Source organism: Vigna umbellata, chromosome 5 (assembly GCF_029865625.1).
Source record: "Vigna umbellata cultivar VRB3 chromosome 5, Vumbellata_1.0, whole genome shotgun sequence".
NCBI lineage: Eukaryota > Viridiplantae > Streptophyta > Magnoliopsida > Fabales > Fabaceae > Vigna > Vigna umbellata.
This window is the reverse complement of record NC_142169.1, coordinates 60362446-60469916: the sequence shown is the minus strand read 5'-3', so window position 1 is coordinate 60469916 and position 107471 is coordinate 60362446. Positions and strand designations below refer to the sequence as shown.

Sequence of the window (107471 nt, the reverse complement as noted above, 5' to 3'; positions counted from 1 at the left end):
TTACAGTTTGGACTAATAATACCATGAATAATTAATTTTAAATTCTTTTATAATAAGTTTGTAAGTCAAATAAATTGATGCAGAAAACACCTAACTTTTAATAAAAGATCTATAGACAATTAATATGCTCTTTTCTACAACACGTGTGTGATCCAACTCCCGGTAAAGACACGCTATTCAGTTACTGAATAAAAATCAAAGTCAATTGTTGGAATGTATCTGCATAATTATATTAATCAAAACCTAATCTAGCCATAAACAATATTAAGCATTTAGAATTATTTACAAAAAAATAGGAAACATTAGAACAATCAATAATTTGTATTTTAGTATAGCTGTAGATATTTATTGAAAACATATGTATTTACATTTAAACCTTTACAAAAAATAACAATAAACAAAAATATTATAATATATACTATGATACGAAATAAAAACATTACGATGCAATTTAAGCAAACCCTAATTTTAAAATCTAGTATTGACATGTTATAAACTAATTCTCATTCTTAATCTTTTGTAGCAATATACCTTTTAATTAATGAAATAAATTATAACATAATTGATATAAGGGTTAAATATATTTTTGATTTTTTAACTTTTAAGTTAAAATTAGAATTAGTCCTTTTTTGAAATTTTTATTTAATTTAGCCATCAATTTTAAAAATATGTAGATTTAATCATTTTAATTAAATTTTGTAAAGTTTATTTGATGTTTTAAACACATTTCATGATAATATTTGAATTGTTTTTTCTGTTTTTTTTTTCAATATTAGTTAAAAAATGCGTTTGAAACTTCAAATAAACTTAATAAATTTTGATTAAAATAATTAAATTCACCTAAGTTTAAAGACGTGTTTTTTTAGAGCTAAACATGTTTTTAATTTTTAAACTTAACTGTAAAATTATATTTTGTTTTTGTTTTAATTGTTTCTCAAATTTAAAAAATAAGTAAATATAGTACTTTTAATCTAATCATGTAAACTTATTTTAACGTGATATTTTATATTAGTATTTGATTATTTATATTATTTGATATATTTAAAGTTAAAGTTAGTATCAAATATCATAAAAAAAATTGATGTCGTTAAGTTAAAATAATTATTTCTATTGATATTTAAAATTTAATATCCAAAATATATTAAAATTTGAAACAATAACATATTTCAATTTGAAGTCTTGAGACTGAAAATATACTTAACGTTTTTTCTACGCATATCCATCCATTTAGTTGTTATATTGTTGTCCCTGGAATAGGGGATAGATTTTTTGTAGGACTTATATTTTCCTCTTTCCTAACTTTTCGGTCAACTTCTTTGTTAATTTCCAAATGCGACAACTCATATTTTGCCACTTTAATTTCATTATACTTTTTTTTTCACTATATTACCTCATTTGTTTTAAAGTCTGAAAACTATTTTTCAGATTTTAACAAAAATATATATCTTAATCTATGTATATAAATCAAGTTAATTTAACTATACAATTTAGCCATATTTAGTATTAATTGGTGGTTACAATAATTTCCTTTATACGGTCAGTTTTTACGGAAAAAATACTCTTGTCTAACATGCTTTAAAAAAATTACAAAAATAGTATATTTCATTTAAAATTTAATATAATCTTTTGCTGTAATTATATTTTACAAAACACAACATTATAATTGCATGTGCCGTACGTTCTATAGTTCAGCGCTTACGCATGGCAGGTATAATTAAAATAATTAATTTTTCAAACCTAAGTACATTCCTGACCTTGTTTCGTACGAAAACTGAGCACCTAATTTCACTAATTCGCCAAATTGAATAGTCAAGACAAAATACCTGGACTCTAGTTCGTCAAAACGACCACGTTTATTCAGTTTAGTTATTAAATTTATATATACACACAATTATATTCTATTTCGTTTTCACACTATTTTTATATTTCTATTATGTGTTATATGTATATATTATTTCCTTTTTTTTTTGTGTTTTACTCACACAACTAAAAAATAAGGTATGAAGGTACCATATATATATATATATATATATATATATATATGGCACGAGTGCTCCTTCGTCTCTGCATAAAATGAGTTTGTATTGTGGTGAAAGTTAGTTAGAAAATACCGTATTTGTGTATCATTACAGAGAGTGAGCATGAAGGAGGCCTTGAGGGAAGAACAGATTGGTGAGTTTTTGGAAGCCTTTTGTCTCTTTGACAAAGATGGAGATGGTATGTATATGTGTTTCTTAAGCTCTGTTTTCGCGTTCTTGAGATCTCACTTCCGTTTTCTTTTGATGGTTGAATTTGTACATTGATTTTCTTAATCATACACTCGATTGCATTTCTGTTGTGTGAATATGATATAAATGTTCATAAAATTGGAGAAAAGGCTGCATAAACATCGAAGAATTAGGCACTGCGATTCGCTCACTAGATGAAAATCCAACGCTGGAGGAGTTGCAAATCATGATGAGTGAAGTGGATACAGACGGCAACGGAACCATAGAATTCGGGGAATTCTTGAATCTCATGGCCAGAAAAATGAAGGTGCATATCAAATCGAATCACATGCTCATTAATTTTTATTCTATTTTATTTTTTCATATACTGTAGTAGTAGAGCACGAAGTCTTGACCACGACGCTTGTTGATTGTATTGTATTGGAAAAGGAAAGTGAAGCAGAAGAGGAACTGAAGGAAGCATTCAGAGTGTTTGACAAAGATCAAGACGGTTATATATCGGCGAGTGAGGTTAGATTTGTTGATTGGTGAGAGAATTGTGAGTGTTAATTGAATTTGTTGAATAAAATGGGTTAATGTGTGGGTGCAGTTGAGGTCTGTAATGAGGACCATTGGAGAGAAGGTGACAGACGAAGAAGTGGCACAGATGGTGAAAGAGGCTGATTTAGATGGTGACGGTCTCGTTGATTATGAGGAGTTTGTGAGAATGATGTTGGCTGCATAATCACATCAACCAAAAATACAGAAAAATATATATAATTTTATGTTTAGTTAGTATTAATTCCTGGACAGTAAATGCACTTCTTTCATTTTCTATTGCATGCCTGATAAGTTATCGTGTTGACAAAGAGGACAGTAGTTGAGAATGGAATTGACAAGATGATAATTTCTGACCCTGCAACTCTAAAGTCATCCTAAACGTGTCACGCAAAATTAAGGTGAAAATTTCTCATTTTTATTCATCAATAAGATCCTGAATTTCAACTAATGAAACTTGCTTTGACCTCTTTCTTTTTTTTTTCTTTTTTTTAATTTATGATTATATATTGTACTTTCATTTATTCGTTAAAGAAAATGTTTGGATGAAAAAAAAAATATTTTGTAAAAACAAAAAAGTTGACCATCATAAGAAAAACTCATTAATATAAATGTGACTTAGTCTTATTAATATTTCGTCTTTCGAAATGAATTGACACACGAAAGGGTGAAATACAAAATATTATGTGTATTATTACTTTTTATTAATTATTCATTTATTAACTTATATTTTATTTCATTATAGTTTAAGTTTAAGAATGCATTTAAAGATATTTTCATCTATTAATTAAGTTTAAGGAAAAAGATCTTTCAATATATGACAATATTTCTTTTAGTTATTACAAAAATATTAGTGGATAAGTGTGTGAACATATTTTCAAAATTAAATGATTCAACATTAAACTAATATTAATGAAATATTATAATAGTGTAATATAATATTAAAATATGATATTGTATTTTAATATTAGTATTACAAAAATAATAAATAAAACATATTTTTTAGGTTATTAACATTTAAAATACATATAAAAAGTCAAATTAAATATATTATGATACTTGAATCGAATTTTCAATAATATAAATCAATCTTCATCTATCTTTCATGAATTTTAACTAAAATGAATATGATTAATGAAGATTTAAAAAAATAAATGATATTCGATTCCGACATAATACATTTATTTTCCATTAACAACACGTAATTATAAATTCATTAGTTTTCTTAATCCACTAATTTCAAATTAGTTGCTTTTAACTCATAAACCTACTGGACGCGAACATGACACTACATAAAAACAACTCTAACTGCTAATCACGGATGAATAATTAAAAGAAATACATAAAGGAATAATATATTACGTACCAGTTACGTATAGTTCAAAATTATATAGAAAAAGATTAATTACATTATTTAAAAAGAAGTATACATCTAAATCATTAAACTCTTTTTGAGAAATACAAATTTAAAGTTAGACACATTAATTTGACACCCTTTATATGTACTCAATAATCTTGTATTATTTATTCTCTATTAAAATCTTAATACAGAAAATATAGATACAAGAAAACATGATTAGTAACCTCTGTGTCGATTTGAAGCATCTCACTTAAGAGATTAATTCAAAAGTTATATACAAAATCTGAAATAACAAATGTAAAGAAATAATTTGTGTGAATAAGGGTGATGATAAGCAAACATCTCATTTTTCACTAAATGCTTATCAAACACCAATAAAAAGTCTTTTTATTTTAACGTATATAATATAATTTATAATGAATTATATATAAAATTTAAAATATTATTTTTAATTAGATGTTATAAATGTGTATAAAAATTGAAAGTTATAGTGTATAATTTTTCAATAGAAAAAAACAAGAAGGAAATGGTGAATAAACTTTGATTTAGGATTACCAATATAAACACAAAGAATTCATGAAGAGATACAACATTAATGAAATCTAAGATCAATTCTATAAAGGAATTGATAACACTCTTTATCCAAAACCTTAAAATAATGGATTAATGGATCTTCATCTTTATATATTGTTTCACTTTTTCATTTTTACTCAATATGGAACTTGGACACTTATTCTCAACATCGATGTTAAAAAAAACATGTGTTCAATTTGTCTACATTAGTTCAAAAATGAGATAAAAATAAGGATCTTATTATAATATCATTATCGTTCATTCTAACCCCTTAATGTCATTACTTTTGTTGTTAAGATTTTTAGGCAAACTTATTGAAAAAGAGATAGCTATGTCTTGGAATGATAAAAAACAAGTTATTATGAAAAATAAACTATCTCTTGATAACTCTAGTAGAGAAGATAATTTACAAAAATTCGTTGGATTTCAATTTTTTACATATCTATTATATGATAGATACAGAATGTTAGATCTATCTGGGTGGAAAATGACTATATGATACAATTGTTTAAATATATTATTTGTAATATTTAGATATGTAAAGATCTCTTTTATGTTTTGTCCTGGGAATTTTTGGTGTTGTTTGTGAGTTATGTATGTTAAGAAAGAGATTCAGTTTCAATTTTTGATCTCCTTTATTTTTATTGATATTGTATATAGATTGAGGAATAGAGTTTTTGGTAGGCTTAAGATTTATAATCCAATATAAGTGAGTCTTTGCTCATTGATGTTTTAGGTATGCAATGTGCACTCAAGTTTTTCATTTCTTGTAGACGTTAATTACTGGATAGATTTGCAGTTTTTGAATACTGAAAAACTATAACTATTGGCTCCATAGCCCTAAAATACATGAAACAGATCCACCTGTTACATAGCCTACAACATGGGCGGCTAATTAATAAAAAGGAACCAACTCCTTTTGCATATACTTACTGGGAATTACTTGGAATTGGGCTTCTTTTTAAGAGGAATGAGGTACATTTGTTCATTATTTATAAAAGTGAGGTAGTTAACTTCAAATTTACCGTTTAAGAATAAATCATATAGAGTCCAAACCATTTTTAAATTAAGTCGTCATAAGTAAGTACAAGACTTTTCATTAAATTTGAGTGCACATTTGGATACCTAAAACATTAATGAGCAAAGACTCACCTACCTCAGAGTGTACATTGCATTATTCATTGTTTTTTTGTTACATCACAAACTTGTACAGCAAACTACAAACTTGAACCAACCAAATATTTCAATCATGGAGAGGCCATAATCGAATTGGATTTATTAAATTCAACACGCATATTCGAACACTGATACTAAGGATTTTACATACGATGACAGACATCAGCTAACTCGTGCTCATCTCACGAATAGTAGTGCATATTGTTCCATTGAAAAAGAATTTTGAGTGATTGAAGTTTAGACCCTGGGATCTTTTGGAGGTGTATTAGCAACAGTCCACGCAAAACTAGCTAATCCATAGAAGTGTCGATTCCCTGCTACGCCATCAATGGGAACTGCCTCAGAAATTTCTCTCAACTCACTTTCTGCTAATTTCAATGATACCCCACCAATGTTTTGATCCAGGTTCTTAATCTTAGTAGTGCCTGTACGCTCCAAACAAATTCAGAAAAATAATTAAGTGTACACTTATGGATAACCACATTTAAGAAGCATACCCGCATGAATAATAACTTGAGTTTTGAAAATGGTCGATTGATGACAATTCATATGTAATAAGAAATACCATATAAAAACTTTTCCAATGTGTTTAAACATACCCAATAATTGCACCTGATAATTTTACTCAAAAGAAAAACACACTAAATGCATGAGTTTATTGCAGACGTTCCCCACGAGAAAAGTACATATGTGTTTAATTTGTTGTGTTAACATTGCACGGGTGAATTAACAAAAGTAAGCATAGTAGGTTGCTAGATTGAGGGTGCAAGAATCATAATCCATGCTAAGGTTTCTAGTTAATAGAAGTAGTAAGTGTGTTAATTTTAATACTTTATCAGTTTATATATTTAAAACAGAAAAATATATTTAGTCACTCACCAGGAATAGGCGCAACATCATTGCCTTGGTGGAGCATCCATGCCAATGCCAACTGTGAAGGAGTGCAGTGGTGTTTCGCAGCAAGTCTTTCTAATTTCTCATACAGTCTTTTGTTCTTGTCCAGGTTCTCAGTTTGGAAGCGTGGATGTCTCATCTGATAAGTGAAACAAATATTTATCACACACCCAGATTCATCTTAAAATTTTCTTTTTAAGTGAAGTCTTTTTGATGTGGAAAATCAATGCTTTTGTTCAAGTATTTGCGTTTTGATGAACACATGATCAAAGATGAAGAACATTGATAACTATTATACCAGGAAGCTAACAGTTGACACGGTTTCCAGAACTCCTTTGCCACCAAAGAAACCTCGACCAAGAGGGCTGTATGGTACAATTCCAATGCCAAGCTCCCTGTATCAAATACATTTTTTTATCACTTTTCATGCAGCTAGCTGATGTGTATGTTACAGCTGGAGAAGAAGTTGAACTTACCTGCAGAGAGGAACTATCTCCTCCTCAATGTCACGAGTCCAAAGGGACCACTCCATTTGAACAGCAGTGATGGGATGAACAGCATGTGCTCTCCTTATAGTATCTGGACTTGCTTCAGATAATCCAATATACCTCACTTTCCCCTCTTCCACCAGTTTCTTGAGTTCACCTACCTATAATACTATTACCATTACAAAACCATTGATATAATATGTACTAAAAACTATTGATAGATTTAGAGGAACAAATCCTTAACTGTATCTTCTATTGGTACTGATAAGTCCACTCTGTGCTGATAATAGAGATCAATGTACTCAACACCAAGACGTTTCAAGCTGCCTTCACAGCATGACCGCACGTACTCTGGCGTGCCCTTAACAGACATTCCAGAAAAATCAATCTTTGTTATGCCAAATTTGGTAGCTATTTGGATCTTTTCTCTTGGTAGCTGCTTCAGAGCCTGGTCAAGCAGAATAAAACAAAGTAATCAACCATCATGACAAAGTGATTCCACTGACCCTTTATAAAAAGAAAACGCAATTTTGCAGTAGAAAATGATGGGATTTATGTCAAACAGGTACTGAACATATATAACATTCAAACTCGTCACTGTGGAAAGAATTCATTTTGATACCTTTCCGACCAAAATTTCGTTAGCATGGTCGACCCCATAAATATCAGAAGTGTCAAAGAAAGTGATTCCTTGATCGAATGCATGTTTAATAACAGATATGCCTTCCTCGTCCGGAAGTGGATCATTGTAAATTCCAGTGAGACCCATACAACCGTATCCCAACTTCGAAACCTGTTCAAAAAATCAGAATACCATGCTTGCCAAAGCAATGAAATTGAATCATAAAAAAGAGAAAAACTAAGAATATTTAATACCTCGAGGCCTTGAGTTCCGAGTTTCACACGAGGAATTTTCACAATCTGCGCCATTTGATGAGTTCGCTGCAATGCCTTTGGTGTTGATGAGTTTGTTGCTATAAACTACATTTGAACTTTGATATATATATATATATATAGAGAGAGAGAGATAGAGAGAGATACAGAGAGTGCAAGTGGTCTACTGTTGGGAGGGAATAGAATTCTGTTAATTAAAGTCAACTTTTTTATTTCTTTGTTGCAGTAAATTCAACTACTTTTAATTTGACATTTAGTTTATCGATGTCAGTCAATTTAGCTACTTTTATAATTACATCAACTGTTATGAACGTATTGACATCGTCATTGAATATGTCAGTAACGTTGATTTGATCATATCTCACCAATTATTATTCATGTTAAAATACAAGACCGGCAATTAGAAGGGGAATTTTATTTTGATTTTGCTTTTGCACTTTTATAATATTATATATTCTCTCTAAGACGGTGTTCTTTTAACTGGATTTGAACGGGAGGATTTGAGAGGATTTGAAGATAAATTTTTTTGTCGTTTATTTGAGTGAATTTGAAGGTAAATAAGAGTGAATTTGGAAATAATTTTTTTTAATTTGTCACGTCAATACAATTCTATAGTAATTCTCACAAATTTTATTTCCAAATTCACTCTTGTTTAACTCCAAATTTACTCAAATAAACTGACAAAAAACTTTATCTTCAAATCCTCTCAAATTCCCTCAAATCCACTTCCTCAAATGCAATAAAAAAAACAGAACCTTAAAGAGAATATATAATATTATAAAATACAATTATAGTTATTTAAATATAACTATAACATAATATATATATATATATAAAAGATACTATGTTACTAAGAGTTATATCACATCAAAACTAAAAGTGCAATCCTAAAATTTTATAAAAATATATACATAGTCATCCTCCTACTTTATGTTGTTTGTTGGATCACCACCTTGTACCTGACCTACAAAACACCATCAACTACTTACACTATTAAGATGTTCATAACAAACAAATATATACACAGATAAAAGGGTAACTTAATTTACCAAAAAAAATACATACAACTAAATTATGAATATTAACACATAAACACAAATATACCAAGCAATGTCAATGGATTCAATCATTAATTCTAAATTTGACCATATGAATTTATACATTGATGTTAAATTTTTGTCAGTTATGCACTTATTGCTGTTTCTAGTGTTTTCATAACCATTGTCAATAGTTGCCAAGAGAAAATTCCTAGATTAGGAACTCTTGTTCCTCTTATCACATACCTCAGTGTTCTCTACTTGATCATTCTCGTACAACCAAAAATAAGAACTCATTCAACAAGCAATCAGAACATGCTTTCACCTTATCTTTGTAAATAATAGGCTAATGGACCCATTCCTGTTAAAATTAAAGTGTTCATATGTCATTTCCTAAGATTTATATATATAGAATTCTCTAGCAGCCATATAACAATAATATAAATTTGTGATAGATTAATTACTTATAAAAATCCTTCTCTGCTACGTGGTTGAGAAGTCAAAATAAGCGTCGCAGTAAAGTTAGATCTACCAACACATATTTATAGAGGAACAGAAGAAAGACATGGTACAAAAATTTAGAGAAATTCGCATAGGAGCAAAAACATGGCAGATATTCCTCGAGTGAAGCTTGGAAGTCAAGGTCTTGAGGTTAGTTCCTACGTTGTTACATTGATCTGATGTCTTTCATTAATTTGTGTTGTGTGAATCATTTTTGGTTACTGCTTTTGGTGTGTTCAAGGTTTCTAAGTTGGGATATGGGTGTATGGGTCTGACCGGAGTGTACAACGATCCTGTCCCCGAAGAGGTTGGCATATCTTTGATCAAATATGCATTCAGTAAAGGGATCACTTTCTTTGACACATCAGATTTTTATGGACCCCATGCCAATGAAGTTTTGATCGGAAAGGTCAACTACCTTATATTATAACACTTTCAACATGTCTGTTTCAGTTTAACAGATAACAATCGACGATGTAATGTAACATGAGATTTTGATTAACTCTCAGGCGCTCAGCGACTTGCCTCGAGATCAGATTCAGATTGCCACAAAGTTTGGGATCGTCGAAATGGTTTCAGATAATGTGATAGTGAACGGTTCTCCTGAATATGTTCGATCATGTTGCGAGGGTAGCCTTCAACGCCTTGGTGTCAGCTACATTGATCTGTATTATCAGCACCGTGTTGACACCTCAGTACCAATCGAGGATACTGTTAGTGTGCCATCAAACACTTTTTGAAATTCTTGATGTGAGGTTGATTTGGTGGCTCTGTGTTTTATATGTTGTTGTGTTTCTTTTGAATGACAGATGGGTGAGCTGAAAAAGCTGGTCCAAGAGGGAAAGATAAGATACATAGGATTGTCGGAAGCAAGCCCTGACACAATTAGGAGGGCACATGCTGTTCATCCCATCACTGCTCTGCAAATGGAGTGGTCCATCTGGAGTCGTGAAATTGAGCAAGAAATTGTTCCACTTTGCAGGTACTTCTCGTAGCTGTGTCTGATGTAAATGTTTTTTGAGACAATTTGATCATTTGTTTCCACAAACCGTGGAAGGTGTTGTATCATGGGCGGTCTTGTCATTTAAGATCAACGTTTAGATCTGTAACACTGTTAAATATTGACCAAAAAATAGGAAAATTATTTTTTAACCTTTACAATTCATTTTAAAGATATCTTGATCATTAAAAAAATTGTAATCATAAAGAAAAATAAATTTTAATAAAAGATAAATAATGACTATAAAATATGTGTAAAAATTTATTGAGCTTGAAAATAATAGTATTCACCTTAATATAACATACATATTTTAAAGAATTGAAGTAAAAGAATTAAATTTAAGAGATTAGTTTCAAGCAAAAAGAAAATGATATATTTTAGTTTTTACATTCATTTTTTAGACCTACTTTTGTGATTAAATAGTTTTACTTGCTTGAATTGGAACCGTTTAAATTTGTGCATTATTTAGGAAGTTAAATATGACTTGGAAGTCTAATTGAAATAAAAAATTTGAATGCTATATAACAAAAACAAGATTCCCAAACATAGAGTCTTAGTTTTATATTACATGTAGCAAGTTTTTTATACAAGACAACTCATACTTGGTAAATCTCACATCTATTCCAATAAAAAAGTTCTAGCAAGGTTTGTATTAGAGTTGGATTCACCTCAATTAGGACCATTGAAGTGTGTTTAAAAAATCGGCAGAAAAATAAGACCCACAAACATAAAACTTTAAGGTTTGACTATGAAAAGTGATGACATGTTTCTTACATATGAAAACAAGTTATTTCTTTCATTTCTTGACTAAGAGCACTTACAGGGAGCTTGGAATTGGATTAGTACCATACAGTCCCATTGGCCGTGGTTTTTTTGGTGGCAAGGCTATTGTGGAAAGTGTGCCTGCAGACAGTTTTCTGGTATGAAGTAAATCCTTTGTTCTGAATTCTTTTGATTTTGAAAGTTTTCCATGTTTGTTGTTCATAACATCTCTTTCAACCTACCAGGCAATTCAACCAAGGCTACAAGGGGAGAACTTTGACAAGAACAAGATCTTATATTCCAGGATAGAAAAGTTGGCTGAGAAGTATGGATGTACACCTTCACAGCTTGCTCTTGCATGGATTCTTCATCAAGGAAATGACTTGGCACCAATCCCAGGTGAGTGAATCAAACTTGCTGTATGAATTAACGATTAGTCCGAAAATGACAATTACTGGTCGTGTTCTTTTCGCTGACAACTATCAGTCATTTTTAACAAAGACCTGTTTTGTTTCATGTATTGTAGGAACGACTAAGATAAAAAATCTTGATAGTAATATCAGTTCATGTGAAGTGAAGCTGAGTGAAAATGAATTGAGGGAGATTACAGATGCTGTACCAATATCTGAGGTGGCTGGAGATTGGACTACTGATACATTTGTTAGATGTTCATGGAAGTTTGCTAATACTCCACCAAAAGCATAGCTAGATTTATGCTAATTAAGCACCTCATAGAGCTCAAACTTTTATTTAATCAAGTTTCAAGTAGCCTTGCATCCTCTCAATAAAAAGTAATTGTTGTTGTTCATTTGGCTCTTCTGTTATGTTGTATCAATGCTTAATTATGATCATGCTATTTATTGAAAAAAGTAGAGTATTAAGGAAGAACATTCATAAATTATTGTCTTTTGTTTTGAATGTTGTAAATTTTTTTCATGTAATTGGACTTAAATCTTATTAATATTATGTCTTCAGTGAATCTCCTTCTTCAATAAACTCAATTCAACGTTGTTCAAACTCGTCAGAACTTTCTGAGAATGAAGATTTGGTCCATTGTTGTGCTGTACGTTGCCAATGAAAGCTTTGGTTATCAGTTCAAAATTTAACTTGTTATTAAAACTTGTATTGTTGTTCAGTTCTTAAATGAATATCATTGTTTTCACATTTTCTTTACAAATGTAAAATTTAATTTTTTAATAACCAAAATAGTATTAAAAATGGTTTGTCAATTAATGTAAATAGTGTAAAAAACATTTTCCTTCTTAAATATAATAATTAAATGTGCAAACACCATTTTTATTATAAATATTACGTTATAATTAAAATTTATTATAGATAAATATTTTCAAATATATAAATTATAATTTAGATTTATAATAATCAGTTTAAATTGTGATTTAAATTAAAATATAGATAGGGTTTGAAAAAAATTCAAGTATGCGACTAACATAAAGAAAGATAATTTGAGATTATTGAAATAAGTATTTTTGACTAACTGTAAAGTAGCATGTGTAATAACTATTCTTTTAATTATATGACAATACAACGTTTGACTGTGTGTTTGTCCAATTGTATAAAGAAATTTTAGGGTTAATATGTATTTGAATCAATGATAAATGAATATCAATTTTGATATCAGTATAAATTAAGGAAATATTTCATGGACAATTATGTTAATCTCTTAACAAAAAAGTTAACTTATAATGAACGTGTTTATTTGAAAAATAATATATGTATAAAGCAATAAAATTTTACTAGTTATATATATATATATATAGGGGTTTGCTAACGCGCGTACGCCTGTTTTTCAGTTGGTACATTTTAACAATGTGTACCGGGTTTTAGTAGACAAAAATATCCTTATATATCATGGATTCTAAGTTTTAAGGTTAAGGGTATTTTAATAATTTTCATTCTCAAAACTTAAAAAAAAAAAAAAAAGAAACCCTCCAAACCCTTGCTCACCTCTCTCATTCCTCTCAATCTTTTCTCTTTCATCTCTCTCACTCTAACATTTTCTCTGTCATCCCTACTGTAGTTCCAATTGAAAAAATCAGAAACACCCTACTGTCTCTGTCATCCCTACTGGAGTCTCAATTGAAAAAATCAGAAACACCCTACTGTAGCCCCAATTGAAAAAATCAGAAACACTTGCCGTTAAACAATCTTACAAAAAAATGATTTTATAATGAGTTTTGATCTTATAATTTTTGTCTCATCTAATTTTATCCAACTTTCACAAGCATAAAGGAATTGGTAATTGACCTGGAAAAAATCAGAAATACTTGTTAAACAATTTCTTACAAAAAATGATTTTATAATGAGTTTTTATTTTATAATTTTTGCCTTATCTAATTTTATCTAATTTTCACAAGCATACATCAGAGGAATTGGTAATTGGCCTAGAAAAAATCAGAAACGCTCGTTGTTAAACAATTTCTTACAAAAAATGACTTTATAATGAGTTTTCATTTTATAATTTTTGTCGTATATAATTTTATCTAATTTTCACAAGCATAATTGACATCCGAAAGAATTGGTAATTGGCCTGGAGGGTTTTTTTAGAGATGATGATTCAACATATGCAGATGATGAAATTAGAGAAATTAGTGAAGATGGTGAAATTGAAGAGATCTTGAATGAACCTTTGCCTGAAGGTGAATATGTCAATGACTCAACTTTTTACAAAGGCAAATTGTTTAAAGGCAAGTGTTTCTGATATTTTCAATTGGGACTACAGTAGGGATGACAGAGAAAATGTTAGAGTGAGAGAGATGAAAGAGAAAGGATTGAGAGGAATGAGAGAGGTGAGCAAGGGTTTGGGGGTTTCTTTTTTTTTTTTTTTAAGTTTTGAGAATGAAAATTATTAAAATACCCTTAACCTTAAAACTTAGAATCCATGATATATAAGGGTATTTTTGTCTACTAAAATTCGGTACACATTGCTAAGATGTACCAACTGAAAAACAGGCGTACGCGCGTTAGCAAACCCCATATATATATATATATATATATCGTTAAACCTTGTTCAAATTTGTGAGAAGAAATCATTATCAAACAGACATAAAGGTAAACAATAGGCTCAACAGATTTAGGCTGTGTTCGCATGAACGGAATTTACTGTTCATGCGAATTTGCGAGCGAAGAATTCAGCTCGTTATGCGTTCGTTTGGAGTGAAATGCGCGGACGGATTTGCGATGAAATGCGGGATGGTTGCACTGTTCAGTCACTCGCGGTTGTGAAGAGATTTGCGCGGATTGTGAGCGAAATGTCGCGTGTGCCCTCGGTTAAGAAACGCTAGAAACGCGTAACCGGTTACGCGTTCGAGTAACCGGTTACGCGTTCGCGTAACCGGTTACGCGATTTCCTATTTATTTTTTTTTTCAAGTTTTTTTATAATTATTTTAATATTAATAAAATTAGATATATTATATTTTTTAATTTATTTTTAATAAATTGATTATTATATTTTCTAATTTTTTTTAATAAATTGATTACTATATTTTCTAATTTATTTTTAATAAATTGATTATTATATTTTCTAATTTATTTTTAATAAATTGATTATTTAGTATTCTAATTTATTAAAAAAAATTGATTACTTAGTTTTTTAAATTTTTAAACATTAATTTTATAAATTATTCATAATTTTTTTTTCTTTATAAACATTTTTACAATTAAATATAACATTTATAAATAACATTTTATAACTAGGGACATTTTGGTAATCTTCAATTTATATCAATTAAACTAATTTTTAAAATCTATCACATCAATCAAATCCTACACTAATTTTCACAAACTTTACTTCCAAATCCACTCTCAATTACCCACAAATCCACTCAAAAAAACAACAAAAAAATTACCCTCAAATCCACTCAAATCCATTCAAATCATCTCCCCCAAATCATCTCCTCCAAATCACTCCAAACGAACACACCCTTAGAGACTTTTTATTTTGTTGAATTATAAAGTTGAAGTTATAATGTTGTGAAATTGGCCAATGTTTAAAATGAAAATTTAATATTTATTTTTAATTTGATTAATTTGAAGAGTTAACGTGACAACATTACAAATTGAAAAGTAAAATTATATTTACAATTTTTTAATATCTAACAACATTAAACTCTTCAAGATAGTTCTAACGGCTGGTTGAAGAGTTGAAGTAAATAAGAAGAGTTAGGTTCACCAACCACATAGCACTAACAGGTGAAGACTAATAGAAGAAAGAAAGAGAGTGAGTTGGATTATTGGTAGAGGAACAAAAAACATGGCAAATATTCAAAGAGTGAAGCTTGGAAGCCAAGGCCTGGAGGTTAGTTTTTGTGTTCTTGAATTTTGATTTGATATGTTTCGTTGAAATAATCGTTTGATTTGGTGTCTTCTTTATCTTGTGTGAATCATTTTTGGTTTTAAGGTTTCCAAGTTAGGATTTGGGTGTATGGGCCTAACTGGAGTGTACAATGATCCTGTTCCTGAAGAGGTTGGCATATCTATAATCAAATACGCTTTCAGCAAAGGGATCACTTTCTTTGATACTTCAGATGTTTATGGACCACGAATCAATGAAGTTTTGGTCGGAAAGGTTAACTACCTTAACTCTTTTAACATGTCTGTTTCAGTTTAACAGATAACAATCGACAATGTAATGTAACATGAGATTTTGATTAACTCTCAGGCGCTCAGGGACTTGCCTCGAGATCAGATTCAGATTGCCACAAAGTTTGGGATCGTAAAAATGGTTTCTAATAATGTGATAGTGAACGGTTCTCCTGAATACGTTCGATCCTGTTGCGAGGGTAGCCTCCAACGCCTTGGTGTCAGCTACATTGATCTGTATTATCAGCACCGTGTTGACACCTCAGTACCAATTGAGGACACTGTTAGTGTGCCATCAAACACTTTTTGAAATTCTTGATGTGAGGTTGGTTTGGTGGCTCTGTGTTTTATATGTTGTTGGGTTTTTTTTGAATGACAGATGGGTGAGCTGAAAAAGCTGGTCCAAGAGGGAAAGATAAGGTACATAGGATTGTCGGAAGCAAGCCCTGACACAATTAGGAGGGCACATGCTGTTCATCCCATCACTGCTGTGCAAATGGAGTGGTCCCTTTGGACTCGTGAAATTGAGCAAGATATTGTTCCACTTTGCAGGTACTTCTCCATTGTGTCTCCGATGTAAACTGTTATCTGCTTGATGAATTGACTGATTGCTTTCCTACTTCCTGGTCACTATAGAGTTTGAAAGTTTAGATTGCTTAAAGCTCTACCTTACTGGCTGGTTTGCTCTTAAGAAATCACATATTCAAGTTATATGTAAGATTTATTTATGTGAAACTTATGAAAATTAGTCACAGAGGTAACTTTTGTAATTGGAGAGTTCAAAGTCATAGAAACCTCACACTATAACTTCCGTACTTTGTAGTTGGATCCTAATTTTATACTCAATGTTGAAAATCCTAATCAATTAGAAATAAGGTCACTTTAGAATATCTTAGTGGATGCAAATCTCACGTCACAAGTCAGTTTTGTGAAATTGAGTTAGGTTTAAAGTCTAATTCTTAATCTTAGCCTTATACTCACGTATGTATTAGTCAGGTGACGCAATTCAGAAGGTGTTTAGTGTAGTTTAATTCATTGTATCTACAAGTTATTGGAAACTAGATCAGAATTAACAGAAAAATGCACAAATGACTCCTAGGACTTTGGAGAGACTTGGACTCTCCCGTGACAAACTGAATTCCCTCTCAAATCACAGGATAAAATCTTTCCCTTAACCCTTTTTCTAATTTATAAGCAGAGCATGCTTTTCTAATTATCTCAGCCTCCTTCTAACTAATTCTGACTGAGGATACCTATCTGGTTTCTATAGTTTAACTGTGATGTGTATTTCGAAAGAAGTTTAAGCCTAACTCATTTTTACAAAACTGGTTTGTATGGTGAAGATTGTCCTCATTTATATAGCGTAAATTAATCTTTATTTCTAGTTGATGTGGTCAGAAATATAAAAGCTTGTTTATTTTGTAGAGATAAACTGATCAAATAGCTTTGGTTGCTTTTGATTGCAACCTTTAACTTAGTGTACTCACGACCAAGTTATTTCTTTCATTTCCTTCATGAATCTTCATTATATGACATTGGTGGCAACACTTACAGGGAGCTTGGAATTGGAATAGTGCCATATAGTCCCCTTGGCCGTGGGTTCTTTGGTGGCAAGGCTGTCACGGAAAGTATACCTGCAAACAGTTTTCTGGTATGGGCTTAATTTTTGTACTTCTGGTGAAAGTTGGACGTTTTCATTGTTCACCAACATTTCTTTCCGCAGGCATTCCAACCAAGGTTACAAGGGGAGAACTTTGACAAGAACAAAATCATATATTCTAGGGTAGAAAAGTTGGCAGAGAAGCACGGATGTACATCTTCACAACTTGCTCTCGCATGGATTCTTGGTCAAGGAGATGATGTAGTACCCATTCCCGGTGAGTCATGGATCAAATTTGTCAATAGTTGTCGTCAGCATTATATTATATGAAATTGTTTTGAAAATGCATTATGTTAGGAAATTTCTTCACATTCATATTACTTGGATTGGTCTTATAGGAAAATAACTACCCATATTAGAAGAACATCCAATTTCTAAAAGTGAGTTCTAAATAAGCAATGGCTCTGTGGATCTTCTTCAACAATAATGAGATGGGTCTTATAAGAAAATAACTACCTGTATTAGAAGAACAACAAATTTCTAAAAGTGAGTTGTAAACAGGCAATGGGTTTATGAGCCTTCGTCAACAATAATTAGATCTGAGTCCACACGTAAGATATTGATATCACCTGCAACCCAAAACTGAGGCAATAGATATAGGTTTTCTTACTTATGTGTTGCTTAGCATTCTCATGTGCACTTAATGTGAAACTTAGATTCACATTAAGATTTCTAACACTTAAAGACGTGTAGTTTGTGGGGATAACTATCTACATTAAAGACATTAAGTTAAACGCTAAAGAAGAGTTTATTTTATTAATATAAAATGAGTAATAATAATGGTAAAAATTAACACGAATGGGGTTGTAAAAGTATGATGTGATCACTCCCTTTTCAGATTCTGTTCTAGGAATGTTATCTGATTCTGTTTTTGGTCATAGATATCAATAAAAAAAAAATGACTCAGTTTCCTTTACGATATTAGTATCATTATACTACCTCCCGTTTTTTGTTGATTTAATCATCAGAATGGTCCTAAAATTACAATCTCCTGTAAGTTTAGTCCTTAAATAATTGGATAGAATCCATCAATTTCATCTTTGACTATGTCAATTATCGGTCATTTTGGTTTTCTGTCATTGATCCAACAGTGTCATCTTTGACCGTTTTTTCTCTGAACGAAGTTGTCCTTCTTGTCTTTGACATTTCAAATGACATAAAACTACCCAATTTCTTAAGCCAGAAATCAACTGTTCTCATCTTCTATTTTGCCTCTCGTAATTGTTGTCTTTCATTCTTCCCACATAAGATTTGTTTTTACATTGGTCAATAAATCATGAATCATAGGTTTTTCTTTGATCACGTCTGAACTGTTACAATGTTGTTACATTTAAAATATGAATTATCTTTTCCTGTGAATTAACGTTTCTAGAACTTGTCATGTGTTGTATAGGAACAACCAAGATAAAAAATCTTGATAGTAATATCGGTTCATTTGAAGTGAAGCTGAGCAAAGATGATATAGACGAGATAACAGATGCTGTACCAATATCTGAGGTAGCAGGGAATCGCACTACTGATGCATTTTTTAGATGTTCATGGAAGTTTGCCGATACCCCACCAAAACCTTAACTACTTCCTGCTATCCTTGTATGCCTCCCAATGGCAAAACCATGTTGTCTTCTTAATCATGATCATGTTATTAAATCATCAGACTATGTCACATGTATTACGGTTAATCGTTACATCTGAGGTAACCTCTGTTTTTGAGTTTAAATTTTTTATTATGATTTTATCTTAAAAACACCTAAACGGATTGGAGGAAAAAAATAAAATATATTTAAATTGTTATTCGTTTCAACTTTTAAATAATTATTAAAATACTGGATCAGTAGCTATTATCATTAACATCGGCCACAATGAAGGAAAAGGAGTAGCAGTGTCACCGTTTTTATCTATTTTTTGGCATCTGGTTACTCATTTCTCTTTCACAGGTAAACTACCTTAAAATAAAAAGCAAATGCTAGCAAGTCATTTTGAGGTAATATTTAAATAAATTACAATACTTTTTTATCAAAAAGAAAAAAAATATATTATATCTAAAGTGAGTTATTGTTATAACTTATCATATATTTGTGCTCTTGATTTTAATAGATAGCTCTTAAATTAAGACTTTTAATTAATATCCTCGTTTATATATTTTTAAAAGTTCTTATTATGATTTCACTTTATATATGATAATAATGATAAGATATTTTGGTAATGGTAAAATAAAAAAAAATGTAATATTTCATAAAAATAATTAATGATATGCAAGCTAAAATCTTTGAAAGATATAAAATAATGTTTTTTCCTTTAGTAAGTTAGAGTAATAATATTGGATAAAAAATTTTGGTTGGTAATTAGATATTTGTATTGTATTTTGTCCATCAAATTTAAATGCCAAATAGGTATCTAGGGTTGAACTTTTTGTATGCAATTTAAGCAACCTTGGACCATATATATTTTATTCTGACTTTTACTTGCTTCAGTTTCACAAATTTTTCGGTAGTTCCAAAATCTTCCAAATGATATTTTAATTTTCAAGAAAGTGATTTCTTTAAAAAATTTAGTGTTGAACTTAAAAATTTGAAATATTTAAATTATAATTTTTTTATATGATATTTAATTTTATCATTTTTATTTAACATAAAACTTAAACTCACAAGTAAATTAATTTAAAAAATATTCTAGATAGAAACACATCTTAATGTAAGAAACATGTTTGAGAAAAAGGTTTTCATTCAGTATTATTTCTTCTTTCATACAAAGTTCTTCCTCTCTTATTCTTTCTCTTGAGCAACAACAATGATGAAAAGCTACATGACAGCATTGCTGCAGTACAATAATAAAGGGTGGTTTAATATTTTTCCACGAGTGTGGGGTGCACTACCCTCTCATTCTTCATTAAAATTCCTGTCTTTTCCTTATTCTGACAACCTTTTTTTCATTTCAGAAAGCAAACGTTCGAAACAAACACCGTAGTAATTGAAACGGAGAAGCCTATCTATTAAAAAAGAATAAATAAACAAAAGTGATGTAACGAATTTACTGAAGCAGGGTACACTGCGAGCCTGACTCATCAGAAGTTGAAGGTACACAAATACTATTATCTCACTTTCCGCAACAGATTTGAGCTGGTTCTATACTATACCAGGTTCGTGAAAAGCTTTTTGGTTCTTCCAAATTAAGCACGTTGATGTGAGCATCGTGCAAGAACCTTTATACTTGTCTGCTCCCACAAGCAAAGGTGCCAGCTTTACATTCACAAAAGGAAAGAGAAAAGAAGACAGAGACAAGAAACCAGAAAAAAGTTAACTTTCAAGTCAAAGTGTAAAATCAATCATCCATTCCACAACCAGCAAGAACCATCACAGCCTCCAACTCCATTATAGCTTCGTCTTTCTTCAGTTCAGCCACCTCTTCCTCCGCCAGCATCACCGTCACCGATCTTGAAAGCCCTCCCTCCGCGCTAGGCATCACCATGATCAAACCTTCGCTCTCCACATTCCCTACCCGACACGAAACATGAACTGGTTTCTCGTTATTTACAAACCCTGCACCGTATAACAATGACTCCTGATCTTCCTCCTCCATCAAGTGCTCCATGCAGACACAAGTTAACTCACTCCCATACACGCGTTTCCCTTCATTGCTAGCCCCTATTTCTGAAAGCTTTTCCATCTGCCAATGCACTGCACTAACTATGCCTCCTAGTTCCACGTCTTTCACTTTCTGCGAGAGCGTTGAAAAGTGCAAGGCGTTTCCCAAGTACCCGATTGGGAGGGGAGGTTTCAGGAGACTCCTGAAGTCGCTGCAGATGCGCAGAGAGTGAGTTTGGTCCTGAGTTTTTGGAGGTCTGACACTGGCGATACGAGTCCAAAACAGAGCCGCCAGAAAGTCGAATGGGGTGGCGTTGGGGCACGAGTCATGGACTTTGGAGAGGCACTGTTTGATGGTTGAACTCGAAAACTTGAAGGTGGCTGTGGCAAAGTTTGTTGCAGAGGCTGTTTTTGTGGATGACGATGATGACGATGATGCATGGCCGCGAGTAGAAAGTGGAGCGATCAAAGGAGGGTGAGTGATGGGAAAATGGCTGTGAAATTCCGTCCATGATTTGAAGAATGATGCAATGAAAGTTAGATCTGCCATCATGTGACTGCAACTTACTCCTATTGCAACACCTCCTTCTTGAAAGCTGTTTATCTGCAACACCACCCAATAATCTGTTGTTATATCTCATCCATATCAACACAATAATGATCTAAATCTTCGATGGTTGCAAGTAAACATCGTAAATCATTGTTCATTTTTTTATATAAACATAATCAACCAATCAAAAATCAAGTTCAGTATAAACTTTTAAGCAGTAGTTATCATAAAATTCACAAATACATTGCATGTCATAATTTGTGCCTTAATAACACGGCACCGAAATCATTTAGTTAGTTTATGTTACATCATCCATCCAAAAACATCTTAACCAAACAAAATTTGTCCTTTCTTGTCTTGTCTCTCTATTCAAAAATGGGTGATGACCCATTTTCTAATTGTTGTTCTTCGGCTAATTTCTCAGATACACCATATGAATGCAGAGTCCATGATTGATGGGCTAGACCCTTTAATGTCAGAACAACAGAATGTGTAAACAGCAAATAAAATCTAAAAACTTTAACAGAATTATTATCTGTACAACACACACAACCTGAACAAAAGCTTCACCAATTGTGAATAACACTACCTGAATTCGAAAGGGTGACCAAGTGGAGGGATCCTCGGGCATATCATCCCAAGCAACCAGAAGCTTTTCCTCAGAGTAAGAAGCAGATTTGAGCCATTCATGAAGGGTGGCATCCACAGTGGCCTTTATGGTCCTAACGCCCGCATCATTGCACTTCACTTCCCACTCACCATTCGCCCCTCGAACCAACCGGCCCGTCAAAACAGGGTACTGAGTCAGAACCTCCGACAAGGATTCCCTCAAAGGGTCCAAATCAAAGGACTTAAACCAGTTATCCTCGTTCTTGTAGTAGAATATAACGTGCAGACTGTGGCAGCCCATGCCACGGTCCAACGCTGATAGTGTGTGAACCTTACCAGAGCTAACTGGTCTGCTCGACACAACCGTTAGTTTTGAGTTCAGGGTTACCCTCAACTTCGACATGCTTATGTTTCTGCTTGGATTTGCCTTTCCCCACACCACAATGTGCGGTTATATATCAGATGAAAGAGACAGAAAAACAACAACAACACCCAATATTGGTTAAGTACTTCTTCTGTGAAAATTGTTTATATTAGCATGTTGTTATATACATGTATGTATGTGTGTATAAATACAAAAACAATTGGTAATAATGAAGAGTGATAAGCTTCGTGGACAGTTGAGAATTAAATATAGGAAGGTGACGGTTGGTAGTTTTATTTATGTGAAGGACCTCATAGCTGTTTCTCAAACCTTAGCCAATGCTCTCTTTTTTTGTTCACAAACTAAGAGGGGTATTAACTTATTTTCCTGAATTGTTACGTTGTTTTGAAAATACAAATTGTAACAAAATACACATGTAGTGCTATCGTAATTAAGTTTTGGTAATATTGCTTTTCAAAACACTTTTATCTTTTGATTCTTAATGAGAGTTTATTTATTAGTTGTTCGCTGAATATCCTTAAAGCTCTTGCTTAATTGGACCAAAGAAGAGTAATTGAGGAGATCTGTTTAATATGGACTGTTGTATTTCAAATATAGAAGAGTTTTGAAAATACGTTAGTTGACTTATAAGGCATGTCTTTCTACAGTCAGTGTGTATATCACTTCACTACATTATTTTGCATTAAATAGAGATATTTATTTGAGTTTTCACTTTCATATATGGCAAGTGCACTGCTGTTTGAACTTAATTGTCATTTAAGACAAATTTTCAGTTTAAATTAGATCACAGAGATAGGAGTTTTCAAAATAACTAATTATACTGTTTTTAATATAAAATTTTATGAATATTTTTTAATTAATGTGAAACTTTCATTTCATATGAGACTAGGAATATTAGAGATTTTATATCAATTAAAGATATAATGAGTTTTTAAGTATAAATGTACGCAAATTTTATTTCACAGACCAATTTTATGGATGATTTAAGTTAGATTTAAAGTTACTATCAAGATATTAGTTGAATTATTCAAAATTTATTTTAATGAGATTTGTTATTTGTTGTACTTATTCCTTATCCACCAATTTGTTAATATATTATTTTACATTCGAGATATAAATATTTTGACAATCATTATCGAACTATTCTAATTTTATATTGGATATGTAAATATTTCAACATAAAAAAACATATTAAAAATCTAACATTGACTAAAAATAAAATATATAAATAAATACAAACATAAACTTAAAAGTTATTTTTGTTAAATTAAATTTGTCTTAAAATTTATTTTTTTAATATATATCATTGTATTTATTCATAATTTAATTTTATTTAACTCACACTTTATTCATGATAATATTTGGAACAGATAATGATACTTGAATAAGTAATTAAGAAAGTAGTCTGAACTAGTTGGGTTGTTAACATGTCTACCAATATATAGTTAAATTTGAGATATTGTACTTATAACTACTCATTTGAAACGTGTAATACCAGTTGGATAGCAACTTGTAGCTTTGACCAATTACGTAAATGTTGTTATCAATATTAATTAAGTAGTTAGGCTGTCAAATCCTGCATCACCTATTACCCAACCCGTTAATGCATGTTGGTGGAGAAGTTTTAATTAAATTACATGAAAATAAATTAAAACTTATCCGTATTTGGGTGGGCAAAACAAGAATAAAAATATATATAGTGGCCCTTACAACTTTTTAAATTTATTTTCCCATCTTTCCCCAGATAATCTGCATTAATTTTAAAATATATACAGTTTTATGGCTGCAAGAGATCAAATTTAAATTTTTCTTCGTTATATAATTTCATTCATTTGCTTACACAGAAAAATTAAACAAATTTATTGCTTACCTTTTTTACAAACATTTGCCTAGTTACTACCAACACCGACACAACTTCAGTTCCCTTGGGGGCCCAAGAAATTACAAATAGGAAATGGTGTTGGGATTATACACATACTTCTTTAAGAAAAAAATATATTTACTTTTCAAATTCATAGAAACCTAACTTTTATTATTATAATATGACCATTTTAAGATGGAAGTATTGGAAGTATGAGTATTGAAATCAAATTCTCTTTTTAGTGTGAAATGCTCCTTTTGTTGTGAACAGTGAGTATTTAAAAAATAGGCTTAAATAGTTACTTCGTCTTCATATTAAGAAATGAATTTATGTTTAGTACCTGGTTTTAAAAATGAAGATATTGAGTCTCTATATTATGAGAAGTGTATGAATAAGGTCTATTCATTAAGTTCACAGCAACGACGTTAAGTCCATGCTGATGTGGCCATACTTTTTCTCTTCTCTCTTATGTTGTCCATCTTTTTCTCTCTCTTGTTCAGCTTTTTCTTTGATGATTTATTGAACTTGTTCTTTTTTGTAGACCTTATTCATATATTTTTCATAACATAGGGACCAATGTCTTCATTTTTAAAATCGGATACTAAACAGAAATTCACCTCTTAATATGGGAACGAAGTAAGAATTTAAGCGTTAAAAAATATATACATTCTCATATAGGATGTATAAATAGTAATTATTCATAAATGAGTAACAAAATATATATGAACCTACTACTTATATAAAATTATGATTTTCGTTTAACTTTTGTTGGAGATCTAAAAATCATTTCAATCTGATGACTTACCACATGTTTTAAGTACAGTTAGGTTAAGTTAAAAATTATTTTTTAATTATGAGTTAAATTAAACTTTATTCACTTAACTTAAGTTAAAATAGATTTTAAGTTAGATTCAATGTAAATTGATCCATAATTTATTAACATTTTTTTCATCTTTATAATAATATATGATAAAATAAGTTAACATTTTGATTGTAACACTATAAAAGAATGAGTCATGTTAACTCATTTTCATAGTTGTAATTTTTGTATTTTATCTCTGTATCTCTTACCTATGCATATGCTTTATGTGACTAATATTTCATAAATGCCTTTCAATTTTTGCTAAATCTTCCATAAAACTAGCACATCTAACAAACTAGGAATAAAATACATGTTATAAAAACATTACATTGACTCGTGAAAAAGTTAAACAAGTCTCTAACTTTATTAAAAATGTTTTTAAAAGATAAAATATGTTTTTAGTTCATAAATTTATACATAAATTTAAAATTTATTTTAACTAAAATTTAATATATTATAATTTAAATTTTTTTAAAAATAAATAAATATAGTCATTTTAATTCGATGATATTAATTTTTTTATGGATTAAACACTGATTTAGATTGTTATTTTAGTTAGAACATGTTAAATATTGTACACAACTGTTACCTAAAAATATAATCTAACACGTAAAAAAATTTAATGATTAAAACGAATATATTTATTTTTGTTTAAAGTTTGATAATAAAATTATTTAAACATTTATTACAGAAAAAAGTAATATTCAATTTTATGTCAAAATCTAAAAATTAAAAATATATTTAATCTTATAAAAAATGAAACTAATTGTTAACCGTAAATTTAATCAATAATTTTAAGATAAAAATAATATACTCAAACTAAATATAATTTTCTAATGTAATTTTCTCTTATTGAACCTTAATTACCAATCACCAACTCATAGTTTGTTGAATAAAAATTTAAAAAATGGTAGATTTGACAATAAAGTGAGGAATCTAGACCACCTTAATCCTTTATAAACCCTGTTACTTATTTTCAGCTCACATATAAAATAATATTGGGTTAAATATGTTTTTAGTCCCTAAACTATTGGTCGTTTCTGGTTTTCGTCCCTCTTCCAAAGTAAGGTACAATTTAGTCCTCATTCTTTAGAAAAACGTTCGTTTTAGTCCTTAAAATTTTGTTTTTAGTCCTCGTTTTAGTCCTCAAAACGTTTGTTTTTTCGACTAAAACGAACGTTTTTTAAAGATTGAGGACTAAATTGTACCTTACTTTGGAAGAGGGACGAAAACCAGAAACGGTCAATAGTTTAGGGACTAAAAACATATTTAACCCAATAATATTTTATATCACATTTTAATAAAATAAAATAAAATTCGATTAAACCCCCTTTAAAGTACGTTAATAAATTCATTTTAAAACCCTTTAAATTCATAAAGAAAAGTATGTGTATAAAGTAGTTTACATATAAACTAGTGGAAACACATCTATTATTAGCATATGTGCGTCCACTTTTACCTTATTGATTATAAAAATGTAAAAAAAAAATAAAAATAATAATCATTATAATTATTAATAAAATAAAAGTGCTATTAAATTTATAAAAACTATATTTCTAAAAAGTAATTAAAAAATACATACAAAATTTAAAAATTAAGATAATTAATAAAATTATTTATTATTAAAAATAAAATCAATTTTTATATACAATCAAAATAGAACAGTTATAAAAAAAATCAATTTTGTATCTAGTTATTGAAGACTATTTCTTTTGATAAAGTCTTAATTTGATTCACAAACCCAAATTCAATTAAGGAGCTAAAAAATACATTTAGATAAATTTTTCAAATATGTATTTTTTAAAGAATAATAATATATTGAAAATTCAATAAATTTACGTAACGCGTGTTATTTTAATTTTTGCACAATTACAAAAAATTATTTTTTAATAATCACATTACACTTAAAACAGGTTGTAAAGTAATTATATAAGTATGAAAAACATCATTTTATTTTATTTAATTAATTTATCATTTTCAACAGAGAACCAAGTTAAGGGATCATAAGACACGAACCCTTTATCTCCATGCATCAAACCACAATAATTTATGTCAATCACTATGATCTTTTTTTCTTATTTGTCTTCTTTATACATTCACACCAAAAAGTTTGATTACTATTCAATTTTATGAAATTATAATTTTTGGCTTAGATAAAGTACTTCAATTCGACCTAAATAGAAAATTTATCTTAATATTAAATTATATTGAATAATTAAAAATATTAATCAGCGATATATTTTTCTTGTTCACGTTAGTTATGATATTAATAATATTACGTTACAACATTGTTCCTGTTAATGTTAAAGCAGTTACGGTTCTTGTTTATTAAAATATTTATTTGGTGTAAAAAAGAAGGTTTACTCAGGGGAAGTTGACCAGAGAGAAAGGAGATGGTGGCGCGCAAGTTTCAGGTGGTTCACGACGACTCTGATTTTGATATCAATTACGACACAGACGATGGCTTCGAAGTGCGTCTCTTTCTCTGTAGCTTTTCTTTCTCAATTTCAATTTCACTATCTATATCCAATTCATTCCTTCGTTATTCCACTGTTGCAGGTTTTTCAGTTCCAGCTTTATTCCCTCACTTCCGTTCCACCTCATCAGCAAAAGGTTCCGATTCGCTTTTCCAATTCTCAATTCTTCTCCCTTATTTTCGGTTCCTCATTCCTAAACTTTGATTCTCTGCTTACATTGCTCAGATTTTTGGAGCCGAACAAGATACACCAGTCACCACTGATTCTGATCTCATCGCCGTTTCTGACAAACTACGACTCGTCTCGGTCAAGGACACCGAACCGGAACCGGAACCGGAACAGGAACAAAGTTATTCCGATTTGTTGAAATCAGATGAGGAATTGGCCCGACTCTTGCAGGTATCACCTAAGATCATGTGTTCAGAATCATTGATTTTGGAAATGGAAAGCATTTCTATATCTATTTCTTGTTGCAACTTCATTTTCATTTTCATTTTGTGTGTTTGTGCATGTGCTATTATATCTGTACAGGCAGAGGAGGAAGCGCTTTTGTTGCAGCAATATATGTCTAGCGAAAATCCTCGAGAATTTGATAGTAGAGTGCGGTCCTACATTAGTCAAGTTCGAATGGTATTTTTTAGCTTATTCACTTAGTAATAATTTTATCTTCGTTTTGAATGAGGAGAGCAAGATATTTGGTTCATGAAGTTGCATAGGGTGAAGATAGACTAAGAAACTGGTTTCTGTCTGTGTTGTCGTTATGAATATTATTATATCACGATCGATTCCATCACTGATGTATTGATTTGTTTTAATATATTGCAGTATGAAGATCCAACGCGCCAGGAGGCTGCTCGGAAGTCTGTTCCTGTAGAAGAGCTTGAGGAGAAAGCTTTGGTCTCTTTGGCTAAGGTAGGAGAATTTATCTTAGTTTATTGTACGAATATAGAGTTTCGTAGAGGATATCAATCTGTCTTAAGTAAATCCAACTATTTCACTGTAACTCTCTGTACAACTATTTTAGAAATTCATTTACCCTGGAACTGTCTTTTTCTTCATTTTGATAAGAACTGTGTATAAATTGCGATGCTGTTGTCATTTCATAAGCATATGATTTTGTTCATTTTCTTTTTTGTAATCCCGGTGCCTGATAAATATTTTCCAGGAGGGGAACTTCAAGCCATCGAAAATAGAACAAGATCATGCTTTCATGCTGCAGCTGCTTTTCTGGTTCAAAAAATCCTTCAGGTTTAAACTGATTATTATATTTTTTGTTCATCCTTTAATACCAATGGACCAAACGTTTCAATTGCCAATAATTCCTTAAAGACTGAAGAGAGTGGATCACATGTCTCATGCTTCATGTAATTACTGGCGTATTTGTGATTTGAGTCAATTATCATTCGTGCAGTCTTTGTCACCATGATAGACATCAGTTAACCTACACACTGTGTAATATTTTTCCAAATGCATCTGATTATTTTCTTATTTCTTTCTTATTCTTGTATAATAGATGGGTGAATTCACCATCGTGTAACGATTGTGGTAAAGAAACTGTAGGCCAGGGCATGACTTCTGCACTTCCTTCTGAGACACTTTATGGAGCTTCTAGGGTTGAACTCTATCGGTATGTGAAATTACTCTGTTTCAAGGAAAGTGGTTTTTCTAATTATCATACTTTATATTTATTTTAATTTTCTTATGACATTATGCATCTGAACTAACTTTAAACCTTCTTTATGCTACCGAATGGTCTGCAATTTTTACAACCATCAACTTACTAGTTTCTTTAAATCTGAAAATATCATTTTTTCAATGTCAGCAAACTGTTTCCTGTTTGATTTTACTTTGTAGAGATCTTTGCCAGCAAATCCTATTTTTGTGAGTGGAGTTATTCATCCATTACATACTACATATCTATTTACATTTAGGAGATCTGGTGATAACAAACTAGTTTTGTTATGGTTACCTGGATACTGTCCTTTTTCTTGTAAAGCATTTTTGAAGGGTTTTTCTCATGTTCACTAACTTTTTAGCTTCTATTTTCTTTACCTAACTTCTATTTCATGTTATTTGCATTTATCTTTTCACAACCCAGTTGCACCTTTTGCTCCAAACTTACTCGTTTCCCTCGGTACAATGATCCAATGAAGGTATTCAACTCATGTCAAGTTGTTTTATTTATACTTGGCTGACTGCCTATACAACTTCACCATACACATTTACCTTGGATACTGATATTCCCTTGTTAAAATTGCAGCTTGTGGAAACAAGAGAGGGCCGCTGTGGGGAATGGGCCAATTGCTTTACTCTCTATTGTCGAGCTTTTGGCTATGATTCACGTCTGGTTTGTAGTTAGATGAAATTCAGTCTTTTCAATATGCTGGTTTTTCTTGGTTTCTATACTGCAATTGAGTTCAGAATGCATTGGTTTTTTGTATCATTAATCGCTAGATAATGTACATGATGATTCTGATATTGCAAGTGCAGTGCCCAATGTATTGTGTGAAACGTCCACATGACAAAATCTTGTGTTTTGTTAACTGATTTCATTGTAGTTTTACTTACATAATATATGTTTGAGAAAAAGTCGTGCTTGCTATTCTAAATTAATTTGTTATCTGTAAGGAAAAGATAGGCATAGTGTGGACATGTAAATCTTATTCGATTTTGAACTTAGCTTGCATTCTTATCTGGTTCGCCTTACCCTTTACAATAATTTGGTGCTCATGCTCAATGAGTTCTATGGAATGATTGGGCCATTTTTCACTTACTAGGGGAAAAGGGTATTGAGTACTGATGTCCTTACAGTTTTGGTAGTGAATTTTATCCATGGTAAAATTGGAGTTTGTTAATTTTTTTCTTTGCATATATATTTGCAACCTACGGTGTACATGTGCTTGCTTGTCTTGTGAGGAATAGGTTTTTGACACTGATTTTAGTCCATCTCCAGATCTTGGACTTTACGGATCATGTTTGGACAGAGTGCTTCTCTCAATTCTTGGGCAGGTAAAAATAACATTGACCTAAAGTTATCATAATCCTGCTGTTAAAACTATTTCTGGTCTGATGTGTTTGTATGTTCTTACAGATGGATGCATCTTGACCCATGTGAAGGAATCTATGACCAGCCATTATTATATGAAAAAGGGTATTGTTCATCTTTGCAGTACTTTCACTTTAGTGTATTGATTGCTATCATCCATCTAATTGACAGTGAGAAAATTATTGTTCTTGTCCTCATTAAGACTTTCCATCTTGCTTTCATGTTTCCTCACTTTTTAAAATATGTGGCATAGGTGGGGGAAAAAGTTAAATTATGTAATAGCCATAGCAAAAGACGGGGTTTATGATGTCACCAAACGATATACAAGGAAGTGGCATGAGGTAAGTTTTACAATGTATGCACTTGCATGAGAATCAAAATTTGCTGATAACTTATGAATTTTATATATTTTTTTTTTCAAAATTGAGGTTCTGTCTCGCCGTACTATGCTTACAGAGCCTTCTGCATCATCTGTATTACGTAATATAACAGAAGAAATTCGAAGAGGCCTTCCATCTGAACTACTTTCAATTATTCAAGCTCGTGATATGGTAGAAAATGAAGAACTTGAGAGGAGTTTGCATGCTAATGATGACGAGTCATTATCATTACCAGGAAGACGAAGTGGGAATGAGGAATGGCGCAAATCCAGATTAGAGATTGGTTCTGATGAGCTAAGTTCTTCTGCTTGCCCAGTTCGTTTGTGCGTAGATGAACATGTGACAAGGATTTACAATGCATTTCATGCTGTCCTTTATCAATTCGTTAGGGAAGAACTAACAAAGTTAGAAGCTGTTGAAGTACTCAGGATTACTAAAGGAATTCTTTTGGATCTTCGCAATTCCCCTTATAAAAGTAGAAGGACCTCCATTGATTCAGTTCTAAATAAACCAAAATTTCAAAAACTGTTGCCATCTTTTGATGACTTACTTGGTGCACTTTCACTAGAGAAAAAAGTGAATACAGATGGGACAGTTGAAATTGGTTTGGTCGCTGACCCTGTTGTTACTTCTTTAGCATTGCCTGTTGCTCTAGATGTTCTGGATGACATGATTTACAATCTTGACAAGTGTGAAAACTACGGCAAAGATATGTTTCTGCTGCCACTTCCAAAGTTAAATAGAATACATTCGGGTTCGGTGTTGGCAAGTTCGGAGGAGTTGCCTTTTGGGATTGTGAGTTTGGATATAACTGGACATTTTATATGTTTACCATACTCTTTCCTTATAGCATCTATAAAGTTGTCACTATTTTATGAAATTTCAGATAACATCAGCATTTGATGGAATTAGAGTATCTAAATGGGAAGAACCAAATGGAGCAAGAGGTATCGTTAACCAATTAAATAACTTACCACATAAGATTGTGCTTCAAGCTTAAACATATTTTTAGATAATTTATTGAGGTATTGTTGTTTTCACCTAGAAATGGAAAAATGTGATATCTACTCTCCTGTTAGAAAAGAACAAGTTATGGCAAATACATCAAAATATCTTATCTTTGTTGAGTACTTGGCTTGATATCTATCTTTACTAAATTTTCTCAAGAATATTTCCGCTATATCAATTGTATTTTATTAATAGATTGTAAGCAAACCAGTTAGAATTTATAGTTTAAGTTACTAGTGTTTAAATGTTAGAAACTTGACTTTGTGTAGTTAGTTTCTCTGCACTGTTATGCATTTCTATGTTAAAACTCTCATTCTTAGAAGTTTTTCTTTGTTGATTTTTGGTCTTCGATTAATGAAAACTAATTTATAATTATCAAGTGTTAGGCACTATTTAAAGGGCGCAGAAAACGGATACGAGGGACAAAGTAATGAAAAAATATTTAGTGATCCCAAATTTACTAAGTGGAGCCTAGGCATAACATGATGCTAAATTTTACAGTTTGTCGGTGGGGAGGACCTTCCTATAATTCCATTTTATTCCTAATGTGCACACCTTTCTACACGTCCATACACTACTTGCTTGATACTCTGATATAAAAGTATCGGTTTATGTTGACTGTGTAGGTTGTTGGATCGTGTATAGAACATTTGATTGCAAGATGTTTGAGCTTGTAGCATATGATTTGATGTCAGCCAATGATGCACCAGAAAGGGATCCAATGAACTGGTATGAACTTTGGAATATACGTTGAACTACTGTTACATCTTTTCCATTATCTTTACCATTTTTATTAATTTTCGAGTAGCCAAGTTAGTTTGCCTTACCTTGTAGAGTTCTTCAATTGTAATAAGCTTCATCGCTCCAAATTAATATAATGTGTTGCTCCCTCCATATATGATTAACAATGAAAATTTTAAATTTAATTTGTAATCAATTTAAAACATTCGTGACTGTAGTAATAACTTTATTTTTACATTCAACAAAGTATTGATGTTTTTTTAAACAGGTGACATCTTATCAAAATCACATTCTTAAAGACAATATACAAGCTAAACAAGAAAATTGTGTCATATATGTGTGCTGCTTTTGTTCTACCTGTCAGCAACCAAGAAAATTGTGTCATATTTGTGTGCTGCTTTTGTTCCATCTGTCAGCAACCATATATGTTGTTAAAATTATCTTTTAACCTTTTCTATGTTTGGTAATGATTTATCATGTATAAGCTTCAATTAATAAAACATGTACCATGCATTCATTATATCTTGTGATATGTTATGTTCTCAGGATTCTTGAAGGTAGCAGTAATAAGGGGATCAATTGGCAAGTTTTGGACAAGCAAACCTCTCAGTTCTTTGAAGACCGTTTTCAACGTAAAACATACAAAATCAATTGTGCAAGCTTTCCGTGTAATATATTCAGGTAATATATCTTGACACAGTGAAAAAACTTAAACAAAAAAATTGGTAGTGATTTTGATAGGTAACCCCAGTGAATCCATTTTGCTATTTTCTTTACTAAAAAACAATTATGTGTTGTAAATCTATTAGAACATAGTGTTTATGTTTATGCTTATCTGTACAACCCATTATAAATATATAATTCTATTTAAAAAATTATTAAGTTTTTGTGTTTTTTAAATATTTTTACAAATGAATATTTTTCTTCTTTTTTGTTGCATAAAAGGTAAACACAAAGTGTTTAACCTTTTATTTGTCTGATTTGTGTCGGTCTACATATACTGGACTACATATTTAGATAGTAATAATGAATTCTTATCATTTTCCCTTTATCTTAATTATGTTTTTATACTTTGAGATGACCATTTTTTTTTGGGTATTTGGATAAAAAATTATCATATCACTAATTTAGTTTTAATGAATATTCTTTCTAGAGTAAAGTGACTGTTAAGACTAGAAAGGTACATACGTTTGATTGCTCCTGTGTGGATTAGTACGCAGTCCTGGTCTATTTCATATTCTGATGTTTCAAATCATAAATAATTTCTGTACAGGTTTAGGTTTCTGGCAGTCAGAGATGTTCATTCTACTTCCCGGCTGCAAATCGGTAGCATTGACCTCTATGCAAAATCTACATGAAATGCAGTTACCGAAATAATCCCATCACCATGAAAGAATATAATCTAAATGAAAATGCAAACAGAAACCCGAATGGCGTGGGTCTTCATTTAATCTGTACTCATCAAAGTGATGTTATTTATACTGGTCAATGTGGGACATGCTTTCATATTAAATTGTTTTGTTGGTCTGCCTTATAACGTCGGAGGTTTTACTTAATTTTTTGGTAGCTTATGGTAACATTTGTTCTGCCTCCTGTACATTATGAACAGATTGACCTCAAATGTATGTTATAGCATTTGGATTTTGCGCGGAGGGTCGTAATTTATCCACTTATCATTCCTGCAAGTCACGTGAAAAGATCTGATTGATTTTTGTTGTTTACCTGTAATTCGTATTATAGCACCAACTCCAAAATGGGATGGTTTTAAAGCATGACCTATTTTACTTTCATTCTTATCTAATCAATAGTTTCCTGAAAAAGTATGTGGCTTTGAAAAATGGAGACTTAAAAAAGACAGATTTTGTTCTGCATGTACTAGGGAACTACCCGTTGCACAAAATGTAGAACAGATATTTCAGTAAACTTGCAAGCTCGTGCTAAATGTGAATACCTTGGCCTTTGATAGCAACGATAAAAGAGCTAAACGACTTGTACAAATAAAATGTAAAGCAAAAACCTCTTGTTCACATCCCTCTCCCAAGAGCAAACCATTATAAAGGTTTCAAGGATCACACACCCACAAGATTAGTGCAATCTTAATTCACACCAAAATGATAAGCCATGCACTAAACTATTTCTTCTTTATCTTCGAAAGCACGCGCACATGCAGTTCTCTGGCCACATTTGCTTTGTCAACAACAAACTGAAAATCACATCGAGACCCTACTTGAATGTTTTTACTCTCCTTGAAAGCCATCCATCCACTTCCCAAAAAACTACGATCATAATTCGATGAGGAATTGATCATCACCAGCCATGACTTGCCATTCTCATCCCTCAGAGTTATATACCGAAGCAGCTTCATATTCATTTTAAACATTTTTCTAGGAAATTCCTGCAACCCACCAACACCAATTACATCATCTCATCAAGTCGCCAAACTATTTCATAACAAAAACTAAATTGAGCAATTATATATCCCACTTTATCCCAAGCACAAGGTATATCTATTACTTTAACAACTAATTTTATCGAATACTTTCAGTTCTACTACATCAATTTTAAACTCATTGTTGTAACATTCTTAGATATTTTAGACCTACTCCACATAAAATGCACTATTCTGAAAATAGAATTCAGTTACTTAAAAGAGACACTCATTCATTCAATTCAGAGAAGACTAACTACTTATTGTAAATATAGGTAAAAGAATAAAATAACCAACCACTCTTTTTAGTTTATATGGAGTATCAAAACATATTTGAAAATGAGCATTCTCCAATGGAACAAGCTTTGTAAGCGCAGGTTTCTCGTCATTCATTTTATCTTTTCCTTCCTTCATTCTTTTTGATTTGCGCTGAGCTTCTTTGAATGGACATGCACCTATAAACATTATACATTAAGCATGAAGGGTTGAATAACAATGACATGAAATTATGCAAAATGAATACTTGAAAGACTAACCTTCTGATTTCACATTTGTTTTGGGACTTGGGAGTGGACGTTTCCGTACACCATTGTTCTGGATTTCATGACTATGCTCATCAGAATCTTCTTCCAAATCCACAATGGGAACAACTTTTGGAGGTGCAGCCACTTTCCTGCACCCAGTTTTCCCAAATATCTTCACATTAAAAGTAGTTTTACCATCATACTCAAAAACCAAAAAGTCGCAATCTTCTAAATTTTTCTCCTTGGAAAATTCCTGCCACCCACTTTTAAAAACCAAACGACCTTCGATTTTTTCCACCTTAACATCCCAATGTTTTCCATCGTGTTCTACAAGAATGACCTTACATGGTGGGATTCCAGTGAAAAACTTAGTGAAAGATCTTGGTATTTGCTGGAAAAAAAAAACAAGTCCCAGGAGGGTGTCATTGTCAGTAACAAACGATTAACATTTTCAAAGCATAAAAGACCAGACAAAATAAGCAAACATTAAATCTCAGGAGAATGTCACCATCAGTAATGAACTATCAAACATTCTCAAAGCATAAAAGACCAGACAAAATAAGCAAGCACTAAATCCTACTTAAGAGAAAGTGCAAGAATACAAAAAAAAAATCACTTTCCATGATCCTTTTACACTAAAAAAAAACACTTTTTTTCGTATACATGACACTGAGAGGGTTTGAACCTAGACCCGTATAAACTCTGCTAACCCTCCTATAACAAAAAGAGAAAGACTAAAAAGAACTAAAAACAAGAGAAAGAAACACGTACCAACTGGGTAGAACCTCTGTTTGTAAGAAAAACTTTGAAGAACTCACATGGAATTTTATGGCCACAAGATAGCCCCGCACTCGCACTCTCCATGCTGTTCTTCAAGAAAATGCTGAGACGAAACGTCAATATTTATGGCCAGTGCCTCAAATATTTTCTTGTTTTAGATGTTAGGTAAATCTTTACTTACTTCAAATATAAAAAATTTTAAAATTTGTTAAAATGGATATATGTATATATTTTGGGATTGGTATAAAAAATTTGTAAAGAGGTGACTTATTTCGAGATGTATAAAGGTATGTGACATATTTTTACATTATGTTTTATTTTTTAAGAAATGAAAAAGTAAAAATAGAGAAGGATAATATTAAATAAATATAAAAAAATTAGTGTGTTAAAAATTATTTTTTTTACTGAGATTGTTAAATTAAAAACGAAGAATTTAAATGATGAGTAAATATATATTTAGAATAACTTAATTAATTAGTTAATCCTCGTATTATATGTTTGATTTCAGTTATACGATAGAAAAATATTATATCTTCAAAAACGCTGAAGCCCAGCCCCATCTTAATGGTTAAAATTTAATATAAGCAGTTTTTTATAACTTTTATGTTTTATTCGATAGATATTTTAATTATTTTATAACTTGTAACAATTGTTTTTTAATTTATAACAGGAAAATAAGTTAAAAAATATATATTACAGGTATTCTGTTAAAATTCCTCTTATAATACACAATAAATTATGATAGGATCAAAGTATTATAAAATTAGGTTTATCTCATATATATATATATATATATATATATATATATATATATATATATAAGCTCTTTTTTTTCATTGATATAATTTAGCAAAGTGTATTAAATTTTAGGTGACAAAAAAGTCTTCATTCATAAAATAACAATATATTTTAAACATGAGATTATTTTAATAATTTTTATTTTTAATTTAAAATAAAAAATTATTGTGAAAGGATGAAAATGAGAGAGAAAAAATTGGATAAATAAAAAAGATGGATTAAAATTAGGTGAAATGGTGAGTTAAGATTAGGAGAATGTTTCTGATTTTTTTTTAAATTAAAAATAAAAATTTTTAAAATAACTTAATATTTAAAATATTTTTTTTCTACTAAAACTTGATATATTCTGCTAACATGTATCAATTAAAAAAAATTATATAAGTTAATAAACATATATATATATATACATATATATATATATATATATATATATATATATATATATATATATATATATATATATATATATATATATATATATATATATATATATATATATAACATTTTAAGTAAACCATGAACACAAAAAAAAATGTAGTTAAATCAAATAAACTTTATAATTGACATTTACTTCATTTCTAAAACTAACATTGTTTATTTAATATATTAGTAAATAGTTTTTAAAATTTATAAAAAAAACTAGATTTCATACAATTAATAAAAGAATTAATTTAACGATTGGTTTTATCAATTTAATGTGTAAAAAGAAATAGTTAGTGTTGGTCATCATTCCTCGTACGATTTTATTTTCGTGATTGTATATCTTGTGCTTTATTATTTTCGTTGTAACGAAATTTTGAAAAATTGAATCTATAATAAAAAGCATTGCTTCACCAATTTTTGTTTTAATCAAAGTCAAGAAGACATGAAAATCTTAGACACCTAAAAATTAGGGATTGATGTTAATTGAGAATTTTAACTGAATATCGAATAAAAAATTTGTTATTAAAAGTCAGGAAGATAATTTGTAATTCCTATAATATAATCTTGAAATAACAAAAAATAATATTTTAAAATATATGTAATGATAAATAGGATTTTGATACATTTCAAAGAAGCTTTATCTCTCAAAACAACTCATAAAAATATTTTATATGAATATTATCACATAAATCAATATATTCATACAAATATCAATAAATAAGTTAAAATGTATTTATCTTTTATAAATTTAATTTTTTTTTTCATAATAAAGATAAATTATATAATTCATAATAAATCTAAAATATAATATAATATAATAATCAAAACTAAAAAAATTGTCAAATTAAAATAATAATCAATTAAATAAGATAGAGATTAAGAATGTGAAACTCGGCCTTTTAAAAAAGTTACAAACTTAGAAAAATATTTCGGTATAAATCGAATTGATAAAAATAAGACAACTTATAACACAATGCGTGTTCTAATGGAAGAGATCGTTATATTTCTTGGCTCAAAAATATATTTAATATTTACTAAAAATCAAGAGAATTGAAACTAGTTATGAAAAGTTAAAGTATTGATTAAAAAATAGTGATTTTTATTCAAGTGTTTAAAATGAAAATATATAGTGTTTTTTTTTTTATAAGTAAAAAAAAAAAGAGAGAGGAAGAAAAAAGAAAATGAAAAATGCATGTGAAGTAAGCATTTTAGAACCCTTTTTCTGAATATGGCTGCAGGTGGATTCAGTGGAGGTAAGCAATATCTGATAATTTATCCTGCAACTGCAACCTGATGCTTACGACCACAATAACACTATCTGACCATTCAGCCTGCTACAACCTGTGGCAGATGCTTACAACGACAATGCCTATACGCAATCGTGATAGAGGTGCTCATACATCAAAGTGGAAGGTTTGACCAAGCTGATCTGGCAGGGCAAAGTCAGGAGATAACGCACGAAAGGAAAAAGACAAAAGTGTGATAAGAAGGTTGGGAATGGAGATTTGGTGGAAGACCAACCTTCATGGTTACCGTCTTATGATTTTGGTTTGGTTTAAGAGAACCAAGTTTTCTCTTTTCAGGTTTTTTTCTTTCAAAATATTAAAAATAACGCACGAAAGGAAGGTAAGAAGACTCTCCACCATGTCAAAAATAAAAAAAAATATAAAATCTTTAAAAACTAAAAACATTTATGTTTTCAAACAAATAATCTTTTGTGATTCTTGATTTTTTTTATTGTCAATGAAAATACGTAGAAGTAATGCAAATCTTTCTCAGATTCACTTTTTAAAAATTTAAAATTATCAATAATCAGTTCTAAATAAATTTGCAAACAATTTTTCTAACCAACTTTTCAAATAGTTTCTTACCAAACCATGTAACTTTGATTTCTTATTTTTAATCTAAGAGAAATGTCAGTTATTATGGACCCAAGAAACTAAAAATATATTTTGTTTAGTATCATTTTTAGGACAATCGAATATCTTGTAAACCACATCAATTTCACATGTTTAATTAAAGGTAATGTTTTCGGACAGACATGATAAGGTGCTAATACCTTCCTTAAGCGTAATTCACTCTCAAACCTCTAGAAATCAATTTTTGCATATAATATCTCATTATTTTATGATTTTTCTGTAGTTTTTCAGAATACGACTTCAAAATATTATTTTCAAAATCGTCTTTTTTAATTCGTGATTCCGTCACAATTTCGATTTACTTTTAATCTCTAGATAAATTTTTATGAATTTATATAAACATTTATTCAATTATTTGAAAAATAAAGGTTGAAAATCATCATAAATGTATAAGTTTTACCTTTGCATGTTAAAGAATGATAATCAAAAGTTCAGAAAAATTAACATGACAATATATATATATATATATATTTTAAATTGTGATTTATAAACAAAAATTTGTTACTTGATATTATTTTTCTATGATTTAATAAGTATGTATTCATTCTTCTAAATTTAAAATGTAGACTATTATTCTTTTTAAATATTAAAATTTAAAACAAAACGTATATTCCATTTACTAATAAAGATAAGATACCATCGATTACATAATCACACATTAAAAACTTGTGAACTAATTGATGAAAAAAAATAAAATAGGTACAACTTTGAAATTAAATAATAAAATTTACAAACTAAAAATTTAATAATAGAGTTTCATCAAGATATAAAAGAATTAATAATAAAATATTTATTTAAACCTTATACATTTTATATTAAATTGTAAAAGCCCGAAAAATAAAATAAAAAATCCAAAAGTTATAGTTTATAGTGATCCACCTCCAACTGTAGGTCACGGAAGTAATATAATTCACTTAAAAAATAGACTAAAAAGAACTACTACAATCTTCATAAAAAAAAAATAGGAAACTACAAAGCGGAACAATCTTAAAAAACATTTAAAAACATTAAAAAGATAATATCTTACATCTATAAGATTTTGACTAATTTACTTAGTTGTTTGACAATCTAGGTATATGACTCTTGATATTGAGTGTTACAATCTTATATGATCAATTTCTTAGTGTATTATTTTTTCTTTATTTTCTATCTTTTAAGAAATATATGTAAGTGTGGTGTTTTAGACTTGGATATAATATTTAAGGACTAAAGACAAATCTCTATTAAGTTAGGATTATTAGTTATAAGCACATAATCGATTTGAATTGTTTATGTGAATAGAGGTAGTGGAGTCTTGTGTTGATGACTCACAATCTAGATAAGGGAAGCTAAATATTTAAATTTTGTTGTGATTGTTGAATGAAAATGAGTGTTGACTATGAGTGTTTGAATTATGTATATGTTGTGGTTGTGTTCATTATTGATAGCTGAAGATGATGTAATTTTTTGGTGGTGAGTAAAGTAAATGATATTTGTTTGACGTTGATGAGTAATTTGATTTAAAGATATATAAATTTAGTTTAATTGGCTTCAAATAGTACAATTTGAAATGGTATAATATGTTTTGACTTGTGAAAGGGGAAAAAGCACTTAGTGAGACCAATTGAATAAATTTATATCTGTCATGAGTTCTAAATTATGCATAATTGGACGAGTGTTTCAATTATTGAGTAAAAGCATAATTCACGAAGTTAGTGATGCAAGGGAGGTCCCACTCATCGTTGAGTGAGGAATCCTTTCCTTAGCAACAATGTTTTAAATTAAAGTTAGAGAAGCAGAAGTATTTCACTCGCTCAATGAGATAAAACTTGTTGGACAAATTTGTGAGATTTGTTTGCAATGATTTTATTCGCTGAGCAAGAAACACCAGATAGGTGAATTTTTTAGATTTTATCCCAATGTTTGCTTGTTGGGCAAGCAGAGATGTTGCTTAGTGAAAAAATGTTTTTCAAATGACATGTTTTAATGATTTTTGGATAAAAAAACAATTGTGAAATGTTTTAGAATGTTTTAAAAGGATAATTAATTGTTGAAAGAAAAGATGTAATGTATTGATGAATAGAATGGAAATGCTTAGATATAAATGTGATGATACGAGACTAGAAATATAATGTATATGAATGTGATGTAATAAAAGCAAAATGTCTTTCTAGGGATATAATATTTCACTCGATTTATCTTAAGGTGTATTAAATTGAGATTTTATTAACTAGAGTCGAAGGAGATTCCTATTTCGAGAAATAGTTTGAAAGATAATATTGTATATAGTATATATGTATTATCCTTTGTATTTATAAAGAATTCCTCTTTTTTTAATTAATTATATGTATTTGAAAAACTTGGTTATGTAAATTAATAAGAAATATTGTAATACATATATCTTACTTTTGTAGCTATTACTTTAATTAGTAAAACGATTCTACTAATCAAATGTGTTAAAATATGGATAAGAATGGAATACAATTGTTAATTGTTTATGATAAAACATAGTTAACTATCGTAGTAAAATTGAAAGTTAATAAGGAAGTAGAGTTTTTTACAACTGACTTCCTCCGGTTTAATTTTATAGTGAGAAGTAAAAAAAGCTTATAAATATATATTCATATACTATAAGTCCTTACTCAATATTTAGTATTTTTTATTTTACTTTTTACTTTTACATGTCTTTGTTAATAACTTGGAGTTCCCATTTAAGGAGTTCACAAAGCTCGTTAATGAGGTGCACTGAATTAGGGAATAAATTTAAAGAAGTGGAAAAAGGAAGGACATGAAAAGAAAAATAGTGAAAAATAAGATTATGTGGATTGAGAAATATAGAATGAGAAGTAAGTAGAAAGTTTATAGAAGATATGATTGATATAATAAAATAAATTTTTGTATATATTTAAAAAATGACTTTTAATTATTTTAAATAAATTAATAGAAAAATCATTCAGTTAGAATGAAAATAAATTTTAAATTAAGAGAAAAAATATTCTCAAGTTTTAATAAACAAAAAAATAATTTTAAAATAATAATATGTTAAAGTAAATTAATTTACAAAAAATATAAATTTTAATTTAATTATATACACTGCATAATTATGCACTGTGAGAATTGCGATAGTGAATTATTATAGACTACGAAAATTGATTAATGTTTATTAATTTTTGAAACTTTTGTTGCATTTCATCTCATGATTAAAGGGAAAGTTCACCACAAACTTTCTTTGCTATCTATGTTTTCGTCATTGAAAACAAACATAACATAAAAGTAGAATTCACCTCTTCTCACATAAGCAACGTTACATTCTTCCTTTCAACATGAATACTCGGAATTCATTGTGAAGTTCGGCTAAAACTTTTCTCAAATTACTTGTTTTATGCTTTTTACCAAAATTTGTACTACTATATCATTTTCCCCCCTCTAACATTGAGATGAATCTTTTGATAGTGAATACATTAAAGACACACATGGAAACTTTCAATATTGAATACATTAAAAACACACATGGAAACTACTCAAAATAAAGTTACCAACATGCAACAATAACCATCAATTAGTCGTCCTTGTCTGTGCTTGTTAGGTATGGAACAGCAAGCATGATCAACAAAATAAAGCATCTTTGCCAATTTTTGTGCTTCACAAAATCTTAAGTTCAAGAAGATTCCCATACTCCGACTAAATAATGAAGCTCACACTTAGATACAACATACTAAAGGTATTATGCAAAAGGATAAGCAAAACACAAAAATTTACACCTAGAGACATAATGTCAAGTACTTTTCCAAAGGGACGATTAGATCAAAGTCATCTCAATCCCTCAGTTGGATGACTTTACAAAGAAAAGAAATGAAAAATTTCACCCCATTCAGTCCTTGGCATCTCTAATATTGACTTTCACCCTTCTATCCAAGTGGCAGTGTCCTGATATTGAGAAGTGTGATAGATTATCTCACTTGGATGCAAATCTGGAACCACACATTACTTATGTCAATGTTTTCCCCGATACCATACATCAACCTTGCTTAGATGATTAGCTCTGCAATGGTATTATTCGTTGCCCCGAACATTTTGCACTAGGTTGTTGTCATGGCAAACCAATGGTTCTCGATAGCATAAAACAAGGGAAGGTGAGTCATATATCTCTTACCATTCCTTATCTCTATTTGAATGGAACCATACACACAATGCTTACCGACTTGCATCGGGGTTATATTCTTGATGGTTTGTTCATCAATCAACAAGAGACATGTATAAGATTTAACAACGATCATCACAATACAAAATTATTGAGGAAAACTTTGAAATTTGATCGGTCAACACCTTCATCATTCTTGTAAGAATTGGCTCAATAAAATCTTAATCTAAGGTTTCTAAACCGTTTAATCAGTACTATACCATCTAGTGATAATTTGAAATAGATGCACTCACTAAACCATCTAGTCTCTTAACATCTATTGAGTCATGGATAGCCTAATGGAATCGTCTAATGATTGTAATTAGAAGCACTCTTCATATATATCTTCGGTTATAACAATATTTGTACTATAAGTATGACCTTGTAGCTTTAGTAACTACTAATTGAAAGTTGTAACATTTGAGTTATATAAGTGAAAGTTTATTGCAAGAGAAACTTGTAAATTATAATGTGTTATAATAATGAATTCAAGTGAACGTAGATTGAATTATGTTAATTCTTCGTTTGTACCACATTTCTCAGTTTACATTTTACCATCTAATACTTGCAATTTTCCCTGGAATCATTTCTATTTGTGGGACAAATATTCTGATCAAATTAAGAATTATTCATCCGAGAACAATTCTCAAAGACCTCACGCTTCTATCCAATAAGAAGATTTTGTGTAATTATGCTAAACTTGCATAACATACCCACATAAGATGTCAGATTAAACAAAACTAAATTTAATTTGCCTTAAGTAAATCCGTTTTCGAAAGGAAAGCAGGGAGTAGTGTTTGTGCCTACAAGGTTTTTACGTGGCCAATTAATATAATTTTTTAAAGAAATACTAAATTAGCAAACTTCGTGTACATGATAATTTATAATAAAAGAATGGTATAAATATAGGCAGATATATTATTTATTTAATACGATAAGCATTATTGGAGGTGTTTGTTTTTATTAAAATGAAATGTGTTTTTCTTTTAAGGATAAGGGGAGAAATGGTGAAATTGGTAGGTGAACGAATGGGGGAGGTTGGAAAGGGAATATCCATTCGATCCAACTTTTTGTGTTGTTGAAAGCAATGAAAGGCAAGGCAAAGGAGAAACCAAAAGACATAATAAAGTGAGAAAAAAAGGGCCAAAGAAACAAACCTGGGTGTAGTGTGGTGTGTCACTCACTGTGGCTAATCTTCTCCCAAACAAGGCCCACTTTTCTCATCTTCTTCACTTCTTCAATGGCCTCCTTATCCCTCTCCTCACCCCCTTCTCTCTCCTCCGTGCACCACACCGCCTCCACGCGCCTTATCCTGCGCACTCCCACCTCTGTTAAACTGCGCACCCGTCCTCACTGCTTCCCCGCCGTCCGCGCCATCACCCTCACCCAGGACGACCTCAAGAGACTCGCTGCAGACAAGGCCGTCGAGGCCGTCAAGAGCGGCATGGTCCTCGGCCTCGGCACCGGATCCACCGCAGCCTTCGTCGTCGCCAAGCTCGGCGAGCTCCTCGCCTCCGGTGAACTCACCAACATCGTCGGCATCCCCACCTCCAAGCGCACAGAGGAGCAAGCCCGCTCCCTAGGCATCCCCCTCTCCGTCCTCGACGACAATCCCCGCCTCGATCTCGCCATCGACGGCGCCGACGAGGTCGATCCCGACCTCAATCTCGTCAAAGGCCGCGGCGGCGCCCTCCTCCGCGAGAAGATGGTGGAGGCCGCCTCCGACAAGTTCATCGTCGTCGTCGACGACACGAAGCTCGTCGACGGCCTCGGTGGCAGCGGCCTTGCCATGCCGGTGGAGGTGGTTCAGTTCTGCTGGAAGTACAATCTGGATCGCCTCCAGCAACTGTTCAAGGAAGAAGGATGCGACGCTAAATTGAGATTGGATGAATCTGGTAAACCCTACGTCACTGATAACTCCAATTACATCGTTGATTTGTATTTCAAGACTCCAATTCGGGATTCCCTCGCTGCTGGCGCTGAAATCTCCGCTCTGGAAGGCGTCGTCGAGCATGGACTGTTCTTAAACATGGCCACCTCTGTCATCATTGCCGGCAAATCTGGCGTTGAAGTCAAGACCAAGTGAGAGATACGCTTCGCCGATTCGTAATTTTTTTTTTGGTGTATTGTTTTGGTTTTCGAGAAATATTAATAACAATAATAGCCTACATTTGATTGCTCCTATCTCTATTGATTATCCGCAAATGATTCAATTTAACTTGTGCATTTGAAACATTGATATTTTGTTATTAGAAGGACTTCGTTGATTTGGTTGATAGTTTTTGCATTACGGTGGATAGTTTGAAAATAATATTTGGTTCGGAAATCCAAAAGGCAGAAGTAAGAAATTCATTGGGCATGAAGAAAAATTGGAGTCTTCACTAAAACAAAATTGTTAGAAGTTTCAGAAAAAGATTACAAATGTGTGGCTGCTGGGATTCGAGCCCAGGTCTCCACGGCCACAACGTGGAATTCTCACCACTAAACTACAGCCACCTTTTGTTGAGAGGAAAATAATAATTAGATATCAAAATCAGATGACATTCTATAAATACTGGAAAATATTAGTTTAACTAAAGCAAAAGGCACTTAATCTAGAACACATTTTAATAATATAATAACGAATAATAAATTTTTAAATAAATAAAATCTTATCATTTTAAGTAATTAAGTGGAATTTTATTTGCAAAATATTACCAGTCTAAATACTTACCATTACCAGATCTGATAGGAATGAAATGGAGATGAACCTAATATTTCTTAGTTTATTCCATGTTTGGGCTTTGCTGCACCCAAGGTAACTTGATGGCCTATTCGGCCCATATTGGACCTAAAGTTGTTGTAAGAGAACATAATATTAAATGTAATTTTTCCTACAAGAAAACTTCAAGACATTGTAAATAATATTTTGGTATTAAGTGAGATTTTATTAATTTGAAAAAAAAAACTTCGATGTGATTATAAGACGGAAATTCATCACAATCTTCAAGCAATATCATAATGAAAATTAAGCACAAGACTCTATTTTAGTATTGTGTTTTGTTCTTAAAAAATATTTCAGAAAATTATAAAAAAAGTATATTTAAATTCTCTTTCATCTTAACTCTTAAATCAAGGGTGTATTATTGAAAAGGGCATTCACATGTTGAATGCTGAACTGATGAGAAATATAGGAAATATATATATAAAAAAAACATGATTTATGTAATTTATGTATTATCTGTTATTATTGATATGCATTTTAGATCGACAAATGATGCAGAGAAACGATAAAAATAAAATAGCATACTAATTACTAAATAATAAATATTAAGTCTATTTCTTATAGTGGGTTGAAGTGAAAGGCCATAAAAAATTTCTTAACTATGCAGTAGCTAACGCTGCATATTATTGACTATATCAGAACCCAACCCAAAAGAATACAACAGCATAGAGACAAATTCCAAGTCAACACATATAATCAAGTAAATTATGTTGATTTTTTTTTATCTTCGACGCTAACTCCTGATGTTGAGTTGCAGTCAACATTTAGAGACAATGGTTTATCACTTTGTTTATTTTCCAGCACTTGATCATTAATAGTATAAACCTCAATAATAGGATTGTAACAATTTGGTGACATAATCACACCTTTAATAAAATGGGCATTGGGATAACAGTTTTTCTTCTCTCTTTTTTGTCAGAAATAGATTTTGAATTTGCATGATTATATATATATATATATATATATATATATATAAATAAAATAAAAAAACTCAGATGGAATGCTCTAATTAAGATTACAATAGATTTGAGCGAAACAATCATATATATATATATATCAATGGATAGATATATGGCATTCCAAATTGTTCAGCCTTGAATAGAGATTGATAAAATAAAGAATTACCATCATATTAATTGATTTTCTAAAAGATATTTGCATCCATGACACTTGCGTGCAAGTCATTCATGGCCCTTGAATCCCGGATTAAGCCTCAAAGAAGCTTTAAAATGTTATAAAACAGTGACTTTTCTACCTTCTTACTTCTGTAGAGAGACACTGTCATTGATTATTGGAATAAAAAAAGAGAGAAAACCCTTTGATTTTTACAGCATGAATCCCTAAATATTACTGAAGTCAGAAAAATTTACAGCTCTTGACGATCAAGCTGAGGCAATGTTGAAGTGGAATGGTCCACGAGTGTGGCAAGTGCCAAGTGGCTTTAACAGAGAAAGCTTTGCAGGCCAAAGGCCGCAATATATAGTTAAATAGCAGCACAAACACCCAGAAAGAGTTACAGTGAGCAATTAGTACAGTTGAAAAATGCAGTGTATATATATAATGGATCGATGTTTAACAAGATTACCCCTTATGTGTATGTACTAATTATGTGGTGTTTCAGGCAATAGGAAGCTCTGTCGCTTGTTCATTTGGCAGGTCTGTTAACTGGTGTTTTGGAAGGTGAGGAACAGAAAACAAGAAATGGGAAAAGCCAGCAAATGGATCAGAAACTTCCTTCTGGGGAAAAAGGATGAGAAAATCAAGAAGATCGATGCATTATGCTCTGAGGATATTAAGAGTTCTAACACGGGGAGTCTGATCGTGAGTCCCAAAGTGAAGCGCAGATGGAGCTTTGGAAAACTAACAGGTGGAAGAATAACAAGCAAGATAGTAGGGCATAAATTTTCCAGGTCTTTTGACTCTGGTGAGTCTGCAAAACTGCAAATACAAGCCTTGTTGGAAACAAAGGCTTCAAGGCGTCTTCCAACACCACTGCCAAGAACTTACAAAGATAAAAACAAAGCTGCTACAAAGATTCAGGCTGGTTTTCGCTCATATTTGGTATGAATTTCTTGTAAAAAATTTTATGGCCACATCTAGCTGGGCTTCTCCTTTGATAATGAGAATGTTATATCCTTACTATTTGTTTAGTTTTTCTTACATCTTCGAGGAAATTTTCAGGCAAGGAGAGCATTGCATGCTTTAAGGGGATTAGTAAAGTTACAAGCACTAGTGAGGGGTCACCTTGTGAGGAAACAAACAACTGCTACCCTGCGTGGCATGCATGCGCTGATGGCCATACAAGTTAGAGCGCGAATTCACAGAATTCAAATGGCAGAGGACGTAAACCTCCTTGGAAAACAGCCTCCACAACATAGAGAAGTTGCACACTTCAGAGACCTAGTAACAGAAGAAAATAAAGTAAGATTCAGACTCTGCAATGGACCTCAATTTTATCATCTGAAGTTTGACATCATATTCCAGAAATACAACTCTTGTATTCGATTTGAAACTAGATCCTTTTGAAAATTCATCGTAATGATGCTTCTGGCTAATACTCAGTTACCTGTTCTGTTATGCTGCATTCTAGATAATACCAATAACATGACATTATTTTGTAGGATTCAAAGGATATGAGTGTGGAAGAAATGTTGGAGGCTTTGAGAAGCAGAAGTGGCCCTCTAGATGGTTCATATGTTAAGGCGGCCAGAGAACGTGATTTCATGACAGTCTATTCCAAGCATGTGCCAGTTGTTTCCAAACGAAAACATCAATACAAGAATACTCAAATCGTAGAGCCCAACAGCCCAGAAAACTTCCGGGTCATGTCTGAATTTAACACAACGGCAATGGCCGCCTTATCGACTTCTCAGCGTCACTTAGTGCCTCACCGCCAATCACTGTCACCAAATTACATGAACAAGACAGAATCTTCCAGGGCTAAAGCAAGGTCGCAGAGTGAACCGAGACAACGACCCAAAAGGGGAATGAGGAACAAAGGGAAGTCTGTGGAATCCCCATTGAATGGTCCAAGACAAAATCTGTTCTCAAACTCATTACGTTTCGATCATGGAAGCCTGGATCTTTGGTCTATCAATCTTCATGGGGACAGGAAGCGCGATTCCTTTGGCAGCAGCTCGGTCACTACTGATTCCTATTATTGAATTCTCCTGTTTTGTGACAATACTATAAAATGTGTTATAGTTTGGGCAACACAATTTCATTACCCATCTACCTGTACTTCGCAAGAAAAGCGTGGTATGTGGTAGGATGCCAGTACAATAACAAAACCATTTATGAAAGGGAAAACGTAGATATAACAAGTGCACTTTATCCCTAATTTTTGCTATCAATTACATACGAACAATTATTTTATGGGCTGTCAAAAACAAATAGGAAGTGGAATAAAAGTTTAGAAAATGTTTCTAGATATTTTTATCATTTTAGGTAATTACTCGGATCGATGTTACCAATTTGTGAAAAGATCTATAGTCTTTTTCATTCATCAGATTGAAAGTGAGTTACATCATTGCAATAAGTGAAAATGAAAGTGGGTAAATGAAAAAACGTTGTTACCTATAAAAAAATTGCTATCTAAATGTGTGAAAGAAACACAGAACTCTACAAACATGACTATGGGATATTACAGCAGTTTAAGTCGATTGTTCTCTGCTGAAAGTGTTCTCTTTGAAACTCTTGCTCAACCAAATAGCAGTTTCTCTTGGGGAAGCTTTCCCTGGCCCAAACGGTTTTAATAAAACTCCGAGTTCTCCATACCTTTCCTGCTGCAGTAATCTTGCACTAAATTCAAGCAGACCTTCTAATGCCTCCGCCCTTTGTTGGAATGATGATGTATCAAACTGCCGGCAGTGCAAGTCTGAAGAGTTGTGGCTTGATGCTCCAGCTGTTGCATTTTGATCAGATGAGCCACTTTTATCCTCATTGTTTTTCTTGAGCACGCTGCGCTTGATTCCCTGCCAAGCATACGTACATCCTGGCGTAACATAGGATGTGTCACATACCTTGATTGTGCATTTGTCTACCAATGTTGAATCATTGCCACAAGGAGGGGAACCTGAGGAACCCTGTGCCGAGTTTGGTGAAGATCTATTGATGGGAAACAATTGGTCTTCATATGATGCTAATGGGAATTCTGCTATCCTATCAATCCGGGGAGAATTGACTGAAATATTGGGTGAAGTTACATGGCAAAGTAAACCAGTACTGGACCTGCAAGGAGGCAGCTGAATGGCACAACTTCGTGGGAACGGCAATGATGCTCTGCGAGTTGTATGGACAGGTTGTTTCATGTTGTGTGAAACAGGAAGCTACAACCATGGACTTCAGAAAGTCAGGAAAAAGAAATTCTAAATTGAATAATACCATTACACATGCAGGAGTAGTTCCTTGTAAAACAACCCACTCAAAAGAGATCACATGCTTAAATTTGTTCATGATCTACCATAAGGCAAACATTAAAAATAGATTGACTCTGGCTTGCCTTACCGTCTTATGATTCTTTGAGGATAGCATTGATTTCTTGGGGGTGGCAGAAGCTTTTGATGCAGTTAGCGTAGGAGTCCTGGCATTGCTAGAAGTTCTTGAAACAACTGAATTATGCCGTGACTTCAAATCGTGGTTGTCTCCAATAGAAAGTTTAGCAAATCTTTGATTTATATTATCAGGAGTACAGTCTATTTCTAGCGTAGAGCATAGAGAATCTACCTCTGCTCCTGATACATTGGGATTTAAAGTCCTATCATTGCTAATAGAATGCCACTTATATCCAGAGACAGAAACACGATCATCTTCTGACTTCAAAAATCTTGCTTTCTTCACGTAGTTGGATTCTTGCCAAAGACCTGGCAAAGTACTTCGCCTTGGGCTATTGATTTTGAGATGGACCTTAAGAACATAAGGTTGAAGATGTTGGTTCCCGAGTAGCTCTGCAGCCTGTATCCAAAAGTACATGAAGGAAAATAAGCAAGAAAGGTGCTACCTGATTCACAATTCACTAGTCTCCTCTAGTCAAAGCATAGTTAAGTATATATTTTTACAATTTTATAATAAGTAAACTAATACAATATAGAAAAACTAGTTTTTTTTTTAATAATAGGAAAAACCAAGTTAGCAAATCAAATTTAAATAAAAACTAGTAACAACCGTATCTGTGTTGACCTCGTTTGAGACTAAATAACAACATCAATACGTCATTTGTGACCCTTTATGTTGATAAAAACGTAATTTTAACTAAAATACTTTTAAGATACAAAATAATAAATATTCTTTACTGGTTTTAGATCAATATGACCAAGTCTATGACCATTTGACCTTTCAAGTTGAATGCACTGAACACCAGACAAGTATTTTCACAATTTACTCACTAAATCTATCCAAACAAATTAAATCTGATTCTAATAATGTAGAATCACATACTACGAAGTTTAGATTCTGCAGACATATTTAAAATTTTACAAACGTTTAAGCGCTTCCTTACTCATCAAGATACCTATCTGCACATGTAAGTGATAAGTTTATTATTGATTTAATAAAGAAACAAAAAATTATTCTTTTGCACAATGCAAGATATGTTAACATGAATGGAGAATAGGTAATATTCTAGTTATTATATAAAAGAAAATTATAATTAAAGTTTGAATGTGGAAGCCATCATCAGCCCAAACCTATCTCCAAAAATTATACAAGGCACTAAAGCTGCACCAGTAAATTGCATAGAATTATTCCATTGTCAGAGGAGAACTCTTATACGTACACTAGGTCTAAGCTCTGGATTTTTCCGCAGCATGCTTTTGACAAGACCACGACTGCCAAAAGTGAAATAAAATATTTGTTAGAACAATCGTACAGTTCATAATATAACTGATTGATTGCAATAAATTTACAAGAAACCTCACTTTCGGTGAGCTTTTCCTTGCCTAAAGCTGTTAGTTACGACAATTTTAGGCATTAGGTCAACAAAAGTTCCACATTTAACAGCCTTAAGACATGGCAGAGAAATTTAATAACTAAAAGTATAAGCCATAGCAACTAAATGACAAAAGAACGAAGACTTACAATGCACCAGAATATTTTGTTGGCAATGGAGCCACTATGGACTTGTTAATTTTGTTAATCAGGGACTGTATATCCTGTTTGAAACAAATGAAAGACAATTATATATATATTTTTAAAAAAGAGCAATGTTTGCCAAAAATATATAATTATGGATAGCCATGCAACTGATAATCAATTAAGAAAGTCATGATAAAATACAAAGAGACAAGTTCAAACTAGGTGAATTATTCGGATTTGAATGTATTAGCCAATCCATAGAACATAAAAGCATGTTGAAACTAGGTAACATAACAGGATTTGGCTGCCTAAAGAGGAGAGCATATTTTAGAGAATAAAATGCAGAGGTATAACCGTTGACCGAAAAATTAATAGAGTACATTTTAACAACTCAATAGTTATAATGTGTATGTATACATGCACATGCATAACAAAACTAATTGTTTATTTAAGTCATCGGTTATAACTCCACAATTTTTCCTATATTTTAGGGTGCATGCCTCACTTTAGGGGATTCAAATTCAATTCAATATGAATTAAATTGCTATCCAGACATTGGCATCTTATTATAACAAACAGAAAATTGGTCAGGTGACACGAAAAAATATAAAGTATTAAATATGTTCAAAGACAATGTATATAAAGAAAAAAGGAAAAAAAAAAAACTTGTGATTATAGAAGAAAACTTACAAATGCTTTGAATGCAGGCTTAAGCGAGGTCATTTCATATATACAACATCCTGAATAACCGAATTCCGAGATCATGAATACACAATGAACTAGATAATAAAAAAACTTATCAAATGAGTACTTACCAAGGGACCAAATATCTGATTTAGAGCCATAAGGTATATCAGCAAGGAGTTCAGGACACATATAGCTAGGAGTTCCGACAACCTAAATCACAAGTCATTATTTATAATAACCATACAAAAGTTGCAATCAGGAAGGCTAACTCGTTCTTAGATTAAATATTTCTTACAGAGGAAGTTAGATCATCGGAAGTCAACATTTTGGCAAGTCCAAAATCACCTGATTCATCATTGACCACTTGTAAGCAAACTTTAACACATCTACGCAATTATGCTTTATTTAAAGGAACAATAGAATAACTTACCAAGGCGTATGTCATGATCTTTTGTCAAGAATATATTTGAACACTGATAGAAATACATCATTCTCATTAATATATTCCTTAAAGGAATTTAGATGGAAACTGGAATATTCTCACTAAGCAAAGAGGTTGTTTAACTAACCTTGACATCACGATGAAGAATATGGTTCGCATGCAAGTAATCAAGCGCCATAAGAAGTTGAACAAGCCACTTACATAGTTTCTGCAAATAGAAGACTGTTTTAGGTTCTAATTGTTCAAATATAAATATTATCTTGTTCATTCAAACATGAATATTCATGTCTAAAGGAAAAGACAGATAAAAATTAATAATTTTCACAATAAAAGAAAAAATCAGACATAACCTCCTCAGGGAACATAACACCACCAGCTTTCTTTATAGCTTCCGCCCTATGTTTCATCAATAGTATAATTAAAACAATATTAACAACCCAATGTATTAAATAATAACCAAGGGAAAGAAAACATAACCATAACTTGTAAGCTAGTAAAAATGAGAAAAGAAACTTACATGTCTCCACCCTCACAATAACCTATAATAATGCATACATAGCAACCCTGGAAGGAAGTTAGATTACTAAGTCATCCATGAACAATTAACAATAAAGATAAACAGTGATAATAAAAGAAAATAGCTGAAGTGATTATCCAAACAAGAGAATAAACTTAAATCTTAACTATAAGATAGCTATGTAACCTAGAATTTTAGCCAACATTACCGTATTTCTTTGAAGATGCAAACTAACCCGTCAATGGTGACACCAATATATTATCAAGGCAAATGAAATAGTATATTATTGTCAGCATAAGACCAAGTCCACGAGATAAAACTACTTCAAATATTTTATAACGCAAATGTGGAGAGACTTAATTCCGATCATCTAATAGAAGCTTGATAGGTAAAGCATCTAACAGCGTCCATTCTTATATTAACATGATGAAATTAAATCAGGAGGTGAAGAGAAGTACAATTCAAGAACCACATACCTTTTCTACCCATGAATCTTTATACTCCACAATAAATGGGTTTCTTAATTTGGAGAGGAGATCCATCTAAACAGAGCAAAAGAAGAAAAAAAAAATTAATAATATACTGAATCCTATTCACAATAATATACTGACTCATAGTCACATCAAATGTTTGAAGATAATAGGTTGTTAAGTCTACAGCCAAATTCATATAAATGTTTGAAATTTCTTTCAACCTGATAGAAAATGAAATTCGCCGGAGCAGACACCCTAAAAAAATCACATCAGGAAGGCAAGAACGATGTAGTAGAACACAGGCACAGAATGCGAGATTACAGAAAACAGCACATGATGTTAAGTTAGTTCATTTTTCGAAATTCAATTTAAGAACAAACCTCCAGGTGAGCAGACCTACGAGAGCGCTCAGTTTGGCGGGCAAGGCGAATCTTCTTCAGCACATATCTACATAATTGAAAAGACAAACTTGAAATGCACAAATAAATAGATATAGACGCTTAAAGGGAAAAATGAAGATAACATAAGTTCAATTCTCACTTTTTCTTCTCATGCTTATGCTTCACAAGAAGAGCAGAACCAAAAGCGCCTTTTCCAATTTGCTCAAGCACTTCGTACTGCTCCATGTTATCAGTTAGCAACAGATTTCCCTCTCCTAGATACAAGCAAATCCGATTCCTTAAAAAAAATTAAAAAGAAAAAAGGGCTAACAGTAATGCAAAACCACAAATCAAATTTCAAAGTCCATCACTGAAATCTAGCGATACTCCGGAAGGAATTTAACCAAAATGCCAGAGGAAGTTCCTTAAAAAGCACATAAGATTGAAGGCAAAACTTTCTCCCTTTCTCATTGTACATGCAATAAGGATACAACATTGTAATACTGTACACAATACCATCAAATAAGTACCTATTACTTTAACTTACTTATGAAGGTTAACCACGTAGTAATTCATAGCCACAAACCTAGAGAAACAGAAATTGTAGAAGGACTAAGAGAACGATGAACCTCTTTTCACTCTTAAATTAATTTTTTTATTATTATTATTATTTTGTATACAAAATTACATTCACGAACTCCGCAGTGAAAAGCGGTTACAGACCAAGAATTTCTGGAAGCGGACTCCAGAAATAGCAATACAGAAGTAAGCGCCGAAAACGCAAACGCGGAAAATGGAGAGAAATCCAAAAAAAAAATACGAAAAAAAAACAGAGAAAACGAAATGAAACATTTGATACAAAAATAAAAGGAACAGAAGAAAAAGAAAAGACAAAGTGCACCTGAAACGGGATGAGGAGAAGTTGAGAGAGGCGATAGAAGAGATTCAAAAGGTAGAGGGAAGAGACGAATCTGAGAATGCGAAGTTCAACATTGGCAAAGGAAGTTCAAAACGACACCGTCGTTGGAGCTGCCGCAGAGGAAGCTGCAGAAGCTCTTTCGTCATCGTGGTTGGTTTGGAAGAAAGAAAATGACGTTTTACATTGCAAATTATGAAAGCTGATTAATTCAAGGGAGGTTTAAGCTCATGATTGATGATATGAGAGAAGCGAAAATGATAGATGGGTCAACATTTCAGTGATTAATTAATTAATTAATTGATAATTAACAATTCGTCATTAATACAGCTTCATATCTCTCCAACACTGGTAATTAAAGCTCCTTCGTGAAAGCAACAAACAAATTAAAACCTCAGTCAACAACTTTTACTAGTTAATAAAATCTCAAACGTGATTTAAGTTCTAATCAAGGATTATGGTGGAGGTTTAAGTTCTAATCATATTTTTTTTAAATATATGGAAACAAGAATATAAAATAACGAACAAGATAATAACAACATGTCATTACATTAATGAAAAAATTAACAGTACATAAATAATTGAAAATATAGAAAAATATCAAGTATACAATAAACATAAAAGATTTAATATTGGTAGTCACGCAAGCAAACACTTAACATCAGTTAAGATATAAATAACATGTTTGGTATTTAATGAAGGTTTAATGTCTCAATAGGTCTCTATTTTCACTGAGAATTTGAAATAGGTCCCTTTTCTTTTGGCATCTCAATTGAGTCCTTATTTTTATAAAATTGAATCAAATAGGACTTTTCCGTCAAATTGAAATGACGCCGTTAAGAAGAATATGCTTTATTTCTAGGTGAAAATAATGACGGCGTCATTTCAATTTGACGGAAAGGTCCGATTTGATTCAATTTTACAAACATAAGGACTCAATTAAGATGCCAAATAAGAAAGGGACCTATTTCAAATTCTGGGTGAAAATAGGGACTTATTGAGACATTAAACCTTTAATGAAATAATGAAAACTATAGATTGATAATGAGTCCGATCTAAATATAAACCTATTGTAATATATATATATATATATATATATATATATATATATATATATATATATATATATATATATTTTTTGAAAAATAATTAATTTTGATTATTATTTTTTTTAAATATTATCACATAAAGTTATTGATTTGAACGTATTTTTCTATACGATTTTGAGAAAAAAAAGAGAACGAACAAAGTCATTTGATAAAGAAGGATCATTAAGAAGTTTATCTAATTTTTATAATAATTTGGAGTGTTTTGAATAAGGGATCTCGATATTTCAACCAAAACAAATATTAAAAATATAAAAATAGTTATGATTTGAAATTGGAACAAAGTTATAGAGAAAGATTATTGTATTAAAGTAGGGGAAAAAAGAAATAGACTAGAGGCTTAGGTGATATGGTGTGAAAGTATTAAATAATAAGGAATATTATTGTAGGGTTTGAGCTAAAGAAAAGCATAAGAAATGGAAGAGAATGAATATAATAATGATGGAATTTGATGGCATACTTAATTCTTAACAACCTCTTCTCCTTCTCAATTACCCACCTTATCATCCGCCGCATAACTTCACGTCAATTTATTCTCACATTCAAATTCAAATTATCAGATGCAGATTTACCACTGCCGTGACTTCCGACTAAAAGTTTTACACTTCATTGCTTCTGTTGTAATTCTCACGTGCAGTTTTCTTTCAAGGTCAAAACATTGATTGAAAATTAAAATGTCAGTTTAAATTTTACATTAAATAAACATAACAAATTAAACATCTTAATAAGAAACATCTATAAGTTTATTGTTTAGTTTTGTTAATCGATAACTGTCGGTCATAAATAACAATTAATAAATATCGTTTTTTTACAACAACAACAACCACGGATCATTATTGTAATTAACATATTAAATAGACAACAAAACTTATAGAATACAAATAAGTTTTTGTTTATGTTTTATTAAAGAGTTTGTGTGTAAGATAAAATATATATAGTTGTCAAAAATAAGATTTCACTCATTTCATTTTTTTTTCATTTACCAACATATCGATTCCATAATTAAACGAAAATCAACCTATAAATTTACTCAAATTATATTTTTTTCTAGTAACTTTGAGTATATCATAAATTTCTATTCCTCATATTATCAACAAACAACCATACATCAACTTCAAGAATTTTAAGATTATTAAGAAGATATATATTATCTCTAAATATAAGTTTTATTAGATATTCAAATACAGTTCTAAATTCAAAGAACATTTTTCAACACTTCAAAAATCAACAAACAAGTCATGAATGATAAGTCACAATAAACATAAATACTAAAATCAAATATTAATTAGAATTAGAATGATATATATAGTTTATTATATATATATATATATATATATATATATATATATATATATATATATTAACAACATAAGTTACCGAGCATTTAGTTTGTTACATTTAATTTCAACGAAATAGGGTTTCCTCTTCATGGTAGAGAATAAAAAGATAAGAAAGAAATTCAAACCAAAGAGAAGAGAAAAGTCATCTTCCAAGGCACTAAATAACTGCTTCAAACTCTATTCGTACTTTCCACTCACATTCACATCTCTCATTCATATCACATCTTCCTCTCTAACCCGAGAAAGGGGAAAAATCATTATGAATGAAGGAGAAGACCCAAGGAGGTGATAAAAAATCTTCAAGTTGTACGAAATTAAGGACAAATTCTCTTAAAAAAGAAGGGTATGATAGATGACAATCTCTTGAACATACATGAGAATAATTTGAGGAAGATCATTTACAATTAAAAGAATCTATAAAAATATCAAAGATCAAAACATGTCTCTTTGAATCTTATAATGTTAATGAATGAGAAAACAAAAAAACATAAATATCATAAACACAATTAAAGAATAATTTAATAAATTAAATAAATTAAGATCTGAGTATTTATTGTATGATATTTTCTTGTCCAAATATACTTCATTTAGTCTTAACTTATTTTCCTCTGTCACAAATACTTCTTATTTACTTATTTAACACATTTAAGATAAATATTGGAGGTAAAACCAAAATAAAACATAAAACAGTAAAAAAAAGCACTAAACTCAAATATTAAACAACATAAAAGTTAGGAAAAAATTATTTTATTCATGAAAACCAATACACAAAAACATATAGAAATTAATGTTATCAATTTCAAGGTAGAAATAATGAAAATCACTTATGTGATGTCTTATTTAATATTATGTTTTTCTCTTTTGTTCTTCTTTATTCTTAGTTTTATGTCTCTTCTTCTTGTTGATTTTGGTTATTGGTTTTCTTTTATTGGTCTCATTTTATTGATCTTAGTCTTGGTTGTCAGTTTGTGCAGAGACATATTTGTAGAATATTTTGACGTTCAAATCAATTTAATTATGAATTTATTTTTAAGGAGATAAATTTGGTTTTTAAAAGTTTGAATTTACTTTAAGTGTTCACTTATTTATATTATTTTTTAGTGAGCTAGTGAACTTGTCATTGTTCATAGAATAGTTAAGCAAGGTTAAATACGACTTAATTATGATTTAGATTAAGAAAAAAAATTAAACTGAATTTTACAACTTAATTTTACAATCATTATAAGTTGTCGTCTATTTAGGTTGTTTATATCTTATAAATCCATTTTATCAACCTAATGCAATGCTTCCAACTTGATAGTAGAATTTCTCACGATGAATTTATTCTCTTAAATCTAGAAGCATAATTCTGTGAATTTATTTTAAGTCAATCTGTGAATTGATTTATTTTTTATGCTTAGCTATAACTTGTTTCTAGTTAATTTTCTCAACATAAAATAAATGAACAGATCACAAAAATGTTAAAGAGACACAAATCTAACCAACAAAAGAAAGTTAAAGGAAAGATGGAATAGATAACGAATCCATGTCTCATTGATAAAAGTAATATATTAGCCATTAAATAAAATAATAATAATAATAATAATAATAATAATAATATATATTTTACAGCAAACAAAAGATAGTGGACACATTACCTACTTCAATAAAATAAATAATGATTAATCGTAATGCCTGTCTCATTCAGGCATTCCATCGAGTCAACATCTTTACTATAAGAATGCAACAAACAATTTGCTTCCCTTCAATTAATTTGCACATATATTTTACGAGATTTGAGGTGGAATAATAATATATATAAATGTTTTATATATAACAAAATGGCCTCTACAACGATCGAGTCTCTAGCTTCTATAATTTCTGTCCTTTTCCATTACAATAAAATATGTATATTATCAACAATTGTGAATTTATATATTTTTTCCTCCGCAATAGCAGAAAATAATTTATAAAGTATATATGAAATATGAACATAATTATGACAGAAATTAAAGGATGTTAAAAAATGCAACAATTTTTTATTATAATGTGGTAAGGTTGAACCGCGACACTGTAGTGTGAGAATGGACGTATGCCAAGCAAAAGGGAAGTTCAAGGAAAGAAGAAACATTTTTGAAGATTCTGAAACAAAATAAAACAAAATCCAAAGACGGTGAACAACCATCTACGCGACCAAGTATCCAACCTAAACGTGTTTTCCATAATCGGACATCATAAATTATTTATTTATTTTTACTGGCTAATACGTTTGATGTTGAAAATACATGAATTTAATACATTTCTACATTAATGTATATTAGTGTATTTGTTTATACATTAATAATAATTAACGATCCAAATCGATAAGTTGAAAACATATTATATGATTATAGTAATAACCTTAATTTATTCTTGTAATGAAGATTATTGGATTATTAGGCATACCAAAACATAAAAATTCACAAGAGATATTATAAATAAAGAGTTCAAACAAAATAGAATGTTTTTATCAACATTTATTACAACTTTTATTTAAACCGATAATTATCTTAAGCATTAGAGTATTATGTGTAGGTACACTTTGAGGAGACCAACAACACGAAAGATCGAAAAGATTAAGAAGAACTAAGGAATGAAAAACTACTCATTACATAAAACTTGCTTCATGCAAATGGTAGGTTGTTTTATGTATCTTACTTCGACTCCTCCATATTTGATGCTTATTGTAAGTCTTTTAAGCAAGTATATGGAGAATTTCACTTAACTCCATTTACAATTAGCAATGAGGGTAGGTATATACAAGAAGCTATTGAATTTGGAACATTTTACAAGAAGGGAGAAAGTGACAAACTCATAGCATATACTGATAGTGATTATGTTGGAGATATGGATGATAAAAAAAGTACAATTGGAAATGTCTTTCTTTTTGGATCTGGAACTGTATCATGGTGTTCAAAGAAACAATCAATTGTCAGATTGTCACCATAGAGGCAGAATTCATCGCAAGCATCATGTTCCTATCAAGTTATTTGGCTAAAGAGGTTACTCATGACACTTGATCAAATTGAGCATGATTCCATAACTATTTAGCACCACATTAATATGCTATCAAACTATTAAGAAACCTAGTAGTGCATGGACGTAGAAAGCATATAGATGTTTGTTTTCACTTTCTTCGAGAGTTTGTACAAGTAGGAGTGATAGAATTGCGGAACAGATTGCTGATATGATGACAAAGCCTCTCAAACTAGATGTTTTTCTAAAGCTGCGTGCAATGCTTGGAGTTTGTAAAAAGAGTCATGTAAACTAACCTTTTTATATTAAAAGAATTTAGTTTAAGAGAGGATTTATTAAGAATTAGTCAAATAAAATCCCAATTTATTTGAGATTTTTTCTTTATAAGTTAAAAGTTTAGTAGTAACTTCTTACTCATATTTTTGATTTTATCTTGTGTTGTATTGACTATTTAATAGCTTGATGTTTTTCATTCAATGACGAAACAATTATCTTTCAAAATATTTCAATAACACGAACGAAAAATTAAAGAAACCATAAAAAACTTAAAGAATGAAAAACTATTTATTATGAGCCTTATCCTTGGACTTACCTAACTTAATCCTTATATTATATCTATTCTAAAAAGTTTGTTCCGATAACTTTTGTTCTAGAATGTGTCCAGTGTTTCAAAAATTCTACTATGGAGATTACGTTATGAAAATCTTGTTTCGAAGGTTTTGTTTCAAAAATCTCGCCTAAAAGGTTGGTTTCAAAAATTCTGGAGAACTTGTTCCGGAATATGTAAGTGGAGAGCCAGGATAAAACATTTTGAAAATTTGAGAAGGTGCGTGAAAAAATTGTGGAAGTGCAGGAAGTAAAAGTCAAAATATTTTTATGAAAAGATTTCTTGGAGTACGTGGGCCTTTAAGGCTAAATATTATGGGCCGAATATTTAGAATAAGGTCCAAGTGTTTATTCGGGTGGGAGGACCTGATACTCTGATTTAAGAAAAAAAATTAAGAGGGCTTAATTACGTTGACTGGTGTGGTTAAAAGTCAAATAAAGAAGTGGTGTTAGTAATAATAAGAGAGCACAGGACGCACGTGTGAGCGTTCACTGAAAGTGAAGAGAAGAGATGCAGAGGAGCACATGGGCATGCATGATGCATGATGTAGGTGGCAGTGTGTGCCAGTGAAAAATGAATGAGTGTGTTTGTGTCTATGTGTCATGCAGAAAAGTGTGGGGCCAGAATCACTCCAACAATTTATTTCTCTTTATATATATATATATATATATATATATATATATATATATATATATATATATATATATATATATATATATTAAGTTTTATGAATTTTAGTCTTCAATAATTATAATAATAATAACATTAATAATAAATATTTTTTTTATTACTAATGCTTTTATAACTCTTATGAGTGATTTATATGAGTTACTGTGTTTAAGAATAATAAATAAGAAAATATGCTTTTACACACGTTAATTTTTTATATTGATTTGATATTGTCTTTTATTATTTTATTTTTTATATCATTACTCTAAATGAAATATCTAGAAAAACAAATGATTAAAAAGTTATTTATATATAAAGAGAAATAATCTTTTGATACACATCAACTTTTTATATTCATTTGAATTATTATTTTTTATTTATTTAATTTTTTTAAAATACAAAAATTATATTTTTATATCTTTAATATGTATGTGAAAGTAACTGTGTCACTTTATGATGATTTATCTATAAAACCTGACAAATATAAACAAGGTGTTGCCAAAGTGCATCTGTCTTCTACAGTGATTATCTTCCAGCTACTATAACTGGTTGTGACAAATCAACACTGTCACAAATACTGAAATAGGTTGTTGGAGACAAATTATTTTTGTTAGGAACCAAAGGACAATGTTAACAAAACAACAATGAGGAATCCTCGTGTACCTTACAAATTCTTTTTAATATTTTAATTATACACAAAACTTTTAAAAATAATATTGAATTAAATTAGTGGTGCAAATTGATTATGTTAAATGTTAACACCACGTTTATCTAAAGCCCATTCAACATCAAGTTAATACAAGGTTTTATTGAAATAATAACAAAAGTTCAAATACTAATTAAAAAATAAAATACAATTTTATGGTGTCTGTTTACTAAAAGGTAAAAGTTTAGCACAGTTGGATTCCCTTTTCAATTATAAAATATATCCGAAATTCAAAAAAATCGAGTGTGCTTATGAGCAAAGAGATAAGAACAATGGTTAAGCTCCAAATTAAAGTCGGTTAACAGCACAATTACCTTCCTAAAACCTAGCAATAATGAATTAATTATTGTAGATTAAAGCAAAGAAGTCAACGATTTAATTAACAGGATGATTTTGAAGATGTGAACCATTGATAATGATCAATCAAAATGTACGGCGTGGATGTTTGTAGCATTTGAATGCTATGTGATGAATTGACAAAACATTACCTATAAGTTTTGTTACAGATTTTATGTATATATATTTTTTAAAAAAATTCCAAGCAGAAAGGAATTATGCAATTCGGTTTATTATAATAGAATAAAAATAAAATAAGTAATTAATCTATAATATATTATAAGTTTATATATATATATATATATATATATATATATATATATATGGAAGTAATTTTAAGAATTGTATATTTATGACTATATTTTATATCTGTCATATTGATAATCTGAATTATATAGTTCAAAGTGAAGATAAATAATAAAAAAATTAATAATTTATATGATTTATTTCCTATTCAAGTGATATAATAAAAATTTATTTCCTATTTAATTAAATATAAATAGAACACTACAACTTGTGTTAAAGCGAAATGTTAGTCCATCTTTATATTTTAGAAACCACTTAATCTCCCATATATTGAATATTTGTTTATTAAGTTGTTTACTTTTTCACATGATATAAAAATTGTTTAAATTTGACATTTTTAATTTAACAAAAAAAAGGATAATTTTATAGCCAAAAATATTAAAAAAATATACATATATTGTCCTCTCTAAAGTAGGAATGACAACATAATTTATTTTATTCTTCAAATCAAGAATATTTGACTTCTTTATATACCTCACTCTACTATAAGGAGTTAAATCAGTGATAAGTTTCCTCTTTACATAAATTTAATTTTACTATTATAATTTATTCTAATTTTAATTTCATTTTAAATTTTGAACATCATCGTATCTATCAACTAAAGATGATGAATCATGAGTTAATTTTTCATAAGCGCCTCAAAATCAAAGGCATTATCTTTGGAAAGAGAAACTTCAATAGTATTTAAGAGCACACGAACTCAAATATCCAAATTCACCTAGCAAAATATTCTCATATTAATAAGATCTTATTGCACATATCAAGTTGGATAACTTAATAAGAAAAAAAAAATAGACCTAATAATTTTTTTATTTCACATATTTACTATTAACGCAAAATTCACCATCATGCAAGCTAGCAATATTATAATTTATAACTTTTTCCCCTTATATATTGGCACGAGAGTTTATAATTTCAACATTAAATTTGGAAAACAACATCATTGATTTTTTTTATCTTATTTATTTTTATAATATAAATTTTAAATAAGAACTGAAAAAAAAGGTAATAAAGGAGTTGTACAAAATAAAATTTTATATATTCCTAAGAATGTCTGATACGCAAGGCTCTCTTTTGCTGGGGTCAGTGTGTTCCCAATTAATAGGGATTGGTGAATTAATACATGCATGAAACATCAATCTCATGAAAAGAAGGTGTAAATAAATAGAAGGGCCATTATAAAAAGTCTTCCACAGAAGAGAAACATTGTTGTACTTCCTCAAGCTGTCGGTGCTAACCAAAATGCAAAATATACATATTCAATTCCCACCAACACAAAGCAAAACCAAAAGAAAAGAAGGAAAACAGTGGAAGTTATTATAAAATGGAGAAATTAATGAATTTGAAAGTAATCACAATCCAAAGAAGGTATTATTACTTAATAATTTCAAAGTTTTTTCTGACCTGCATGAGATGAATTAACATGCATAATGATCCAAACCACCAGACCCCACATGAGAAGACTCATCTTCATCATCAACATCCGGTGGCACTTGGCCGGAATTCGCGGTTGGACTCATGTAGTTCCCTTCTCTTTCCGACTGTGCTGCCACGATTTTTCCCTGACCATACAAGCAACTCAGTTGATGGAAATAGGGACAGGTCCTAGAATTAAGGGACCTTTTCTTGTTAACATCCTTAGTTTTTCTGAAGTACTTGTTTATGTTCTCCCACTTCTCTTTGCATCTCTTTGCGCTTCTCTTGTATCCCACCTCTGACATCCCTTGCGAGATTCTCTCCCACAGAGGACCCTTGTTATTTCCTTCTTTTTCTTCACTGCTGCTGTTGTTGTTGTTACTTACACTCGTGCACCTCAGGTTTATCAGTGCTAGCACTTCATCCCTTGGCCATCTTCTCCCAACATCATCTTTCGAATTCTCAGTGCTTCCTGGTGGGGTTGTTGAGGTTGTCTTGTACGTCGAAACTGAATTCGACTCTAATGGGATAGTATTGTTTTGGCTATTGAGGGAAGAACTAGGGTTGTGGGGAGTTGGGGATGAGTTGGAGGAAGAAGGAACTTGTAATAATGTCTCACTCGAACTAGGGTTTTCTGCTCTTAACTTAGTTTCATCATGATTCAGAAGCGTTGGTGTTGGATCGAGGTTGTTGTCTTCATTGGAAGGACTATTAGGGTTTAGTGAGTGCAATAATGAACGATTTGGAAGATTCGAACCGTTGGCATTTTGGCTTGGAGGAGATGGTGAAGTTGTTGACGTAGTTATTGTTTTTGTTGCACATTTCTTTAAGAATTCAATTATGGTGGCATGTCTGTCTCCGGCGATAGCTTGCTCCTGTGCCATGATGTCAAGCTCCTTGTTCATCTTCTCCATCTCTTGCTTCTTCCATGCTTCCTCTCTGGCAAACTTCTCTTGGTCCCTTTTCACCATGTCCTCCAGGAGCCTGTTGTGAATCTCTTCCTGTTGAGCCATCATCTTGTTGACAAAACTCTCGCAAAAACCCTTGAACATTTCGAACCTGTCACGCCTCTTCCTCTTTCGCTCCTTTGACTTCTCCACCACAACCTTGTCATCTGTTCCATCACATTGTCGATGACCCATGTTGTCTGCTCCAAGGTGGAGGAGGGTCTTTTCACTCCTCACGATTCCATCATCACCACCGTCACAATCACCACCACCACCACCACCCGAATCAGGGTTTTGACAAAGCTCCTCCAGCTCGCTAAGGAACCGGTAATTGTTCTTGCCGTAGTTACTAACGTTGTCGAAATATCCACTCTCATCTTCGAACTTCTCCTTGCACTTCTCAGCACTCTTCTTAAACCCAAGCTCTGCCAGCTTCCTGCACACACCATAAATACAAAAAATCCAAAACCCACAACATAAGCATTTCTGTTATTACTTCGCAAAAACTGTAAGCACGTACTGTCCTCTAATGGTTTTCATTTCTTCAACTTAATTTCTTTCCTCCACAACCGGCGGAGCCTTATATATAAACATCTTTCTCTCGGGCTCTGTGTCTTGCCGTGCTGTGTCAGCGTGCGAGCTAAAGTACTATAGCTGGTTGCTGGTTGGTGCACGTGTGCGTTAATTTGTCTAACACATGAATGTAATTAACATGTGATGATTAATGGAATGCATACAGTATCTAACTCATTAATTTCTCATTCCCCCAGATCATTAGTCTCAGCTCAAAGGAACAACAGTGAGTGAATTAAAAGATAACAACAGTGGGATAATGTGATGTAATGGAATATATATATATAGGTACCTGGAGACATGGTCCCATGTGTGCTCCGGGAAGCAATTTTCCATGGTAGATCTGATTCTGAAAAGTGCAAGGAGTTCATCGTTGGACCAGGAATCGGTTAGGTCTGGTAATTGAGTTTGGTGAGTGTGAATGTGGATTGAAGGAAGCTTGTGTTTGTGGGTAGGAGGAGAAGGAGGGTGCAATGGGTGAAAGAGATTGGTTTGGAGTGGAAAATGGTGTTGCTGAGATTGAGAAGGGTTATAGGGATCAAAGGGTAAGAAGGTAGTTGGGGAAGTTGAAGAGGCATGAAGAGGGAAAGACAAGTGAAGAGGAAGAGTGGTCCTTGGTGCTATGAATTGGTGGAACTGGTCTGATACTCCATCGAACATGTTGGTGTTCGTGTTGGAAAAAATGCTCTTTCTTTCTTTCTCCTCCTCCTCCTCGCTGCTCACTGTAAATCACCACATTGCTACAACAATCCTTTCTTTCTTTCTTTCTTTCTTTCTCTTTCTCTTTCTCTTTCTCCCTCGCGTTTATCAAGGAGATTGTCCTTGCATGAAAAGGAAAAAGATGGCCCCGACACTCTTTTAGGAGAAAGTGAACTCACCGGCCACCCTCCAAACCATAGTATTTTACGCAATTAAATAATGTGAGACCTTGGACAAGTCAATCCAACCACGTTCCCATACAAGGTATATTCAATTCATTTCAAACTCGTCCGAACAAAATCCAAACTCGTCTTCGTCACCTCATCAAACACACACTACACAAGAATATTTTGTATTTTGGCACCCACGGATCCTAAGCAGTGGCTTAATGGGAAAGATTGAAGTTTTAAGGATGCGATGAGAGGGTTGATGTGGACGCGCGGGGGAGTGAGAGTGGGAGAGAGTAGGAGTGGGTGACGGTGACGATGGTGTAATTAACGGCATAGGGATGGCAGGACACGTGAAAAGAAGCAGAGAGTGGGACCGGTGATTTAAGGATGGGAATCTTCAGTTGGTACAAAGGAATACAGTGGCGTCGTACAGGAACAGCAGCCAGCACGTGCAAGCGCTTACTGTGGAGTGGACGCTTGCACACAGTCACTGAACACGGCCAAGAGCACATGGGATGGGAGAAAAGCTTATGCTACAAATTGTTTCTTTTGCATCTTCTGCCATGTAATATACTCGTGACCTTTTTTAAAGACACAATTTAACAAAATTTAATACTAAATAAATTTATATAACAAATTAAATACTAATTTACTTTTTAAGGAAAATGGTGCTAAATTGACACTGTGTGGGGGAAATCGATGCAGACATGACATTATTGTAAGAGTAAAATAAATAAAAAAATGTAAAAATGAAAGACGAAGAGATGTCTGGTGAAACAGGGGGCCCCCAAAGGAGCCTGATATACAAAAAGACAACGTGGGACCCTCTCTCCTTACATAAACATTGCACAATATGCAACTCCCGTGTTGTCACTATATATTGTGTTGTGAAAGACGACCACCTCGCAATTAGTCTTACAGAATCAACATTTAAGTTGGAAAAAAAATTACTGAATAACTGTTTGCCCTTTTCATGAAGGTGCTTTCAATGCTGTTATAATCATTTTTCTTGTTTCGTGAAAAACCTTTTCATCGTTTTTGAATTGCAGTTTCGATCTGTCCAATAATGTTGGAGCGTCTCATCTTCTGTTTTTTTTTTCTTTGTTTGGTTTAATTGTGTCATGAATTAGGAGATAAATTGGAGGAGTTAGCTGAGGTAACCTTCCAAATTTGGTAAAATGAGTTTGGTTTTGTAACCTGGGAGCATGCTTAACTTGGTCCACTCGATCCAACAATATCCAAAGGAGGATCAGAAAACCTGACACTTTTTTTTTATACAAAGGTACGTAGCTTTAATTACTTTGCAATTTTCATTTAGGTTGCTGCCAGTTATAATCTGTATTAAATGAAAAAAATCAATATATATATATATACTCTTATTTTATAATTTATTAATATTTTTCCTTTTTTTTTTTATGTTTCAATAGCTCTCTCTCTCTTTTCTTTTAATTATTAGACTCGTTAATTTTGAAGTTTAATTTTTCTTAACTGTACTCCAATTCAATTGGGACTAATTTGACATGTTCAGTTTTTATCACTAATGATACTAAATAAGTTTTTTCTTTCTTAATTAGTGTAATTAGTTTTGGTATTTAATAAGATCAATCTATAAGATATGTACATCTTTACCTGTATGTACAATTTTTACATGTATAAGATAATATATATAATTTTCTCTTATTTCTTTCTTTTTTACTTTTCTTTTCTTATTATGTAATCTATTAGAATGAGAAGATTTTGGAGAGAATTTTGAAATACTAGAAGAGAATTGCATGTTTAGGAAATTTTCTTCTCTAAAGATTGCAAAGATAAGTTGGTTGGATTTTGTGAAAGTGACAAGAAAGATAAAAGGAGCATTATTTATTATTTTTCAAGTTTCAAGTTGCACCAATATTTTGGTGTTTTAAAAAGCAACCCATAGGGACTCTATCGGGCTGTGAAGCATAATATTTAGCAAATGTCTACTGTGTAAAAATATTTGGCTAAAATAGAATTGAGGGTCGAATGATGAAGAAAATGTGCAATTGTTGGTTGATAATCAATGAACAATTTAATAGTTCGTAGAGCTATTAAAATAGATTAAAATACGAGTTAATTTTTTTGAATTAGGTTGAGATAAAAAAAATTATAAATTTTGACATAGATTAAAAATGAACTTGGTCCACTAAAATTTTGCCTCATTCGAATTCTGTAGTGAGTCTGATTGACTTACCAATCTACCTATAAATTTTAAATATTAAATTATATTAAAAAATCAAAAATATTAAATGTTTTCTTATTTCTAAATGTATTTGGATTATGTATCATATTTTTGTGATTTTGGATTATATTTGGAATTTAACATCATTTTAAACAAACTTAAATTAGAAAAAAATATATTTTGGATTAAATAAGAAAAAAATTGTAATTAAGTGAATCAACCCGATTAATTCATTAACTCGTGATAGATCAGGTCAAGTTCAAAATTTTTTAAACTCATTAATAAATAAATCAAATTAAGTTGACTAATTAAGTAATCAATCCATATTAGGTCAAGCTAGATAATCTATTTTAACAACTCTAATAAAACCATATTTAGTTTTCTCATAAATTAAGTTTATAGAAGAAAACTCGAGTTAATACATTATAAAAGTGAAAATGCAACCAACCAATCTTCTTATAAAATCTATGAAAATTGTAAAATTTCTATAACTCAAAACAATTATTAGAATTGGTTCAAAATGATAAATCTGAATTAAATTAATGTGTTGAGTTAGTAAAATTAATTGAAATACTTTTTAAACTCGTCACATGTACATCATTTTTTTCTTCTCTTCTCTCATTATTCTTTGTTCTACAATCTATGCATCCTTGACACTCTTAGTATGTTTAAAGATCTTAATATGATTAATAATGCTAACATATACTCCTCTTAATTCAATATATAAGAAAAAAAAGTATATATTTAGTGAATTCAAATATAATTAAACTTTAATTTTCTTAAAAAAATTTAATGTCATTGTGGCAAAAGTATTTTCATCTTTAAGGCTGTGTTCGGTTATAGTGATTTGGGGGAGATGATTTGGGAGAGATGATTTGAATGGATTTGTGTAGATTTGAAGATAATTTTTTTGTTGTTTTTTTGAGTGGATTTGTGGGTAATTGAGAGTGGATTTGGAAGTAAAGTTTGTGAGAATTAGTGTAGGATTTGATTGATGTGATAGATTTTAAAAATTAGTTTAATTGGTAGAAAATGAAGATGACCAGATTGCCCCTAGTTATAAAAGTATTATAAAATGTTATTTTGTAATGTTATATTTAATTGTAAAAATGTTTAGGAAGAGGAAAAAATTATGAATAATTGTTAAAATTAATGTTTAAAATGTTTCATCACGTGGGTAAACAAAAAGATTAGTTTCTGAAAGTAAGTAATTATTAAATTTGACTAACAGTAATTAGATTAACTAGCTGACTTGTTCAAATGAAAACACATACTTTTTTTAAATGAAATTAAAACCCTTTTTTGCGCAAAATTAATCTAATTGGATAAAGTTTATACGACTAATTCAGCTCGAACTTATTATTTTTTGTCACTGGTAAGCGGAAAAAAAATAAAAAGAAAAAAAATAAGAGAAAAAACAGAAACTTAAAAAAAATTATTTTCTCTTTTTAAAATGCATTGGAAAAACTCCAAAATTAATTTACAAAACATTTCAATCTTCTTGGAAACAAAAGAGACAAATAAATGTTGTTTTTTGTTCAAAGTTTAGTGGTTGAAACGGACCAAAAAAGAAACAAATATTGTTGCAATTTTGCTTAAAAATAAAAATCGAAAGCATAGAAGAAGGAACAAACTTATTGGAGTATTTTTTCAGTATTTTTTCAGTTTTTCCTCAGACGAAAGCGATCGATTTGTAGAAAAAGAAAAGAGAATTAAATTCATTGATTGATTTATTATTAGGTAAGGGAACAGAGAAAGATGGAGCATAGATTCACACAAAAATCCAAATTATATATTCACGCGTAATCGATTACAGACACCATCCACCATTCATATATATTTGTAGTTGCAGTGTAACCGATTACGCAATCCCGTAATCGAATAAACTGATTCAATATTTTTTCTAATAACTGTAATTGGACACAGCGTCTGTGATCACATCTGGAATCAAATGTGTTAAGGGCAAAAGTGAAATTTTATTCACAATCAACGCAAATCGTCGCATATATGCGAGTGACCATATACATACGTATCTCGCAAATCCACTATAATCCATCCTCGCAAATCAGCAGAAACGAACACGGTCGCGTTTCATTTCTTCGCTCTCAAACCCGTTTGAACAATATAATCTGTTCAAACGAACAAAGGCTAAATCTAAATACACTCTTAATAAGTAGAATGTAAGATTTTTAGGGTTTTTCTTAAAAAAATGGTATAATGTTTTAAATTTACTGAAATAGACAGATTTTGAAAAAAAATATATAATTGGTTAAGTCGTCTTCATCAAATACCACTCGAAACTATTAAAAGTAGTGAAATCTTATTCCAAAAGCACGACTGCTAATTTTATATGAAGTTGTCATTCTTTATCCCGATTTCTCTTTCTTCTACTGTTTTATATTTTCATATATATATATATATATATATATATATATATATATATATATATATATATATATATATATATATATATATATATATATATATATATATATAATTTTGGAAGTATTACAGTTAACATACGACTACGACATACTTTTTTCCCATTTCTTATAATTTCTTTTTCTTTTTCTTTTAAAATTTCTACCTTTTATGTTTTCTTTTAACTTTTATATAAACTATCTTAATTTTAAACTATTTCACTATATTAAGATTAATGGATTTTTAATTTTTTTACGTTTTCTAAATTATTTATACAATCATATAGTTTTTATATATTTTTTACTTTGAGATATTTTTTAATAATTTAATTAATGAATTAAAAATAATGTTTTAATATTTTTTACTCCTTAAAATTTGTCATTTTTATTCAATTTTATATAAATATATTTTTTAGTTTGAAATTTATAGATGATTTTATTATTAAAGTTATATATATAAAATTTTAATATTAAAAGTATATATGTATATATTGTGTAAGAAAATATGAAAATATTTTATATCTCAAAATATATTTAAAAAAAACAAATTTATATATATAATTTTTGATAAAAAAATTATCTAAAAATCTTAAAACAAAAAATATTTTTTTATAAAGTTGAAAAAAACTTAGCAAATTTTAAGGAGTAAAAACAAAATCAAAAGATTATTTTTATGTCACTAATTAAATTATTAATAAATATATCAAAATAAAGAATATATAAAAAAATATTTGTATAAAAATTTAAGAGAACATAATATTTTTTTAAAATTTAATTAACCATAATATGAAAAATAGTTTAAAATTAAGATAAGTTTATATAAAAATTTAAAAAGAAAACATAAAAAGTAAAATCTTTAAATATAAAAGAAATAACAAAGAATAAAAAAAGAAAAGGAAGTCCCATACTAAACGTGAGACTTCCATAAGTTAATAGAAAATACATATATATATAATTATAAACGTGTTAGTAGAGAAAAATCGAACATCGACTGTCATAAAATTAAAAGTCGAACGTACAGAACTCAATTTCATATATTTAATAATTAAAAGTCGTATTTATAGAACACGATTTCATATTTTTTAATAATTAAAAGACGTATGCATAGAACACGATTTCATATTTTTAATAATTTGAAGTCGTCAAAGACGATTTTATTAATTTTTTAAAAATATGTCTATATCAGTAAATTTAATGGAAAACTAGACTACTTTTGTACGATTGATGCATTAAACACTCCCAAAGCTTGATAATTTAAAAATGATGCAAAGAGAAATATGCAATTAGCTTAAAAAAATAGTAAAAACAATTTGATCTTTGAATTTTAAATGAAATTAGTTTAATATTAAATATCTTCCACAGCCAGCACGTGACAAGAATTTGAATATTTTTATTCACGTTGACAACTCGTGTAACAATTTTATATGTGGCACATTATTCTGTATAGTATGTCAAGTGATACTCTTTACTATTATTTGTTTTTTTGTTTAAAATATATTTAGATTATAACTTCATGTATTTTTATCTGTATTTTCATATTTCTCTTTTACAACTTTCTTTACTTTCGTTATAGTCGATTTTAACATTTAAAAGATTTATATTCAATTTTTCATATTTTAATAAAAATCAAGCAAAATATGTTTACTGAATCAATTTATTTAATTTGTTAAGAATTTTTCAGTGTCACAATTATACACAAGAAAAAATGTCGTTCAATGAATATCATTTAATTAAAAGTTTAAAACTTATACTATGTCAATAAAAACAAAGAATTAGGAGCATGTTTAATAAGATATACTTATTGTTTTCAGTTCATAAAAAAAAATCAACTCGATATATTTCCTAAAATTGTTTTAAAAAATGTGTAGAACTTCCAACCAACTTAACCTTTAGAACAAAATCATTATTTATTTCTTGAAGTAATATACATTATCATGTATAATAATTAAGTATAAATAAAAGATATGAAATTATGACTTTTCTAAAGTTTATTAAAATTTATTTAGTTTAAACAAAATTTAGAGTAAATTTCTCAGTAATAAATTAACATAGCGAGAACCAAAAATTACGAAACATCCCATTATTTCTATAACATATGTCTTAAGGCAGTAGCTTTTTATTTATTTATTTTTAATTTATTTTCATATTAAAAATATTATAACGGAGAACATTTATTAAAAATAAAAAAAATATACCCCCTTCGGTATCTCAATTCAAAAACATATCCTTTCAATCCTAAAACGTGTTTAATGGTACAAAATCATAAGAAAGAAAATCAATTTGGTTTGAATATAACTAAACCTTGTGCATGCTCTCGCCCACTTCACAAGTATAAGAGAATAAGACACCAAATGGACAATGGAATATTGTACTATTGAAAAGGAGAGAAGATGTTCCATTTCCTAATAATGGTACAAAATATCCATTACCCTACTACACCTTAGTCAAACTGATCACTACATCATGTGCCTAGGAAGCTACACCAAGAAAGCTACACATGCAAATCATCTCTTACAAAAACGAAGATTTAAAGTTAAACATTCGGCATAACTGAGATACACAGTTAAATTTCCAAGTTCAACTACATAGAAAGAGTACCTGACAGAGGATTTTTTGCTCTATCTCATCTAACAAGATATTATAGCAACATAAAATTAGTAAACTTCCCTCGACGCTGTTGTCTCTGTTCTATGAGTCACTTTCTCCTCCAGAAAATATTCCTAAATGGGTATCTTTGTACATACTATTGGTTTAATGTCTTGTGATAGGCAACCTGCAAGAACATTCAAATAAAAGTATTTATATGCACGTACAACTGGGAGATTAACTGATCCCCTTTACCCAGCCAGTTTCAACCATGCTGAAATAGTTCAGTATAGTTTAAAGATTATAGTGTATTTGGATAACACACAAGATCCAATTCTAATCCACAAATCATAGTGATAAAAAAGTATAAGTAACTAGCCTATTGTTTTATCTTCACCATGAAAATTTAATTGATTGTTCTCACCATAAAGTTATCCACTTTCTACCATTTTAAGTTTTTACATTGTGTACATATTCCCAATGCCAAAAGTTTTTCCCAATCATGATTAATTTATAACCTCGCATTAACAGACACAAGATTTTCAAATAGGGTTCTTACAGATGTTGAAGTCTTCAGCAGCTCCCTTATGGCCATTGTTGCATAACAGGAAGCAGGAAGCGTAAAGCTCAGTTTCAGAGCAATATGAGAATGTTGAGAGCTGGAATCACCAAGAGATTCGCCATGAGGTAATTTTACCTCCTCACCCGCAATCTCCTTAAAATTCTCATCCTTTGGAAAGTCATCAGAACTCTCTAACTCTCGTATGCAATCAAAGGCTTCATCAGTTTTCCCATTTCCTACGTCAAATGGTTTGACAGTATTCTTAGGTGCAGACTTATTAATTTTGTCTAAATCTGTCTCTACCAATTGTTTATTACTGTCGGAGTATTCAAGCAATTCCCTGGAATTGCAGACATCAAAGAAATGAATCAGAGTGAACTACACAAAAAAAAATGTGCTAAAAATACGAGTCTGTGCAATCTGGAGGGTTAACTAAGTAAAATACCATTCAAAGTTAATTGGCTTTTGAAAAACCCTCCGGTAACATCCAGTGATACTAGTTATTGAGAATTCCCTAAAAGAAGTATTAGATCAGGGTAAGAGAACTGGCAGGAGAGAAAAAGAATGAATGTATTAAGTTGAGATTTTTTACATACTCCACTTTGTGCACGCTTTCAGTTAAACTGATTCCATCCTGACCAAGTACGATAAAACAGGTGAATGTATTATAAGGGGGGATAACAAACAACCCATGGAAAAATAACAGTACAGAAGGTTACAAAAAAGCAAGGACAGCAACCCAAACAAAAATGTAAGAACTTGTTCTAAAAGTTCTAAAATTAAACACAGTTCTAAAAGTTTCAGAAAGAGGGAGTCGTCATGCTTAACTATATCTCCACTAAATTGCAGTTCCAAATCAATATCCATTGTCAACTACAGAGTATTAATAATAATCTTATTAACATAAATACAGCAGGCTTTACGGGATAGTGTTCTACAGCATAAACCTGAACAGCAACCTTGTGAGTTACCCCGTCATCAAATAAAGTCATTTTCTCAAGTACTGTCAAATGCATAGCAATTAATATAACCTTGAAGTATTTTTTACAAGTAAATAGATAGATCTACTCCTACATCTTCTTTACGATAATTCTTACGTGTAAGAGATAGGAAGAGTGGGATAAGGTGGGTAATTTCTTAGTGAGATAGTAAGAAAAAATTAATTACAAAATATTTGACCCAGCCTGAACTTCTGAGATCTCACTCCTAATTAAATGCGTAAAATTCAGGATATTGAAACTTGAAAGTACGAGGGTCAAAATTGATACTTACTTTTTTTGTTAAATCTTCATAAACATTGGCAATATTATTGGTTGGATATTTTACCCGTGAACTGCAAGATAACAAATACACAAATTTCAGAATGATCACTCCCCCAAAAATAAATAAATAAACAAATAAAATAGAAGAAGAAGAAAGACAATGGAAAAATAAAGCATTGGTTGAGGATTTGAGTTGTCAGAATCAGAGAACCTGACCACTATTAGCCAATCATGCTTACCCTGGCATAGGAAGGATGACATCATCAATTGTGTAGTATCCAGAATTAAGATCTTCAGCATCAACAACCTGTCACACGAAGTAAACCCACTTTAGAACATCATTCGCACAACTTCTGTTGTTCCTTGTTGAGTAATTCTTGTTTGTTCCAATTAATAAATTATCCTTCCCTTAGTTGTACTTCATCTCATTTTTCCCAAATGAAAATCTTCAATTTTAAAAAATAGATTTTACACTTTACCGCCTGCTAATGAAGGTAGAAACCAAGTTCCTCGACATAGAATTATGCCCATATGGAATTAATCCCTTCATTTGAGAAAAAAAATGGTTCCCTATAGTTTTCACTAAAGAAATTTAACACAAAATTTCTGAATAATTATTGATTTCCTCAAATGCTCAGAGTCACTTCCCACGTTGACAGTTAATATATACAAACATAAACATGATACCAATTTTATAACTGTTTTTTATGAACACAATTTTTGTATCATTTTAGATTAGTAGGATGACACTATAATAACTACTATTTACTGTGATAACTACTTTTTATTTCAGAAATAACTTCTTGAAGATAAAACACCTAAGAATAAGATACGCATCCTAAAAAGATAAGATAACATATAATATAATCAAGATAAAATTGGACACTTTTCATATATTCTAACACTTGTAACAATTATATTTTAGAAAAAGAAAAAATATAATATGGTTTCGCCAAACAAGGTGGCAAAAGTGAAAAGGAAACTCCAAGATACTGGTGATAAGACGAGAACCTCTACGACTGATAAATACAAAAGGGGTAAAGTCATACTGTGAGATTACAAAATGGTAAAGTTATAGACACATATAAGCACAAAAGGCCTGCACCATGTAATTAAGAAGCTCCCATTGCTCTTGTGTACTTCATATAGCTGTTTAATAGAACTCTTAGTTAGGAATTTCAGAAGACTAGGGGTGTGATCCAGGTTTTAGCAGAACGGACACAATGAAATTTTGATAGAGTGATCTACGACAAATATTAGAAGGCAAAATGCTATCTACCTTACTCCGGTGCATTTTGCAAAAAGTAAATTCTTGATTCTTTAAAAATTACAATCGGATAAGATTAGAGCTTGGCAACAAGTAACGGTAAAAACAGTTTTCTACAGGGGTTTGTCTTATAGACGGACAAATTGGGTAGCTTTACTTCCATAAAAAAATCTTAGTATTTTAATAAATAAAATGAAAGAGAGAATGACAGTTAACAATGTATTACGTCATTGATAGTTTGATGTTCCTGAAAACCTAGTGTACTTATTTATACCACAAAAATAGATCAAGTGCAAGTATTACTGGCACAAGCCCAAGGCTAACAAGACTAATTCTTAATATCTTCTAACAGCTTCATTGATGTTTTCTTTTTTTGCGTACTTTTTCTTCTTGTTTCTTTTTTTCTCTTTTTTTCCTTTTTAAGGAGGATTCTTATCCTCCAAACTTTTGTATGAAAAATAATTGATTTCATAAAATATTCCTGAACTTTGATGTCCAGAATAATACAATGTAATATCATCTGACACCTTCATTGATGTTTTCTTATAACGTACCTTTTTCTAAGGAGGATTCTTATCCTCCTAATTCTTTTTATGGTAATTTTCAGAATAATTACAATGAATAAAACGACCAAATATTTGTACATAATGTGTGTGCACTAGACTCTGAATAGATAGATGAAAATTTTAAGCCATGGCTTATTTCTAAAACTACAGTTCGGTTAAGTACTAGCATATCTCTCTGCAAATGACCAAAATCAAACCACTAACCTTGACACAAGTATTTATGTCTTCATGAATATCTACAGAGATATCATCCTCATTATTGGAAGCATACCCACCAGCACTACAGTCTTCAGCATATTCAGATCCAACAAACTCTGTAACTTTTGCAGTAGAATTTCCTTTACAATATACCAAGTCCCCCAATACTACTTGTTCAGTTCCTGCCAGAGAAGAATATCATTCAATTTAATAAATGAATATTTTGACTTCAGCTATCATAACAATGATAATTCATGGTAAGGATTGCATGGAATGAGTATCAAATGCAGAAAGGAGTCAGGAGATGTGACATTAGAAGTTTATTTCCTGAGAAACAAGGCAAATCTAGAAATTTATTATAAACCACAGCTTACCATAGTTTTGCACCCTCTTACTTGCCGCATGGTTCCATAAATAGCTTTGGTAACTATGTATATACCTAAAAAAGGTAATGGAAATATGAAATGAATATTTATAACATCTTTTATTTGTGTTCAAAGCTGGCTTGTCTTTGCAAATGGAACTACATCACGATGTTTAGAGACATAATTTAGAAAAGGAAAGGAACTGTGTAGCTGAGTGAGTGTTACTTAGAAAGGAGAGATACAAAAAGGTATTTATATACCTGATTAAAACTAGCTTAAGTACCTAGATACAGCAGTCATGGTGACAGCTGTAAAACTAAAGCTCTAACTGTACCCGTATAACCAACTGAGACTCGACAATAGTTCTGAGTACAATACTCAGAACAAAAGAAAAATCATCAACAAATAGACAGCATAAACAACCCACTTTAAAGCTAAAAGCTTGTGCAAGAAATTCTTTTGCATCTTCCTAGCTTTCAAATTTTACTCATTTGGATTTGTGTTAACTGTTTTTCTATACATGAAAATCCTTCCTCCTTAGCTGTATACGGTGTCAAAGCAGAGATTTAGGACCCGTTTATTACAGATTAAAACAATTATTCTAATGTAAAATCATTCAGTGATAATTTATGTTTGTTTAGAATCATAAAAAACTCACTTTAAGAAAACAAGTGGTTTTTATGAGAAGCCAATAGAAATAGCTTCTCCTTTTAATTAAATTTTAGATTACTTTCTGTTAGGGATGGAGAGTTTACGAGTGAAGGAATAAAACATTAAATGCCCAACTGCCTTAACTACCTTAGCAGTTAGGAAGAGCGGGGTTATTGGTTGTATAAATAGCAAATAATCAATTGTAGTGGGGGGTCGATTGTTTGATTGTAGTCTAACAGGGTTTGTCATCCTGAGGAGGGAGGTTAGGCTCTCTAGAGGGAGGTTATGCTCCCAAACTCAGTCCTTGTAAAGAGATTCGTTTACGGTGAATAATAGCAAAACTCATTCTTTCATTTCTGTTTCTATCTTTTGAGTGTTTTCTTTTTAGGTTCCAAACCCAGGAACCTAACACTTTCATTTTCTAATTATTTTGAAAAACTAAAACAATTGCAAGAAAAAAATTTAGAGGTAGTCATTTAAAAAAAAGTGACTGTTTCCTTAAATAAACTAAAACAAACTGGCCCCTTAGTACTAAAATGACCAATATTATTTCATAATAAAAAACACGTGCACTTGTCAACTCTGTTTCATCAAATAACACTGAATGGCTGATGAGCTGGCATGGAAGTTTAGAACTCACTAGTGTACGAGGAGAGCAAAACAAATGTACACCCCAACATAAAATAGACATTGGCAATAAACTTCATAGAATTCCCAATAGTAACAACACTACAGCCTTTTTCATCACATTTCTATTGCAAGTAAGGAAATTAATGTTGCTATGGCATGCCTGCAGCGTGTAGTCTGCAACATGCAAAAATCATGGAGCACGTTTGGTTTTTGATCAGTATATGCCCAGAAAAGGCTTTTCAGCGAAATGTTTACCCTCGATAATTTTGATTGCAAGTCTTTCTAGAAACAAAATAAGATAATTCGAAGCTAAAGAGAATATGTGAATTTTCACATAAAGTATGTCAAATTCAAAGTCTGGAATAGGTTTATATTGGAACGTAGAGAAAGAAAAATTAGATCTGCTTAAGAAAACATTTTTTATTCTTCATGCAAGAACAGTTAAAATAGAAGCATACCACTATCACTATACAGTGTCCAAAGAAAAAAAAATCATGGAATTCTGTAACACCAGATGATGACACTGAAGAATAAAAATTAACTTTGAAAACGAAGAAAATCACTAGCAGTAAAAGACAACGCATCACCACTTTAGCCAGATAATAAATATCATAAAATAATTATAACTCACAACATTCTCAGAGTCCTTGGAATGCTTTTCAAAGCCTGCAAATAATTTCCAGGAGACGTCTTTAATGATTGCAGCTGCAGAAGTTTTGATGACACAATCGAGGTTACGACGTATCATACAAGGATAAATACAGTGAGTAAACAAAAAAAATAGATTCAAACTATCACTTTTATTTGAAGCTTACCACAGCCCTTTCAGCAACTAAATATCGAGGCAACTGCTTAAGTGTCCCAACAACATCGTTACTTTCTTTATAGTATTTACGTGCCTTGGCTATTGCAATTCTCTGTATCTAGATAACATTGTTATGACGAACAACAGTAATCAAAATGCTCTTTTTAACTATCAGCAGCACAATTATTTGATTAATCATCTAGACATTATCCATTATATGTAATAATAGAAACAATGAAAAGGATATCTCCTTCTCTTGGATCAAGAATCATGTCAACAGCAAGTTTCCATTCCCCTCGAAGTAATGCACCTCCAATAAGGTGAGTTGGCAAAGAACCACTTCCAAAACGCTGACAGTGAGCACATTCAGACAAATAAGTTACTTGCAAAGCAAAAATGAAAAATAAATTAAGTCTTACAATAGACAGTTTACTAGAAATGAACTACGCCTAGTTCACTTTCAAAAGTTAAAGCAAGGGAAGGATTGCCAAGTCTAATGAGGAATGTTATAGCCATATTATTTCTAGTCCAATTTGGGACATCTTAACACAGTCTAAATCAGCATTTGTTACTTTATGAAATGCTGCAAAACTAAGCAAAACCACAGAGACAATTGTAAAATAAGATTTTACATTTTAATGCAATTTTAGACTTACAACAAAAAATTTAAAAGAAAATTTTCTCTTCAAGAAACAGGGAATATGAAGCTGGGTAACTTTTCCAACATGTTTAAGCTTCTTATGTCTTTAATTTATGCATCATAATAATAATCTTTAAGACTATGCATGTATGTCATCCCCAAAGAAATAAAATAAAACATAAGTTTGTATTACAAATACACAGAGCAGGCATATGTTGGACACAACGAAACTTCAAGAGGTTAGAAAAGCAATATGCTCACATCCAAGATTTAATTTTTCCTGACTCTTACAGATATAGGAAAATGGGAAAAATGATAAATAGCAGTAACTGATTAATGATGATTTAATAATCTAATGGGTTCACACAGCATCCTACTGCATATGTCAGTTCTGAATAGTATACAGGTAAGGCCACATGCTATCATAGAACATACCCCCCAGGCTTGTTCCGCAAGTTGAGCTCTAAACTAGCACAAGGTAGTTATCCCAAGCGCATGTCATTGAAACAAAATTATGACAGAACAAATAAGAGAGGAAAAATTAAAGTACCTGTAGACCAAAGTAGTTAATGAAGCCAAGCCTTCCCAAGGCATCTGCAGATGTTTTTATGATATCTTCAGAATCTGAAACAATACCTCTGAGAAAATATGTCAATGCTATGATACAAATAAAAAGCCTCAATTACATTAACAATTATAAATAACCTTAACTTCAAAGGACACTAATTTAACATAGGGAAAATAAATTTCATGTATAAGTAACACCCTCACCGCAGAGTAATTGTAAATCGATTTCCCATGAGCTGGCCAAGACAAAGTCCTTCCTTAACATAACTGGACAATAAGTACACTTATAGCTATCATTCCACAAAAACCAGTTAAATAAGAATGTCAACTGTTCAAAATTCAATAACCTTACCAGAAATCACCCAATTTAATACCAAACAAGCGCTTGTTAAGTAAAGCAAGCCGACTTGCTCGCTGCTTGTAAACAGTAACCTAGAAGCAAAACAAGTAATAAACCAGTTTTACTATTTATCTATAGATGAACACAGGTACTAATTCTGGAAAGTGAAGAAATGAAAGAATGCTTGATGTAAAGTAAAAAAGAATGCAACAACTTATCACCCTTTGTGTTGTGACAGCACGCTTGTCCTTCGTACCAGCAAATCCAAATGATTTTGGCTGTCAATTAATTATCAATCAGTTAAAACAGAAAGGCTATTCATAAATCAATAGTAATATTAGCACACTGCATTTATTTAATGTTCCTAAATCTCCAGGTTGAAAAGAAAAAGGTTGTACAGAGGCATGATACATTTATAAACAATTATAAATATATCAAGCAAATAATTCACAAATAAAAATATGGTAAACAGATTTATTTATCATATCATATCACACATGCTTCAGTTCATGAATGTATATTAATAATTGGTTAAAAGGGAACCGATGTCATCACACACAGAATTGAATGAACCATCAGCCAAAAACCTTCACGTTCAAAAATCAATCAAAAAGCCAGCAGAGTGTATCCAACGAAGAACCATACACACCTGGATACCAAGCATATTTCCAATAACCCCCAGGGCTTCATGGGTATCTTTGTTTTCTTTGTAAATATGGAACCTAGAAATTGCATTGGTAGAAACATTCAGTTGACACAAATACAATGTAAAAACAGGAAAACGGCAAGTGCAAATAAGAAATGCAACAATGAGCGGCTATCACATTCTGACAATTTGTGAATAACATAATTAAATACAGCCGAGAGTCTTCATTAAGTTGAATGATATTCAATAATTAGTTACTTACTGGACACAGTACTATAGATAATTAACAAAACGCTCTTGCAGACTACACTAGAAATGGAAGACAGCAAGCATTGCTTAATTTGTACTTTATTAAACAAAATCTCTGAGCAATCTTACCTTAGGAACTTGCCAACATTTTCAGGCCAATTTTCTGAACCTCGGCTGTCAAAGGGTTTATCACCCCTTTCTTTCCGTTTCTTGGAGTTTTTGCCTTTGTTGTTCGGTTCAGCAGAATTGAATCTCACGCGGATACATTTCAAGGAAGGGTCGGGTCCGTCAACCACATCAGTAACGAGGAACTTAAAGTTTTCCTTAAAGAAGTTATGCACTGCCTGATACATTTCAGAAGTAAAAAAAATTATGATATTTTGAAAGGGCAAAGAAACTACAAAATGATTTTATTTTGCATGCCACATAAGCAGAACCAGATCAGTCCCCCCTTTCTAAATTCAATTAAATGTACTAAAAAAAAGGCTTAGTAAATTAATGAAGTACAATTCAAAAGCATTCAATTTGATACTTGGTTTCTTAATCCAAAAATCATGTAAATTCATCAAAAATGTCTGCCATTGTAATGAGACGAGACACCCGCTTCGAGTAAATATCCAAGTGCTCCCCATTATGATCATCTGTAGACGTCTTCAGAATCTAACAGAGCAAAATAAGCCACAAAACTCATACTAACCTTTCGATGAGACTTATCAGAATCCGGAGAAAGAACAATGGGAGAAAAACTATCTTCTCCACCGGCATTAATTTTATTAATAAATTCTTCCAAAAGAATTGCATCAGGCTCCCCAGCGAGAGACTTGAAAGATTCAATTCGAGAGGCATAACTTACAACAGTGTCAGATGTGTTGGTTCCATTTTCTTGAACACTCTGAAATAAGCATAAAAAAGTCAGATACCAAAAACAAAGCAAAAATTAATTGATCAATGATCACAGATAATTAGACCTCAGGCTCCTCTTCAGGGGCATCAAGTGAGGTCAATTTAACAACAGTTCCATCTCTGTCCACTTCATTCACAATAAAATCAGAATACCTGAATAAAATTCAACTGAAATCAACATTAACAAGACATTGTTGAATAATGCACTTCAGCACACATACATCACTATCAAGGAGGTGCAATGAGGAAGGTAGTAATGAATTCTGTAGAAAATGAAAAGACCTTTGCTTTAAAACTCCGCGGAAGCCAGGAAGGTCTGAAATAAAGCATGAGATACCCACTTCGTCTTCTTCAACGGTTTTCATCGCCATGGTTTTTACGCAAATGGTGATCAACGACCTCTGGTTAGGGTTTTAGTTTAGATTAGGGTTTAGAGCAACAGAGCGGGAAGTTGCATTGCAACCGCCACTGCATATCTTGCATCCCTTGAAACGCGTCGTTTAATTTCTCAGCAACTTCCAGCTTAAGAAATAAAAAAATAATAATAATAATTACATTTTTCATGTTATGGAGACAGTAGTTATTATATCAAAGAGTGACTATAAAAAAGAAGTTAAAGACAAATATTTATTTTTATATCAAAGAGTGTGTCCAGATTTTTTTTTTAAATATACTTAAACACACACAAATTTCTTACCTTCATTTAATATTTTTTTATCTTTTACTTTATTTTTCTAAAGCCTTGTATAATATTTTACTCTGTTGTGTGAAATGATCTATCATTACTATTTTTTTTATTAAGTCATTGTTTTCACTCTCTTTACTTTGCATGTATAACTAACTTATTTTGTATATATAACTATTCTTAGTGTCATTTGTTTCATCTTTTATTGAAAAAATAATTTTATTATTTAATAAAAATATAAATTGATAATCATATTATTTCTCAACATCACTTATTTCTTCATACAAATAACTATCGGAATAATATTGTTTATAGATATACAAATCTAAATACATAAACCCTTGATAGATAATACACAAAATATCTTTTGTTAATTTTATTCTTCGTGATGTTTTCATACAACATTCATAAAAATATCAATATATACAAATAAAAGTATAGTATAATATTAAAAAAATAACAGTGGAAAGAGACTCACACGCACAAGATAAAAACTTATACTTTATTTGCAAAAATATATATAAGTACTTACGTAACTTCTGTCAATTGACAAAAATATTTCTATTCATAAAAAATATATATTTAAACACAAAATATTTTAATATTTTTTTTTAATTTAAAATAAAAAATTATTTAAATATCTTTAATTTCATCGCTTAGAATCCATACATATTAAGTACTTTTATCATTGATACACAATATTACATAAGATAGCCAACCATATATATATATATAATATGAATCATGTATTAAATTAAATTGAGCGCGTAAAGGTGAAACTACCGTTCAATGAAATTAAATGCATAAACGCAAACACAATTCAATGTAATAGACAACATTTAAGATTCTACTGATATAAATCTACCATTTATTTTTCATAATATGAATCCAAATATTCAAATTTTGTTTCTTTAATTTTAAGCATGTTTTAAGAAATCACTAAAAAAGAGTTTGAGAAAAATTAAAATTTTAGAACTCTTAATATTAAAATTGGTTCGGATAAGAATAATTCTTAAAATGAATCTATTGAGATGTGAGATTTTATTTTATATATATATATATATAAATGTTAAAATTTGTCTTCTAACTCCGTTTACCATGTTCTAGTTGGATTAAATTGAAAAATATTAGTTTTAAAAATGTGAGATAAATTGAAGTTGGTTTACTACACGAATTTAAGTTACATTAAATATGAGTTGATCCGTGATCCATCAAACAAGAATCCTATATTATTTTTTCACCATTTCTCTCTCGTAATTTTTTTATTACAATTATTTACCATTTTTAATTATTATGTAGATTAGTATTTGTTTAAAGACTAAAATATATTTAAATAATTTAGATGTTTAATTTTTTACTTATTTAATGTAGATCGATATTATAATTTTTAACTATTATCGATAATATTATTTGTAAATTTATAAAAAAATTGTATTATTATAAAAAAAACAAGTCAAATTAATATATTTTAATTATATGGTAATAAATGTATGAAAATAATAAAGACATGTTTAGTAAGTTAACTTACTTAATCCATCTGAGTTTAAATTAAGTCAACTTGTATTAATAAATGTATTTTAAATTTAACTCTTTTTTAAAAAATTAATTTAAGAATTTCAAACACACTTGTCTCATATTAAGTAATTACTTTAATAAATAATTCGATTAAAAAATGAAACAAGAAATCTAAGCAATAATAAATTTTTTAAGATGTACTTTAACACATAATTTTTATTAAAATATAAATTTCTTTTTTGTTGCTATAATCAACTTCAAATAAAAGTGTTACGTGAAAACAACACATTAAATAAAATATTTCCTTATACATTATATAATTTAATATATTATATATACAATAAAAAATAATAGTATATATTGTATTTAATATATCCAAAACTAAAACTAACATAGACATTAAATTTTCGGTGCACGCGTTCTTCCAAGTAGAAAATATAATGTTTAACTGTCAATTAAATAAAATAAAAATTGAAATAAATAATGGTTAAACAAAATAAAATAAAGTAATTATGTGATTATTATTTTGATAATTAAATTTGATAATATCTTGTTTGATTCGTTTAACTATTTTTTATTTTGATATATTTCTGAGGCGGAACCTGGAGTGAAAGTGCGATCCCACTGTATCTCCTCTCTTCTCACTCCGGGTGTGTATTTTCAACGACAGAGAGACAGCGATCGATATTTGCAGCAACAGATCGAAAATCTGTTTATCGATTTGTTGGATCTGCGTTTGTGAATTGTGGGAAAGAAGATGGTTACCAAAACAGAGGAGACTCAATTGAACAGGCTTGAAAATCAGGTCGACAACGGCGGCGGCGGCGCCTGGGACTACCTCTGCCTTGTCAGAAAGCTCAAGGTTCGCCGTTCCCAGAAGGTTCTGAAGCATGGCCTCTCCATCTTGAACGACCCCAAACAACGATCCTCTCTAGGCGCCGATGGTCACTCCTCCTTCGCTACTGACCTAATTTTTGTATTTATGATTCTATTTCGTGATTCTTTTATTTATGATTTTATGCGGTGATTTTTGGAGCTTCGAAATTCACTGTCTTGTAAAACCTTGTTTTTTCAGCTATGCTTTACTTGCAGGTATATATCTTTCACTGAATTTGACTTTTGACTAATGTTTGTGTATTTGTGTGTGCAGAATGGACCTTGTACGAACAGGTTGCAGTTGCTGCTATGGATTGTCAATGTCTCGACGTTGCCAAGGTCTCGATCTAATTTGGTCGTGTTTCTTGTATAATGAATTGTAAATTTTATTGGGCACTATTCTACAAATCGTAAAATCATAGCCTCCTTTCCGTGAAACAATGCTGTTGGAGTGAATTTCTTATGTAGTGCAATGATTACTCAATCAGGAATCTTATGCACGGATTGAATCTTACTTATTTGAAATAGTTGGAACTTGCACTTTACTCTCTTGTCACTTGTGTTGTGGAGGTTCTGATTATGCACCAGAGACGGTTGCTTGTGAGTTTTACAAGGAGTTATAATCTTGCTTGATGTTTTTTTTTGGTGTTGCGTAATGATTGATTTTCAATACGTACCTTGTAAGGTTATAGTCCACTGCATTTGATTGCTGTTCAATTTCTGGGTAGTTTTTGTTTTAAGTTTGAGTCCCTTTTGGCCCTTTATTCTCTGTTGATGATGGATGGAGGAAATAATCGTTTTCTGATCTTGCTATACCATTATTCTTTCACTGTGTTGTATCCTTGTTTTTAAAGTTCTTGGCAAGATGTTTGATCTTGTTTGCTTTTGTAAGTTCCAAGCCTGCAAATTAATATGCTGCTGAACTTTTATGTTGTTCATTATGTTGTTCTCTTCGTATGATAAGGGAAACCATCATGTTTGAGATTTTATGTCTTGAAGCTGATAATATTTTTCTTCTTCTTTATCAGGACTGTACAAAGGTTCTTCGGAAGAGATTCCCAGATAGTAAAAGAGTTGGTAAGTTGATATTATCTATACCTTTTACCCATGTTTTGATTTTCAGTTAGTTATAGAACTGTCTACACAACTCTTCACATAGAACTGATTCTCTATAAGCTTTTGGGGGCAGGGGGAATTAAGTTGTACCACCCGAACTCAGAGCTCACTTTGTACAGTTCTAATCTTAGATGCAGATTTAACAGTTGTGCAGGCAGCATTACTAATGCTGCTGACATATGCCTTATAATTGGCCAGGCCAGTCTACATATTGGCCCTGCTAGGCTAAGAAACTATTTCTAGTGACATTACAATGATCGAGCTGTCTAATTTATATCTTGAGCCCTATGATAATTTTTCCAAAACACGAACTGTATTGTTTACTTGTCCCAGATCAGGTTCTTGAAACTAACTTTTAGACCGGTGGATAATTTATATAATCTGTATTCAATTCTTTGAAGAGGAATGTTAGGGCTATGTTTGGTAAAATTAGCTCAAGATAGTTGAAAAGAAATCTGAAAAAACCAGACAAAAAGTGTTTTAATAAAAGTAGCTGCCTGAAAGCTGTAAAAGAACAAGTGAAGACATGATTAATTGTGGAATCAAATCTTTATATTAGGTAATTACGTATTTTCAATAATTATAAATTTATATTATTGTAATTTAATTTATTTTATTTGTATAAATTAAGTTCCAAGTAATATTTGTGTAAATATGTATTGTTAATTATAATTTAAATTACCTATTATTTCTCAATAATTTTTTATTAAAAATTAAAATACATAATTGAATAATTAAAATAATAATAAACAAGTGTTGCATTAAATCAACAATCCAAAAAAGTGTACAAGTAAAACAATAATACAAAAATTGTAGTCATAAACATGGTGTTTTCTATTATTATTTTAAGGGATGGTAAATTATAGGTTTCATCTAGATAGAGTATTTTGAAAGCTAATGGAGTAGCTTATTGAAATAACCTAAAAGCTAAATATTTTGTCAAAATTTCATTTACTAATTTCATCTATAATCTAGATGAAATGCTTTACAAACCACACTCTGTAACATAACTACACACAATCCAAATATGTCTGTGCATATGCAAGCTCCTGTTCTCTCTTAAGAAAAAATTGATTTAAGCTTCGAGATTGTTACAGGTAGGCTGGAGGCAATGTTGTTTGAAGCAAAAGGATCCTGGGAGTTGGCAGAAAAGGCTTACGCAAGCCTTTTGGAGGACAATCCTCTTGACCAAGTAAACTCACGTAACCTTATGGGGAAACCAAAAAGGGGAACTGTTTGTTGTTCAGTTACTCTGTGTTGAAACAAAAATCATATAATTGTGGCTTCTTCTTTTTGTGTTTTGTTATTCCACTTGATTTTAATATTTCGGTTTTACATTAAACAGGCTAGGCGTTCTATGTAAAGAAAGCAAAAAAGCTATAGTGTTTAATCTTTTTGGTTGTTTTGATTTTGTGCAGGTCATCCATAAGAGGAGGGTGGCAATGGCAAAGGCCCAAGGCAACATTTCTGTGGCTATTGACTGGCTTAATAAATATTTAGAAACGTGAGACTAATGTTAAAAGTTTTATTTTCTTCCATAACTAAAAAAAAATAGTTTCTGATTTACATAAGAAAATATTGCATGTATCTGAATTATTCTCGTTATAACAGATTCATGGCAGATCATGATGCATGGAGAGAACTGGCTGAAATATACGTCTCCCTGCAAATGTTAGAGTTTTATTCTACCATTTATCTTCCCGCTGCAAGGGTAACATTGATATTGCTAATTATTTATCCGCCTTTTGTTTTTTTTGGCTTTCTGTCTACGTAATAGGTATAAACAAGCAGCATTTTGTTACGAGGAGTTGATATTATCTCAACCTACCGTTCCACTGTACCATTTAGCCTATGCTGATGTGAGTAACTTCTTTATGAAATGTGATTACTTTTTTTTTTGGGTCAAATAAATTATTCTCCTCCTCTCATTTCTTTGCTCCGGTAGTAACAAACAAGGCACAGAAAACACTGCATGCTAGAGGTGTAGTAGCATGGCAAGAGTCTTACTTTTATTGCATAAGGACGTTTTCTTGATTTGTGACATTGTCAGGTACTTTATACACTTGGTGGATTAGAAAACCTCCAAACTGCCAAGAAATACTATGCGTCTACTATTGATTTGACTGGAGGCAAAAACACCAGAGCGCTCTTTGGGATATGCTTGGTAAGATCTTCCATGAGTATTAATTTTGTGTGGTCCTCTGCAACTGCAAGTTATCGTCTGCGTGAACTGACTATAGTTGTTTTAATTTGGAATTTAATTGAACCTAGGTTTTGTTGGTTGCTATGAAAGTCATCGTTTAGTTTTTACTTCAGAAGATTTCAGTTTTCCTTTTCAGTTTTCCTTCGTAGATTCTTGATTTCCTCCTTAATAAGGATCTCTGGATTCTTCTTTCGGAAACTATTAATTGGTATATGCCTGAAATTTTAGTTTTGCTCCTGTTCTCCAGTGCGCTTCTGCTATTACGCAGCTTACGAAAGGGAAAAGCAAGGAGGAGAAAGAAGGGTCACAGTTACAATCTCTAGCGGCCAAAGTATTGGAGAAAGATTACAAACAGAGAGCTCCGGACAAGCTTCCTCAACTTACAACTGCCTTAAAGAGTTTAACATTGTCATCATGATGCAGCGTCTCTTAAAGATTATTATTTGATCACTTTTTGAAATTTTCTAAGATTGTTGTCAGCTTGAATTAACGCACTTAGGTTTTCTGAGTCATTTTCTTCTCAATATTAAAATGAAAATTCTTAATTTTCTGCAGTTTACCTTAGATAATGACTATTTATTGAAAGACATTTAAAGTTTCAGATGGCTTGGATCCAAAGGTATTGTCATAGCTTTGATGATGCATAAGATGGGGGCATGATTTGTTTTTGATATCCTTTTGCCACTTATTATTTTCGGTGGCTATACAAATTAAGTTAAAATATTAATATCCCTCCTTGTTTAATCATTTACGTTAGTGTAACATTATGATTTGATGATGTAGCTCGTTGTACTGTTAATGGATACCAGTCACACGGTTTGGGGCAGCAGAATTTTGCACTACTCTGGCATTGGAGAAAGTGACAACTCAATCCTATTTTTGGTTTCAAATATTTGTTCCTTCGAGGTCGTGCTCACTTGGATTAATTTATTTTGAAGATTTATTTCGTAAATTTTATGTTTAGATCTTGAAAACAAAATAGGTTCTTGCAATGATCTTTTTTAGAGGAATATCATGTCTCTTTTATGAATTTAATTCAAGTTTATTCGTCAAATTAAGGTTCATGTGGTAAAATATATTATGTATAGGTTCTTGCAATGGTCTCTTTTATCAACAGAATAATGAAAAAGCACAAGATTTCTAAGATATTGGTTTTGAAAGAAAAACTCGATTAGTTGAATTTAATTTTTTTTATATAATATCGTCCCTCCATGATTAAAGCAGAAATTAGTGTGGAAGGGGCTAGTTATGTTTGAAGGGGAATGAGTCTCTTAAATTGAATTGAAAGAAAAAGCTTAATTATAATATGGGATTTTAGCTTTTTTGCCCGTAGATATTGAATTATCTTGAGATTTGTAGCTTTCAAAATCTGTTTATCTCAATAACTTAGCATGAAGAATCTACAAAATAGTTTTTTATTGAGTTTAAAAGTTTGTCATCTTAACCAAACAAGATTAGTTTTCGTTCATCCCATCTAGTTTGAAGCCTTGGTCTAATTCTACTAATTATAAAATAATAATATACTTTCAAAAATAAAATTAATTTATTAAAATATAGATATATATATTATAATTTATATATAAAATTATTATATCTAAATCTAAAATTAATTTTATTGTTATTACTTAAATTTTGAAAATACATGTTATTTGTAATTTTTATTTGAAAACATTTTATTTTATTAATCTATATATTTTTATTTATAATTTAATTGAAATGCATTGTATTTACAATTTATCATAATTATTTTGGAGTATAGGATTAAGCTCAACGTCTAAAGAGTTGTTTGTTTCCTATTCCAATTCTCTTGTAGCTCTTGGTCCAAATAGTTCAAAGGATTTATGATCCAATTCTAATTGTTTATAGGCATACTTTATCTTAATTTGTTCAACATTTGAATTAATTATGCTGACAATTAATGATCAATCAGGTTTCGGGACCGTCTAATAATGATTACAGTACAATAATATAAAAAAATTCCTTTAACTTTAAATATAACCATCTCAAATTAAAATTATATAATATAATTTTCATAGCACTAAGAGCACAACTAAACTCTTTTATTTAATGAATAATCAAAGAAACCTGTTAATTTTGATTAGAAAAGATAAAAGAAACATCTCTAAAATGTTTGCTTTTGAATTTATTGAAAATTTACTCTCAATTCAAACTTCGACGGCGCATTCCATCCATAATAGTTCATACAGTTATATATACATTTTCTTCTTTTAGTCAGAAAGCTATTAAAGGGATAAACGTTCAAAAATAATTCCAAACTTATTGATATAAATTTTAGACTAAAGAGAAAAAGAATTGGAGAGAATACGAGGAAAGAACAAGAAAACAAAGAGAAGATTAATAAACACACAATAAGGTAAAACCTAAAACCGAAAACTTCAAGAAATGTTAAATTTTTCTAGGTAGGGAAGATAATGGAGAAATTTTGTATCAATTAGTCTATATCAATTAGTCCATAACTAATTTATATAAAAAATTATAATATTATTTTCAACTCAAAATTATAAGATCTTCTTCTCAATCATTAATAGAACAAGTTAGTGATGACTATTATTTTGGATAGTTGTTTTACATAAATAAATAATATATATATATATATATATATATATATATATATATATATATATATATATTTTATGTTCAGGTTCACCTTTGAAGACTCTTATGTACGAATTCCATAGAGACGCTGTGATGTTTGTGTTAACACAACACAGACCCAACACCTCTCTCTTTTCCTTTTTTTTCTTTATATTTAACACAATTTTTTTATTTATTTAACATTATTTTTTAATTTTTAAAAGTAAAAAATTTACCTTTTTATAATTATTTTATTTTTATAATGTGTTTAAAATAAAAATAAGGATTAAATATATTTTTAAAAAAAATAAGTAAAAAATACCATTTTAGATTTAGTCTTTCCTTCAAACTTTGATATAATTTTGATATAATTAAATCTTTATCTTAAAAAACTATAATTTGTCGTTTCCAAAATTAACGCATCGCCATGTTCTCGCAAACTCACATTTCCTTGAGGAAATGTATACTTTTGATAGGAACCCCATGACCTATAAGTTTGATCGCATGGGTGAAGTTTAGAAACCGTGTGCATTTGTGTTGTCTGCTTCATCTGAATTGAGATATGAATATAGTGTTACTGGTATGAAACAAGAGTTTTCTTTTGTGAGTGGGGATTGGAGGCATGATGAGATAAGTTTCCCATAATGCCATTTGATGCAACCAAATCTCCTGAAACCTTGCCTGAAGATCGTACTTCAATGAATTTGGTCTGTTTTTGGGTTTTGGATGTTGATCTTGACCAAAGAAGTCAATTCCTATCAATGGTTTCATGGTGATTGACATTATTAGAGATGACAGTTTTGTGGACAATGCATTTGATGGAAATCTTGAGTTTCGTTTATGGCTCAACCATTCTAAGCTTTCAATCTCCTTTCAAGGGATTTACAGTGAATCAAGGAAAAATGGTGGGAAAAGGGTGTTTGTTAGGGAACAGTATGCTTCCTACTCGAGAGGCTGACCCTGCCAACCCGTGATCATGGATGAAGAATCCGGGTGATATACCGTTGTCAGAAACTCAACGTGAAGACGAAAGAAAGGAAAAAAAAGAAAAAATTATGTGGTACATTATTAGTTAATTTAATCTAATTCTAACTGTGTTGATTTTGAAGAACCGATAAATTATAATTTATTTAAAGATAAAAATCAAAGTATAATAAAGTTTGGAAAAAAAATTAAATTTAAAATCGCATAATAATTAAACGATTAAAAATATATTTAATCTAAAAAAATGTATTATTCAAGTCATTGCCTATTTATTACATATCTGGTTACGTGCATGCAAAGCAACTGCATTTCTTATGACTATAGTCACAGGGTTATTATTTGATTTTATTATTATTTTATATAATTATGAAAAGATTATCTTTCAATAACTATAATTTTTTAAAATAAATGGTTAAGTTGCACTGTAATTACTAGGATAAACAGTGTGTTTATTATAGTAAATATTGATATATTTTACTTTTAACACAATAATAAAACAAATTTAATTAAAAATAATAATTTTATACAATTTATATTAATAGTTAAAGTAATTATACGTATTTCATTTTTTATAATAAACACGTGTATTTATTAATATATATTATCGTTAATATATAAATCTTGAAAGGGATTCCTTATTAATATAATATTCTCAGTAGTTTTTTTATAATAAATATATATAACAATTATTAAAAAGTAAAATATATTAAAATATCTCAACTATTTATATAATCTAAATAAGAACAATAAAATTAAAATTTCTTATTAAAATAATTTTTTATTATATTAAAAATGAAACATATCAATATTTATTGTACTAATTGTATTATTTATTTTAAATATTAAAATAGTATTTTTGTGAAATTATTAAGGTAAAAATTTAAATTAAACATAATACCTTAATATTTTATTTAGTTTTGTTTGTGATTTATTGATATTAATTCTCCTATTTAAAAATTCAACGGTATATTATTTAATTAGCGTAAATTTTGTTTTTTTAGGTTAAATAATTATATTAAGTTAAAATGAAAAGGAGATAATGTTTGAATTGTTTCTTTTTTATTTGATTGGTTTTGGTTTTGACATGGTTGTGGGTGGCACTTCTCATTATTTGTGTGGTTCACGTGAAATTGATGTTCGATACTGATGTTATTCTGAAATTCAGATATTATATTTTAATTACTTTATGTATATTAGTATGATATCCAATAAAGTTTTAATCTATTCAATAAAACAAACATTAATATTTTTCTTATTAGACGCCAAACTGAAAGAAAAAATTACATTGAATTTGTATTAGATTCAGTTGATAACATTAATCTGTTAAATCTTTTCCTTCTATATTTTGTTATATTAAAAATTGAGATTGATTTTAGAAAATGCAGACAAATCTCCAACATCTCTCAAAACATTTGCAAAATTTACGTCTCGCTACCAATTAGGGAAAATCACATCAAAATATTAATAAATATAATATTAACTAGTAATATTTTTCTTTTAATTTCAATTTAAAAAATATTTTATATAAAACCAATTTTAATTGAAATATTTTTTGTAATTATTATTCTAATAAAAACTATACTAACTTTTATTTACTTCTGCTGGAAATACGAAGTGAATGGATAAATTGATTTGTAGCTCTCGAAATAAAATGAGTAAAGTTCCCTTTTTATTAGTAAAAGAAATAATTGTTTTTATATAATTAACAGGATTAAATTTTTAACTACATCCACGAAGGTATAGTAGCAAAAATTCATTTTTTTTAATTACCATATTATCTCTATTATGGGTTGTTGTGAATTTGTGATGCAGCTATTTTAAAATAAATGAGTATAAAAAGATTATTTTTTTATTGTAATATGTAAGTTGCTTTCAAAGGATGAAAACATGAGGTTGCGACTTATTCAAATGGGTCCTGGACGACAAGAAAACCTGAAAAAACATCTTTTTATCAGACGAATTTGTTGTGGCTATTTTACATGCTACATCTCACCAACATCCTTCAGAGCTGTGCATTCTTTACGCAACATGCTTGTGAAATCACTTCATGCCAAATGAAATATCAAAGAAAAAGAAATTACTAAATTAAATTACATTCCAATTTACCAAGAACTTAGGTATTAAAAACAAATTGATAAGAAATTATCCATGATTTAAGGAATAAGGTAGTCAGAATAAAATATCCACATGCTAAGATTAAGAACAGTATAAAAAAGGACTCTGCATAGTTTTTTTGTTTAGCTTGCATAGTTCAAAAACCTTTTGTTTCTGAGAGTTGCAACTGAAATCGCAGAATGAAGGTTTTAAATAGAAATTACCATTGTTAAACTATTGTTATCAAGTTTAGTTCTGCTGCAGAAATGGGATTAAAGGGTCATGCAACAGACTAAATGGTCATAAAGATATATTTATTTAACATCTGAGGCCTTAATGAGCTGGCAATAGAGGTTCAACAATGGAAAGATTTAAAATATGCAATAATGATTCACTAGCCAGCACATGAATATAGTTGGCCAGACTCTCGTATCAAACTTGCTAATTATTATCAGACATCAGAGTATGCAATCCAACACAGGCAAAAATATATTCATATTCATGCCCCATCACAGCACATAAAACAACTATAAATCCTCCAGGCTGATGACAGCTTCATCACCATCTCAGTTCCCTAAGGTACATTAAAAATTCAGATGGTTGCTAAAGGGAGTTTTGATATTTTGGAGATCTTGGCACTATCTTCATCTTCAACCTCAGCTCTGCTAAGTTTACCAGTTATTCAATGTTATGGCCTTCTTAGTACCTGGGTGTTAGCAATATAATGGAAAAGCCTTGCGTGCTTCATGGAATGAATCATCAATTGTAAGTAAAATACTAAAGTCAAAACATATGAAGACCCACAACAGGGAAAAGTAGGTAATACTTACTGATTTAAAGAGAATAGAGATGTGATTGAATAAACATACTGTAAAGTTTGTATTCTTAGTAATATGAACCATAAAGTTGCCAATTGAAGACAAATGTACAGCCATTTCAGAGGAAAAAAAAGTTTCTGATCTGTTCAAATACCTCAGCTCAACTAAACAGGATATGAATTTGACAAGGGAATGAGAGAAACAAAAGCACTCATTTTTACTCAACAATGTTTCGATCACACGGTTGATAAACCAAATATCACTGAGAGGTCTGTTAGTACTCTATATGTGATGGATTTCTGCATATCTATTGGCTCTTCCAAGCATACAAGTTAAGCGAGAAACCAGGACCCTGCAATTTGGTCTCAGGAAATCTCTCAGAGAAAGACCACGGCAAATCAGAAGGCGGTTGGGTAGCCAACAACTTGTCCAAAGCGGACAGGCTTGTCCTGAACATAAAGACAGCGTTTCCAAGGGATGTACCAAAGAGCCAATTATGAACATCCCAGAAAACTTCCACTGCAAGGCCATCTACCAGAATAGTGTGATTCCCCCTGAACTTCCATCTCAACCGCTTCACTTGCATCACTGTTTTGCTGTCTATGCGAATTACAAGGCTCGGATCACTAACACTTGCAGTGTCACACTCAATCACAATGTCATGAATTTGGCCATTGTCACAAAATACAGCTTTGGTACCATACAACTTCTTACCAAAAACATGCTCTTTCTTGGCAATCAAAAATGCATTGTGGGGTAATGGGCTGGCATTGGTCTTCTTGAAAGCTTCTCTCTTCAAATCCCCCAGAAGAAGAACCATCTGTCCATCCACTACAGCTGCAACATAGAATCCCCCCACAGGTTCCGGGCTGGAACCAAATTTAGCCGAAGAAAGATCCCAATACACGTCAACTCCACAAGAACGAAACTCTAGACTCTTACATCCTCTCCTCTTGGAAAATCCCCACGGTTTGATATCCACCTTACAAAGACTCTGGCTTGAGGAATCGTCGATCGCTACACCAAGACCTTGCCCCATCAAATTCTTACTCCATGTGACGGTAATCAGACAGGAACTACCGCCAACCCTGCATTGATAAACACAAGTAACCACGTTCTGGGCACTTTTATTAGCGCTTGAAGACGAAGAATCCGCAACTTGAACCCCATTCTCACCAAAACAGGATGGAAAATCCTTCATTCTTTTCCTCAATTCAATTCAATTCAACTACGAAACCTTTTTCCCTTTGGGGGTTTTCAACAAACAGATGGAACCCAGATTTGAAATGGACAAAAATACCCACTCAGCAACAAGGTGAAAGTCTCAAAAACAAGTTCGGACAGACTCTTCTTACCCTAACATGATCATAAAAACCCATAAAGGAAAGATTTTTTTGAATACGGAGGCAGAACCCATGAATCCCACTAGAGAGAATACATTCAAGACAAATAAAGAGAATGTGGAGAGAAAAACAGCTCAGACCCCAGACAGAAGCAGACAAAAAAACATACTTCTTTCACTTTCAATGTCCATGCGTTACCAACGATTGAAATTTCTTCAGGGGAAAAAAATCACAACGGAATATAACATAAAATGAAAAGAACCTTAAGATGGCGACTGAAAGAAGCAAAATAACGGGTGTAAGAGAATGAAGAAAACGGAAACTGGGTATTGTTGGGACCCGTGAAAATGGAAAAAGGTTGTATTTTTATACTGTGTCTGTATCTCTCTTTTTTTCCCTTTTGCAGTGAGACCAAGCTTTTACTGACACGAAAAATAGAAGAAAAGAACGTGAAACTTGAATTCCAGAAATTGCGTCTTTCGTCAAAAGATTCAATCAGACACTGTTCATGTGTACTAATCAATCTATTGCCATGTCCTTCTCTTTCGCATATATAACAGTTTTCTCAGTTTAATTTTCATTCCACGATAAATATATTAATCATAAACAATATATATTTTTCTACTTTTTCTGTACAATAATATTTGGGGTGTTTCCGAATAAAACAAGAATTGGATAAAAATTTAAAATTACAAAAACTAATAAATTTATTATATATAATAACATGCCATTTGTGGGTGATATTGCACAAAATTTAATCTGTTTATTTTAATTAGATTCTATTTGAATAACATTTTTTAAAATATTTTGATTCTCTAATATAACGTGTTATAATTTTTATACAAAAAAGATGGAAGTTAAAATTGATTGTGAGGAACTGTATATAGGACGTGGACCCCACAAGGTGGTGGAATTGCAAGCACCATCTCTCCCACGAATTAGAACAAGGATTTCGTGCTTAACATGCTTTGCTTAGTAATCAAAGTATCAATTATTTTAAAGTTTTATTAATACTTTTACCAACACTTTTGAATATTACATTATTCTTTCTTTTGTTAAAAAAATATCACTCATTGTTTTGTTTATGTTAGCAGTCATCACACGAATAATAAATAAATGTAGAATTAAAAAACATAATTTAAAACTTTTAGATGAAGGAATAAACCAATTTTTTATTTATTTTAACTTTCATATGATACAATTTATCACAAATATGTTTGTTATTAAAAATGATAATTTATCATTCAAGAAAAATTAAAATAAATTTATACTATTGGTATACTTGAATTAAATTAAATATTCTTTTGTTCAGGAATTTTAGATTGATAACTTTTTATGAATTTTTCTCTTGCACTCAGGTTTTTTCTTCATTTATAACTTTAAAATACTTAAGCATAATTCTGCTCAGAGTAGTAGCCTATTGGTATAATTCAAAATCAAATTTAAATTTAATTAAAAAATATTTATTAATTAAACTGTTAATTTTTATCTATTATTTATTATTTAATTTGTTTGTATAAATTTAATGATGTAATTGTGATATTTTAATCACCAACCCTTTTAATTGGAATTTAAATTGATTTAAGTCAAAATAATTATTATTTTACCAAATTGATATTGACATTTACGAAAAAATTAATAGGACATAAAATTTGGATGATATTGAGATTAAAGATAAGACAAATAAAATTATGTATTCTAATGCATAATGGTTTTCTAATAGTCATATTAAATATAAATTTAATTAGATGATAATATAATACTTTTTACATTATCGTGCATCATCATTAAAATCTAAATCTAAATATATTTTGTATTAAAAAAATACCCTAAGTATCTTAAATATTACATTTATTCTTCTGTCTAAATAATAATAGTAAAAAAAGTAACAAAATGATTAGGCAATATTATACTTATTTTTTTTATGTCATCAGTATAATTAATAAAAAGATCAATAATTTCTAATGATAAGTAAATCATAATGTAAAAATAATATAATGTACTGTTAACAGGTGAACTCATGAGTAGTAATTATTTTGAGTTTGATTTATTCTTTTAATCTATTTTTTTAAAAGGTGTACATTGAGAACGTCATTGACCTCATCGTCCTCTTCTTTCTCGTGTAACAACCATGACAGATGTTTCACTAATTCATGCATTTCTTGAGTTTGAGGTACCGGAGCACGCAGAAGGCGAGTGATCAATGTTTCCTCCGGTTTGAGATACCGGAGCACGCAGAAGGCGAGTGATCAATGTTTCCATGGAGGAGACTTCATGACTACTTAGAAGTTGATCTCTAAGATGATCAAAATCGGGGTGTAAGGCACGAAGGATCAACACCATGTAAAATTTGTCTAGTTTCTTCTTGATATCCTCTAATGGGTCCCCTTCAAAAAACATCCTAAGTTTTTCGACAGCATATTGGGCTTCAACCATGAAGGATATCATATCATGGTCTGTCATTTTAAGAGATGCAAGCTTGTTTGTAGTGTCATAGAGATGTTGAATATCGTTGACATAGATGCTTTGAGCTTTCTTCCAAAAGGAATGACAAGTTTTGAAAGCCCTCAAAGATATAAGAAGTTTAGGTTCCACTGATTGCCACAACATGGCATACAACTGGAAATCTGTTTGTTTCCACTGATAAGCTTTTTCAACAGGCACATGGCTTCCATCTCGCTCAAGGTGGTCATAATGTCCTTGGCCAAGGAACCACGTTTCAACGGCAACAGACCATGATAGATAATTTTTTCCATTTAGTTTCTCGGAGGTAATTGATAGATTTCTAGAGAAGGAAAGAGTATTGTCATATGTCATTTCTGAAGAAAACGAATCGTACCAACAAGGAATAAGAAAACCCTAAGGGTTTAGACCAACGAAACTATGACGACGGTGGACTGCCGGCAGACAATGGACGATTGGTGGACAGCGGCACGGGCGAGACAACAGAGCGAGTCCACTCTAATACCAAGTTAAATATAGTGAAAACCATATACGAGATTAATCTCCCTTGTGTTGAATGTACAAAAAGGGTCCTTTATTTATAATAGAAAAAAAATGGACTAAGCCCAAAATACAAAAAATAATAACAAACTAACTAAATATAAAATAAAGATAATATTTCTAACAAGTAGAGTGAGGTTTGTCTAACTCAATCCTACAAAACCAATTCATGAGATGAGATTTGCACTCACTCATATATTTTAAATTGGCCTTATCTCTAGTTGACGTGAGACTACCTAATGAATATAATTTTGAAAAATGTATTTTTATTAAGTTATGCAAATATATTAACAATTAATTTAAAAAAAATATGGTCAAGATAACAATCATTTCCACACATAAAAATGTATGCCTACTTCAAACAATATATTTTTAGTCTTGTTTTTAAATCAATGTTTGTTTCGGAGAAAGAAAAAACGAATGAAATATTTTCATAATTCTTTAAACATTTTATGTCTTCTCGTTAATCATATGTAATATTTTATTGGGTTAAATTTTAATAATTTTTTAAAATTATCAATTATTAAAATATATAAATTATACATCTCACATATAACCCATCTTAAAATAGAATAAATTTATTACAATATAATTCGTTGATTAACTCAAATCAGTGATCGAATATTGTGGTTGAATGTTTTTCAAATGTTTTTTTCTATATTTTTTTTAATGAAATTTCTGATGTGTTTTTACTCCTTTGTACCATTAACATCATTAAAGTTTAACCCATTCGTAATTCTTACAACTGTTAAACATATTAGTAGTAACTCACCTCATATTTTAACATCACCATATAAATTATTTCAATAATTACAATACTTAATAATTTTTTATCCTAGGTTATGAATTCATTTATACTTTAGAAATAATTTATATTATTTAATAATTCTTTTTGTGATATATTCAATAACAAAAAGAGTTGTAAACATATTGAACTCTTGAAAACACAAAGAAAATTCAATAAAAGATAAAAAAAATCCATAAAAAATATAGTACCTAAGAAAATAACATTTATAAAAAAAACATAAAGATGAAAATCATATCATAAAAAAAACTCATAGTTAAGAGGATATAAGAAAAAATCTAAGACTTTGTTCACTTGAATGAATTTGGGGGAGAGTGATTCAGGGGATTTGAGAGGATTTGAAGGTAAATTTTTTTGTTGTTTAATTGAGTAAATTTGGAGATAAACGAGAGTGGATTTCGAAGTAAATTTTTTTTAATTTCGAAGTAATATTTTGATGCAAAAGTCAGTAGATGACTGTTTGGTTGGCAAGTGATGCATATAATGTGCATGATGATCTTTGGATGGAGAACGATTAGGGTAGTCGACCTAAAGCTCGACCCGAATGAAAGACAACCTAAAGCTTGATCCTGGTGGAGGATGACCGAGAGCTCGACCCGGATGGAGGATGGCCTAAACAGTTAGTCTAGATGAAGGAGGGATAAGGTGGTTTACCTAGAGCTCGACCTAGAAAAAGGATGGCCTAAAGCTCGACCTAGATGAAGGGCAACCTTGAGCTTGGCCTTAGAGCTCGACCAAGTTGGGCAAACGGTACACTAACAAATTAAACAGATGGGTAAAAATTTCTTTGAAAACACTAGGAGAAAACAAATAAATGGCATACATATTATTACTACCATATATAATAATAACACGTCACTTAGGAGACGAGGGTTAAGACAATTTCAATACTTATTTTTCTTTTCTCTATTCGAAACGTCTTTTAAGGACAAAATCATGACAAACAAGGCTCTAAAGCAAACAATACCATGTATGGTAATTGATCTTAACAATGTCACTCCATGGACTTGAGAGTTGAGGTCAAACACAACTTAAATACTCTTTCCACTCACCGGGACACCTTTTAAAAAATAAATTGTGACAAACAACACCTTATATGTATGGTGATTGACTCTAATAATGTCACTCGAAAAACTTGGAAGTCAAGGTGTAACATCCCATAATCTCACACTTGATAATTCATAATTGATATATTGTAGCATTACATTTAAGGTAACATCCCATAATCTCACACTTGATAATTCATAGTTGATATATATATATATATAATCTCACACTTGATAATTCATAATTGATATATTGTAGCATTACATTTAAGGTAATATCCCATAATCTCACACTTGATAATTCATAGTTGATATATATATATATATATATATATATATGTTTTAAACTCAGATTTCAACTACAAACTCATAAATATAACTCAAATTCTTCTAATTTATTATTCTATCTCTTTCTTCATTGGCACTGAATCAGACGACATTCCTTCATCTGCTCTCGTATAACGAATTATACGATCATTGCACATACACAAACACAAACAAGTAGGGTGAGCTAACATGCAACAAATCATTTATAAAACATGCATAATTACTTTGATACACTCAACAAACATCATATAATAATTATGTCAGACACCCTCATACCATCATACAACAATCGCATCATAGATACTCATCCCATCATACCACAATTCCTAATAGACACTCATCCCACAATACCCCATAAACACTCATCCCACAATACTCAATAGACATTCATTCCACAATACCCAATAGACACTCATTCGGATGATACGTTGATTGTTGGAACAATCGGTACCGTTATAGAGTCGCGCAGCGAAATAAAATACTTAGAAAGCGTGTTACGGTCACAAATCAAGTTTAATGGTCCGTTTTAGAAAAACAATTTTCTTAGAGAAAATTTATCAAACAGTTGATATGCGTAAAAGATAAAGAGTGTAGGGAATAGAAAATCACACAAGCAATTTTTATCCTGGTTCGATTCAAAAGAATCTACGTCCAGTCGTTAATCACTATAAATAGTGATTAACCTTTTTCACTAAAAAGTTATTTAACAGATTACAAGAAATAGTGAATAAAGCAGATAAATAAACCTTCCTTCGACGAACGAACCGGAAGAAGAACACTCTGCCAACTCGAAGAGAACCGCTCCGACTATCGACAAACGAAACACGAGCTTCTCCTATTCACGAGACCAGGCATAGCACCTTGCTAACTCGAAGAGAGCTTGCTCCGACTATCGACACACGACACGCGAGCCTCTCCTGTTCACGAGACCAAGCAAGGGAACTTGAACTATAGCTTCTGAGAACTTCCTCTGACAAACAGTATTCTGCAAGAGCTTCTGTTCAACAACGTTACCTTCTGATTTCTCCAAATCAAAATATATAGCCAAGTACACTGAATGCCAAAGGACAGCTCCCAACTGCCATGAATAATCGATTATTGTAAGTGATAATCGATTATTCAAGTCCGTTACAGGTTTTCAAAGATGTGATAATCGATTATATGAAGTGATAATCGATTATTCAAGTATGACTTGTGATAATCGATTATTGCTTAATCATAATCGATTATTGCAGGTTAAAAATGCAAGTTTTACAAGGTTTACAAGAATTTCCTACTACATTTAATTTCTACAACTTGCTTTTAACTAATTCTAATATCTTCTTCAACTAAAACTTCTTGTAGCATCATCAAAACAAATTTCTTCAAGATTTACCAATACTCCTTATTGGTAACAATCTCCCCCTTTTTGATGATGATCAAAAATTCAAATTTTAAAAGCAAGTTTGGCTTACCTGCGAAACATACAAGCTAACAAACAACAATAAGGTTAGCAATACCTCTAATAATTTATACTTCTCCCCTTGTATTATTCTTCTCCCCCTTTTTGATCAGAAGCAAAAAGATCGGATGTTAAAGGCTCCCCTAAATATGATCTCCCCCTCAATTAATCAAAAGATGCATTTCAAAACATAAATAAAATTGAAATTTCATAACATGAAAGAGCATAATACCTCATATATCTTCCCCTGAATGTAATAATCCCCTTTTAGAAACAGACTCCAAAAAAAATAAAAAAAATATAAAAAAAGTTTTTTTTTTTTTTTTTTTACGCTGTGACTTAAGATAATCGATTATTACTTTAAATAATCGATTATGTGCGAGCCAAATTGTCAAAATCCAAATTTTTGAGGACGAGATAATCGATTATTACCCTTGATAATCGATTATTTACGTTAATTTCTGAAAAACACAAATTTGGGCCAAATTTTCAACTTAAGACACATCTAACATTCACAAATTATTTCAAAGCTCTTAAAAAATACCAGGATACCATAGAGTCTTCTTTTCGTTTTGAAAAATTAACCTGCAAAGCAAAACAATAGAGTTTTGGTCCCCATAATCTCATTTGGGTCCTTTGAGGTTAGAGACAATTTACTTTATAACAGGAATCCAAGCATATTTTCCATTTGGAACATCAAAATGTTTAATTCTACATTTGTTAGAAGTGTGTCCCTTTTTCATACAATAAAAGCATGTGACAACATTTGGATTTCTATAAGACACAGTTCCTTTTTCAACCCATACCCTATGGATTCTTTTAATTTGGTTCTTACTTTTAAAAACACTTTTGTTTTTATAAACCTTTCTAACAGTTATAGGCATTTCAACATTATTATTTCCAGTTGCAACTTCAAGAAGATTTTCAAGAATATCAATATCAAGCATATGATTCTTACATGAAAGACATTCAACAGGATGTTCAACATTTGAAGACTCTTTCATTTCCAAGTTGCAAATTTTATTTCTCAAACTTACTTCCTCATCTAATGCCTTCTCATATTTAATTCGCAATTCTTTAAATTCCTTTTTCAAATTTTTATGAGCAACATTCAATTTTTCAGATTCATCAAGCAATTCAAGAAAAGCTTTTTGCAAATCAAATTCACTAGATTCAGAATTAGAACAACTTACTTGGCTTGCAGTGTCATCAACATTAGCTGTCAAACATAAGTTTACTTCTTCAACTGAATCACTTGAACTAGAGGTGGTTGATGCATTATCCTCCGACGCAATGTGAACCTTTTTCTTCTTGTGAATTTTCTTTTCTTTTCTTTCTTTACTTCTTTTGTTGCTTGAACAATAAGCTTTCACATGGCCTCTTTCACCACATCCATAACATT

The 107471-nt window shown here is 30.7% G+C and overlaps 14 protein-coding genes and 1 non-coding gene across 18 annotated transcripts; 7 read left to right on the top strand and 8 right to left on the bottom strand.

Annotated features, from left to right (window-relative positions):
- The first annotated feature begins 2053 nt into the window (after positions 1-2053).
- LOC124823284 (calmodulin-2-like) lies at positions 2054-3124 on the top strand. Its single transcript, XM_047295471.2, has 4 exons — positions 2054-2217; positions 2378-2535; positions 2658-2738; positions 2818-3124. Exons 1-4 carry the CDS (start codon positions 2142-2144, stop codon positions 2950-2952), a joined length of 450 nt encoding a protein of 149 aa, XP_047151427.1. The 5' UTR covers positions 2054-2141; the 3' UTR covers positions 2953-3124.
- Positions 3125-5820: 2696 nt separating this feature from the next.
- LOC124823287 (putative aldo-keto reductase 1) lies at positions 5821-8299 on the bottom strand. The gene is made up of 7 exons (XM_047295473.2): positions 8133-8299; positions 7879-8049; positions 7501-7704; positions 7245-7417; positions 7067-7163; positions 6754-6907; positions 5821-6299 (listed from the first exon to the last, which is right to left on the bottom strand). Exons 1-7 carry the CDS (start codon positions 8184-8186, stop codon positions 6112-6114), a joined length of 1041 nt encoding a protein of 346 aa, XP_047151429.2. The 5' UTR covers positions 8187-8299; the 3' UTR covers positions 5821-6111.
- Positions 8300-9758: 1459 nt separating this feature from the next.
- On the top strand, positions 9759-12258 carry LOC124823289 (putative aldo-keto reductase 1). Its single transcript, XM_047295474.2, has 7 exons — positions 9759-9838; positions 9930-10097; positions 10198-10401; positions 10498-10670; positions 11512-11608; positions 11696-11849; positions 11977-12258. The coding sequence occupies exons 1-7, from the start codon at positions 9794-9796 to the stop codon at positions 12153-12155; spliced, it is 1020 nt and encodes a 339-aa protein (XP_047151430.1). The 5' UTR covers positions 9759-9793; the 3' UTR covers positions 12156-12258.
- Positions 12259-15610: 3352 nt separating this feature from the next.
- Positions 15611-19427, top strand: LOC124823290 (putative aldo-keto reductase 1). Its single transcript, XM_047295475.2, has 7 exons — positions 15611-15766; positions 15869-16036; positions 16130-16333; positions 16430-16602; positions 17605-17701; positions 17774-17927; positions 19104-19427. The coding sequence occupies exons 1-7, from the start codon at positions 15722-15724 to the stop codon at positions 19280-19282; spliced, it is 1020 nt and encodes a 339-aa protein (XP_047151431.2). The 5' UTR covers positions 15611-15721; the 3' UTR covers positions 19283-19427.
- A 1098-nt stretch (positions 19428-20525) lies between these two features.
- Positions 20526-22986, bottom strand: LOC124823280 (acetyl transferase 1-like). The gene is made up of 2 exons (XM_047295465.2): positions 22431-22986; positions 20526-21895 (listed from the first exon to the last, which is right to left on the bottom strand). The coding sequence occupies exons 1-2, from the start codon at positions 22851-22853 to the stop codon at positions 21029-21031; spliced, it is 1290 nt and encodes a 429-aa protein (XP_047151421.2). The 5' UTR covers positions 22854-22986; the 3' UTR covers positions 20526-21028.
- A 4890-nt stretch (positions 22987-27876) lies between these two features.
- Positions 27877-34854, top strand: PNG1 (peptide-N-glycanase 1). 2 transcript variants are annotated; one of them, XM_047295476.2, is made up of 17 exons: positions 27877-28029; positions 28118-28171; positions 28261-28434; positions 28567-28665; positions 28861-28947; positions 29201-29283; positions 29549-29662; positions 30134-30188; positions 30296-30382; positions 30989-31044; positions 31127-31186; positions 31335-31422; positions 31510-32256; positions 32348-32408; positions 33096-33198; positions 33757-33891; positions 34484-34854. In XM_047295476.2, the coding sequence occupies exons 1-17, from the start codon at positions 27952-27954 to the stop codon at positions 34566-34568; spliced, it is 2166 nt and encodes a 721-aa protein (XP_047151432.1). In that variant the 5' UTR covers positions 27877-27951; the 3' UTR covers positions 34569-34854. The 2 variants fall into 2 exon arrangements, with proteins under 2 accessions (XP_047151432.1, XP_087947742.1); XM_088091616.1 differs by lacking the exons at positions 27877-28029; positions 28118-28171; positions 28261-28434 and adding an exon at positions 34364-34390 and having other exon boundaries at positions 28552-28665.
- Positions 34855-35148: 294 nt separating this feature from the next.
- Positions 35149-37049, bottom strand: LOC124823285 (putative B3 domain-containing protein At5g66980). The gene is made up of 4 exons (XM_047295472.2): positions 36934-37049; positions 36175-36553; positions 35936-36093; positions 35149-35605 (listed from the first exon to the last, which is right to left on the bottom strand). Exons 1-4 carry the CDS (start codon positions 37024-37026, stop codon positions 35342-35344), a joined length of 894 nt encoding a protein of 297 aa, XP_047151428.1. The 5' UTR covers positions 37027-37049; the 3' UTR covers positions 35149-35341.
- A 6696-nt stretch (positions 37050-43745) lies between these two features.
- On the top strand, positions 43746-46425 carry EMB3119 (Ribose 5-phosphate isomerase, type A protein). Its single transcript, XM_047295478.2, has one exon. It carries the CDS (start codon positions 45482-45484, stop codon positions 46325-46327), a length of 846 nt encoding a protein of 281 aa, XP_047151434.1. The 5' UTR covers positions 43746-45481; the 3' UTR covers positions 46328-46425.
- A 240-nt stretch (positions 46426-46665) lies between these two features.
- On the bottom strand, positions 46666-46737 carry TRNAH-GUG (transfer RNA histidin (anticodon GUG)). Its single transcript has one exon. It is a non-coding gene; the product is annotated as a tRNA-His (tRNA).
- A 1339-nt stretch (positions 46738-48076) lies between these two features.
- On the top strand, positions 48077-50436 carry LOC124823281 (protein IQ-DOMAIN 19-like). Its single transcript, XM_047295468.2, has 3 exons — positions 48077-49066; positions 49187-49426; positions 49627-50436. Exons 1-3 carry the CDS (start codon positions 48707-48709, stop codon positions 50167-50169), a joined length of 1143 nt encoding a protein of 380 aa, XP_047151424.1. The 5' UTR covers positions 48077-48706; the 3' UTR covers positions 50170-50436.
- A 35-nt stretch (positions 50437-50471) lies between these two features.
- LOC124823293 (serine/threonine-protein kinase Nek2-like) lies at positions 50472-56712 on the bottom strand. 3 transcript variants are annotated; one of them, XM_088116306.1, is made up of 16 exons: positions 56478-56712; positions 55737-55874; positions 55577-55643; positions 55200-55265; positions 54724-54770; positions 54557-54602; positions 54334-54414; positions 54195-54237; positions 54060-54109; positions 53893-53974; positions 53768-53817; positions 53081-53154; positions 52921-52947; positions 52779-52830; positions 51512-51958; positions 50472-51333 (listed from the first exon to the last, which is right to left on the bottom strand). In XM_088116306.1, the coding sequence occupies exons 2-16, from the start codon at positions 55820-55822 to the stop codon at positions 50659-50661; spliced, it is 1893 nt and encodes a 630-aa protein (XP_087972432.1). In that variant the 5' UTR covers positions 55823-55874; positions 56478-56712; the 3' UTR covers positions 50472-50658. The 3 variants fall into 3 exon arrangements, with proteins under 3 accessions (XP_087972432.1, XP_087972431.1, XP_087972433.1); XM_088116305.1 differs by having other exon boundaries at positions 55737-55851; XM_088116307.1 differs by lacking the exon at positions 52921-52947 and having other exon boundaries at positions 55737-55851; positions 56478-56711.
- An 8985-nt stretch (positions 56713-65697) lies between these two features.
- On the bottom strand, positions 65698-68615 carry LOC124823294 (trihelix transcription factor GTL2-like). Its single transcript, XM_047295484.2, has 2 exons — positions 67785-68615; positions 65698-67355 (listed from the first exon to the last, which is right to left on the bottom strand). The coding sequence occupies exons 1-2, from the start codon at positions 68150-68152 to the stop codon at positions 65975-65977; spliced, it is 1749 nt and encodes a 582-aa protein (XP_047151440.1). The 5' UTR covers positions 68153-68615; the 3' UTR covers positions 65698-65974.
- Positions 68616-75333: 6718 nt separating this feature from the next.
- On the bottom strand, positions 75334-85720 carry LOC124820091 (Pseudouridine synthase family protein). Its single transcript, XM_088116754.1, has 20 exons — positions 85501-85720; positions 85284-85371; positions 85013-85207; positions 84445-84659; positions 84070-84142; positions 83642-83698; positions 83433-83512; positions 83285-83347; positions 83064-83151; positions 82121-82223; positions 81884-81987; positions 81700-81773; positions 79797-79861; positions 79429-79604; positions 77631-77698; positions 77402-77462; positions 76726-76763; positions 76575-76643; positions 76127-76469; positions 75334-75754 (listed from the first exon to the last, which is right to left on the bottom strand). Exons 1-20 carry the CDS (start codon positions 85587-85589, stop codon positions 75725-75727), a joined length of 2079 nt encoding a protein of 692 aa, XP_087972880.1. The 5' UTR covers positions 85590-85720; the 3' UTR covers positions 75334-75724.
- A 2276-nt stretch (positions 85721-87996) lies between these two features.
- LOC148198757 (Protein prenylyltransferase superfamily protein) lies at positions 87997-92284 on the top strand. Its single transcript, XM_088092053.1, has 9 exons — positions 87997-88362; positions 88569-88633; positions 89323-89371; positions 90508-90602; positions 90829-90914; positions 91022-91081; positions 91188-91269; positions 91461-91574; positions 91861-92284. Exons 1-9 carry the CDS (start codon positions 88176-88178, stop codon positions 92029-92031), a joined length of 909 nt encoding a protein of 302 aa, XP_087948179.1. The 5' UTR covers positions 87997-88175; the 3' UTR covers positions 92032-92284.
- A 5857-nt stretch (positions 92285-98141) lies between these two features.
- On the bottom strand, positions 98142-99956 carry LOC124839088 (uncharacterized). The gene has a single exon (XM_047314832.2). The coding sequence runs from the start codon at positions 99303-99305 to the stop codon at positions 98412-98414; it is 894 nt and encodes a 297-aa protein (XP_047170788.1). The 5' UTR covers positions 99306-99956; the 3' UTR covers positions 98142-98411.
- Positions 99957-107471: the final 7515 nt, after the last annotated feature.

Bases quoted from the DNA above. Each gene is read 5' to 3' on its own strand.
- LOC124823284 (XM_047295471.2), top strand. From the start codon at position 2,142: ATGAAGGAGGCCTTGAGGGAAGAACAGATTGGTGAGTTTTTGGAAGCC. The intron at 2,218-2,377 runs GTATGTATATGT...ATTGGAGAAAAG, and splicing joins CTTTGACAAAGATGGAGATG to GCTGCATAAACATCGAAGAA. The intron at 2,739-2,817 runs GTTAGATTTGTT...GTGTGGGTGCAG, and splicing joins GTTATATATCGGCGAGTGAG to TTGAGGTCTGTAATGAGGAC.
- LOC124823287 (XM_047295473.2), bottom strand. From the start codon at position 8,186: ATGGCGCAGATTGTGAAAATTCCTCGTGTGAAACTCGGAACTCAAGGC. The intron at 8,050-8,132 runs GTATTAAATATT...TTTTTTGAACAG, and splicing joins TCGGAACTCAAGGCCTCGAG to GTTTCGAAGTTGGGATACGG. The intron at 6,908-7,066 runs GTATAATAGTTA...TTCACTTATCAG, and splicing joins TGTCAACTGTTAGCTTCCTG to ATGAGACATCCACGCTTCCA.
- LOC124823289 (XM_047295474.2), top strand. From the start codon at position 9,794: ATGGCAGATATTCCTCGAGTGAAGCTTGGAAGTCAAGGTCTTGAG. The intron at 10,402-10,497 runs GTTAGTGTGCCA...TTTGAATGACAG, and splicing joins CAGTACCAATCGAGGATACT to ATGGGTGAGCTGAAAAAGCT. The intron at 11,850-11,976 runs GTGAGTGAATCA...CATGTATTGTAG, and splicing joins TGACTTGGCACCAATCCCAG to GAACGACTAAGATAAAAAAT.
- LOC124823290 (XM_047295475.2), top strand. From the start codon at position 15,722: ATGGCAAATATTCAAAGAGTGAAGCTTGGAAGCCAAGGCCTGGAG. The intron at 16,334-16,429 runs GTTAGTGTGCCA...TTTGAATGACAG, and splicing joins CAGTACCAATTGAGGACACT to ATGGGTGAGCTGAAAAAGCT. The intron at 17,928-19,103 runs GTGAGTCATGGA...TGTGTTGTATAG, and splicing joins TGATGTAGTACCCATTCCCG to GAACAACCAAGATAAAAAAT.
- LOC124823280 (XM_047295465.2), bottom strand. From the start codon at position 22,853: ATGTCGAAGTTGAGGGTAACCCTGAACTCAAAACTAACGGTTGTGTCG. The intron at 21,896-22,430 runs GTAGTGTTATTC...GTGGTGTTGCAG, and splicing joins GGTCACCCTTTCGAATTCAG to ATAAACAGCTTTCAAGAAGG.
- PNG1 (XM_047295476.2), top strand. From the start codon at position 27,952: ATGGTGGCGCGCAAGTTTCAGGTGGTTCACGACGACTCTGATTTTGAT. The intron at 28,948-29,200 runs GTAGGAGAATTT...AATATTTTCCAG, and splicing joins CTTTGGTCTCTTTGGCTAAG to GAGGGGAACTTCAAGCCATC. The intron at 29,284-29,548 runs GTTTAAACTGAT...CTTGTATAATAG, and splicing joins TGGTTCAAAAAATCCTTCAG to ATGGGTGAATTCACCATCGT.
- LOC124823285 (XM_047295472.2), bottom strand. From the start codon at position 37,026: ATGGAGAGTGCGAGTGCGGGGCTATCTTGTGGCCATAAAATTCCATGT. The intron at 36,554-36,933 runs GTACGTGTTTCT...TTTTTTTTCCAG, and splicing joins ACAGAGGTTCTACCCAGTTG to CAAATACCAAGATCTTTCAC. The intron at 35,606-35,935 runs GTTGGTTATTTT...GGTGGGTTGCAG, and splicing joins CATATAAACTAAAAAGAGTG to GAATTTCCTAGAAAAATGTT.
- EMB3119 (XM_047295478.2), top strand. From the start codon at position 45,482: ATGGCCTCCTTATCCCTCTCCTCACCCCCTTCTCTCTCCTCCGTGCAC.
- LOC124823281 (XM_047295468.2), top strand. From the start codon at position 48,707: ATGGGAAAAGCCAGCAAATGGATCAGAAACTTCCTTCTGGGGAAAAAG. The intron at 49,067-49,186 runs GTATGAATTTCT...GGAAATTTTCAG, and splicing joins CTGGTTTTCGCTCATATTTG to GCAAGGAGAGCATTGCATGC. The intron at 49,427-49,626 runs GTAAGATTCAGA...ATTATTTTGTAG, and splicing joins TAGTAACAGAAGAAAATAAA to GATTCAAAGGATATGAGTGT.
- LOC124823293 (XM_088116306.1), bottom strand. From the start codon at position 55,822: ATGGAGCAGTACGAAGTGCTTGAGCAAATTGGAAAAGGCGCTTTTGGT. The intron at 55,644-55,736 runs GTGAGAATTGAA...TCAATTATGTAG, and splicing joins CATAAGCATGAGAAGAAAAA to ATATGTGCTGAAGAAGATTC. The intron at 52,831-52,920 runs GTGAGGTTTCTT...CACTTTTGGCAG, and splicing joins CAAGGAAAAGCTCACCGAAA to TCGTGGTCTTGTCAAAAGCA.
- LOC124823294 (XM_047295484.2), bottom strand. From the start codon at position 68,152: ATGTTCGATGGAGTATCAGACCAGTTCCACCAATTCATAGCACCAAGG. The intron at 67,356-67,784 runs GTACCTATATAT...TGGTGTGTGCAG, and splicing joins ACATGGGACCATGTCTCCAG to GAAGCTGGCAGAGCTTGGGT.
- LOC124820091 (XM_088116754.1), bottom strand. From the start codon at position 85,589: ATGGCGATGAAAACCGTTGAAGAAGACGAAGTGGGTATCTCATGCTTT. The intron at 85,208-85,283 runs GTCTAATTATCT...TGCTTATTTCAG, and splicing joins CCCCTGAAGAGGAGCCTGAG to AGTGTTCAAGAAAATGGAAC. The intron at 81,774-81,883 runs GTAAGCTTCAAA...AAACTTCTGCAG, and splicing joins TAGTTGCTGAAAGGGCTGTG to CTGCAATCATTAAAGACGTC.
- LOC148198757 (XM_088092053.1), top strand. From the start codon at position 88,176: ATGGTTACCAAAACAGAGGAGACTCAATTGAACAGGCTTGAAAATCAG. The intron at 90,915-91,021 runs GTGAGACTAATG...TCGTTATAACAG, and splicing joins CTTAATAAATATTTAGAAAC to ATTCATGGCAGATCATGATG. The intron at 91,270-91,460 runs GTGAGTAACTTC...TGACATTGTCAG, and splicing joins ACCATTTAGCCTATGCTGAT to GTACTTTATACACTTGGTGG.
- LOC124839088 (XM_047314832.2), bottom strand. From the start codon at position 99,305: ATGAAGGATTTTCCATCCTGTTTTGGTGAGAATGGGGTTCAAGTTGCG.